At 40.8% G+C, this 144,179-nt stretch overlaps 7 protein-coding genes and 1 non-coding gene across 11 annotated transcripts in view; 4 read left to right on the top strand and 4 right to left on the bottom strand.

Annotated features, from left to right (window-relative positions):
• Window positions 1-21,839, bottom strand: part of clcn3 (chloride channel 3) — a 56,224-nt gene extending 34,385 nt beyond the window's left edge. For 2 of the 4 annotated variants that reach the window (XM_061710553.1, XM_061710557.1), the window contains exons 1-2: window positions 21,658-21,838; window positions 4,232-4,413 (exon numbers count right to left, since the gene is read on the bottom strand). In XM_061710553.1, coding sequence (XP_061566537.1) covers window positions 4,232-4,394 — 163 coding nt within the window. In that variant the 5' untranslated portion in view covers window positions 4,395-4,413; window positions 21,658-21,838. Of the gene's footprint in view, window positions 1-4,231; window positions 4,414-6,563; window positions 6,644-21,657 lie in introns of all 4 variants that reach the window. The other 2 variants (XM_061710554.1, XM_061710558.1) reach the window with 2 other exon arrangements.
• A 2,671-nt stretch (window positions 21,840-24,510) lies between these two features.
• Window positions 24,511-29,288, bottom strand: nit1 (nitrilase 1). The gene is made up of 6 exons (XM_061709919.1): window positions 29,127-29,288; window positions 28,450-28,683; window positions 28,093-28,196; window positions 27,001-27,137; window positions 25,754-25,879; window positions 24,511-25,673 (listed from the first exon to the last, which is right to left on the bottom strand). The coding sequence occupies exons 1-6, from the start codon at window positions 29,207-29,209 to the stop codon at window positions 25,407-25,409; spliced, it is 951 nt and encodes a 316-aa protein (XP_061565903.1). The 5' UTR covers window positions 29,210-29,288; the 3' UTR covers window positions 24,511-25,406.
• A 3,552-nt stretch (window positions 29,289-32,840) lies between these two features.
• pfdn2 (prefoldin subunit 2) lies at window positions 32,841-36,729 on the top strand. Its single transcript, XM_061709750.1, has 4 exons — window positions 32,841-32,960; window positions 34,990-35,078; window positions 35,502-35,625; window positions 35,845-36,729. The coding sequence occupies exons 1-4, from the start codon at window positions 32,883-32,885 to the stop codon at window positions 36,034-36,036; spliced, it is 483 nt and encodes a 160-aa protein (XP_061565734.1). The 5' UTR covers window positions 32,841-32,882; the 3' UTR covers window positions 36,037-36,729.
• A 2,256-nt stretch (window positions 36,730-38,985) lies between these two features.
• Window positions 38,986-39,067, bottom strand: trnas-gcu (transfer RNA serine (anticodon GCU)). The gene has a single exon. It is a non-coding gene; the product is annotated as a tRNA-Ser (tRNA).
• Window positions 39,068-41,020: 1,953 nt separating this feature from the next.
• On the top strand, window positions 41,021-45,574 carry b4gat1 (beta-1,4-glucuronyltransferase 1). Its single transcript, XM_061710472.1, has 3 exons — window positions 41,021-41,499; window positions 42,356-43,256; window positions 44,228-45,574. Exons 1-3 carry the CDS (start codon window positions 41,297-41,299, stop codon window positions 44,417-44,419), a joined length of 1,296 nt encoding a protein of 431 aa, XP_061566456.1. The 5' UTR covers window positions 41,021-41,296; the 3' UTR covers window positions 44,420-45,574.
• A 13,615-nt stretch (window positions 45,575-59,189) lies between these two features.
• On the top strand, window positions 59,190-63,331 carry six7 (SIX homeobox 7). The gene is made up of 3 exons (XM_061709705.1): window positions 59,190-59,794; window positions 61,450-61,613; window positions 61,767-63,331. The coding sequence occupies exons 1-3, from the start codon at window positions 59,387-59,389 to the stop codon at window positions 61,975-61,977; spliced, it is 783 nt and encodes a 260-aa protein (XP_061565689.1). The 5' UTR covers window positions 59,190-59,386; the 3' UTR covers window positions 61,978-63,331.
• Window positions 63,332-65,257: 1,926 nt separating this feature from the next.
• zgc:101810 (uncharacterized protein LOC493612 homolog) lies at window positions 65,258-72,790 on the top strand. The gene is made up of 9 exons (XM_061710479.1): window positions 65,258-65,422; window positions 66,383-66,493; window positions 67,158-67,316; window positions 67,736-67,865; window positions 68,854-68,990; window positions 69,107-69,256; window positions 70,640-70,785; window positions 70,865-70,997; window positions 72,131-72,790. The coding sequence occupies exons 1-9, from the start codon at window positions 65,375-65,377 to the stop codon at window positions 72,299-72,301; spliced, it is 1,185 nt and encodes a 394-aa protein (XP_061566463.1). The 5' UTR covers window positions 65,258-65,374; the 3' UTR covers window positions 72,302-72,790.
• Window positions 72,791-72,992: 202 nt separating this feature from the next.
• rin1b (Ras and Rab interactor 1b) lies at window positions 72,993-125,601 on the bottom strand. Its single transcript, XM_061710524.1, has 12 exons — window positions 125,515-125,601; window positions 92,536-92,679; window positions 91,691-91,805; window positions 91,291-91,363; window positions 90,942-91,033; window positions 89,993-90,174; window positions 89,429-89,710; window positions 87,185-87,725; window positions 81,489-81,797; window positions 80,993-81,124; window positions 79,109-79,278; window positions 72,993-74,660 (listed from the first exon to the last, which is right to left on the bottom strand). Exons 2-12 carry the CDS (start codon window positions 92,677-92,679, stop codon window positions 74,337-74,339), a joined length of 2,364 nt encoding a protein of 787 aa, XP_061566508.1. The 5' UTR covers window positions 125,515-125,601; the 3' UTR covers window positions 72,993-74,336.
• Between the last annotated feature and the right edge of the window lie 18,578 nt (window positions 125,602-144,179).

Below are 144,179 nucleotides of genomic sequence, written 5' to 3'. Positions count from 1 at the left end.
AGGGAGTTACCCTCCCTCTAACAAAGAATAGAAAGTAGTGCATGGTGACACAGAAAGGTGAGGAAAGAAGTTTATGTAGGAGTATATTGTTTTGGAAAGAATAGCTCCCTTTGGTGTGGCCTTGGGACTTTGCAGATATTTTACATGCATATCAGCGGAGGAATAAAACCCTCCTTATAAATTCAAAATGTGGCTTGATAAACAATTGGAACATAAGTAGTTATTTCCAATAGTTTAAACCATCTTATGGTCTCCTGAAAGTAGGACAGTCTAAGTTTTATACAATGTCCCTCTGGGAGGTGACTCTGTGGGGAGCAGGCTGCTAACAGCAACATGTGGAATAACATGTTGCCTGCTGGTGAGAAACTATTGTAGGGAGGGAAAAACAACATTCTTTCAGTTTTTACAGGACTTTCAATACAATTCACTATAATACATAATAGTCATTCATGGGACAATTTCTCAAATTGTGTTGAATGTCTATTTTTCATTTATTTACAAAAATAAGGGCTGTTTTACCTCAAGGACAAATTAAGTACGGGACTGGCTGGAATAGTTATTAGTCAGGTTATAATCTTTTGTAGTAGCATTTTTCGTAGCTGTCTGCTGTTGTGTGACTGATTTCATATTTCTTCATAGCAAACTGCAGATAACTGAAGTGAACTGAATGAAATTTGAGGGAAGGAAGGAAGTTATCCATGTCTATTGACACTCCAACAAATACTTCAGAAAATAGTGTATCTCTCCTTTACATGTAGTTTGCCAACTACAGCTAATTCCCAGTGCTGTGGCATTCCATCTGAACACATTAGTCGTGTTTGCAGAGCCAATCTCAGTTGACGCCTGTGGCACAATAATCAGTAGGTGTATTGTCTGTTTAATCACCTGTAAGTCAAATGTATAACCTGGTAGAAATATGAGGTCTATTTACTCAGACAAGAGCAAACAAGAAGCAGGATGTACCAGTCTGGATGTTGATAGAGCAACAAACCTGTCAGATCACCAGTGAGGCATTGAGTGAAAGACAAAAAAGAAAATAAGATGACTGGACTGAAGAAGAAAATTTTCAATTTTGATGCCATCTACTATCTATACTTGCTTTATTCCCATTAAAGGTGACGGGGGTCTGCTGGCCCCGACCCCAGCTCTCTATGGACGAAGAGAGAGGTACACCTTGGACAGGTCACCAGTCTATCCCAGGGAAACACACACTCTCATTAGCACATGTAGCTCAGTGGTAAAAAATAGGAATCCACAATCTGCACCTTAAAATGTTATAAGTTCATCAGTTTTTTGGGGGGAGATGGGACCAATCTGGTCAAATATGGGTGTTGGGGGCCAATGCTGACATAATCCGGTGATTAGATATCAGAATGATGACGTTTTTATTTATTTATTTATTTTTTTAAATATTTTTATCCCCGATTTTTTACCCATTTTATCACCCAGTGCTCCTACCTAATTGCCATCCTCTACCAACCCCGGGAGGGTCCTGCACTGAGCTCAGGTCTCCTCCTTAACCTGAGGAGTGAGCAGCCGCTTCTTTTCACCAGACAGGGTGGGGTTTCTCCGGCCGGACGTAGCGCGTGGAAGGATCACGTTATTCCGGTCAGATCCTCCCCACCCCATCTGGCACCCCGGCCGGCCAGAGGGGGCATGTTTTTATTTTTAAAGTACCCTAACTTGTTTTATCCTGTTTTGTTAAATAATTGTTGATTTTAACTTATTTGAAGGACATCGGAATCAGGAGACGTACATTAAACTCAACAAAATTGTTGCATCTCCAATATTTTTTGAAGAAACTCAAGAGTCTGAATTGTACATTATATGCTCTGATAAAAATGTAGACTCTGTCTAGACTTCAAATCCACTTGACAGAATAAATCTGTAAAACAAAGGACAGAATGGAGGAGAAAAAAAAAACAATCGCAAAGCAAACTGTATAAAATGGGGAGAAAGAGCGATGGAGAGACGATCTTTGATCAAACAACGTGATCCTCAGCAAAGCAAACAGAGTGACAGCAATCAAAACCAAGAAAGCATGCAAAATGTCTTAAAACTACATTCATAACGAGGAACATTTGAGCTACTGTTGAAGGAAAACAAATACGGTACCCAAAAAGCCTTAAAAATGGTTAAACATTATAACCGATAACTAATGTTTAACTGGACATTACAAAGGGGGAGTAATGATTCTTTGAGTAAACAGTATTAATAACAAAATCATTTACAGAAATAAAATTTGTATCTGTAGAAATTTTTGAGAAAATCAAGTTTCTCAGCTAATTCAATATTTTCTAAATAGTGAAAGTATAGCTGAAGTTCAAATTATATGGTCATGTAAAAGCCTCTCTTCTAAAACGTGTTGTGTGTTTGACCTCAAGGAGACATTGCTTGTACATGTGACGCTCAGTTATGATGTCATCACCTCTTTTGAGGGTTTAGGGGTCAGAAAGTGATACTGGACGGACAGCTGGGTGGAAGGACCTTAGGATGGAGGTGGAAGACAGAAGTCAGCAACCTACAATAGCTCAGTAACAGGGGACGCGTCATGACCTTTACAGTGAGGTGATCCTCAACCAAAACCATATTTCTTCATTGTATGAACAGTGAATAAGAATGTCTCATTTGGATCTGAACAAGCTGCGAAAGAATGGAAACCAACTAGCCGAGAAGGAAAGGTGGTATCTCACTGAAGAACGACGATCAGACTAGGGCTGCAACGATTCGTCGACGTTGTCGACAAAAATCGATAATCAAAATGGTCGACAATGAATTCCATTGTCGACAATTGTCGCCAGACGTGTTTTTCCAACGGAGTGAGGCGTCTCACTTCAATACAATCTCTGCGTCTCAGCCGAGCGGTAGCGGTTAAACAAAAATGTCGGCGTCCTGTACAGCAGCTGCATGTAACAAAACTTAAAAAGTTTGGAAGTATTTTAGCATCGATACGGTAAATAAAAAGATGCAAAGCAGACCTTGCTTATCACGGGAGTACGTTGGTAATGCACGATGCATTTGAAGAGAAAGCACGTCAGACAGTTGAACGAAACGGACTTGCCTTGGTAAGACATTAAGCCTATTTTGGCTTTAAAAGAGAGCTTTAACGTTATTGTCTGACTGCACCTGAAAAAATTATTTTAAATTAAATGCTTGCAGTCCGAAGAAGAGCCACCATGGACCCCTTTCTGCAAAAGAAGCAGACGTGTTCCCTGCAACAGGCGACTGCCCTCACTGAGTCATTACTGCAGCTGATCTGTGATATGAGCAGCTCTCCATGGTTGATGCTGACGGGTTTTAACAAATGATACACCAGTTCAACCCAGAGAACGTCCTGCCATCCAGAACCCATTTCACCCACTTGATGGAGAAAAAATATTAGACGTTTTATTTTATAATTTATTTTTTATATAACACAATTGCCTGTCCTTAAAAAATTTAAAATAATGGACAGAGGTTAATTTATTTATGGATTTATGTCTATACTGACTGATCACTGTGCCTGTCCTTGGTTTTAGATAGGACATTTTATTAACTTTTTGTATGAACAGCGGCAAAGTTGAATAAAATATCTACAGGACTGTCCCAGCAAATTAGAATATTGTGATAAAGTCCTTTATTTTCTGTAATGCAATACATTCTGGATTCATTACAAATCAACTGAAATATTGCAAGCCTTTTATTATTTTAATATTGCTGATCATGGCTTACAGCTTAAGAAAACTCAAATATCCTATCTCAAAAAATTAGAATATTCTGGGAATCTTAATCTTAAACCATAATCAGCAATATTAAAATAATAAAAGGCTTGCAATATTTCAGTTGATTTGTAATGAATCCAGAATGTATATATATATATATTTTTTTTTTTTTTTTTTTTTTTTTTTTTTTTTAAATTGCATTACAGAAAATAAAGAACTTTATCACAATATTCTAATTTTCTGAGACAATCCTGTATTTTTCATTGAAGTACCCATCTTTCTCGTGTTTATTATCATTTGCCACATAATTAAAGCAGCATACTAAATTTAAGAAAAAATTACTAATTATCCGATTAGTCGACTAATCGTTTCAATAGTCGGTGACTAGTCGACTATTAAAATAGTCGTTAGTTGCAGCCCTAGATCAGACGCATGAAGCATGTGTTTCTCGGACAGGAAACTCAGATAGTCCAGACTTGGACCCGTAGAACTGCTGAGGGAAGAAGTGGGAAGTATTGCATTCTCTCTACCTGGGGAGGCAGCGTCGCCATCCAGCAGGTTGTCGTCCTCTGTGGTGTGGAAGTCCATGATGACACCGGCTCCATCCAGCAGCTCCTCGTCGCTGCTGGCGCTGGCGATGCTGTTGTAGCTGTTTCTGCAGTATCCTCTGTGATAGAGTTGCTCCGACTCCATTTAGCAAAGCACCGTTACCCTGAACGATAAGGAGGGGGAGGTAGGCGGAGGAGAGACGAGCATGTACAGATCATGTTGAGAAGGTTAGAGCAGCATCAATGTTGGTACACAGAAGGGAAGAGCGGGTTTGTCAACACGCATACACGCTGTCCAGAAGATAAACATTAAAGACAGGCATGCATGCCAACATTCATGTGCACATTTATAATATTAGAAAACTTAATCACTGACCGAACGAAACAAGAGATAATCAGCCACGAGTGCTGCTTGTTAGATCCGCTTGTTGTTTATAACATGCAAGAAATAAAGCTTATAATAAAAGTTAAAGCTACATTCATTCATTTCCCTGAACTTCTCAATTCTTCTACTTAACTCTTTGTACTACAGTCAGAGAAAAATCCATAGAATCAAAAGTATGTGACGAGTTACGTGAAGTCCTTATGAAACATTTTCCTAAAAATGTCTCAGGCAGAATTCGACCTTTTCTCAAAAATTCTCATTACCACATGATCCATCATGTGCAACTTGATGCCAAAACAAACTGTGTCTTTGTTATAATAAAAAGTTGAAACCCCATGTTTTGACCAGTGTAGTTTCAATGAGTCAGAAGAACACAAACAATGCACTGAAACTAATTGTAGAGCATCATGTTTGTTTTTATGTCGTTGTAATCCCCTCGAAAATCCCCTCAAACATTTGAGTAAATTCTTCCCAAACACCTATTCAAGGAATATTTTAATAAGTCCCGACCTCTTAATAAATTCTGTATATACAGTACATTAACTGAGCGCAGTCTTTGTACAAACTGGTCTTTTGGGGAAAATCTAGCCAGTATTGATCAAAGTGTCACTGCAGTTTGACTCAATCATATCTCAGAACAGAAGGTGCCAATAAATCTTGCTAATTCCTTATATTAATTAATACATGACTGTATTTTTTTTTAGTAATAGCAGAGAATAACATCTGGTGCCATTTTTGGTTCCTCCTTTCAGTTTCTTCATTAGTTTGCTAACCTCCGACAACACTAGCCATTCTAGATTGAGACATTTGGAAGATTCAATACATTTTAAACAATTTTTATTCTCTGCAAAACAGAGTAATAAAATATGACCTATGGGATAAAAAATGACAAGGAAATCCTCTGACAATGAAAGAATGATAATGTTAATGCTCCTGATAAACCAAGAGACCACGTCTCCTGCTGTCATATCACTCCCCCCTGTGGACAAGCTGGAAAATGGTCCGCAATCTGTTCCTGATCCAGACTATGAGCACTTAACCACACTACACACAATGATTGGCTAATAACACCTTAGGGTATTAATGAGAATGGCAGCCTCAAAGCAAAAAAAAAAATATGCCAAAGAGTTCAGTCAGCAGGTTCCTGTTGATGTGGTTTCTGTCAGAAACTTCATACAACTCCAATACCTGTAAAGAGACACCGAGGCCGTACAGCTTGATTATGTCCCGTGTACTTTCAAAAGGCAACATTCTGAAATGGCCCTTCAACTTTGCAGAAAAAGGAGAAGTGGGCGTTTACTCAGTCATCTAAGAATTGGACTTCCCCAAAAAAATGAAAGAAAAAGTGTTTTATAGCAGCAAATAATCTTTTCATCCATTTTTTCTTCAAAAAAGTGTGACATTTTGAGGGTTTCATTTAAAAAAGTAACTTACAATTGACCAGCCCTGCCAGAATCCAGTATCTTTGGGTTGATGTAGCTCTAGTGATGACAAAGCCTTTGTGTGTGTGTGTGATTCCTCTAAGCACGTGACCGCTGCTGAAGGATGGCCGGAAATGCAAGATCCTTAGTCAGCTTTGATGATGCCATTGTCTTTTTTCCCCCCTACTCTCTCTCCATGCTAAAGTACCACGAAGATTATTTCCTTAACGTTGTTTTTCTCATTCAACTCTGCACTGCTTTTAAAGATGTTAAAGCAGGTGGAAAATACTGAACATATCAAACACTTCATAAGTATTTACTTGAAACAAAACGTATCTAAAATAAAAAACAAGCTTGCAAACAAACATGCTGAAAAGCATCAACGGGGTTATGTAGATTATAAAACGTATCTGTCTAGAAAGATATTGCACCAATAATAAAGTTCTATGTAAAATGAGCAGCATGATTTCAAAAAAGAAAACAAAAAAAACTGTCCTATAACTAGGACCCGCCCCTCAAATGCAGATAAGCCAATGGCTGTCGATTATCAGCTACTGAGGGACCAGATCTGAGTCACAAGTTTCAGCTCTGTAAGAAAAAAGAAAAAAATGCAGTGAATGCAAAAAAAAAAAAAAAAAAAAAGAAGAAGAAAAAGCAGCATCTAGGGGTACTTGTTATAATGATTCCAGACATTTCCGGAGGATATCCTTTACCTCACATAAGTAAGTTAGTTCATGGTAACATATATCCAGTAGTGTTGCTGAACATAGAGCTCTAAGGGCCACAGGGGCCCCCACTGCTCAGACCACAATTCCTATCATGAAAACCTGCTATGTTTACAATTATTTGTGTCTTTTAGTTATTTAAAGCACTTTGTGTTGAAGTACTACACAAATTTTTATTCGTGTTATTTATATATACGCGCGCGCACACACACACACACACACACACACACACACACACACACACACACACACACACACACACACACACACACACACACACACACACACACACACACACACACACACACACACACACACACACACACACACACACACACACACACTGTGTACTTATCCTATCCAGATTCCAGACTGAATAAGCTGCTGAATCATTTTATTTTCAAGAATGCACATTTCTTATTGTTCACTTGAAATATGGCAGATGTGTTTACACTAAATACATTTGATGGAAGTACATATCTTGTTTATTTGAATTAATGAACTCATTAAATCCAGGGCGTGACCGTTTTCAGTGTTTTCCGCCAATAGAGGGCACTCTCATGCAAGTGCAGCTTTCCCTGGTCAAAGTTAAGTACGGTAAGTCAAAGAGCAAATGTTTACATAAAATAAATTATTTTGTGTCTTTGAAAAATACATGTCAAATGTTCAAAAAACCTTGTTATTTACTTAATGAGTGTTGTTAGAGGAAGTGAGTTAATTGATTGGCTATTTATTTACAAATGTAGCCACAGATGAAGACAAAATCAATCTTGTATGGAAAAAAGCATTAAAAATCACAATAATCGAAGAATCGTGGCACCAATAATCGAATCGAAAATCGTTATAATCGAAGAATCGAAGCTCCAATAATCGAAATCGAATCGAATCGTGAGGTACCCTTGTTTGCACACCCCTGGTGAACGTAGCTAAAACACCTGATCTGTCCTTCATAAAACAGAAGTGATGAACCCGTTCCCCTCAGACTCTGTTGGAGTAAAAATGGTCCACCTCTAACAAATAAACGTTGGCATTTGTTGTGGCAGCAGTAATGCACCACTGTGGTGTTTCATATACTTAATCCTTCTGTGGCGGTCTAAACAGTGAAACTGAAGACTTGTAATCCTCACTGGAACAAACTTTACAGTGTAAGCTAAAGTTGAGGGAGAATGTTTCCTAGACAACAATCACACATATTCACTATGAGACAGGATTTCCTTCAAAGCTTTATTAAATCAGTGAGGCCAGGACATCTAATTCAGCTTTTCAGAGTCAGCCATGACACAAACATCTTACAAGTGAGCTCATGTGACACAGTTTTCCCTTGAGTTTAAATAAATAAATAATAATAATTAAATAAATAAAAGCATCCCAGTAATGCTGCGAAATTATAAAGTTTGAAACTACTTTTAATGATAACAAAGAGTTTTAGTCAGAGTATACATATATAACTAGTAAAAGAAGTTGTGATGTTTGACCTTATTTCAGGACATCAACTGTAGCCCATTCCATTTGCGGTACAACCCTGCAGGTCACCACCAGCAGAAGACCAGCCGGTATCTGAGGCTCCCTCTTCCAGCTGTGGTATACGGTGGCCGACAAGGGCCAAACGCACTGCAACGGCCTAATGCGTCTCAGTTAAGGAAAACGGCTTCAATTACAGAAACGATTCAAATTCACAAACTCAAAACGAGGTACAAAAAGAGGAACGTGGTGCAAATGAAAAAACGTGCTGCAAAAAACAAAGACAAATGCAGCATCATCAAACGCGCTGCAAATAGAGAAACAATGCAAAGCACAAAACTATATAAAACAAGAAACCATCTTCAAAAGAAAAACGCTTCATAACCGGTTACCAAACCTGCAGGGGGCGCTCTCGGCCGAGACCGAACAGCTGACTGAACCACAGTGTTTACATCCATGGTTTAAACATACAGCGGGAACGGTAATGTGATTTTTATCTGACTATATTTATATACGATGTTTATATCACTAATATATTTTACACCAGACCGCTTTTAGGACCTGCAGTTAATCAGTCCATGGTGTCAGTAGGTTTCCATGTCTGCAACAGGTCTAATCCCACCCATGCTGCTTATTAATAAGCTAAGCCATCCAAGCTACAATAACCAAGTGTGTGACTGAAATAACCCGGGTGTTTTTTTTTCATTCCACCCATTTGTAACATGCTACCTCACAGTATGAGCAAAGAAAAGTTTCATAAATACACTATTCAGTAAAGCTACAGGTGGTTTGTCCAATTCTTCCTATACAGTCAATGGTGGATCCTGCCTTTTATCCAATGCTCCTGAAGGGATCGGATGAATGAATGAGTTAATGAAATCAATCAACAACAACAAAAAGAAAGGTCAATGTCAAGTTCGTATCAATTCTCCAGTCCTCTACATCAGTGGTCCTCAACCTTTTTTCAGTGATGTAACCCCTGTGAAATATTTTTTCAGCCAAGTACCTCCTAACCAGCGCAAAGCACTTTTGGTTGTAAAAAAAAAGACCTAAAACAGAGCACTGTGCCATCAGTAACTGATTTATTAAACATAAAAATATTGCTGCTACGCTTCAACCACGACTCCATCGTTGGTCCAAGTGATTGACAGGTGAAGCCAGGTGGCATTTAACAGGTTAGGTGGAACCATCCTGGTGTGGGGGATACTCTGCGGTTTTAGGATAATAAGTTGAATACGGTAGCCTACTCCTGAAGATAAAATTCATTTTATGAATTTAGACTTTTTCCTCAATTTTTCCTCAATTATTTATGAAATATTTATTTTTAAAAGGATGTTTGCATGGATGCTACTTTTTAAATATATGTATATTTTAAAATCTCACATACCCCCTGTAGTGCCTTCACGTACCCCCAGGGGTACGCGTACCCCCATTTGAGAACGACTGAGATAGAACACAACAGACAATCACACAAAATGAGATAAGATTAAAACAATCCTTTAAAAACGAAAGTGGTGATAAGGAATCTGGACTATCATGATGGAAATATGGCTTTTCTGTTAGACTGACACTGCGGCACTATAAAATGACTGGAATCTTTTACAACTGCTAAATGGATGCAGTCAACTCTAATAATTGTGATTAATGACTATGTAATGAATATTAAAAAAGGTCTACATTCAACTCAAATATTATCACTCAGATTCATTGTACAGTCTGTTTATTGTAATTTTCGTTTGTTTCACATGCAACCCTGTTGGCCAGGACAAATGAGAGGGACAATGTACTGTAAAATACATCATAACAATATGTTAATATATCTTATTAGCCTGAAAGATCTAATATCAAGTGAGCTGCGTAGCGATGGGTGTTTATGGTGAATTACTTTAATTATAACTGCTGTCTCCTTTCCTATTCTATCTGCCGGTGCCATGTGATGGTCATGATTATGAAAGTCTGCAGTTTGCAGTTTCACGCTTCCCCTTATCCTTTGCAACTGAAATCAAAAGTGCAGATGCTAGGAAGACTGGAGTGTTTTGATTACTCAATAGCTACAACCCAGAGAGTCTGGTTTCAGTTCACTGTGTTAGGATGTGTGTAAACTCGGGTGGAGGCGTGGAGTGTTTAAAAGCTGATAACAGCAAAACAATGGGTGGCAAAGGAACAAAATGTTGCTGATGTTACACAACTAGTTGAGCACTGAGGGACCTTATCGTTCTCCGGCTGGTCACCATGGAGGTGTTGCCCGGGCGACTGTTGCAGAGATGTGACTCAGCATTTTATGTATTTCTCTCTAACAAACAGGCTCACACCTCCTCCACAGAGAGGCCCGATACCTTGGCACACGCATCCTTCAAAAAGTAGCACGCTGTTGATATATGGACCGCTTTGTAACGCAGCTCTCACTCTTCATAATTGATAGCTCTTCATCAACAAGAGGACAGTCATTACCAAGCTGCACTGACACTGACCATTCATGATGTGTGGAAGTATCTGTCTAAAAAAAAATATTCTGTAAATTAGGGATGGGCGGTATGGACTAAAAAATGTATCACGATAATATCTGGCATTTATCCCGATAACGATAAAAATGACGATAAAAAAAATACCAATTCAACTCCACCTTTGTAACTATAAATCTATCACCACATTCAGTCTTTGGAGCCAAATCACTGCTCTAAAAGATACTAAATACTACTAAACTACACCAATTAAATTGAATTAATAAAAACCAATTAAATTAGTACACCTGTACTGCAAAACTGTAATGACTCAGATCCGCCATGTTTGTTACACAAACAGGAATTTTTCTTTCCTTCCTTCCTTCCTTCCTTCCTTCCTTCCTTCCTTCCTTCCTTCCTTCCTTCCTTCCTTCCTTCCTTCCTTCCTTCCTTCCTTCCTTCCTTCCTTCCTTCCTTCCTTCCTTCCTTCCTTCCTTCCTTCCTTCCTTCCTTCCTTCCTTCCTTCCTTCCTTCCTTCCTTCCTTCCTTCCTTCCTTCCTTCCTTCCTTCCTTCCTTCCTTCCTTCCTTCCTTCCTTCCTTCCTTCCTTCCTTCCTTCCTTCCTTCCTTCCTTCCTTCCTTCCTTCCTTCCTTCCTTCCTTCCTTCCTTCCTTCCTTCCTTCCTTCCTTCCTTCCTTCCTTCCTTCCTTCCTTCCTTCCTTCCTTCCTTCCTTCCTTCCTTCCTTCCTTCCTTCCTTCCTTCCTTCCTTCCTTCCTTCCTTCCTTCCTTCCTTCCTTCCTTCCTTCCTTCCTTCCTTCCTTCCTTCCTTCCTTCCTTCCTTCCTTCCTTCCTTCCTTCCTTCCTTCCTTCCTTCCTTCCTTCCTTCCTTCCTTCCTTCCTTCCTTCCTTCCTTCCTTCCTTCCTTCCTTCCTTCCTTCCTTCCTTCCTTCCTTCCTTCCTTCCTTCCTTCCTTCCTTCCTTCCTTCCTTCACGTTGTGCGTGGATTTAACACAGAACCATAAATCATCTTTACACAAAAACGTCATCAACAGGAATTTATCGTTTTTACCGCGAGATGACAGTCTTACCGTGGGGAATTTTTTTGACGGTATATCGTGAACAGTAAAATATCGCCCATTCCTACTGTAAATGCACACATTTTGTAGAAGAAAATATGTTAAGCATCTGTAAGACAAAAAAAAAACTCCCCATGCTGGGTTGATGGAAGGATTTTTAATTATTTACTAGTTATCACTGAACAGAACTATTAACAAATACACAAATGAGCCATGACAATAAAATGCCAAAAAGGTAAATCAATAACTTCACCTACTCTTTCACTCTTTGTTTTTTAGTTATTCTGTTGTATATTTACTGGTGGCTTTAGGTACACTGAACCAGTTTCAGCTAACTGTAACCGTGATAGATGGCCCTCTACCCGACTCTTAAATACTGTCCATACATACATACATATATACATATATATATATATATATATATATATATATATATATATATATATATATATATGTGTATATATTAGGGCTGGGCGATATATCGAGATTTTAATATATATCGATATATTTTCAAACGCGATATGGTACGAGACAATATCGCTTATATCGATTTAAAAAAAAATATATTTTTTTTTTTTGATTTTGATATATCTTATTTTGTGACAAATTGACTTGAATGTTTTATTTGAGATTTGCACAAATGTTTTGTTATTTGCACAACTGTCAACCTCAGTGGAAAAGTCTGCCTGTTACTGTCTACATTGTATTAATTGTACAGTGTATTTTAATTTAATTGTTATGCAGGAAAGGGATATTTGTTTTATTTTATTCAAAACTCCCCATGCTGGGTTGATGGAAGGATTTTTAATTATTTACTAGTTATCACTGAACAGAACTATTAACAAATACACAAATGAGCCATGACAATAAAATGCCAAAAAGGTAAATCAATAACTTCACCTACTCTTTCACTCTTTGTTTTTTAGTTATTCTGTTGTATATTTACTGGTGGCTTTAGGTACACTGAACCAGTTTCAGCTAACTGTAACCGTGATAGATGGCCCTCTACCCGACTCTTAAATACTGTCCATACATACATACATATATACATATATATATATATATATATATATATATATATATATATATATATATATGTGTATATATTAGGGCTGGGCGATATATCGAGATTTTAATATATATCGATATATTTTCAAACGCGATATGGTACGAGACAATATCGCTTATATCGATTTAAAAAAAAATATATTTTTTTTTTTTGATTTTGATATATCTTATTTTGTGACAAATTGACTTGAATGTTTTATTTGAGATTTGCACAAATGTTTTGTTATTTGCACAACTGTCAACCTCAGTGGAAAAGTCTGCCTGTTACTGTCTACATTGTATTAATTGTACAGTGTATTTTAATTTAATTGTTATGCAGGAAAGGGATATTTGTTTTATTTTATTCAAGAAGCATTTTTATTCTATATATGCAGGCAGTTTATTTTTATTTCATTTGTTTTATGATATTGTCCAGACCTCTGTTAATAAAGGTACCTGTGTGACATTTGGCACGAGGCTTTGTATTAAAACTGATTGTTTTTTTAAGGGTTTGCCTCAGAAAAAAATGAAGCTAACAGGGATGCTATGCTATAATGCTTTGGGGGAAACCCCAATTATGGCACAGAAAAAATATCAAGATATATATCGAGTATCGCCATTTAGCTAGAAAATATCGAGATATGACTTTTGGTCCATATCGCCCAGCCCTAATATATATATATATATATATATATATATATATATAAGCACAAGAATAGCCGTTGTCCTTAGGAAATACTTTGGAACAATTGGGTTTGGGGAAATCTCGTACACCAGCAGTTTTTCCATGATGAAATGAAACTAAAACAAACTGGGTTTTATACGAGAGGCAATTAAGACATAATCAAGGATGAGTTCTGCTGGGCAAAGTTGCATTTTGGCTTTTGTACAGATGTTGCGTCGACATTTGCCCTCTACCTAAAGATAGAGTAATAGATGTCTGCTGCAGATTAAAAAACAAACTCTAATCCCAACAACTCCATTTCGTGACTTTTGAGACAAGTTGGATCTTTCTGTACTCTGCTTTATAACCTGTCAGACCTCTGCAGTGGGTCATCCTTGTGTCCTCTATATACAATCTAGTTCCAGCATGACAAATTGGCAGATTTGTCAGACTATGTAAACCACATTTTTCCAGTTGATCTCAAAAAAAGATGACATTAATTGTCCGTGGATCATTATTGTTAGCTCAAGCTTACTTGCGTTGGGTGTTTGTATGACTCATATGAGCCTGTGATGGACAGAGCGAGACTTGGCACACACGTCTTGTGAATTGCCCATCAATCACGTTAAATTATTGATCAATAAAATGCTGCCGTCTCACCCTGTTTCTGTCTTGCACATTTTATTTACAGGCATATTCTGGAAAATGCATTATGAATTAAGACTAAAAGACACAAAACCATTCAAGAAATTCTTCTGGAAGAGTGTGAGTGAGAAAGATCGAATACACTATCAGTTTCACTCCACCCCTCTCCCTATGAGATTATCATTTATTTGCAAGGCAGCAGTGGGTACATCCTTCAATTATGAAAAATGATTCAATCATGCAAGACTGGTATTGAAATAGTTTGAAGGCTATGGTTTTGGAAAAATCATGACTATGCACTACAATGAAGTAAGGTCAGTGAGGTGTCTCGATCTTGTAAAATTCTGTGCATTCATCACTTAAAGAGACAAGTTGACAGCTTGGATGGATCTAGTCCCCCATAACCCTGAAAAGGACTTCAATTAGTAAGCAACATGACTGAATGACTAAAATGTTTAAATTTGGAAATTACAGCATTTCTGCTGCTGAGACACAAAAGAGATTTAAAGACGAGATAATCATTTCTTCTAAATGACTAATTATTCCCAGCGCTGACAAATCTGGCACTTTGCTTCCCAGGGAACGACAACATGTGTTAATATGAGTGATTCTGGGCTAAATGAAAAATGACGAGGAAGAAATGTGAATTCGTGACCTGCTGACTGCAGGGAACATCCAGTCATGCTTGCGTAAAAGGAGGTAAGCACTGAAGACAGACATAACACAATCAGGAGTGCACATTAACACAATAATGAAAGCTAATCAAATAAGGAGTGCTGCAGTGCCTTTGCTCTGACCTGTCTGTGACTACCAGTCCAACTGCCACTGGCATTGATTATGCTGTGACAGCACTGTCAGCTAACCATAAACCCATGTATCACACACCTAAATGTGTGAACACAGAGGGAAACTAACAGAGCTGGAAACTAATGCTTCATCCAATGATAGCATACTCTTTGAAACGCTGAAAACCACCACACAGTACTGGTGTAATAGATGTGACATAATGATAAGGTTTTAAAATACCCAGTTGATAGATACTTAAACAGACAGACAGACAGACAGACAGACAGACAGACAGACAGACAGACAGACAGACAGACAGACAGACAGACAGACAGACAGACAGAGCCATTGAATGCTTTATCCACTTCACAGTAAGGATGGGAAAAGAATAATATTAAAATAAAATAATTCTAAGTAAGAATCCTGATTCTTATTTCTAAGATTCAGAATTGATTCTGAAAGTAGAAAAAAATATATATCTAAATTTCAAAATGTCTTTCTCAATTTGGCAAGGTGTGCTATGTTCTTTCTTTGCACTTGCAGTATATAAACAGATTCTGTAATTAGCATTTAGACCCCGTCCACACGTAGCCGGGTATTTTTAAAAACGAATATTTCCCCCCTCCGTTTATAAAAAAAATTGCATCCACACGTGACCGAAGATCTGCGTTTTCGAACACATTCATAAGCATTCTAACCTGTAGATAATCTGCGGCTCCCGGGGAAGCTCCGCGGGCTCCTCCGCTCCGCCGCTCCGCCGCTCCGGGGCTCCGGGGGGCTCGGCGGGGCTCGGCGGAGGTTCAGCTTCCGCGGCTCCGCGGAGCCCTCTGTGTCGGTGTAACGCAGTAAGCGGCCGGTCAAGAGCAGAGACCATTTATTTAATAAATGGCTTGGAGAACAGATGCTGGATCATCTGTATTTCTATAGTAAACAAAAGTCGCACGTCAGAGCAGATTTGTTGTTGTTTTGGCGCATAATGTGACGTTCGAAAACGCAAATCTCCGGTTATGTGTGTCCACACGCATCTACATAAACGGAGTTTTCAAAAATCTTCACTTTGCCCGGAGTTTTTTTAAACCTTCGTTTATTTGCGTTTTCGTGTGGATGACAGGTCAAAACGGAGGAAAATATCTCCGGTTTAGCAGATATCCGCAGATATCCGGCTACGTGTGGACGGGGTCTTAATTGTAATGAATCACTTTAAATAATTTTCAACTAAGAATTGTATCTAAATCAAATCTTTTGGAATTGAGAATCTTTTTATATCAAAAATAAAATTTTAAATGCATTGTTGGCCCGAAAACAGCATCAAATGTAGTCCTATGATATGTAAAGATTTCCAGCCATACTTTACAGGTCTACGTTCAACGGTGGCTATAAGATGAAGTTATCTCACAGACCTGCAGTGGACATCATGGCAGAGGTGACTAAGAAAGCAAAGACAGTAAAGAGAGAAATCAAGGAAAAGAAAACTAGACATGGCCATGTAAGAAACTGAACAATAGTGAGCCTTGAACAGTGTCGTAAAAGCAACTTAACTTCCACGACTTTATACAGGATACTAAGCCAGAAAAATGCAAATTGCATAGCCCTTTGTGTCGCTTTGAGATATTTTTCGTGACGTAACTGACGTTTGCAGCGACGCAACTGACGTTTGCATGACGCAACTGACGTTTGCATGACGCAACTGACGTTTGCATGACGCAACTGACGTTTGCATGACGCAACTGACGTTTGCATGACGCAACTGACGTTTGCATGACGCAACTGACGTTTGCATGACGCAACTGACGTTTGCATGACGCAACTGACGTTTGCATAGAGCAACTGACGTTTGCATAGAGCAACTGACGTTTGCATAGAGCAACTGACGTTTGCATAGAGCAACTGACGTTTGCATAGAGCAACTGACGTTTGCATAGAGCAACTGACGTTTGCAAACGTCGGTTGCGTCGCTGCAACCGACGTTTGCAGCGTCGCAGCGACGCGACGCAGCGACGCAACCGACGTTTGCATGACGCAACCGACGTTTGCATGACGCAACCGACGTTTGCATGACGCAACCGACGTTTGCATGACGCAACCGACGTTTGCAGCGACGCAACCGACGTTTGCAGCGACGCAACCGACGTTTGCAGCGACGCAACCGACGTTTGCAGCGACGCAACCGACGTTTGCAGCGACGCAACCGACGTTTGCAGCGACGCAACCGACGTTTGCAGCGACGCAACCGACGTTTGCAGCGACGCAACCGACGTTTGCAGCGACGCAACCGACGTTTGCAGCGACGCAACCGACGTTTGCAGCGACGCAACCGACGTTTGCATGACGCAACCGACGTTTGCATGACGCAACCGACGTTTGCATGACGCAACCGACGTTTGCATGACGCAACCGACGTTTGCATGACGCAACCGACGTTTGCATAGAGCAACCGACGTTTGCATAGAGCAACCGACGTTTGCATAGAGCAACCGACGTTTGCATAGAGCAACCGACGTTTGCATAGAGCAACCGACGTTTGCATAGAGCAACCGACGTTTGCATAGAGCAACCGACGTTTGCATAGAGCAACCGACGTTTGCATTGAGCAACCGACGTTTGCAGAGACGTAACCGACGTTTGCATGACGCAACTGACGTTTGCATGACGCAACTGACGTTTGCATAGAGCAACTGACGTTTGCATAGAGCAACTGACGTTTGCATAGAGCAACCGACGTTTGCATAGAGCAACCGACGTTTGCATAGAGCAACAGACGTTTGCATAGAGCAACTGACGTTTGCATAGAGCAACTGACGTTTGCATAGAGCAACAGACGTTTGCATAGAGCAACTGACGTTTGCATAGAGCAACTGACGTTTGCATAGAGCAACTGACGTTTGCATAGAGCAATTGACGTTTGCATGACGCAAATGACGTTTGCAAAGAGCAACTGACGTTTGCATAGAGCAACTGACGTTTGCATAGAGCAACTGACGTTTGCATAGAGCAACTGACGTTTGCATAGAGCAACTGACGTTTGCATAGAGCAACTGACGTTTGCATAGAGCAACTGACGTTTGCATAGAGCAACTGACGTTTGCATAGATGTAACTGACGTTTGCATAGAGTATGATTTGGTACTTTAACAGAAAGTTAAACCATATAAAGAAGTTATATATAAGATGTGGAAAAAAAAACTTCCTCCACTTTAACAAAAATGTAAATGGCAATAATTTAGATAGCCCAAATCTTTATATGAATGTCTTACTGCTATCCACTTGCGAGGAACCTTGTGATTTTATTTTGTTTAGATTTATTTTAAACATTTTCAGACGGATGCTAACATTGATGCAGTCTTATATGTTGTCAAAAACATTACAGTTGCCACAAACCAAGACTCGGGAGCCCACTGAGTATGACACGCAGTAACCTTGTAAAATGTGTTGAATCAGAAACAAAGCAGATTGTTCGGCACGTTGTGAATAGATGTGATGTTGATCATGTGGTTGCATAAATGATGACAGTCAGTGTGTGACATTCCACTGACACGTACGAGCGCCACAAATCATCAGATCTAGAATCATCAGAAGGAGGTGCTGCTCCTCATGCTTGGGACGAAATATATATATATATATATATATATATATATATATCACCCACCCACTCTTGTATGTTTTTTTACCTGAAGTATCTACTTTAATACAAATTAGTGTGAATGGTAATTAGTGCTATGGTTTTTAATTATCTGTCCTTCTGTCCTATTATTGCAACTTTTTGTATGTGGTTACGAGTCAACTATGATTGACATGCACTGGGCATGTTCCTGCCATCTTGCTGAGCAACATGCGTGTGCCCTGTACAAAGAGGAACGGGTTTAAAAACCGGTCTTTAAAAACCAGTGATCATATGGTCTAATACCGTGTCCATTATTATATACAGTCAATGGATTTCAGCAGTGATTGCACCGATTGCAATATTGCTTGCTAATTACAATTTCCAATTTTCTTGGGGATCTGAACTGCTGAGACTGATTTTAGCCAATTTTGATATCTTTAAACTATAATCAAATGCATTAATTACTAAAATACATCTTTTTTTTTTGTCTGTGTATGATCCATGTACTAAGTGAAAAAAGTATATGAACAAGCATCAGCCAGTTTTAGCTACTACGACTGGATGATACCAATCAGAGCCAGTGGATCAAAACCTGTCCGATTCTGATCGCCAGCTAATTAAGTGGTTCAGGTCTAATTTTAAGATTTTACTGTCATTATGATTTTCAACGGTATGGTACCACCATATTCTTCTGAGCTTTTACACAAAAAGCTTTATTAATCATTTAAGGCAGGGGTCTTCAACCCTGGTCTTCAGGACCACTGTCTTGCATGTTTCAGATGTTGCCTTGCATCATCACACCTGATTCTAATTAATGGTCGTCATCAGCTTGTCATCCACGTCTGGACAAGTCTGCTAATGACACAGTAACTTGTATCATGGTGCAATGAAGCAGGGAAACATCTAAAACATGCAGGACAGGGGGTCCCGAGGACCAGGGTTGAAAACCCCTGATTTAAGGAGACGTCCCATGAAAAAACCCACATTTATTTCGTCAAAGGGGAAAAGGGGAAGAACCGCACCAGCAAACTCTGGAGTTTACTGTACAGAAATCAGAGAAATTCACCAAAGACAGTCAGGAGGAGTGCGTGGGCCGTTGGGTGGCACAGTGGTTAAAGCAAGCGGCCCATTTACCGAGGCTACAGTCCTCCTGCAGAGGTCTCAGGTTCGAGTCCCGGCTTGCAGCCCTTTGCTGTATGTCGTCCCCATTCTCTCTCTCCACCCCCTTCCTGTTTACACTTTGAATAATTCTTTAAAAACAGAAAACAGCGATGCGGTAGACTAAACTATAGAACTCACTGTCATACATGACCAGCTCGTTTAAGTCGGTGAAAATGTTGGATATTACTGCATAATTTAACATCTGCAGTTGCAGTTTATGAGATCTAAAACACACTTCTGAAACGGCTCCTTAAAGAGTATTAGATCGACTGATCATATTTCATTTCAGCTAAAAGAAATGCTGTCAACTTTCCAATAGATGTTTGGACCCCCAATGTGTTCAAATGTCAAAGTATAAAACACCTTTCATGTTACATATTTGTGGCTGCATGATTTCATTTATTTTTTATGTAATAGCTATATTCTATTCTCAATGAATATCAGATTTAATCTGTTTTTGTAAAAAATTAACAACACTGGTTGTCAGTATTCGGTATCAGTTAATACCCAATCCCAAGGTTCTTCAATTCAATAAACTTTACTTATCCTCCAAGGGCTATTAATTCCAGTACAGTCCATCCAAGAGACAAATAAAACAAACAAACAACGCAAGACATGGGTAGACAGGTGCCTGAGGCCACTGCCAAAAGATAAGAAAAGGATGACACTAGGAAAGAGGAGGGGAAAAAAGTAATACCAACCTGCACTGCAAAAACTCAAAATGTTACCAGGAATATTTTTCTTATTTCTAGTTAAAATGTCTCAATTTTAGTCAAAAAATCTCATTACACTTTTCACCTGTTTCAAGTTGATTTTCACTTAAAATAAGTAGAAAAATCTGCCAATGGGACAATTATCTTCTCATTACAAGCAAAAAAATCTTGTTCCACTGGCAGATTTTTGTACTTATTTTAAGTGAAAATCTACTTGAAACAGGTGAAAATTGTTGTTTTTTATAGTGATGAGTCTTGTTTTAAGTGTAAAGAGATTTTTTTTTACTAAAAATGAGACATTTTAACTAGAAATAAGACAAATATCCTTGTTAAGATTTGGAGTTTTTGCAGTGTGTGTCTTGGAATAGATATTGGTAAGAAAAAACTTACTTCAACTTAGATCCAGACTTAAAAGCAGCCTTTTCAGTGGTGGATCTGAATCTATTCCTCATAAAAACTGCCCCAAATAATTTTAAAACCCAACTCCAGATCCGTTTTATTGCACAAACACGGCTCATTTATTTACTCAATCTTATCTTATCTTATCTTTTCTGTTTGTTGAAGTTTTATTGAGTTTAGTGGCCCTTTTTATTGCTGATAGTAGTGTTTACAAGTACATATTTGCATAGATCGCACTTCTGCATCAGATGCTGCTTTAAATGTGCTTTGACTTGACAAAACGAGGGGGGGATCTTTTTATTAAGAATATAATTTAACAGTACAGGCATTAGACTGCTGTTTTTCATCAGTAATGATGGAAAAACAACCATGGCAGAAACATCATTCCATCTGTATCAGCCAATACAGGGTGGAGGAGAGGAGAGAAACTGTGCAACAGGGGACTGTTTGCACACAAGCACTGCATACGGCAATTTCTGTCTGCAGCCAAAAAAAATACCGTGAAAATACCAACAAAATCAAGTCAGACTTGCACACAACATGGTGACTTTAGGCGGATTTATGGTTCCGCGTTACACCAACGCAGAGCCTACGGCGTAGGGTACGCGGCGACACGCACCGTACGGTGCGTGTCTCGTAGGGTACGCGTAGGCTACGGCGTAGGTTCTGCGTCGCAAATTTAGCAGGCTCGGCTAGTCCGCGCTAGCACCTGTTCTGCAGAGATCTGCAGGTAAAACAACTCCCTGAGTTTACATTTGGTGGTGAAAGGGGGCTGGATTCACAGCTGCTGCAGGTTTGAGCCGTTATCCAGCAGAGCCAGCCCTAACAGCTGCAGTTATGACGCCAATAAAGATCTTTATGGGGGAAAAGACGCAGCTACCTACCTTCCTGAAGCCTCAATTCCTGCTCGGACACAATTCATACTTTCGCTGGTTGGAAATGGAAATTAATATACGTGTTTGTTCTTCCTATGCGGGTGAATTTGACATTCCCCCTGATTAAAATGCTGTTTTCTTCCTTCAGAGCCATTCATGTGTCAGTGACGTCCACTTCCTGTTGCCGTCCCATCATCATCCCGCTGCGACTCCCTCATAGTGAAGCCGCCTGCAAGGAGGATCAATTATTTATTCACCCAATGCAACCAAACAGTGGCGTCAATTTAGTGGAAGCTAAGGTATGGCAAGGTTACGAGTCACAGAACTTAACTAGAGTATCAATCAACACGTCCAGCAAATATTCATCACAGAAGTCTGCTATGGAGCTTATCTGTGTGCTCAAGAAAATTGGAACTTTTTCAAATGCAGTCTCGCTCACTGCAAAAACTCAAAATCTTACAGGAATATTTGTCTTATTTCTAGTTAAAATGTCTAATTTTTAGTCAAAAAATCCCATTACACTTAAAACAAGAGTCATCACCAGAAAAATAACTTGTATCTTCTCATTACAAGCAAAAAAATCTTGTTCCACTGGCAGATTTTTCCACTTATTTTAAGTGAAAATCTACTTGAAACAGGTGAAAATGGTTGTTTTTGAGTCTTAAATGTAATGAGATTTTTTTTTGACTAAAAATGAGAGATTTTGACTAGAAATAAGACAAATATTCTTTTTTGCAGTGTATAATAACTAGTGAAATCGATCTGATTTGCATTTGTAGTTATTCTGTATTAAGTAATAGAATAATCAATACAAATAGACACAGTAGTCTCGCTCACTGCAAAAACTCAAAATCTTACAGGAATATTTGTCTTATTTCTAGTTAAAATGTCTCATTTTTAGTCAAAAAATCTCATTACACTTAAAACAAGAGTCATTACCAGAAAAATAACTTGTTATTTGACAATTTTCACCTGTTTCAAGTAAATTTTCACTTGAAATAAGTAGAAAAATCTGCCAGTGGAACAAGATTTATCTTCTCATTACAAGCAAAACAATCTTGTTCCATTGGCAGATTTTTCCACTTATTTCAAGTGAAAATTTACTTGAAACAGGTGAAAATGGTTGTTTTTGAGTCTTGTCTTAAATGTAATGAGATTTTTTTTAAAAAGAGACTAAAAATTAGACATTTTAACTAGAAATAAGACAAATATTCTTGTTAAGATTTTGAATTTTTGCATGAATTTTTGTGTACAATAACTAGTGAAATCGATCATGTTGTTCTTATTTGCATTTGTAGTTATTCCATAAATGTATTTAAAAAAACAAACATTTACATTTAACCCTTGAAGCAAAGGTGTGGCGGCTGCCATACCTTGCCATACCCAATTGACGCCCCTGCAACCAAAGGGCTGAGGGACAATACCAAAAAAAAAAGTGAGGTAATTACCTCACTTCTTCTTTAATTTACATCTAAAGTTTATCACTAAATTTGCCTATTACCACCTGAAAAACATTGCTAGAATTAATGGGTCTAAACAAGGGGTCTAAACAAGACATGGAAAAACTTCATTTTCAGGAGGTTGGATTATTGCATTATAAAAATCCGCCTGAAATTTATTGTGTTATTATGGCTGTAAAATTGTCTGTATTAGGACCAAGTGCTTTACCCCCTTTTTTCAGAACCACTTCAACTTTCATTATCTGGAGTCATTTACATTTCACAAAATGTAATGAGTGCTTAAAGGCCTTAACAACGGCTTCTCACCAGAATGGCTGAGAAGGTCATAGGGTGCCCCTCTACTCACACTTGTGGACCATCACGGCTCAGGAGAGCCAACAACATTATGAAGGACTCATCCCACCCGGATGCCACTGCCGTCAGGAAGACGCTACAGGGCCATCAAATCCAGGACAAACAGACTGAAAAACAGTTTTTTCCCAACCACTGTCAGAGCCATAAATGCCTCAAACATTCTTTAAGTCTGTATATTGTTTTTATATATTTTTTATATTGTTTTATATATTTATTGTTAATATTGCACTGTTTTTTGTTGTACTGAAGGCCTGCACCCTACCTTTCGTTGCACTTGTTACAATGACAATAAAGGGAATCTTGAATCTTGAATCTTGAAACAAGAAATCAATCATGCAGCTGCAGTTGATCCAGAAGTCCTTACAAACACCAGGAAACTGGACCATATTACACCGGTCAGGAAATCGCTCCACTGGCTTCCAGTGAGTGAAACGATAGAGTTTAAAATCTTACTGCTGGTCTACAAAGCACTGAATGTTCTTGGACCAAAATACATGGTTGATCTGTTAGTTCCTATGAAGCTCCCAGACCCCTGAGGTTCATCTGGATCTGGTTTGTTGTGGTTCCCAAGAACCAGAACCAAGCAAGGTGAGGCAGCGTTCAGTTATTCTGCTCCTCACCGGTGGAACAAACTTCCTGTAGACCTGAGGTCTGCTCCAACTGTCAGCTCCTTTAAATCAGGGTTAAAAACATTACTGTTTACTCAAGCGTACTCCTAAAATAAATACTTACCTGCTGTACTCTACTGCCCTTACTTTTTAACAACTTGTGTTTTTTATTTATATATATATTTTTGTATATTATATTTATATATACTGTTTAATTGTGTCTTGCTGCTTTTAATGTTGACGTAACGCACTTTGAATTACCTTGTGTTCAATTGTGCTGTACAAATAAACTTGCATTGCCTTTAAATGAGAATAGTCAAAATAGTCAATTGCTTAATCTTACTGATCACTGACTCCATCATTCAGACATAATTGTACTATTTTTATTGTAACATTTTGTGTGTGTGTGTGTGTATATATATATATCTCAAATATTACCGGAAATAGCGTGTGAATTTCGACTCAAATATTAGCCATACATTGTAACCTCTTGATTCTTCCAAAGTTCACAGTTTGTATTATTATTTCTCAAAATTCAAAAGTATATGTAAATCTGTGCTGCTGCATTGAATGTATTGCCAGAAGTATTTAATTTTCTTCACAATCCACTTTCATATCAGGTAAGATGTAGGAAATATGTAGGGGGACAAAAAAGCCAAACCAAGTGATGTTTTACATCTTTACAATAACAATCTCTCAGCAACAGGAGGGTTGGTATGTAATTCGGTTTTGGAAAATATTACTTGTAGATCTTTGTATCAAGCCTATATAATACATGAGTACTTTTACCACCTGAACTTTGAATTTGCTAACATTGCCATCTATTGATCAACATGAGTAATGTCATTTAGAGAGGCAGACGCGTGACTTGCACATTTGAGGTGATATTCTGGATTAGAGTAGGCTTTAAAAATTAAATCTACAACATTTATGAAAGTGTATCTTATAATTTACACCAACAAAACTCAGATTTGTGCATCAGTTATCATCTCCAGTAATCAAAAGCTTTCCATGTATATCGTCATGAGCAGAACTACTACTTCATCATAATCATTTAGAAATAATCTGACAGCATGCTTCGCTGAAAAAAATCAATCCCGCTTTCATTAAAGCTTAATGTTTATGATTTCTTATCCTTCAAGTCCCTGACAGTTTTTTGTCATCCAGTTGAATACTTAGTTAAACATAATATCATGAAACTATATGAAAAAGAATTTTGAGTGCAATTCTTTCCTCCTAAATTCAATCCAACATTCATCTTGGATGCGCTGCTATCCATGAATTCAGGAAAAAGTCTGGTTGTATACACATTTATAACTTAAAACTTCTGTCCTACTCAGGTTTGATCCAGACTGTAGTAGAAAGCAGTGTCTCTGCGGTGCTGTTGAACTGGCATGTTCCTCCTGGTTCTTCTGACCTTCTCTAGGTCAACTTCCACCAGTATCAAGCCCGGCTTCTCCCCTCCACAGTCACCCAGGACGTTGCCCCATGGGTCCACAGCCAGGGCGTGGCCGTACGACGAGCGCTTCTCGTGGTGCTGGCCAACCTGAGCAGCTGCCACGACGAAACACTGGGTTTCGATTGCACGTGCGCGGAGTAAAATCTGGGAATATAAACAATCGTTACCAGAATTTTGTTGAAATCCGAGTTTAAATTTATAATCCGGCTGTCATGTAATCTCACCTCCCAGTGAGCGGCTCCTGTTGCTACAGTGAAGGCTGATGGGTAAGTGAGGATCTCCGCACCGTCCCTTAGCAGAGCAAGCGATAACTCAGGAAATCTGAGGTCATAACAGATGCCCAAGCCCACCTACATCAGTAATAAGAGGGTCAGTTCAAACACCAAAGACACACATACACCTTACAAATAAAGATACCTTATGAAAGCCTAAACTTGGTGCAAAACATAACAGGAAATAAAGTAATAGCTTGTACTGTGAAAGTAATCCTTCTGTTATTTGTTTCACTACTCACTTAGCTTAATATTCATAGGAAAACATGTTTCCATCCAATGAATTCAGTTCGACAGAACAGTGAAATACACAAATGCAACCTTTTTAAATTAATTTTATTAAAATTTAAAGAATTTATTAAAATTCATAGATATTGTATATTTAAAAACATTAGAAATTTTGTTTCGAGTTAAGAATAATAGCCTTCCTGCTTGTTTTCAGCATTTATTTAAATTAAGAGAAACAAATTATAATTTAAGAAGGCTGTGGGTCTTTGAAAGATGTCGTGTGAGGACTAATGTTAAATATAGATGTGTTTCATTTTTGGGAGTCAAATTATGGAATCAACTTAGTGATGAAGTGAAACTGTGTAAATCTCTGTTGAATTTTAAAAAAATATTGAAAAGTAAAATAATTAAGGATTACAATGCTAAATGATTGGAGTATAATTTGGTTAAGCAGAACAATTTAAAGGGAAATTTCTCTTTTTGTTTCTTTTCATATTGCAGATAATCTTGGTTTTCTGTTGGAAAGTACAGGGTAGGCAAATATAGGCTTTGGCTTCAGCCTATTCCTTTTTCGGTTACAGAGTTTATTATTATTTTTTGTGTGAAACTGATGAGTGTAAACTTGTATGAAAGTGTTTTGTCATTTACACACACACACACACACACACACACACACACACACACACACACACACACACACACACACACACACACACACACACACACACACACACACACACACACACACACACACACACACACACACACACACACACACACACACACACACACACACACACACACACACACACACACACACACACACACACACACAGTTTGAATTGCAAATAATGTAATGTAACCGAAATAAACAATTCATTCATTCATTCATAAAGCAGCATGTAATGTGAAGACACCGAGGGGCTTGTTTAGGTGTACTTTGTGATGGTTATTAGCTCAGTAAATCCCACCTTGCCGATAGGAGTTTGGACTGGAGACACCAGGGAGGGCCCGGGGAGGGTGAAGCCACTCTCTCTGAGAGATACACCTTTTTCTGGCAGCTCCACGTCGAACAAATGGGACTTCCTGTACACTGTAACAACGTCACCTGTTGATGTAACGACAGCTATCATTGTAGCATCAAAAAATATGGTGGGGGGGGGGGGGGGACGGTGTTACACTTCAAATGCTATAATAAACTCAAGAATGTGTTCAGAATTGTTTTTATTGGAGTAAATATGAATAACTACGACGGAATATTAGGGCCAAACAAAAAAAGGAAATTACGAGAATAAAGTCATAATGTAATGAGAATAAAGTCGTAAAATTATGAGAATAAAGTCATAATATTACGAGAATAAAGTCGTAATATTACGAGAATAAAGTCGTAATATTACGAGAATAAAGTTGTAATATATTATAAATATATAAATATAACTTCACAAGATGCTCAATATTCTTCATTTTAACACAGGGAGAAGACTGCTCTTCCTGTTAGAGTTCTCATAGATTACCACTTTATTTTAATAATATTATGACTTTATTCTCATAAATTACCACTTTATTCATTACGACTTTATTCTCGTAATGTCACAACTTTATTCTCGGAATTTTACGACTTTATTCTCGTAATATTACGACTTTATTCTCATAATATTACGACTTTATTCTCGCAACATTACGACTTTATTCTCGTAATGTTACGACTTTATTCTCGTAATTTTACGACTTTATTCTCGTAATATTACGACTTTATTCTCATAATATTACGACTTTATTCTCGCAACATTACGACTTTATTCTCGTAATGTTACGACTTTATTCTCGTAATTTTACGACTTTATTCTCGTAATATTACGACTTTATTCTCATAATATTACGACTTTATTCTATTACGACTTTATTCTCACAACATTACGACTTTATTCTCGTAATTTTACGACTTTATTCTCATTATATTATGACTTTATTCTCGTAATTTCCAATTTTTTTTTGTCTTAGTTTGGCCCTAATACTCCGTCGTAAATAACTGCGTGAAGCTGATTTGTAATTTTTTTCTCTACCTTTATTATTAATTATTATATGACTGTTATAGATTCGTTGTTCAGTCTCCCAGTTATGTCCTTGTTCATGAAATCCTCCAAGAGACAGCCAAACCCCCAACTTCCTGGAACAGAAAGAACAAAATATTCAAGAAAAGTTTAAAGCAAAGTATTATTTTGGATAAGTCCTACATTTCCTGCTGGCTCTGTGACTCAAATTACTAGTGCATGCATATGTGATGGAGCACTAGGCCATGAAATCAAGTCTATTTACAAGTTTGATTAGTTTCCATCAAGATTTGTGAAATAGTTTTAGAGCTTTGAAGAAGTTATTGTCTTGTCTTGTTTTCCACCAAGCAAGGAAATAAATGTGTCCACCTGGCCAGCTGAGTGTATCGTGAGATCGTGTCTCCTTCCAGGCTCTCTGACAGAGACAACGTCTCCTCTCTGCTGGATCCGATGTAGTCAAACCCCTCAGGGAGGAAGACCATGCAGGCCCCTCGCCCCTGGGCTTCTTCCACCAGCTGCTTACAGACAGAGAAGTTGGCGTCTTTGTCCGGAGTTGCTGTCACCTGACAGACTGCAGCCAGCGGGGGACGGGAACTGGACATGCTGTCGAGAGAGATGGTGGATGTTAAATCAACTGACCATGAGGTGAACCAAGTCAAGTGAACAGTGGTTGATCATTAACTCCAAAAGTTACTGCGCTTTGCTGTAATGTGCACCTGCTGTTTAATATTGTAAAGTTTGGCTCTCGTAGTTGTCCAGGATATGGAGAAATCTTTACGTCACACATATCTGTATATACGTCATCATAACAAATAGTATTTAGATCATACTGTACAATGTGGCTTATCAGTCAAATAATAAATCAGTCAGCATTTGACGATAAAGGCATACACTTTGTGGTTGACACCAACTTAAACCTTCATGTTGTTCTTTTGTGGTTTGTTTTTGCAGATATTGCCTTCATTGAGCAAAATATATTTAAATAAGACAATGTAAATCTTGAGTTATGTCTATAAGTGCAAGAACAACCACAACCATAAATATACCTGTTCTTCAGGGTGATCCTGTGCGTGTAAACCGGCAGTGAGGCCAGACGCTTCACAGGAGATCTCAAGATGCATCTGAACATTGAGCCCAAGGTGAATCAGCTCGACTGTCCAGCGCAGGTTTGTGCTGCTCGCATCTTCAACTCATTTATCAACAGGAAGGTTCAGGTCTCTTTCTTCTTTTCTGACATATATCAGTGTCGGAAAGGAGGATGAAGCGCGTTACCACCACTTACTGGAGAGTATGTGTCACTACAAACAATAATAGGCAAGGCAAGGCAAGTTTATTTGTATAGCACACTTCAACACAAGGTAATTCAAACTGCTTTACATGAACATTAAAAGCAGAAAGACACAATTAAACAGTAAATAACAAATACAATTAAATAAAATGATAAGAAAACAGGTAAAATAATAAAAAGCACAAGTTGTTAAAAAGTAAGGGCAGTAGAGTACAGCAGGTAAGTATTTAATTTAAGATTACGCTTCAGTGAACAGTAATGTTTTTAACCCTGATTTAAAGGAGCTGACAGTTGGAGCAGACCTCAGGTCTACAGGAAGTTTGTTCCACCGGTGAGGAGCAGAATAACTGAACGCTGCCTCACCTTGCTTGGTTCTGGTTCTTGGGAACCACAACAAACCAGATCCAGATGAACCTCAGGGGTCTGGGAGCTTCATAGGAACTAACAGATCAAGCATGTATTTTGGTCCAAGACCATTCAGGTCTTTGTAGACGATAAGGAAGATTTTAAACTCTATCCTTTGACTCACTGGAAGCCAGTGTAGTGATTTCATGACCGGTGTAATATGGTCCAGTTTCCTGGTGTTTGTAAGGACTCTGGCGGCAGCATTCTGGATCAGCTACAGCTGCCTGATTGATTTCTTGTTAAGGCCTTTAAAAATGCCTTTGCAATAATCCAACCTATGGAAAATTTATGCATGAATAGGTTTTTCCATGTCTTGTTTAGACAGAAACCCCTTAATATATAATAAAATGATGTGGCGGATTGTCGGTAAATAAAGTCTTCCCCAAAACATTTTCTATTACCCATGTTGGAACACGATTATCACAGTCGGTCATTCAAAAAAGTAAAGAAAAAGCCTCAAAAGTAAAATATGTTATTACAGACTCTAGTTCTTCTGCTCATATTTATGGAAAAAAGTAATTGAAGATTGCTACAGATTATTGGTGCGGAATGAATTAATAGATGAAGTATGTCTTTTATTTCAGAAAGAATAGTTGGCAGTGAGGAAGATAATAATGAATGAATGAATTGTCTTTATTGTCATTGTAGGCTACCAGTACAACTAAATTGGCAGTACAATCCCTTAAAGTGCAGAAATAATTTAACATTGAAAGCATAAAAAAGAATAGGCTAGACCTTTAAAAGACACATTTAAAACGACAAGATTACAGAGACACCCACGCCGTAGCAGCTTGAGGAGACGAAACAAAAACAGTAGATTGCAGAGACCCTGAGCAAAGATAGGCACATACCCAGGCTATGAAACTCAGCAGCACCTTTGGTGATTATTATTATTATTATGTCATTACTCTAACACAGATGGAGGTTTATAGCTAAAGGTTTTTGCGGTGTTAAGCACTGTGATAAAAATTGTTTTTAAGTCTGTTAGTCCGAGCTTTCAGAGACCTGAAACGTCTGTCCAGGGCAGTAATTGAAAGTGCTGGTGACCTGGTGGGTCGATACCTCAGAATGTTTTTAGCCTCACTAAGACAGCGGGAGCTGTACAGTTGTTCCAGAGTGGGTAGTGAGCAACCAATGATCCTTTGAGCTGTGTTAACAACCCTTTGGAAAGATTTCCCGTCAGCCACTGTGCAGCTGGCAAACCACACACACAGGTAGTATGTCAGGATGCTTTCTATGGAGCAACAACCTATTAAGAGAATAAAGTAAACTCTTATCATTGCTCCCAATTTGAATCTTCTGTGTAAATTCACTGACTAAAGAGCTAAATAATTAAAAGTAAACATGAAGTAAAAGGTTTTGAGAATATAAATCAGTGTAACAAAACCCAATATTTCTACAGTAAAATGTAAAGAAAAAAAAATCATACAATTTGGTTAAAATCAACAACCATGGCTTTAGGGTTGGTAAAGCTTGTCATGTTGAAGGGATCTAAATATTGCCTAGCATGTTAAGCGATGTTTCTTCACTGTGATGTACTTTTAATACATGCTTATTAAAAATAATGTTTTCTATTACTGAAAGAACTGAATATTTGATAAGAAAATGTACGAAATAATCATGGGAGCATAATCTTTTTTTATCTATAATGTTTTTATTATTATTTTTATTAATTAATTATTATTATTATTATTATTATTATTATTATTATTATTATTATTATTATTATTATTATCATCATTATTTATTATGGAAAATGTGTCGTTTACATAAGGCACATAAGGCATAGAAATCATAACAATGAACTTAATTACACAAGGCACATAGAAGTTAACAAACAAAATATTGAAAATTATAATTAACATAAATAATAAATAAGTAAATAAATAAAATAAATGCCGACATAAAATAAATAAATGATGAGAAATAATATCACAATAGGGGTCCTCAAATATTTTCAGTTCTTCATATGCTCTGAGATGGAAGCATAATCATAAAGCAGGAAAATCAAAACAGAAAGAAATTAAGGTGCTGATAAAATCATGCCAACGATAGAAAAATGTATGATTTACAATTAACTCAATTAAACATAAAAAAAGAACAAAAAAGGAAATGTTCAAAGCCTGTTCCAAAAAATTATTAAAGGTATTGTGACATCATTTTTAACATGCTTTTAACACTATTAAAAGTCTTGGCCAACATCCCTCAAATGTGTCTAAAAGAGTGTAACAAGAAAAACTTCACTCTTAGTACTCTTTTCCTGGCTTTTTATTACAGTGTTTTTTTGCGCCGTGAAAAATGCTTCCTTTCCCCCCTTTCCTGTCAATCATTGCTCCGCTCCTCCTCCAAACCTCCTCCTCCTCCAGCCATACGCTCACAGCGGCGTCGGAGCGACAGGCGAAGCATGCACGGAAGAGCAGCAGGGAGAACCACAGCAAACAATCATAAAAATAAAGGCATGCAAGCAGCACTGTCCCCTTATCTTAAGTCCAGTCAGTGGTCGCGGGTGTTCTTAGCAGTTTTCCTCCGGTGATTAGAACAAAAGACGCTCTAAACAGCTCCGTGTTAAGCCTCATTTATGGTTCCGCGTTAAATCGACGCAGAGCCTACGCCGTAGGGTTCCGCGTATGGTGCGCGTCGCAGCGTAACCCTACGCCGTAGGCTCTGCGTCGGTGTAACGCGGAACCATAAATCAGCCTTTATGGTGCGCTGGAGAGGAGCGGAGGCAGGGAGCTGGGTGGAGGGGGCGGTGATTTAGCGGGCCGTTACGTAACGGCCCGCCACCAAACCACATGCGCCGTTTTTGCACAGTTATGCGGAAAATCCCAGAAAGCACACAATACACTGAATGTTAAAAGTTCGTTGTTTTTTGGGTGTAATTGATGTCAAGACACCCAACAAAACACAAAAAATCAAGAAAAATTTGTTTTTCATGTCACAATCCCTTTAAAAAAAATAAATGTAAAGATTTAACTTAGCAAAAAAGGGTGGCTGGGCTGAATGCCTTAAAAAATGTGTTTATCCTTCGGAGCAGCATTTGCGCACAGGCAATGTGAAGAGGCAGCCTGGCACGTCCTGCAGGGGTCCTTCTAAGCAACACCCTTCCAAGATGGCGGCCAACAGCAGCAGCACGGGGAGCAAGTCCGGCAGCGGCGCCGGGAAGCCGTCCGGCGTATCGGCCGAGCAGGTACCGTCATGTCCCCGCAGGCGCTACTTCTCCGCCCCGGTAGAGAGTCTCGCCGGAGCGGCAGGTGAAGCGGCAGCATGGACTCCCGCTAGCCGATGCTAGCACTAGCCTCCCTGGTCGCATCCGTCAGTCTTCTCCTACTTTAACCTCCCCGAAGAATAAAGAAACACACAAAAGCTTTTCTTTTTTCTTTGTTTGGGAAAACTGCACCCTAAAAGTGTTGATATTTTCCCGTTTCTGGTCACCGGTTTGTCAGTGTGAGAGATGTGAACACGCTGGTCGGTGCGGACAGACGAGCTGGAGGAGGCTATTTTTATTTATTTATTTTTATCCTCGACACTAAGAAACCTACAAAACTGAAGACTTGTTTAGGAAAAAAAACTAATATTTTCTTAACTGACATTTATCGTCAAGTACTAGAGCCAAAATGGTCGTTTTGGGGAAGTACTCAACTATAATACATGTCCATTCTCCTTTTTATTATTAGACATTTAGTCAAAATTCACAATGTAGTCTTACACTTTTTTATTTCAAACCATTTATCACGTACTCTTTGTATGTTTATACTTAAGAATTATTATTGGATACAGTTACATGTTCTAGCTGACTATGGAGGTAGATTTGTGTCTTAATTATTCAATCAAAAAAAGATTGCTTCAATCAAAAGATATATTTTCAATAAAAAAAATCACTTCAATCAAAAAAAAATGTTTCAATCAAAGAAAAAAAGTGTGTTAATGCAAACAAATATTTGAGACTCAAAAAAATGCATTTGAACACTGTTTTTCTTTGATTGGAAATGTTTTCTTTGATAGAAGTCAAGTTTTTTTTGTTTGAAGCCATTTTTTTTATTGAACTAGTGTCTTTTTGTGTTTGGGCCATATTATGGGTAGGACATTTGTGACTACCATTTAATCAAAAAAGAAGTTGCTTCAAAAAGAAAAAAAATATTTTCAATAAAAGAAAATCACTTCAATAAAAAAAACCTCTTCAATCAAAGAAAAAAAGTGTTCAAATGCATTTTTTTTTTAGTCTCAAATATTTTTGGGGATTCAAACACTTTTTTTTTCTTTGAAATCATTTTTTTTGATTGAATAATTAAGACACAAATCTAGCTCCATAGCTGACCAGCATAAATGATAAAAGCTGAGTCACTTTCAGTGTTTAGAGTTGATGTTAAAATAAAGTGTGAAATCACACCAAAAATTTTAATTACCACCTTATTTGAAAGAGTAAACAAAAAAAACTTTAAATGTGAAATAATGAATAAAACAAGCAATGAGTCAAACTGTCACAGACAGAAATGAAATAGAAATATGAATGATTCAATAAAACTAATGTAATTTAATAGCTCGTGGGAAGTGTGAAGAAAAAAGATAATAGTAACATAGAAAAGTGTATTATTACATGCAGTATCTGTAGTATAACCTTCACATATTTACATTTTATTTTATTTTTCTTGGCACAAGTGAGTGATTAGGAAAAAGAAATGCATATAAGATTTATATTTGCCTCTAAAATTATTTTATGTTGCTGCCATCAGCTTGCAGATTTCGTTTACCAACATGCAAAACAAACACACTGTACATAATGATTAAGACTTTTTAAACAGTTCTCTGATGTGTGGTTTTAACCGGTGATTGTGCTGTTTGTATGCATGTCTGGTGGCTGTACAACAAATAAAATAAAAGAACCAGTGACCACAATGCTGCATTTATTACATCTAAAAACCATCATGCAGTGTCAAATCTAGATATCATGAAACTCTTACTCCTCACTTTCTATTGTTATTGTCTTACTTTACTAAATTAATCATCAATGGTCACATGGTCAGCTCTTGATTTATAGACACACCCAGAAATAGGTACCTCTGTTATTGTCTAGTATGATCTGTTTATGTATGTTATCTTAAAATGTGTCGCTTGTAGGTTTCTATAACAAGATCACTATTTTTGAAAGTGAAACTTACTGTGCCATGTGGCAAAATCATCATGTCAGCATTGACGATAACTGTGTGTCTGTGTGTCAGGTTGTATCGACGTTTCAGAGGATGCGTCAGGAGCAGCGCAGCATGGCCTCCAAGTCTGCAGACCTGGAGATGGACATCACTGAGCACAAGTTCGTGGCTGCTGTTCTGTTCTACGCTTTCAGATTTGATCATAAATTATATTTCATAGAAGAATAATCCAATATCCTGCTGATCTGTCATTTATTTGTATTGCTAATTTAATACACAAGGAAAAAGTATTATAGCCTCAGTCCACAGTATATTTGACTAACCACGCCTATTACAGCAGGGAAGAAAACAAACACATTATTATGGGCTTCATAGAATTAGAATTTAAGGCAAAAATGCTATTTTTTAAATATTTTTTTTAATATCGGTCAGTGCTAGACAAAGTTGCCTCATCATAAATACTGCCCGACCTGACATTTTCAAAACAGTTACTAGATAGGAAAACTAAATATCTGAGTGGATATTTGATATATACTTGTATGGAATAACTTGAACTATAGTAACAAAGCTATTTTTCTTTTCAGGTTAGTAATTGAAACCCTACAGGAAGTGGATCCTTCTAGGAAATGCTTTCATCTGGTTGGAGGAGTTTTGGTAGAGAGGACGGTAAAAGAAGTTCTACCTGCCTTGGAAATCAACAAAGAATCGGTGAAGAAAATAACTTGTATTTTATCCCTTTTTATCACATGATGAATAAATAGTGCATCAGTGCTCACGGACTACTAGCTATGTATTTAGTAGTTTATTCCACTCTCAAGCAGCTGTTAAAATTTTATTGAATTCACAATTAAAAAATAAATCTGTACGTTCTAGTGAGAAATAAATTGGTAACTTTTTTTCTTTTGTTTCCTTTCTGTGTCCACTCAGATTTCCGAATTAGTCGAGTCCATCAACTCACAGATGCAGACAAAAGGACGGGAGCTGACAGAGTACAGAGAGCGCTACAACATCCGGCTGGTAGGAGAGGGTGAAGGAGAGGCGCAGGGCCCGTCAGCAACAGCATCCAGAGAAAACGAAGGAAGTGGATCCAAAAGTGCAACTGGAGTTTTGGTGTCATAGTTTGAACAGACACACCGATAGTAGGCCCTTTTGATTTCTGAAGCACTGAGTAAAAACAAACAAACAAAAAACTAGGAGAAAGCTCTTTACAGGATAAGTTTGGATTTTGTGGTTAATGAAAATTCAGCTAAATGTGGTTCACTTGGTTGTTTGTAACAAGCTCAAATGGCATACAAAGTGCTTTGCTGTTCAGTTATGCTAGTTTGTAGCAGAATTAAGGTTGCTTGTCTTGCATTTGCCTTTCAGATTATTTTTTTTATTGTTGAAATACTGTGTGATCAATTTAAGATTAAACAACCCCCCTGAATGCTTGTTTTAATGTTATTGATTTGCACATGAGCAGGTCATTCAAAATGAATATACACACATGCTTTAGGATTTTTATTTAAACTTCAAAATGCTGATTTCAAAGGGCCCTACAGTAGCTTCAAGTTGAGCGGAAAGTCCTTGCCAAGGCCGAGCAGGTCCCGAAAGGCATTTTGACACTGCTAAACACATCACAATGGTTAATTTAAGGTAAAAGAAATAAAGGATCCATTTTAATCAGACTGACTCAGAAACGTGTTGGATCTCAAGAGGAGTTTGAAAGAGAAGAAATGTCTTCCAGGACCTGATGTGCACCTGATGTTACTACAGTTTGTGTAGGGTGAACATTTTTGTTAATTGTCATGAAATAAAAATGTCCCAATTCTACTTTGTTTTGTGTTTAACTATTAAGGTGTGTAGTCGTCTACTTGGGACTGTTCACTTTTTATGGATGTAGACTAATCAAGTTCCACTATTGTTCCTTGCATATTTCTTTGCCTGCACTGGTGAATAAGCCTTGATTTTCAAAATGTATTTATTAGCACCACTATCTTATCTTTGCTTACAAGCTGTTCTTCTTCTTTAATGACAGATTTTAAAGTAATATACATATTTAATGACTGAGCAGGCAAAAGGTGGAGTTAATACATCATTTATGATCTCAAGAAGACATTGAAAACAGCTGGTCAGGAAACCGCTGTAAATAGTCTGCTTCATTTACTGCTGATCATTCATGAAAAAAAACATGTTTAAAATTATTTTAATATTTTAGAAATAGGATATGCATAACCTGACAGCACAGATGAAGAATAAACAAATGTGTTCAATCATATAGCCTAGCTTAGAGTACCTGTCATTCATAAAAACGTAATTATTAAATAATGTGATTTTAAAATGTTTTTGGAAAGATAAGTAGGTTAATGCTAATCAGGTCCTTGAATGCAACACAACTCTGATTGGTCAGAGTGCCGAGTTTACGTCACCGTGGGACCGTCGCCTGCTCTGATTGGTTGTATTTACTGTACACTCGTGTCACTGCAAACTTTGACGTGAAATTACAAATTGTAAAAAGTATTTTTTGGCAGCTAATAAAACTGGAGAATGGAGGGATTCCACCCGGAGCAACACTTAGGCCACCACAATTACTGGTTTGACTGCCTTGGATAATTATCTCGACCGCACTGTTCCCAATGAGTATCATAGATACATAAAACTACTTGCTATCTGCTTGCGGGGTATATGGGGGGCAACTTGTTGCTTTATTTGGGCTTTTTATATTTGGGGTTAATGTGGAATATCATAAATATTACTCATATGGAGAATTAAAGGCTCTAATTGATCAAACTTGGACCAAGTAAGGTCCTCCAAAAGGCTGACCCTTTAGGGCAGGGGTCACCAATCCAGGATTGGTGACCCGACCCTGCTTTAGGGCCAAATCACATGCGTAAACTGCAGGATCGTATCCCTCTGTCGGATCAACTAATAGATTTTTCTACAAAATCCAATTTCTAAATGGATTTGAAAATGGAGCAGGGAAAATACTGTGGATATAGACAACAGAGATTACTTTTTTAATGCCTGAATAGGAAATGTTTCATAGTATAATAATCCAAGCATGTTAAAATAGCTGTCTCAAATCAAGGACTGATGCCTTTCAATTTACTCTGGAAAAGTTAAAACATGTATTTGTACATTTCTATACGTACTTTTGGTGTCCTGAACAATACAACCTGCCCGTAATTGAATTACCTCATAAATGATAGAGTATCAGAAATTTGGAACAGAGTTCACAAAACAGCCATCCAATCAGAAAGGAGCTCTCAGGAACCTGAAGCAGAGACGGCGAATCTGATTGGTTGTTGCCCAGGCATGTTCGGACTTTGTTAGGAATTGTTCGGATATTGGAGGGCTTTGTGAAGACATGTTCGGACTATGTCAGACATTGGTAGGTAAACAGACTGCGAGGAGTGGTGAAGAAGAAAAATAAAAGAGGGAAAGAGAAGGAAAAGACAAAATAAAGAAAAAAAGGGGATAGCAGTTTCAATTCAGTTATATTGTGTTGTGTTTCGAATTATATTATACATTATCTATATAGTATTTTTTTTGATTGATTGAATAATTTATTAGAAGAATTGCATAGGATCAGGTAGAGTTTCATGACAGTACAGATTCGCTGATACAAAGTCAACTAAAAGGCATTTTTCCAAGAAAGCATTACACTTGTTTACATTGGAGACCTTTTTTTAACTCATATAACATTGAATGACATACAGGTAAGAAGCAGTACTTTGTAGGGAAGATTGTAAAAAAAAAAAAAAGAAAAGGGGGGAATTACTGTTATTTTGCACCGAGAGGGACTAAAAAGGTGATGAGACAAATAGAATAAGCTAGGTAATACAAAACAAAAGCAGAAAACAAAACAAAAAAACAAGAAACAATAATCAGAAGGAACAGCGAGATGTACAGTAGAGGCTTTGATTATTCCCAGTTATGAGTAGCAGCCTCCTATATAATGTATAATGTTGTATGATAAATATTTGTAATAATTCATGATCGAATTCCATTGAATACAAATCTTGCCAACAAAATGCACACATGACATTCCTGTTTTAAAATAGTTTGAGGAAAAAATAAATAATTTATCGACGAGGATGGGATTCGAACCCACGCGTGCAGAGCACAATGGATTAGCAGTCCATCGCCTTAACCACTCGGCCACCTCGTCGAGTTGCTGTTTGTCTGAGCGCTCTTTCTGTTTTGAACGCGTACCAGCACAGGCCGTGTCTATAGCATATCTAGATATTTTAATCTAATCGTTACCAAAAACGTTTATTTCCATTGTGATTATAGACTTTGGAAATAGAATAGAAATATACTGCGACTCATTGTCATGAATCAGCCCCACTGATCCACTGCCAGTACCGGGCATAATGCTGCTGCGCCTAGGGTTGCCACCCGTCCCGTAAAATACGGAATTGTCCTTTATTTGAGAAAAAAATGTTGCGTCCCGTATTGAACTAATACGGGACGCAATTTGTACCGTATTTTCATTAACTTTTACACCATATTCTAGTTGAATTATTGAAATAAATTAACCTTTACACCAAATTCTAGTTGAATTATTGAAATAAGTAACTTTTACACCATATTCTAGTTGAATTATTGAAATAAATGTACTTTTACACCATATTCTGGTTGAATTATTGAAATAAATTAACCTTTTACACCATATTCTAGTTGAATTATTGAAATAAATTAACCTTTACACCAAATTGTAGTTGAATTATTGAAATAAGTAACTTTTACACCATATTCTAGTTTAATTATTGAAATAAATTTACTTTTACACCAAATTCTAGTTGAATTATTGAAATAAATTAACCTTTTACACCATATTCTAGTTGAATTATTGAAATAAATTAACCTTTTACACCATATTCTAGTTGAATTATTGAAATAAATTAACTTTTACACCATATTCTGGTTGAATTATTGAAATAAATTAACCTTTTACACCATATTCTAGTCGAATTATTGAAATAAATTAACCTTTACACCAAATTGTAGTTGAATTATTGAAATAAGTAACTTTTACACCATATTCTAGTTTAATTATTGAAATAAATTTACTTTTACACCAAATTCTAGTTGAATTATTGAAATAAATTAACCTTTTACACCATATTCTAGTTGAATTATTGAAATAAATTAACCTTTTACACCATATTCTAGTTGAATTATTGAAATAAATTAACTTTTACACCATATTCTAGTTGAATTATGGAAATAAATTAACTTTTACACCATATTCTAGTTGAATTATTGAAATAAATTAACTTTTACACCATATTCTAGTTGAATTATTGAAATAAATTTACTTTTACACCAAATTCTAGTTGAATTATTGAAATAAATTAACCTTTTACACCATATTCTAGTTGAATTATTGAAATAAATTAACCTTTTACACCATATTCTAGTTGAATTATTGAAATAAATTAACTTTTACACCATATTCTAGTTGAATTATTGAAATAAATTAACTTTTACACCATATTCTAGTTGAATTATTGAAATAAATTAACTTTTACACCATATTCTAGTTGAATTATTGAAATAAATGAACTTTTACACCATATTCTAATTGAATTATTGAAATAAATTAACTTTTACACCATATTCTTCACCTGTAGGCTATATTACATCTGGGCTGATGTGGACATACAGAGCATAGGAGGCTATTTCAGTTGCTAGTATGGTTGTCTGTACAGTCATGAAAGTTCAATGCTATTAAAGGCAAGGCAAGGCAAGGCAAGGCAAGGCAAGGCAAGGCAAATTTATTTATATAGCACAATTCAACACAAGGTAATTCAAAGTGCTTTACATTGACATTAAAAGCGGCAAGACATAATAACAAATAGGTAAGAATAAGAAAAGAAGTAAAATAATAAAAAGCACAAGCTGTTAAAAAAAATAAAAAATAAAAATAAAAATAAGGGCAGCACTTTAAACTTTAAATCAAAGCATTTTGTTTTTTCATATAAAATAAACACATTTTTATTCAGTTTAGGGGCTTTTGGCTCCTGCGCTGCTGAAATCAGGGCGTCCCTTATTTCTATTTCTGAAAGGTGGTAGCTGCGCCTCTCATCCAGACATTACGGTCGAGAGTGGCTCTTTACACATCGACATGCGCCGCTGTCGCAGCAGCGGCTGTGATTTCATGGAGACCACTGCAAGTGGAGCAGCTTGTTTTCCTGTTTACACTGCCTCCAGTTGTGCCAAAATCGAATTTAGCGTTGCTTTCAACCAGGAAAAAACATGAACCCGAGTATTCACTCATTTATTTTTAGCCGCGTGGGCGTGCAGCATGGTTGAGATGTAGGAAACGGCGGCCAGCTCCGGTGTTTGGACCTGCTTTGTGTTCACAGATCAGTCCGTTTGCAGTCTCTCTGGAATGCATTTCTCCAAGAAATGTTCAGCTTTCAAAGTGGTGCTGAGTGCTCTGCTGATAGTGGCGCTCCTGCAGCTCATATACCTGTCCTTCCTGTCCAGGTTTCATGGGAAGCAGCAGCGGTACCGCTACTCTGAGCTCTTTGGGGGATCTGCGGCCAAGAAAAATGCGCATACGGAGAAGAACAGCAGGAAAGAGCGTCTGAGGTATTCCCTGTCCTTTTTTTTTTTTTTTTTGTTTTTTACTTTATTTTTCTATGTGCCACACCATAGTGACGTTCAGTATAACAACAAAAAAAACAACAACAACTAATATACATATATAAGACAGACACCAACCTCAACATATACACGAAGAAAAAAAAAAAAAAAAAAAATTAAAAGGACATATCTCAGCAACAACAACAAACACAAACAAAGCAAAGAGAGGCCTAACATGCCTTTAAATACCTTCTAACCCCCCTGTTACCTCCCTCCCCTATACATCCCTTACACTTCACTATCTTTTATGTATTAGCCAAAATTCCTATTTTCACAAATCCTTATTTCCATTCTTATTTCATAAACACAATACAACTAGAGGGAGAGAGAGAGACGCACCATGAGAGCAAGTAAACAAACAAGTACATGACAATACCTCCAATAATAAAAAGATAATAATAAAAAAATAAAATAAAATAAATTTAAATTAAAAAAAAAACATTAAGTGCTCCCCGTTCAGTTGTTGACTCCTCCATATTATTATTATTATTATTATTATTATTATTATTATTATTATTATCATTATTATTATTATTATTATTATTATTATACTCCTCCATATCCGTCAAATAATCCATTGACCGCCTCAGTATTAAGAGTAGTAAGCTTTTAGGTGCATTTAGATCTCTTCATGTCTTATGCTATCTTAGCATTTCACCCCCATTTTTTATATAGCTCTCCCATTTAGCCCACAGCATTGGTCTCATCCCAAGATTTCCTCTGATTTTACATGTTAACTGCTCCATTTCTCTTACTTGTTCCATTAAGTCTCGCCATTTCTCTAAAACTGGACTTGATTTAGGTATTCCCTGTCCACCGGTGGGATCTTCGACAACAGCGGCCAGTACAGAGTCTACAAGAACCTGATCAAAAGTGATTTCACCACAAATCAGATTTCAGCCTCTGACCCTAAATCCAATGTCCTGGCCTTGGGCACTCACACCACCATCAACAACCTGCATCAGCTGGAGTCCCTGCTGGAGAGGTGGCAGAACCCGCTCTCTGTGGCCATATTCGCACATGGGGAAGATGTCAAGTTTGCCACTGCTCTGGTGTATGCTCTCAGCTTCTTCTGCCCTCGCATCCAGGCCCTGGTGGACTTCCACCTGGTGTGTCTGTCGGGGGAGACGGCCAGCTTCCCCGAACAGGACCGAGAGCACTTCGCTGGGCTCGAAGACTGTGCTTCTGTTTTTTCCAGACTGGAAACTCACAGAGACAAATACAAAAACTACGTCATCAGTGGGAACATTTCTTATCCCAACAACCTTCTCCGCAACATCGCCCGGAGTGGCACAGAGTCGTCGTACATCCTTGTCATCGACATTGACATGATGCCAAACGCCGACCTGCACCAGCAGTTCCTGGCTATGATCATGAGGCGTGAGCCAGCGAGCGACGAGGTGTTTGTCCTGCCTGCCTTTGAGATCCGCCATCCCAGGAAGATTCCTGCCACCAAGACGGAGCTGGTGCAGCTCTACCAGGTGGGGGAGGTCCGGCCGTTTTACGAAGAGCTGTGCCCTCGATGTCAAGCCCCCACCAACTACTCACAGTGGGTCAACAGCCACGTTAGAGGGACGGGGACCATGGAAGTTGCTTACACACTCAACTGGGCGGACCCCTGGGAGCCTTTCTACATTGGACCCCGCACCGTACCCCTCTATGATGAGAACTTCAAGCAATACGGCTTCAACCGGATTAGCCAGGTTGGAAAAAAGTGAAACATGCACACAAAACCAAACATCAAGTTCAGTTACATTCAGAGACAAAACATTGGCTTGTTTAGAGCTTGAATATCTCACATCTTGTCATATTTTCTCATCTTCTGTCTAGTGCTGCGCGGTATGACCAAAAATGTATATCACGGTATTTTTCAAAATTATATCGGTTTCACGGTATATCACGGTATTTTTTTTTTTTCATGCACAACTGGGTGTTAATCACATTTTCTAATGATTTGGAAAGGAATTGCTGCAGTAAATTGGCTTAGAATGGCCTATTTTACTGTCATGAGGAGGAAATATTGTAGAAAAACGATGTCCACACTAGTATAAATACAGGTTTGCATGGCCTCACAAAATGATGCCGTTTACAATGAGGTCAAATACATTTGATTTAGGCATGCTTTTCAAAGAAAAAAATCTTTTACAAAATTACAAGGTAGAAAATATTTACTGAACATAAAAAACTGAACATGTTTTAATTTCCCAGCATTATGTTGCTTTGGTTCCACCTCCTGGTGAATGTTAGGTAAAATTCTTATGTGGTTACTTTTTGGTTGGCCAACGATTTATGTTTGTGGTGCGCAAACGTTACGGGAGCGGCCAGTCTATTTCCTTATATTACAACGCCGTTATTAATTGTTCGTTTTTTTTCCCACTTATTCCACCGAACACCGAAAGTGTTTTTTTGCCATTTTCGACCGAACAATTTCGGTTACCGAACAATCGGTGCATCACTACTGCTAAACAGTCCCCTCACAAACAGTGTCCAGCGGCGCTACGTTCCGCCGCGCAGCGTTTCCAACGTTGTGTACGCTACTGTACATACTCACCGGTATTACGGTATATGAAAAATTCATATCATAAGAAAAATAAACACCGGTATTCGGTATGAACCGGTATACCGCCCAGCACTACTTCTGTCCTCCTCATCCCTCTGTTCTGCCTCCCTCCAGGCCTGCGAGCTCCACGTGGCCGGTTACAGGTTCTCCGTGCTGAGCTCCGCCTTCGTCGTCCACCGTGGCTTCAAGATCCAGGGGGAGTTCCACGCCAAAAAAGACGAGGAGAACAAACGCAACCGGGTTCTGTTTCGCAGCTTCAAAGAGGGCCTGAGAGCAAAGTACCCATCCTCCACCCGAAGATGCTGAAAAAGAGATGAAGGCTTTGTTCCTGTATGGTTCCATCTCTAGTGGAGCTCTCCCTGCCCAGCGTTCAAAGTCGGCACGTAAATGGCCTAGTTTTCCCCGACTCTTCTGATGATGCCATAGTTGCAAGTGTGATCCTGTCTGACTCTTGAGGTTTAGTTCACCTACCTTTGAAAATGGGGACTTGAGAGAAACAGTTGGGACTAAAAGAGAGAAATGGTCTTTCAGAAGTGATGAAAATTATCCAATAATCTCAAGTTTGTTATGTTTGTTTTGAGTGAAATGCACATTCAGAGGCTGGAATGCATCTGATACAACTTAATATTAAAGCACAGAGGGTATTTATTCTATTTTAAAATCATTTCTGAAGTAGTCCAGATACTCAGATAGACATCGCAGCTGCAACATGAAAACTTGACGTATTTAAAGATGAACAAAAGTCCTAAATGTCGCAGTTTGTTATTTTATGCCAGTTGATCAAAATGTTCCTTGTTCTTTTAATCATATCTGAATCCACTTTTGAACACAATGCCTTGAGGACTACATAAACTAAAAAAAAACAAACGTAAATCATGCAGAAAGCAAAGCTACGACATGGATTATGTGTATTTGTTTGCAGTGAGGCATCAGGAGGACAGTTAATGTTCACAGCCTTGATTTATGCAGCAGGTCTCTTTTTGGCTGTTGGTTTCCCAAAGACAGGGCCGCTGTGTTGATGCTGATAATTTTACAAAAGAAAATATTAGTTTCAGATTTTGCTTTTCAAGGGAAAACACAATATGCATGATACAGACTTACTAGTTTCCGTCTGACTTAAAATCAGCGTATTAGGCTTCCACACAAATCTGATACGTGTTGAGCTGTTTTAAGCACCAACTCAGTAGCAACCATGTAAAATAAATCTGATAATTGTGCCAGAACCGATCAATTTCTCCACAAAAGCATGATGTCTGATTAAAAACTCGGAGTGACTCCAAAAGTGCGGTGACGCTTCAGGCTGTCAGTAACGTCTCTTGACCACTAGATGACGACATCGCTGTTTTCCGCAGCCGGCGGCACATTTGAAAAGTTTTCACTCCCTGAGTGAAAAGAAGTTAGGACTGAAAAATATTACAGTTAGACTCGTTGCACAACACTGGAAGACTGCTTTACTGTAACACTGATGACCGGGCCCTGGCGGTCCTCTACACTGTCTTGCTCAATTTCTGTTTTTGCTTTGTTTTTTGGTTTTTACCTCCTTAAGTCTGTGATGAGTGCAGGCTGAAATGTAGCCCAGTTAGTTGGTAGAGAGATAAATGTAATGCACAGCAAAAGTGGCTTGTGTCATCAAAGGGACCGCTGTGGAAATGCTTCTCCTAACACCACTAGTGTATAAAAAAAGCACATTTTTGCTTTGATTTATTCCTGTAACTAAGCGGTACATACACACGGTATTAAAACTTGACTAGCAGTCTCGTTCTCTCTATATACTATGTATGCATACACTAATTTTCAATGTTAAATTGTTATGCAATTGTTGGTTTTTGAGAGATTTCAATATTTTCCTCCTTCCTCGCTTGTTGTATTTATGATATTTATTATGAAAATGATTTCTTACTGCAAAGACTGGTTAAGCTTTTATTAATAACTCCAGGCAAGAAATCCGTAGCACTAAATCATGTTGGATTTGAACTATTTCAGAACTATAATAAGATCATTTATGTGGTATTTCTGAAGGGGTTAGATTAGATTTCACCATCATTACAAGAGAAGTTATTTTATGTGGAGGTCATTTTCTTATGTGTTCCCTCAGCTGAAAAGGTTGATGTATTTATCTTTTCTTTCTTTGGTGTTAACAGACTTCAATGCCTGATTTGTGTTGTTGGAGTTTCTATTAAATGTCCCAGACAACTGTTATCTGACCCACACCTGTAATCCATTCTAGTTTTAGCTTTGAAGGCAACACACACTTGATCATAGCGGCCACCGAAGAACATCCACAGTCATCAGAAAGCTCTTTGAGCACTTGGAAATGGCCAAATCCAATCAATTAACCTCACCACAGGGATTTATAATGGCAAGTAATGTCATTATTGTTTTTACAAGTGTAATTTGATTTGGGGGAGCTGGGACAAGAATCACAGCCGTTCACCTCAAGGACATAAATATAAACAATGCAGAACTGGAGTCTCAATTTGCATTGTAAGTGAGGTAGATAATAACATTATGATCTGGTTTATCTCTTAAAACCAGAAGATATTAGTGGCCGTACTGTTCAGTGAGCACTTCACACGGCTGACATTAACCTGTGGTGTAACACGGCTTAAAATTTGGGGGTTAAGAGCATCCTTGCATCAATGTGATTGGTGATTACAAGGTGAGTGGGTCCAGGATCCAATTAAAAGCTCCTATTTAGTAATTAAGATCTCTATTAAAGTGGACTTTAGGGAGTTCTCAGTAAAGCCTCTGTTGGATGAGGACAAATCACTTCTACAATATGAGTCAAGCGTTCAAACTCTACGAGAAACCGACAAAGATGCAGGAAACGTCTAATATAAAAATATCCCTGGTATGTGGTGGTATAACTCGATCAGTGACACGGCCATCTGTCGGTGAAGTTGAGCACGTGTGACATTCGGCACTTGACAACTATCTCAGGCGCTGTGGCATTTTGTGGCTAAGCCTCCATTAACCGGCTCATTAATGGGCCTTAGCACATGAGAGCTGGCAGCACGCAACTCCCTGCCTTAGCTCTAGATCAGCTTTCTTCAATCAATTTACCTCATCCTCTCCTTCTAAAAAAACAAAAAGGGGGATCACAACTTAATACCAAGTCCTTGCCAATATTATCATGATGAGAAAGAGTAAACACGCATCTAAAGACTTGTCTCCTGCTGTTTTTCTTCCTCAAGGTGTGTGAAAACATTTTACTTTGCTAATATATAAATACACAAATTGTTAACACAGGTTTACTGTTTATGCAAAGACTTGAGGTTTTATTTATAAGTGATGTTAATTTACCTCTGGCCCTCCTGTTAAGGGTGTTAATAATGTGGCAGAAGGTGCAGAAATATTAGGAGGGGGTGGTGGATCAGGCGAGGCAGGTTTGGTGAGGTAAAGTGGGGTTTATCTCAACAGCTTTGGGGAGTGAAGGCTTATCTGGGTCAGAGAGCTTTGTGACATAAGCAATTAGAGTTGCCCACTCTTGTGTATGCTAGCAGGTGGGAGGCTTCCCGCCACCTAGATTAGCCGTCCGACTAAAGCAAAGGAGAGCTCGGTGGCCCCTGGACGGAGGAGGGAGCCAGCTGGAGGAGCAGATGAGCCGGCGGTGGGGTGGGGAAGTTCCTGCATGGGGACGTCGGAGAGGATGCGGGCAAACGGGAGCAAAAGGGTCAACGAGCAGGCCTCGTAAATACGCCCTTCTGTGTGGTTCAGTGAAGGGGTGAGAGGAGAAGGAGTCAGTGACCCACGCCGACGAAAGGAATTTGCTAAATGAAATGTGAGAAGAAAACGAGGTGCTAGTTTGCTCACTTCGGCATGCTGAGCAACAGTTTGAGGAGAAACAAAAGCGGACTTTTATGTCCGACAGCTTAACATCTGCGATTTCTTCTCATGAGCCACTTGACCGAAAGGATTTACAAGTGATTAGGTCAATTGGTTTAGAGAAATGGTCTTTTACGAGAAGAAAAGATATTTCCGCAAAACAAACAACTGAAATGTTAATTAAAGTTATTTAGGTTTATATTGAGTCAGTAACCTGTTACTAGAGCGTATTATTCTTTAGCAACTATATTGATAACTATAATAGTGATTATAAGAAGAATCAGGAATCCCAGTTATTGCCTTTTACTCATCTTTACATTATCCAACCATTTCATTAATTCATTAACCCTCAATGTTCTGCTTAATCCTATTCATTCATTCACTCATATAATGTCCAGAGTTAATTACGAGCATGGTTCTCGCCCGGAAACACACACATTGTTCCTCCTCCTAAAACCAATAACAATTCCAGTTTTACTTGCTAATGTGGTCTCTCTCTCTGAGATGCCATCATTCGTGTAAAGTGAGGGTTTATCTGCCGCCACTGGCAGCTTTGAGAGACGTTTACCAGTCTGCTTATCGCAAAGAGCCTCTCAGGCAAAGATACTCATATCACTGAGCTCTAAACCTGGTGCTGTTGGACAGCCAGCCCGCATGGCATTTTAAATGTATCCAGCTAAATCCAGACTATCCAGGCTAGAGGGCAGAAGTAATGAGACGTGACACCGCCCAGGGCAGAGAAAAGGAGGCCTAACAGATATAGGTAATCCCTCTCACCAAGCCAACACCTCCCACCCATGCTATCCCGTAAACACGGCAGGAAAGAACGCAACAGACACAAACACAGAGTAATCAATAAATGTCATCATTCTTCCACGCGTATCTCTTTTTGAAAAGTGCAAGTTCAAATGATCCCGGCTGATGCCAAACCCAAGCCAGACGCACACGCTCACACGCTGGCAGGAGCTCCCGCTCTGATCGGGGCTCGTTTATCACAATACTTCAACAACAGATGATGGAAGCTATGATACAATAGTCTCAGTGTTGGCCAACACAACCGGGTTTCAGTCGACAATGTCTCAAAGATTAGGTAAGAGATCTAAATGATAGCGAAAAGCTGTAATTCCACCAGAAAAGTTCAATGTGATCTGATCTCTGTGCAAGTCAAAGTAACATGCAAATAATTAGTACTTATCATCTCTGTTCAGTGTGATGCTTCTATTAATAAAAGACACATTTTTACAGTTTGCATTTGTGAATCATGCCTCACAAAAATAGACATATAGGATCTGCATAAGGCGGGAAAAGAGACACAAAGTAATCTTAAAGTGTTTACTCATCCATTAGTGCACATTTAAACAAACTGTGTGTAGTTTGAGCGTTAAGGAGTGACTGCTCTTCCTAGAAGAGTCCAAAGGCACCACGCAGAATCTTAAATGAGGTCAAGAAGAAACTGAGAGCGACTGAAGCTAAAAGCTTGAATACACGACTGGAGCTGGCAAAAACCTCTGTTCAACAGAGTGTTGATACGGAGAGTACCTCAGTGATCTGTGACGCTACTGAGAAAATGTTTCATACCTTGATGAAATGAAAGTTTACTTGTTTGTGAAGAATGCGCCACTATTTCTGACACAAAAGACCCCAGCTGTGAAGTTTGCTGGAGGGGGCATCTTCATGATTTGATCTGGGCAGTTTGAGTTCCCAAGTTGCATCTGGAAAATGATCCGAAACACTTACATGAATCCCCCACAGAAAAATAAACTGAGACCTTAACTTCATCAGATAGATGCTAAAACTGATCTACCGAATGGTTAAAATCTTTGCTGCAAACGGAGGCTCAACCAGCTAGTATCTCCAAGGGTCTCTCTTGCGATAAAAAGAAGAAATATAACTTTATTTTATCATCTTAAGCACATTGTGTTGTGCAGCTGAAGCCCAAATTGAAGCAGAAACCCGGTTCATTCATGAAGGCCGGTCCTAATAGGGCAGTTACAACAGTTGTGAGACATGAGATTAAGTCGGATTTATATGACAGATTACTCTTGGGTTGAGCTGTCAGCCTACGTATCAAAGGATCACATGACGTGACTTTAATAAAAATCAATATAAGCCATGAGTGAGGGTGACAATATTGGTTTTCACTGTTTTTGTCAACTTTCTTGCAGTTATGATGCTGGAGTTTGATGGAAGTTTGAACAAGTGCAACAAAAGTTACATTAGACAACCTTTTTTAAAGGAAATAAGAGAAACGATATACTATTAAAAACTGAATTCAGTCTGCACGATTGAATGACAATACAAGTTTGACAAAAAAAAAGTTATACGTCCGAAAGAAAAACCTGAAAATAATCCTAGTCATTGTCTAAATAATACAGAGAATTGTTCAAGTTAACTAAATATTTGAGTTCTCTTAGCCGAGGCAGTAAGACCCTATTCAGACCTGGCATGACGACATGTCCTAGAACATCTTATACGTGAATGCAAAGACATCTTCAGATCTGATCCCTCGGGACACGTTTGAAGCCTGTCTGGGAGATTTATGTTCAAATTTTCTTTGTAGCAAAAACGTCATGGGACAGATTCTGATAAACTTTCATTGATTAAGGTCATTGAAGGTAAATTATTTTATTTTATGTCAGAATGAGCACATTAACCTCCTTGCTATTTGATTTCTTCTTCTTTCTGTGGTGGATCATTCCTTTTATTGATCTCTAGTACATATACTTTGTTCAATAAAGCCTGAAATTAAAATTTGTTGCTTCTGCTTCCTTTTTTCTCTTCTTTCTTTCTTTTTTCTGCGACTTAAGCGTTTGTAATTGCTGCCTTTGCCGATTAAAACCCATTCAACAGATTTCTTCAGTAGCATTCAAACCATGTGACAAACTGACTCCAAACCTGAGTTAAGAGATGAATGAGACACCTCTGTTTTTACTAATTTACATGTTTATTTATAAGAGCTTTTACGTCTGATGACTCAGTGACTAAACTGACACCACGGTGCACTAAAGCAAAACAAATTTGGTCTTAGAACGAAAAAGCTCTCAACAACAAAACCTCCCTCAGATACAAGAAAAAACAGAGGTAAGTCATGTTTGTCTCTTCTAGTATTACAATTAAACTTAAGTGTGAGCTCTCTGGGTCAGATGGTTTGGAAACCAGTGAAAAAAGACTGAATGATTGTGAAATAAGCTTAGGTGGGATAGTCTCCAGTAGACCCCCATGACCCTGCAAAGGATAAAAGCGGGTATAGAAAAAGGGATAAATGGATGGATGTGAAATAACCAAACTAAAACTAACTTCACAGCAGAAATGAAAATAACGGGCGTGTTTACTTGCATATAGACCGGGAGGGTGAGATCACTCACTCACGACACCTGTACGTGCACATTGTAATGAAAAGTCTCACCTAAACACGGGCTATTTGTGATCAGATTTCTGAACACCATCTTTTATGTTTATATCTATTTTAACTTTACAGACTAACAATTTTATTAAAAAAAAAACAACAAAAAACTAAATATACAGTAAAATGTTTATACCAAATACAATTATTTTTGCTCATTCAATAAAAAGATAAATGAATAAAATTAAATTTAAAGAAAATAAAGGGGCATTAGGAAATGTTTCAGTTTTGAATCACAAACCCCCCTTACATGGCTGTGTACATAAATAATCGCAGATTTCTGCCCTGTGCAATAATCATGGCCAATATTTTATGCTTGATCTGGCACAGACATGTTATTTGCTATCGATACTTTACAGATGACTTCCAGTCCTTCTTGCTGTCCAACAACAGGGTGGTCTCTCTCCTGAGGCCGATATCGGCATCAGCGGTGGCCGCGGTGAGGCCGGGGTTGGCGGCCCAGGAGGATCAGGGGAGGTAAGTCACAACAGCAGGAATTAATAAGTATTATGGTATTAGCTAAAAATAAGTCCCACATGAAATCCCCAAGGATTCTTAAACAACTTGAGTGACAAAGCAAGACAGGGGACGTGAATATTAAGTCAAAAACAATTGTCTGTACTATTGTTTCAGTCAAGCATATCAAATAAAGATTTCATCTTAACACAGAACTATTATTTTAAATGCGGTGGCTATGCTGTATAATGACATCACAGCCATATATTTTAAATAGATTAATAATGAAACAGGTCAGAGCTTAATAAATCATTAAACGCAGAGGTAAAACACACGGCTATTTTTCAAAGGCTTAAATCCGAGTTTGCCAGCAAACCGTGAGCTTGTTGCTAAGCTGATCCTGAACAGTAAGCATGACACTCTCTGGAGGTCGTGTCAGGGAGGAAAAGACCAGTCCCCTGCTTACTTATACCTGAGAAGAGCGTCTGTTACACAGTTTATATCCAATTACCTCGAAGTGTAAATGTAGGTAATGAAAGGATTGCCATGAAAAAATAATGGTTTAGATGTTCATCAACAGATAAAGTTAAAAGGTTAAATGATGCACATGATTGTGGATACTTGTCTCTTTTATAGATAAACAATGTGGAAAACATTATTTTCAATTTGCCATACTTTTCCAGACCTGGAAATTACTGAAATAAGACAAAATGTACACTTTTTGAGGTGGCAAATGAACCCTGCCGGTCAGAACTAATGAAGTAAATCGCTTTTTAAATCTTTTTATCTTAGCTCTCCGGATGCTCCTCGCTCCCCTGCAGACACAGGAAGTCCTTTATATTCAGTGTTACGACAATATTCTGCCTTGTTTTGTTCAAATTATTTTCTACCGGCTTTAATATTTTTTTTACATTTCATGATTCATCATTTGCATCATATGTTTTTATATCAATCTTTTTATGTATCTATTTATATCTAATCTTTTTTTAATGCATTTTCAGTCTTCTGTGTTTCCCATACAATAAGGATAGGACTTCCTCAATTTTAGTTTCGTTTACTGCTTGGCTCTTACTCAATTTTATACTGGTATGATCCCAAGTGTGTGAGTGTGTGAATATATATAAATATTTATCTGTTGAGGTGTACATGTGTTTGTTTACGTGGTCATGCCTGCTGGGGGTGTGAGAGCTGAGTGGCACTGTTGTTTTTACTCCTGTAAAGCACTTTGTGCTGCACATGTTGTATGAAAAGAGCCATACAAATGAAGTTTAACTGATGAGTGAAAAGGTGGAAATGTGAGGCATTTTTGTTTTGTCTTGAGATGTAGTAACAGTGAAGCAAAAGCTAAGCTACGTTCATTGTTTTGACCTGGAGCTTTCTGGTGCTGATTGAATGTCACAGCTGACACCCTGAGGTGTCTTGTCTGGTCTTCTCTAGACTCACATACTGGTTTATGGTTATGATGCCTGACATCCACGTGACTTTAAACTTTGTCAGGAAAGAGATTTTGAGCGGCTGCAGACTCTTTTTTTCATTTTGTAAACTCGGTTGCAGCCTAGTGTGAATGAAAAGAGGAAGATTATCAACAATATAACTCAGTTAGCTTCTTAATTTGGTCTTCTGGGTTGCTGTGTATCTATTCCACATTTACAACATGCCTTAACAACATTGTAAATAACAATAGCTATGCAGAAGTGAGTGCTGCAGACTATGATTTCTTGGTATCAACTGTTTTGCAGCTAAAGTCTGCAGTTAATAATATTGTAGTATTAGTATTATTAATATCATTAGTATTACTATAGTAACTTAGCTTCTTTCCAGCTGAGTTTTGAGCCTGTCTTCACTCGTGCGTACATACCAGGTGTGCAGAAAAAAACACATTTACACCAGGTTTTGCAATGGTTGGAGATCTTTTCCAACACAGACTTCAAACACTAATAAGGATCAGAACAGGAGGAAACTGGAAATATGGCTGCAGCACAACCTGCACAGAGGAGGAGTAGCACATTGGTGACTCTTGATCAGCAGTATTAGATGATAGTGTCATCTCAGGGTATAAGCAGCTGCAGACGTCACGCCCTGCCTGGACCAAGGGCCTTACTGTCACACTTGTACACTTTAAAATCTGATTGAGGGTGCACTTACACCAGCTGAGATGTACCGCTGTGTTCAGGCCCGACTGACTGTCCTTGTGCAGCTCTGCAGCTTCCGGTCCTGAGCTTTATTTTGTTCACACTCTTCGGGTTCCTCAGACATGGCGACTGAAACGGAGCAGAACTTATATGAGTCGGAGCTGATGAATGCTGAACAACAGTTACTTTTACTCCAGTTACAGCAAAAACTGGCGGCAAAGAAGCAGCAGTCAGAGAAAAATACCGGTAGAAGGAAATACAACGAACTCATCACGTGTCTGCGTTGACTCACACACATTTTTGGGGCGTTGCATATCAAGCTTCAGGGTTTCAGTGCCTCGCCAGCATTGATTAGAAACAGAAGCATAATGTTGGTGAACCTTAACACAGCTTCACCTACATGAGGACACCTTGTGTCTCCAACAGTCTGGTGAAGATGTAGCTGAAGAAACTAAACCAGAGCAACGCTGCAGTTTCAGATAGCGGCAACCACCTAACATGTCAAACACTGTCAAATAAGAAAAGCTTGATAAATCGATTTTAAACACTCAGAAGCCTTGGCAGGATGAAGCAGATATGAATTTAACATATAGCCTTTAAAAGTTAGATCTTGTTTTAAGCTCTTAGGATTTAAAACTTGTAATTAAACCTTTATATACTTAAACATTCACTTGATATCATCCACTGAATGAAGAGCACCCCCCTCTGTTTCCTCTTCACACTCTGCTGGGATATTTGAGGAAGTAATTGTCGTCGTTTGTTTAGTGAGTACACTTCGCGTGGCCGGAGAGGTAACAAAGCTAACACAGTATCCTGGTGGACGAGGGGAGGGGAGGACGCAGGGGATAGACCTGTCTGAGAGGATACTGCTATTGAGTTGTAAATGAGCTTGTAATTAGCTCTTACACTTTGGCCTGGAGGGTATTAGTGTGCAAGTGCATGCATGTGTGTGTATGTCATTGTGTGTTTTTTAACCCCTTTTCCTTAGAATAGTGGTTGAGGATGATAAGCAGCTAATACTAATTACTTCTCCTCCCAGTTGCTTGTTAATTGTGCTTGGTGTGGATTTATACAGCATGGTAATACCCCCAATTCCACACACACACACACACACACATGCACACACACACACACATATACATACAGATGGAGCCCCCCTGCCTTGCCTGTTGGCGAAATCAACAGGTCATTTTATTTAATCGGGTGATTTTAAGCTACTGATTAATTATGCCAAGTAGGGTTCCACCACGAATGGAGACCCGCCAATGAGGACGGCTGTATGTGTGTGTGTGTGTCTGGTTGGGGTCGGGTATGCTTTGGATTATAATTTGTAATGAATTTAACACATGTTCCAGCATGCTCTTCATTACAGATCAATGGAATGATAAATTAATTTATAAATGGCATCCTATGTCCTCACATTAGTCCTAACTCAATGAATCCACCTACACTCTTGACATGTTTAAGCTTGTTTATCATTAGCATCACACTTACAATCTGAAAACATGTATATATTCTACTGATTATTCCTCTGGTGGCAATAAGGAATGTATTTTATAGATAAATCGATTTCCCACAGAAGCCATTTGACATCTGAATACTGAATATTGGAGGTTTTGACGTTTCCCTGTGCTGGTCAGTGCAGCATTTCTGTGTTTTCAAAACACAGCTAACGGATTGAGACTGTATTGCATTTGGTTCTCCTCCATCTGACATCTGAAGTTTTCCTTGGGTGCCCATTTCCTTCAGGTGAGCCACCAGTTTTGATAGATACAATAGCTAATTATTGTATTAGTCTAACCAAAACTCCTAAAATACATTTAAGCAAGTTACCCCAGTGCAATAGTACCAATCCAAATGTCTCAACATGGAATTAGCATGCCTATAGATGTGGTCTGAAGGTGCTCTGCATGTGTTTCATTGTTTCCAACCTGTAAGTAACTGATGAAGTCATATAGAAGAAGAAAAAGCTGTCCAGTTTCGCCCCTTCACATGGTACCAATTAACCCAAAGCTACATTGTTAGTCAACTGTTTCAGTCAGTGAAATAATGTGTCTAAAAGGAAAAATGCAGACATCTTGTCCACGCAACAATAGTCCAATTACATGGCTTTTACCTTGTGTGTTAAAGTACTGAAAACCCTTGGAAAATAGGCTTCATATCACTCTGTGAACCAAGAGGGTCGTATTGTTACAAGCAAAATGTTACTCAGATATAGGACTGCCGATTCCTCACATTGTTTCTTTCATAATGTGCCGAGTGTTTGACTGGGAGACAGGTCTGTACCGCCGGCCGGCCTGTATGACACTGACTCTTCCTACGCAGTGATGCTGTAATAAACACTAAAGCCTGAATTATGGTTCTGCGTTAAACCATCGCCGTAGGGTATGCGGATACGCGGGAGGCTCGCCGTAGCCTACGCCGTAGCCTACGCCGTAGCCTACGCCGTAGCCTACGCCGTAGCCTACGCCGTAGCCTACGCCGTAGCCTACGCCGTAGCCTACGCCGTAGCCTGACGTGCACCTCCCAAAAAATGGAACTACGCGTCGAGGCGACAACAGACCGAGGCTGTGATTGGTTTGCTTGGTAGCAACGCATTTCCAGTTCCGGTTCGTGAAGCAGTAGTGAACTTTCAGCGCTCTTTTCTTTGTGTGTGTGTGATTTTTTTTTTTTGGGTGGTTTTGGTTTTTTGCACAATAGTTGTCCTTATCTCTTTGATTCACTGTGACCGGAAAAACCGGAAGCTAAACAAAGTACCAACTAGCGCTCTCGGGGGGTACTGCACCGCGGCGAAATGGAGTGATGGAGAAGTCCGAAGAGTTCACGACGGCGTCACGGCAAAGGCGTAGGCTCTGCATTGATTTAACGCGGAACCATAATTCAGGCTTTAGACTGTGCGCTGGAGATGCTCAAGAAAGCAAGGGCTTCACTCAAAAAGTCTCAAAAGAAGTACTCCAAAACGTGCATACAGTATATCATTGACTGCCTTCTCAGGTATACAAGTTGCCCGTATGCAATAGTGTACCTAAATCCCATCACAAAAGCTGGCTGCGCGGACGGTTACTGGCATAAACACTATTTAGGGGGGGGGGGGGCATATGGGGACCATATGATCACAAGGGTCCCCGCTGGGGTTCAGTCCAATTTATGTAACGCATAAACACATTGAACGAAGCCCTTTTAATTCAAATGATATGTTTTTCATTTCTAAATAAAGCCCCCCCCCACCCATCAAAGAAAAAAAATTACAACACATCCATCATCCCTCATCCCATCAACATCTTATTATTCATCCTATTCCACCGTCTTGGGTGTGCCTAAGCAGATTTTGGTTCAGTCTGCTCTGAAAAGTGTTAAAGAGATTGGCTAAGGGGATTTCATTTGTAATGAAGGTAAGTGTTTGTGAATGTGTGCATGTGTGCATGTGTGCACGGGCCGGGGCAAAGTGTGTAAAACTTGGAAATGTTAGATTAACTATTAGCATGATCTTCACTGAGCTCTTTTCTCCCCTTCCGTCCCAGAGAGTGCGACGGACACGCACACATACGTGACGCAGCTGTCCCGGCGTCTATGAGCCCACCAAAGCCACCCGCACTCTAATCTAGATTTACAATCTAACAGGTATCAAATGGTTGTCTGCTGCTTACAAAGTAATTATATACCCTAAATATATCTCTATACCCTAAATACGACTGACCAGAACTGCAGGTACCATCACTGCTGTCAAAGGGATTAGTTGGCTCGCTATCTGACAGAAAACAAACTTGACTTTTGATCATTTACTTTTTTTAAAAATGTACTAAGATCATATTATTTTATCCACAAAAAATTGATTGGTCTATATATATATATATATATATATATATATATATATATTCAAAAAAGTAAACAAACTAACAAACTATGTTGCTATTATGTTTAAAGATTTCAAACTAATACAACTTGTTTATGTTTAGCCCTTTAAAGCCTAACATATCAAATTAGATTAAAAAAATTGTATTCTATTTTTTGTAATTTGACAACCTTATCAGTTTCCTGCATGCTGAGCAGTAATTTAACTTTAATTTTATACAGCATTCAGTATGTGTGTATATGTTCCCACGTTTATTTTTTCTCATTGTGAAGGCTATTATTTACTACTATTATTTACAACTATTATGCACAAAAATCTCTTTTGAGTTAATGTAAAAGTAACCTTTTACATTTTACAGCTAAAGTAGTCAGAGGCTATATTCAAATGTTTATAGCTCACCCCCTTGTTGTTTTGCAGGAACATATATTTGAGACAGATTTGGAGACAGGGTTTTAAGCAGCTGTACCTTATTTTAAGCCAGACGGTTCTTCACCTGACTGCAACCTTTATGTAAAACTATTATCACGGCATGGACTTAGATGACCTCTGAGGCGTCTATTGTTGAATAAACTTAGCTTTACAACAGAGTCCAATACTTGGAGATTTAAATTTCTCCCTTAGGGCTATTTACAGTAAATGAATTGTTAACATGCTGACAGATGCTTAGTCTGATTAATAAGAGAATTGTCCTTAGACTGATTAATGAGCTATTGAGATCAGAAGGACTGAACCGGGTTGCAGATCATTAATTCCATGACCTGACTTGCTCTGGCCTGTACATCCATGTCCGGGGGCGTTTTCATTATGTCTTGTCCTGACAAAAGGTCGCATGGGAGGCCTATGTGCAGTCCATGTCTGCTTTAATTACATGGGTATTAAGTGGTGGGGGATTGTTACAGCTATGAGTCTCGACATCTACTTTAGACCTGTCGAGATGCATATGATCATAATTCTCATGACAATAATGCCAACTTAGTAAGCTCTCAACCAATCATATAAAAGCACATGAGAAACCAAGTTTTTCTTCTTAAACATGTTGCCTCCGGTTTAGACATTGAGCTGTTTTTGTGTTACAGTCTTTATGTCCAAATATTTTCCTAATAACCCATCTGCTCCTGATGAAGGGGTCCATCTCCATCTCATCACAATCCAACCCCCCCTCAAAAAAGAAAAGAAAAAAAACCCCATCCTCACTTGTTTGCTCACTGCAGTCATCCTGGCAGTATGTATCCTCAGGCTAAGCCAAACAAGCTGATCAGCCAGGCACCTCCGTACACACAACCCCCCCACTAAGAGGCTAATGGCCGGGATGTATAATCCTTCTCAAAACAACCACAGAGATGCTAATTGTATCCAGCTATAAATACTGGCGACTCTTAGTCCTCCTTCTTCATTTGTGCGTGCTCCTCTAAAGTTGGACCTTCCCTGAAGGATTTTCCCCAATACCAAGAAAGACAGAGTTGCATAAGAGGAGGAGGCTGCAGATAGATGCTGCAAGTGTCAATAAACTTGCGGCATCTCCATAAACGCAGCGAGCGCACGGAGCGCATCCCTTATTATTATTCCACCTTTTAATCCAACCTGCAGGGGGGAAACGGAGAGCAATGTTCCCGCTGCCGATGTTCACGCCGGACCAGGTGGCTCGAGTGTGCGAGAACCTGGAGGAGACCGGGGACATCGAGCGCCTGGGCCGGTTCCTGTGGTCCCTGCCGGCCGCGGTGCCGGGCTCCGCCGGGGAGGCGCTCAACCGGCACGAGTCGGTGATGCGCGCCCGGGCGCTGGTCGCCTTCCACGTGGGCAACTTCGAGGCTCTGTACCAGATCCTGCAGAGCCACAGGTTTACGCGCGAGTCGCACGCCAAGCTGCAGGACCTGTGGCTGGACGCGCACTACCGGGAGGCGGAGAGGCTCCGGGGGAGGCCCCTGGGGCCCGTGGAGAAGTACCGCATCCGCAAGAAGTTCCCCCTGCCCCGCACCATCTGGGACGGCGAGCAGAAGACGCACTGCTTCAAGGTAAAAAAAACTCTCACACAGAAATGGACCTCACAGGCTTTATTTGCTTCTACTGGAACAGTGACATTTTTTGAAACGTGCACATTGAAGTCCTAAACATGGAAAAGCTGGCCATTACTTGCCTTAAATGTAAACTTTTACCTGACACTGCAGGAAAAAGTTTACATTTAAGTAGCATCACATTTTATCGTTTTATTCTGTTTAACATTTTTTAAAGGTATCTATTTTATTTATTTATCTATCTCTTATAATGTTTTATTATTATTATTTTTTATTGTTGTGGACTGATTATTTTTTAGGCTTAATCCTTGAACTTTTATCTTTTTATAAATTTTATATATTCTATATTGTATGTCAGGGTGCATTGGTCTCCCAGTTTTTATTTTTTGGTCTCCCAGTTTTTATTTATTTGTTTATTATGCTTATTTTTCAATCAAAATGTCAAAGCACCTTGTATTTCATGTACCTGAATGAAAGGTGCTATATAAATAAAATTTGATTGATTGATTGATTGACTGATGTTTACCTTACCGTGTCAACTAGGCTGGTCTTTGAGCTCTTAAGATGATAATGGGCAGAGCCAAGGTGATCCTGCTACCTTATGCCACTTTTAAACAGCTTTCAGCATGTTGTCCTCCTGAAAGAGCAAAGATGACATGCAAGCCCACTCTTTGTAGGATATAAGTGCTTCAAAATACTGTTAAACAAGATAAATAAGATAAGATAAGATACTTTATTAATCATTTGCAGGAAATTAAGCTGTTACAGCAGCAGCAGCATCAGTGCATTCATTCATACATGCATTCAACACAAAGATAAAAACAGATCCAATAAAAAAACAGATCACTTAAAATTAAAATTAGATTTAAAATTAAAATCAATGACATGTGATTTGATTATCTGACTCAAACGTGTCAAAACTGGCAGTTGTTTTTTCCCCTTTAACTGTTGTCTTGTTCAGTGATGCTGGAACTGAACTGTTTTTGCCTATTTTGTTATAATCTGTGTTAAAATTGTAAATCAACCATGATTTTCTCTGTACTTTTATTTGATAGTCAATGCATTACATCTTTAAGAGCACTATACTCTTATATTTTTTGCATACTGCTGTGAAATGTTAAATTAAGACTTTTAAGACTAAAAATGCATTGTCTTTATGTTCACATTTTGACCAAAAGATACTAAAGCGATTTCATGAGTTACCTGTGATTTGGGTTGAAACTGGTTTTCAAATGCATGCGTGCATTTACCTGTTGAGTCTGACTCTATGTGAGTAATGTCCCCCTTGTGGTGGTCTGAAGTATTGTTGATAATCGTATAATCTTTAATTCCAAACCTTAGGAGGGATGACCTGTCCACCAGGCTATTAAGCCCCTTAACATGATCCAATTTAGTGGATATACATTGCTATGTATACTTATAATGTAGACAGTGTTTATTTGTTTATAAATCCAGTCTAATATGATTATACAGAGCATCATAAGAGAGTGATGAGATTATTGCGATTTAAAACAGCACTAAACACTTTATTGTGGCACCATATGATACCTTCATGTCAAAGTGCTTCACATGTCTTGACTCACAAAATAGGAGCTGGCATATGAAATATTAAGATGAAGAGGTGAAGCCTAAATTGTCTCATAATTCTGCTCCAGGAAAGAACCCGCAGCTTGTTGAGAGAGTGGTATCTCCAAGATCCGTACCCCAACCCATCCAGGAAACGTCACTTGGCCCAGGCCACGGGGCTCACACCCACACAAGTCGGCAACTGGTTCAAGAACCGCCGCCAAAGAGACCGTGCTGCATCAGCAAAGAACAGGTATCCATCTTTTAAAAAAAAAACATTTATTATTATTTGTAATCCCATGAAGAGATGATGGCTCATGGTTTCCTGTTTTATTCAAGTTAGATTCAGCCGGTGTTGAACTCTATTATGCATGCTACCATATCTCTCCTTTGTTGCTCCACCCAGACTACAGCAGGACCCTTCCCTCTTGCCCTCCGAAGGCTCTATTGATGGTTCCCTTCAGGAGCGCCACCATCACACCCACATGCTGTCTACCTCCCCTCGCCACCTGGGCAGCCCAGAGGCCAGCGACTGCAGCACAGAGGCTGACCGCATAGAAACAGGAGCCTCCACCCCCGAGATCTCCGTCAGCAGTGACAGCGAGTTCGAGCCTTGAGATGATGGGCTGCTTTCACGGAAACGCTCGCCTCCCCTCAGACACAGTCGTATATTAAAGATGTTTGAACTTTCGGTACGGCTGTGGATACCAGGAAAGGCTGAAGCCAGTCGTTGGGACACTCAGAAGACGATGTAAAGATATGCACTTATAAAAGCGCCGCAACGAACTAGGTTGTTGCTGATCCCGGCCGAGCACTGTAGAATGCTTTCAACATTCACAGGTACCCTTTAAGCAGTATATTTATGAATATTGTTGAAATATTCATAGAAGTATTGCAACAGTTTTTTTTAGTTAATGTCAGAATTAATATCTTAAGGTTTTATACTAATTTCAGGAACTATTTTGACTGATGAATTTTTGTTTTCATGGAAACGTCATACATTTTAGTGAAATCTGCAAGAACACAACAAGCAATGCCTTGAGTAGGCTTCTGTGAACATGGTGATACGCGCAATAATCCTTTCATTCCCATAAAACTGGGCAATGTGCAAACTGTGTGCCCTTAAAAACCAAAATCACTATCTGTATTTTGTTACTGAGCGTTAAAAGAGTTACAAGTTATGAACCCATTAAACTCATTTCACTGCCTTACACGGAACTAAAGACCATCACCACAATGCACCACCGATAAGTAATGAGTGTAGACACATTTAACTGCACGTGATTAACAATGCTGCTCTAAGTTCAAAACTGTTTTTTTTTTTTCTGTGGTCACGCATCATACCTGCTCATACTGTTGTTTCTACTGACTGAAATACGGTGGGCTGTTGGAAAAGCTCCCGAGCTGCTCTGATTCCTGCAGGGGCCGACGGATCAGGAAGACCGTTGAGCCCTCATCAGTTTTTAACTGCTTGTGCCTATTACATGTAAGATCAGGGACACGTACACTCAGATATGCCCTTGAAGGCCTACCGTCTGCTGTCTTCCTTACAACCATCATTTCTCAAAAGTAACATTTCTGCATTTCAGTGAAAATGTGTATTTTGTAAATGTTTTATGTAAATAAATGAACTTATTTTTATCCAAAGTTATTCTGACTCACTGTATTTGTAAGTTATGAATGTCCTGTGCTTTAAATCCAAAGCAAATCAAGTTATTTCTTTTTGATTATGTGTGGCTTTAAACGAGGATAATGTCTACTTGATTATTCCCTGCACTACAAAAAAATGTATTTCTAAGAAACAAAAACCTTGTTTACAGAAAATGAGAAGACTATTGTGTTAATTTTATGAAATCTAGTCAAGAAATGTTTTCTTATACCATTGGCAACGATATGTTTGCTTAAAATAATTCCGACTAATGTTATGGATTATAAGGCTTATTTCTAGAGGGGCTGTTTTTGGAGTGGTTTTCTTAAAAGGAGAAAAAACCCTAACAAAAGTAATATTAATTACTCCTTTCACATGATTATTGAAGGGATTACCTTATATAATCTTTTTTGGAGCATGTCTTCTTTTCATAGAAAATGTCTTTTTTCAGATCAGAAATCCCTTATTTGCCAGATGTAGCCTCCAATTAAACAATTATGTTGATGCTTGATAATTCATTAAATCATTCTTGTAAATTTCAAGCACACCCGTTATGGTTTGTTTAACCACCATTTTTTTTAACAATTTGTTGACTTGTATAATATACTAGTATAGTGTCAAAATACTTATCCTGGATCTAACAGTTTTATTATGGTTGCCTTTCAGTAGATTTGAAATAAAATAAACACACAATCAAAGTGCAGATTTGAAGCTTGAATTAATAGCTAATATTTTCAGTTAATTGTTCAAATCTTTTTGATGCCTTAAAAGTGAAGTCAATACATTTTCAGATGCAATTCTGCAAGATCTGTTCATCTACTTAAACGACTGATCTATTTCTTCTCACTTCTTCCACTTTATAAGTATTAAAGTATCTTAGAGCTGCTCACCTATTAGCTACCTGTGAGGTACGTTCTTAAAGTCATGTTATCTGAGGTTGTACCAAACCTTGGTCTCCTAATCTCTAAGCCAGGGATGCACAAAGGCATCTCATGGAGCAGGTGCAGAAAGGATGCTTGTGCAAAACTAAATAGCACAGGTAAGAAATCCTGTCGTGTTTGCAAACATCGTCTTCATTTAATTATTAAAGTGTTAGGAAGTTCTGCAGATTCATGCAGTAAAAATGAATGTGTTATTGCGCATTTATAAAATGATGTATTCACATTTTTCAGAATGATATTAATCAAATTCGCAAAAATCTGTAGTTGTTTAGTAAAATTGAGATGGATTAAGCAATACTTCCTTTTAGCTATTGATTTTATCTGAAAGACCTTATTACGAACCTTTTGAAAAGTGTCTTTGTACCATCTTTACAGTTGAATCGGTAGACTGTTCAGCTGAACACTGGAAAGAAGCACATCATTAGACATAGGCTATGCATTCACCTAAAAGCACTATTTCATTGTTAACTTGAGGACATTTTTTGGGGCCAAGGTTCAAACATGATTCCAACATATTCTAGTTAAAATATTTGACTTATCTATTGATAATCAGAATCCAAATCAGAATTAGGTTTATTTGGCCACGTCAGGTCAAACAAGACAGGCAATTTGACTCCGGTTGTTTCGCTCACTGTACAGTAAATAGACAAATGACAGCTCTTATTAACATATATACAGTTTAAAAAAAAAGGGAAGGTGCAGCAGTATGCGGTAGACATGGTTTAAAGGTGCATTGTTACAGCATAGGATTGTGGTTATCATTATTATTATTATTATTATTATTGCACAGTGATCTATTATTAAGTAAGTAATTACTAAGCATATTTATAAGTATAAATATAATGTGAAAATCATGAACAAAATAGATAATACCTGAAAGTAACCATTAAGTTTTTAAATTAGCCCAATAAATCAGTTTCTTAACCTTCTAACAAGTTTGTAAACATCCAAACTTCTCAACAGTCTGTGGTCATGAGAAACAAAGATTGGCCTCCAGAAGTTCTGTATTTCCCCCCATTTCCGGTTGTAGCAGCGTATGGCCCATAGCAATGGTAGGCAATGTTACAAAAGGATACAATCCTTAAAAAAGCAAAGTCATTCCTCCTCTGTTGGTCACATAAGTTCTTGGATAAAGATGGTAATGTCTCCAGGTTCGTAAATATTGTATCAGCTGATATTGATACTGATAATGTTCAGTTTGGGCAAGTTTGAGCTTCAAATTGAGTGAAAAAAAGAGGGGGAGGAGCCTCTTTCCTCCTCTCCATGAAAATGGGCGTCATCACCTTTAGAAGCTCCGCCCACAGGTGAAGGCACAGCAAGAGGACTTCAACTTACCTGTCAGCTTTATGTTCCCTCTAACCTTTTTAACTGCTAGTAAGAGTCCTGTTTGAACAGGTGGGAGTATTTCTGAGCATATTTTAAAACATGGACAGCCAGGGGAGGAAAGTGGTGGTCTGTGACAATGGGACGGGGGTAAGTCAATATTACACCTTATAGTTGCTTGTTGTTGCAGTTGGCTGCAAGCAGCAGCCCATTATAATGACATCAAGCAACATCTTTCTACTTATTCATTGTTACTCACCATGAAGACTTATCTTCAGTGGATCACAGTGCACGTTATCAGTTTATGACATTTAAATGCCCACCTGCAACAGGTGTGTTTTCTTTTCTTTTAAAGGGATTTTTCAAAAACTGACATAGTCATATCTATACTGACTGCTGCAAAACTTATGAAGAAGTTCACGGTGGGAACCTGTGTGCCGTGTTTCTGCATTCGTCAGGACTTGTATTCATGTCTTTACACACATCCATAAATGGTTGTGATGTTTGACCGGAGTGCAGATTGGAGGAAAAGCAGGAAGAGACATTTCAGGTGCTGAAATGTCAAAAGTGGTTCTTTATTACTGTATTATAGCATTCAAGATGTTGCTTTTATGGGTAAAAAAAATATCAGCCAGCAGTCCTACTTAAACTTTCAACATTGTTTGTGTTTTATTTCTATATTTATTCTTTATTATTCCTATGATAGGAGTGTATTGCATTGCTTGAGGGTAAGGAATGTGTGTTCGGTCGCACAGACAAGTTGAGACAGTAAAGTGGGTGGTGTCGCTGTTACAGACAGAAACACCATATATAAGCAAGTCCATGGACTTTTACATGCTGTGCAGTACTGTGTTTATCTAAATGTCCTCCAAAAAGGACTGTATTGTCTTGTATTATTGCACGGTCATACTTTTACGAGTGTAATGAATTTGAACCCCCTAAAACAATCTGATTAAAGCATCATAATAATTCAGATTTGAGGGTGCATGTTAAAGCTTAGAACCAGCTTATTTGTACAAAAGGACGTTCTAGTAAAATAAACTTGATTTCAGTCAACATGGAAAAAAAGAGAACTTTATGGACACGTTCAGGTTTCTTTTCCCTGCACAGTTTGTCAAATGTGGCTTTGCTGGGTCCAACTTCCCTGAGCACATCTTCCCTGCCATGGTGGGTCGGCCGATCATTCGATCAAGCGTCAAAGTGGGAAACATCGAGATAAAGGTGAGACTGATTCATGTAAAACACAAAACCATGTTGATTACATAGAATCTGACGGCTGCAGTTTGTCTTGCCGAGATAAACAAATGACAACAGAATGAATTGAGATAAAAAAAGAGATATAATAGCAACTCTTTATAATTTCATAGACGCAAATTCACGCATGCAGTTATATTCTTTTCAAAGAAAACAGAAATAAATATTACAGTACACATGCACTTCTGCAAGAGCTGTTCATCTACTTAACCATCTGATTGATCTTTTCTTCTCCACATATTTACTTCAAACTCATAGTATTTTAGCGCTGCTCACCTATTAGCTACCTGCAAGTTGAGTTCATAAAGTCATGTAAACTGAGGTTGTACCAAACCTTCGGACCATCTGGTCTCCTAACCTCTGAGGGATGCACAAAAGCATCTCATGGAGCAGGTGCAGAAAGGATACGAGCGAATAACTGAAAAGCACAGGTTAGAAGTCCTGTTGTGTTTGCAAACGTCTTCATTTAATTATCAAGAAGTAAGATAATTCAGTTTTTTATGGTGAAGATGCATTCAGGGACATTATTGAATTATATCAATCAAATCCTCTAAAATAGGTTGCTGTGTAGCAGACACACTATGGTTTCACTGCAAATCATTCAAGGTCTGGCTCCGATCTCCTCCACCAGGACCTGATGGTGGGAGACGAGGCCAGCGAGTGTCGCTCCATGCTGGAGGTGTCCTACCCCATGGAGAACGGCATGGTGCGCTGCTGGGACGACATGCTCCACCTGTGGGACCACACCTTTGGCCCGGACCGTCTCGACATCAACACGTCAGAATGCAAGGTTCAAAAGAGATGCGCAGTTTGGTCATGAAAAGACAGACTTCAAATGGTGTCTTAGAGTTTTACTGATACCCACTAAGAAAGTTTAACATTGAGTGTCTGAATAAATATAACACAAATACTGCAGACTGCACATGTGATGCTGTAAGCAGTATGTGATTGGTACAACAGTCACGGTTATTAAGTCTGTAAGAGCTTCAAGCATTGTATTCTTTGTACTACATTTTGTACTAAAATCATTATGCTGTAGTAGTACAGAATGCTATTTTTGAAGACGGCAAATGAGAGAACAGAAAACCAGAAAGGCATTTGCAGAGCTCGACCTTCATCATAATGTACGAATGCTCCTGAAATTAAATAAAAACCATCTGAAATGCCGTGAGTGGACCTCATGCTCTGTTTATATTTTACTTCTTGAAGATCTTGCTGACGGAGCCGCCGATGAACCCCTCCAAGAATCGAGAGAAGATCACGGAGGTCATGTTTGAGACGTACCAGTTCCACGGCATCTACGTGGCGATCCAGGCCGTGCTCACTCTGTACGCCCAGGGTGAGAGGACGCACCTGCCCGCTTGCCACATTCACATGTTGCAGGGTCAACCGTTGAACCTAGGGTTGCCACCTTTCAGAAATAGAAATAAGGGACGCCCTGATTTCAGCAGCGCAGGAGCCAAAAAAAAAGCCCCTAAACTAAACTGAATAAAAATGTGTTTATTTTATATGAAAAAACAAAATGCTTTGATTTAAAGTTTAAAGTGCTTTAATAGCATTGAACTTGCATGACTGTACAGACAGACAACCATACTAGTAACTGAAATAGCCTCCTATGCTACGTATGTCCACATCAGCCCAGATGTAATATAGCCTACAGGTGAAGAATATGGTGTAAAAGTTAATTTATTTCAATAATTCAACTAGAATATGGTGTAAAAGTTGATTTATTTCAATAATTCAACTAGAATATGGTGTAAAAGTTAATTTATTTCAATAATTCAACTAGAATATGGTGTAAAAGTTAACTTATTTCAATAATTCAACTAGAATATGGTGTAAAAGTTAATTTATTTCAATAATTCAACTAGAATATGGTGTAAAAGTTAACTTATTTCAATAATTCAACTAGAATATGGTGTAAAAGTTAATTTATTTCAATAATTCAACTAGAATATGGTGTAAAAGTTAATTTATTTCAATAATTCAACTAGAATATGGTGTAAAAGTTAATTTATTTCAATAATTCAACTAGAATATGGTGTAAAAGTTACTTATTTCAATAATTCAACTAGAATTTGCTGTAAAGGTTAATTTATTTCAATAATTCAACTAGAATATGGTGTAAAAGTTAATGAAAATACGGTACAAATCGCGTCCCGTATTAGTTCAATACGGGACGCAACATTTTTTTCTCAAATAAAGGACAATTCCGTATTTTACGGGACGGGTGGCAACCCTAGTTGAACCCTAAACCTGAACGCGATTCTGTCAACTTTCTGCAGATTAATGGTCAGACCCCTTGAGTATTGGAAACTATCTTACAGGTTTGCTTACCGGTGTGGTACTTGACTCGGGCGACGGCGTCACCCACATCTGCCCAGTGTACGAGGGCTTCTCTCTACCCCATCTCACACGCAGGCTGGACATCGCAGGACGTGACATCACACGCTACCTCATTAAGGTTGACTTCTATCTTTGTTTTGGTACCAAATGTTGGAAATATGAGCAAAATGTCCCCAGAAGCGTGAATGTCAAAACTATCTTGGGTTTCTAAGTCATCCTTTATCTTCCCATCAGCTCCTACTGCTCCGCGGCTACGCCTTCAATCACACAGCGGACTTTGAGACGGTGCGGATGCTGAAGGAGAAGCTCTGCTACGTGGGATACAACATTGAGCAAGAGCAGCGTTTGGCCACAGAGACCACCTACCTGGTGGAGTCCTACACGGTATGTCGAGGAATAACTTCTTTGATATCTTTCATTTTCGAACATAAGCTCAAAAAAAATAAAAAATAAAATAAAAATAAAACAGCAGAACGATAAATAAATAACATAAAACAAGAACAATAATAATAACTAAATAATAAATGTGCCATCGTAAACAAATTAGATGAGAATTAATAAATATGATAGCAAATGTGTTATGCTCGAAAAAAGAGTAGGAAGAAGTAAAAAACATATGAACTCTTAGCCCTTGAAATGAATACTATTTTTTCAGTTGGACCCTCATTATTAAATATGACATAGTTAAAGGTTGCATAATATCCCAATAAAGAGTTTCTGAAAGCTTTAGAGGAGACATATGACACAGAAGACCCCAAATAAACACACATATTTAGTTGATGAGACACAATATAATGCTGAAAATGTGTTATTCAGTGCTTTGCTGGGTTTTGTGACGTCACAGACTGAAATCAGTTTGACTGGCAGGTTCCCCGCTAAACCCAGCGTTTAAGGACAGAGCTGCAAAAGCAAGATGAAACATGTTGACTGTGGTACTTAAACCAAAGCATCTCACAGATATTTCACTAAGACTTCAAGAAATTGTGACAGCTTTTGAAACTAAAGGATGGGAGAAAACAATAGTTATAGTATTTGTAAGTATAGATAGAGTTTTTTCTTCTCACAAAATAAAATACCTGTCTGACCAGACTGAAAAGCATTCATGTATCCAGGCTAGGGCTGGGCGATATGGACCAAAAGTCATATCTCGATATTTTCTAGCTGAATGGCGATACTCGATATATATCGATATTTTTTCTGTGCCATAATTGGGGTTTCCCCCAAAGCATTATAGCATAGCATCTCTGTTAGCTTCATTTTTTTCTGAGGAAAACCCTTAAAAAAACAGTCAGTTTTAATACATACGTGCCAAATGTCACACAGGTACCTTTATTAAAAGAGGTCTGCACAATATCAAAATGTATAAAACAAATGAAATAAAAATAAACTGCCTGCACATATAGAATAAAAATGCTTCTTGAATAAAATAAAACAAATATCCCTTTCCTGCATAACAATTAAATTGAAATACACTGTGCAATTAATACAATGTACACAGTAACAGGCAGACTTTTCCACTGAGGTTGACAGTTGTGCAAATAACAAAACATTTGTGCAAATCTCAAATAAAACATTCAAGTCAATTTGTCACAAAATAAGCTATATCAAAATCATTAAAAAAAAATCTAAATCGATATAAACGATATTGTCTCGTACCATATCGCGTTTGAAAATATATCGATATATATTAAAATCTCGATATATCGCCCAGCCCTAATCCAGGCTATTCCTAAAACCTGGAAATCTTGCCTCCTGTTTTTCTTGCAGCTTCCCGATGGCCGGCAGGTGAACGTCGGCGGAGAGCGGTTTGGCGCCCCTGAAGCGCTCTTCCAGCCTCACCTCATCAACGTGGAGGGAGCAGGAGTAGCAGAGCTGCTCTTCAACACCATCCAAGCTGCAGACATAGATCTCAGGTGTGTGTTTGATCCCCGCTCTCCCCCAAAAAAGCTGTGCAACCACTCAAGATTCTCTCCACCGTGTTTTTCTGTGCAGGGCCGACTTCTACAGGCACATCGTTCTGTCAGGGGGGACCACCATGTACCCCGGCCTTCCCTCCAGGCTGGAGCGAGAGATCAAGCAGCTTTATCTGGAGAGAGTGCTTGATGGAGACACACAGAAACTTTCAGTAAGAACATTTCTGCCTCATTTTTTTTTTGGCTTTTGGAATATAAAACGCATAAACAGCTCTAACCCTTTAAAGATGGTAAATATTGTTTCTTGAGGACACATTAACAAAAAAAGAATGTCACGTACCACCTGCTCACTTTTCTTTAGTTTAAAATTAGAAACATTTTAAGATTTAAAAGTAAGAAACAGAGAAATTGCAGGGCTTGAGCTTTTTTTATATATTTATAAATATGAACTTTCAGGATCAGTGTCGTGTTATTTCATTTTAATGCTAGAAAGCTATAAGGTTTATACGTGTCACCTGGTTACATTGATCTCTGAATGGCCATATTACTCTAGTCTGTATTTAGTTGCAATTATTTTACTGTCAATAACTGAAAGTATATATATATATATATATATATATATATATATATATATATATATATATATATATATATATATATATATATACAGGGCTGCACATAATTATTTTGGTCTGGTGCTCATCGGAGCCCCTGGATATGTGACTTGGGGCTCCAAAAACGCGGTGACCTGTCTCACCGGATCGATAAAAGAGGGATGCAGGAATAAGTTATAGGCAAAACGATATTCATTCACTTATAAAGATGAATTAACAAATTATGGTGCGTGTTAGTCTTTAGAGTCAGTATAAGTAAGTTACAGTTTTTATTGGCCAGATTGGGATGCTCAGGGCATATTTTGCACCTAGGTTTGCCAACTTATTTCAATAATTCAACTAGAATATGGTGTAAAAGTTAACTTATTTCAATAATTCAACTAGAATATGGTGTAAAAGTTAATTTATTTCAATAATTCAACTAGAATATGGTGTAAAAGTTAATTTATTTCAATAATTCAACTAGAATAGGCCTATGGTGTAAAAGTTAAGGTGTGGAAGGTAATTAGTAACGGCGCATGCGCTCCGGCGGCCCACTTATGTGCAGCCCTGTGTATATATATATATATATATATATATATATATATATATATATATATATATATATATATATATATATATATATATATATGAAGGTGTTTTTGTCCTGCATCAGTTTTATGTGGTACAGCAGGTTGTTCACCAGCTACAGCTTTGATAACCTCACGTCCCTCCACACCTTACCGTTGCAGAAGTTCAAGATCCGGATCGAGGACCCTCCCCGACGTAAACACCTGGTGTTTCTGGGTGGAGCCGTGCTGGCCAACATAATGAAAGACAAGGACTCCTTCTGGCTGAGCAGAGAGGAATACCAGGAGAAGGGCCTGGCTGTGCTGCAGAAGCTGGGAGGTGGAGTCAGATGAAACAAAAAACATAGAAAACCAGAAAAACTTTCCTTGTGATGACTTCAAATCATCCAGTCTCGTAGCCTTATTTTGTACTCCAATTACTGCTCTTCTTCATCCCTTCTTGTGATAAAACTACTTGTTTTTGTCAATCAATTGAATAATAAAAAAAAAGATCTCAGATAAATTACAACTATCTGACTTGAAAATTGCTTTTCAAGCGAATTTTAGGAGTTAGTTGGTCTTATGTGGAACTAAATCTAGATGTTACTTCTTTTGTCTTGTGTACAACATTTTCTTGAAATATATTAAAACAGACTTTTTCCCAACAGTTTTTCCAATGAACGTGTAACACACTAAAACCCTCATTATGAAATCTGCCAAAATTGCAAAGATTATAAACCGGGATGAAATTAAATTGGAAATTCAAACAATGGCGCCATCAGGTGGTTGAGAATAGTTAAAGCATCAGACGTCAACGTTCAGATTCTAGCTTCAGTTCAGTTCAAAAGTACATGTACCAATAAAGTGAACAGATATTGCAACTTTTATTGCGATACTCATTTACCTGACAAAACACAGTAATGTGATTTTACACTGAAAAGAAATAGTGAGCTCTCACAATGAACACATGCTTCACACACACACACACACACACACAGGTGTACGCAGACGCACACACGCACACGCACACACGCACACGCACACGCACACGCACACACACATCCTCAGAACCTTCAAGTCAAATGAAAAAGCATGCAATAATGTTCGAAAACACATCACGGTTCTCAGAACCTCCTGGTTGGATTAAAAACGCCATATTAGGTTTGATATCTACTCAACAAATAGAACAATCAAAATTCAGTTGCAAACTACACATGATATAAGATAGTGACACCGAGTTGAACAGTCAGTCGATTGTGATGACTTGCAGCAGGAGTCACCGGAAGCTGGTGACGTGGACTTTTACATTCTAGCTCATTTGTCAGGTTGTCCTCTCGTAACACCTCTTGCAGCTCGGTCAAGAGAAACAACAGAACTGAAAAGCGGTGATTGGAAATGAAGAGTGAAAGTAGTTTCGAAAGGTTTTAAACTCTGACATGGGGGAAAAAAAAGGGTTTAATACATTCTCAAGTCAGTGTGTAAATCTGTTGCAGGTTGTCCAGGAGCGATGATGATCTTCTTCTTTTTTAACTTACTGTATTTAAAAAACACAGAGCTGATGCGTTTCCACTTGTTCTCCCAATACTCTATTACTCCAACTGCCAAAATCACCTCAGAAGATACTAATGAAGGAGCAGAGTCTGCACCCGTTCTCCAGAAAGTGAGAATAAAACCATCCTCGTGGGTTATGCACAAAATGACCTCAATTTATCTGTTTTTCTGTCACTTTGGTATTGAGATTTGGTCTCGGCTGTAACGCATCTCATCTTTTTTTTCTTTCTTTAGTCCAGCTGTGTTCCAGGGGTCGTGAAAAAAAGGCCTGTATCCCCACTTTACAACTTTGACACTTCCAACCAAACATCTGCAGACTTTTACACATTAAGTGAAGCAATAAAACAACCAAGTGTGTTTTCAATTTTTTGCCCAGAACCACACTGTGAAAGGGTTACATCACCACAGTGGACATTTTGGCTTCCTATAAGTGTACAGGAAGTGATTTTGTTTCCAGGCAACAGAAGTCTCTCAGAGTTTTGTCTTTGGACTCGAGCCACCTCGTGATTGTAATGATGTAATCCTTTCATGGTGTAACTCTGGCCTCATGTTTCGAATGACAAATCCGTTTATTACACATTTCCCATGTCACAAATAGTACACTCCTTTTACACTTGCAACCGTGGTTACGAGTTCTGGGATCAGTCCTGCTCTGCATGTGGCTCCATTCAGGGGAGAGTGGACCGCGTAAGGCCTGCTCCAAGTCTGTAGAAGGGCTGCAGTTTTTCACAAGTCCTGATCCACGACGAGACACGACACACCAGAGAGAGAAAGAGATAGAGAAAAAAAGACCAACCATCCATCTCCTCCCCCCTCCTCCTCCCTCCGTGCCTCCCACTCACTCCTCGCACACCGACTCGCTCAGGTCCACCGCGCCGCCTCTGGTGAGCCGCCGCATCTTGCTGAAGTCGTGGTCGGTCCTCAGGTAGGAGAGCGAGGGCCCCCCCTCGCTGTGGCTGGCGAGGTCCTGCGGCTGGGCCTGAGGCGGCAGGGCCCGCATCTCGCCGCCGCTGCGCCAGTACAGCGTGTATTGCTGGGGGTCGGACACCTCGAAGGTGGTGGCGCACAGCTGCGCCAGGGCCTGGCTCGTCTCCCCGGCCCTCCACTGCAACGTCCGCACGGCGCTCCGCTCCCCGTCCTGGAACAGTATCCGAACGCACCTCTGGAGGGAGGGAAGGTCAGGAAGGGAGGGAGGAGAAGAGAAACAGAGTAAAAAAAAAAGAAAAAAGACTGAATATGAACAGTGCTGATGTAAACAGAGGTCAACAGTCTTACATAGTGAGGGCAAAAGTGGGGGAGGAGAGAGGGATGGAGCCAAAAGAGGAGTGAGAACACATAGATTGATAATCTGCAGAAATAAATCAGGCAAAAGAAACAAAACCTTTGCTTCCTACACGCTGCACAGCCGGGTCAGAAAGCTTTATATCAGCATCACCTCCATGGGATTACTCTTCTCTCTGCTACAGGTTCATTGACAGCCTCCCGGCATTAACCCACACCAGCAAGTCCACGTCCAAACTCACCACATATCACCCATCAAGTTCACTCTGGTGCATCGTGTCGGACAAGTTCTTCCTCACACACTTAAATCCAAACAGGCAAGCAACAAACATAAAACTAACAAATCTCTTCAAAAGCTCCGGCTGTTATATAACATCAGCTTCAACCTCCCACAGACGCTCGGTGAAAACTGGACAAAACTGTTTTACTAAACAGTCTCTTAAGAAACTGAGGAGAATTTTCCTCACAAACGCACTAACAATCCTGCACACATCAAACCTCCAGCAACACAGAAACCCAAGCGCACTCATAAAATTGATTTTTTTTTAAAAGGATGAAGAAGACACAGAATCAATCACAATCAACAGGTCTGCCATAAACTCACAGAGTCACTGAGCTCCTCGCCGTCCGTGTGCATATTGTGTTTGCCTGCTTCGATGGGTAGATGCAGCTCAATAAATTTCATGTTATCTGACCGCCCACCTCTTCATAGCACTTGGCTCGCTGATCTCCGCCTGTGTCAGTGGAAAATCTGGCTGCTGGCTGAGTTAGATCGGCTATTTGAAGTCGGGGGAAGCACCACGTGACAAGACAGAAACGTGGTTGAGAAAGCCTTTTTTGTTTTGTTTTTTTAAGAGGGGGGGGCACTTGGAGATTCTAGTTTCAAAGTCAGTGTGTGTGTATCTGCATTAGTGAAAGCCCAGGTAAGCTGGCAGTCCCCGATCAGCAGATTACTTCTAAAAATGTCTGTAAACTAATCCCCCCCTCCCACCAGAAATGAATATGAAACATATTTGGATGCAGAGAAGGGAAATCCAGGTGTGTTGTCTCACAAGTGATGGAGGATCTGTTGTTGGACAAGCCTCACCGTTTCCTCGGACACTAGAATTAGTAGAATAAGAAACTACTTCACGGTTCATCTAAAAGTAAAACATGAGTTATCTGCTCGAGCTCACCCACGAGTGTAGGAGATACAGGACAATGGGATGCCGCTAAGCATGTGTCGCCGTCACTGTAATTAATCACTGTAATGTGGGACCTTTTTTAGGAGGATTATCGCCGTGTTTTTGCTGCTGATTTTGTCTCCAGTCTCATTTGGTGGTTATTTTTTGACGACTCCACTGTTGAAGTGTGAAGATGAGTTTTTTTGGTGTCCGTTGGAAACGTATCAGACCAGCTGGAGCGTTATAAGGTGAATTAAAGCTGCAAGCAGCGATGAACGGGCCCTCGCACCCTTGTGCACGTTCGGCGTGCTGCAGTGGAAGCTTGTATGACTTGCATGTAGATTCTTCAGGCCTGGACATTTAGCGGATGACAGCAGCAACGACTCTTTATGTCAAACCATTCAAAAGTTATTGCAGAAAATAGGAACTATCACATATCGACCAATCAGAAAAAGGGGCGTGGCTAATTTGAACCAATTAAGGTGAAGGAGTTAAAACCGAGTCCGATGACACCACCCACCAGTCTTTATGTCATACCATTCAAAAATTATGGCAGAAAATATCAAATAGCCTATCGACCAATCAGAAGGTCAAGTACTCAAAACCGAGTCAGATGACACCACTCACGACTTTCTATGTCAAACCATTCAAAAGTTATAGCAGAAAATAGGGACTATCAAATATTGACCAATCAGAAGAATGGGCGGGGCTAATTCAGGCCAATGAAGGTCAATTACTCAATACCGAGTCCGATGACACCACCCACATGTCTTTATCACAGCCCGTTCAAAATTTATGACAGAGAATAGGGACTATCAAATATTGATCAATCAGAAAAAGGGGCGGCGCTAATTTGCACCAATTATGTTCAAGGACTCAAAACCGAGTCAGATGACACCACCCACGCGTCTCTATATCAAACCATTCAAAAGTTATGGCAGAAAGTAGGAACTATCAAATATGGACCAATCAGATGAAGGGGGGGCGCGCTTTTTGGCGTCTAGCGTCGCCACGGTAACGCTTTTGAATGAGAAAAAGTAATGCGCGTCGTCGCAGGATGGAGACGCACATTTTGATGTATAACACACCTGGGTGCACGTTACGGTTCGGGTCGTATTAACTGCCGAAGGAATGGCATAAATTGCGCCAAAATTACACGATTAATTCAAAATATTCAAAATGGTTGACTTTCCGTTCGGTTTTGGCCATGGCGCCAAGAGACTTTTCTTTAAGTTGCGACATGATACAGGCGTGTACCAATTTTCGTGCATGTACGTCAAACCGTATTGTGGGGCTTGAGGCACGAAGTTTTTTCTGTATGGACCAATCAGATGAAGCGGGGGCGCTTTTTGGGGTCTAGCGTCAATGACTTGCCGTTTTCCTCAGACCACAACAAAGCAACGTACAAAGCTGGTGAAAACAGTTCCATCTCTGCGTTACATTGTGGATTAAGGAAGCAGTCAAACCCGTGCAGAATGAGATGCAACATATTTCCAAAGTTTTGAGTCTTCTCAGGAGCGCAGTGCCATTGACATGAAACACACAAGTATGTCCTTGAAATGGTCTCTCTAAAAGCATTTCAGATGTCCCATGCAGAGGTGTGAACATGAGCAAATTAGTACAATTTCATCTTAAAAAATACAAAAAAACGAAAAAGTTTTCTGATGACACACAAACTCTTTAAACAGAACTCCACAGGCTTTAACTAATAACCATATTTAAAGTTTAATATCTTGCAAATGTCTTGTCAATATCTTGCCACCACCATCCTGCAGAGAAGCATGGTGGTGGGACCATGATGGTGTAGGGTGATGCTCAGCAGGAGTCAAACTAAGTGGAAGATACATGTACCACAATGCAACAAGGTGAGTTAAAGTAACCTGGTTTAGCAGTAGAATTACCGTAGGCATAAAGGCAGCATGCTCATGTTTACTGGCAAGAAAATGCTGGGATAGCTTCAGCAGAAGGGTTTCATCCACAATTCCACACTCACATGCCATACAGTCCACTGAAAGACTGTGTTAACATCTTTTCTTCTTTTTTTTATGTTGTTAGCCTTTGTAAAACCCCAGCAGCATACGGGGAACATCTTATTTTGCGTTATGCTTCAGTTGAACACCTGTCTCTTTCAGGCCCCTCCTCCTGAAACACCCACGCTCTGACTGATCAACTGGTTGTTTAACAGGTTGTTACTACAGGAGTTGTTGGTCCATAATTTCATTTTAGAGAAGGAAAAAGAATCACTGATGGCTTGTCAGTGTACTTGGGGACATGGTGGCGATGTTGTCAGCACTACAGTGGAAGGAAGTTCATCTGTGTAAGAGGAAATTAAACTGTAGAAGAAGTAACAAAAGCAGCCACAAATACTGCACTGATGTTGACTTGAGAATTAGTATCAGCAGGATGGAAACCAAGAGCATTATAAAGCAAAACCCTAAAAAAAGATGGCAAAAAATTGGGGAGGAGGAAAGGAAAAGAAGTAGGTTTGATCAAATTCAAAGGGAAGTGAGAGAAATAAGGAATGGAGAAAGAAATAGGAGTAAAGGAAGGTTGATATCCAGAATCAGAAGGCTGAAGAAACCAGGAACCTGGTGGACAGTAAGATGTAATTATGAACTGGAAGTGGAAGAAAACCTTGACTTGTGTTGGAGTTTATACAGAAGTTACAGAAAATTTGAGCTGCTGGAGAAAAAAAAACAACGTTGTTCTGATGGGATTCCTCATTGTCCCAGTTTTGCTCACTAAAAGCAGCCTTAAAGTCAAAGTTTAATGGTGATGTTGTTAAGTAATGAAACTCTCGAGTATAAATGAAGCAATCGAGACAGTTCAGGAACTGTGTCTTCTGAGTGAGAAAAGTTCTCCCGTTGGAGTGAAACCTTTGTTTATTTTGCACATATAAGTAAAAAAAAACACAACATTAAAGATGTATTTATGTGCAGTTGTCATCATGCAAAAATTAGATATTTTGCATTCATAATTTCAGCCCTTCAGCTGAGAATACTTGACAGCTGCATAGCAAGCAACACATCACGCAGCAGTTCACATGGGGCAGAAACGCTGATTGATGTGTTCAGCTACTGACTGAATTACTCCATAACAAACCCACTTGTGAAGCAACCAGCCTTTCTGTGTCGTGCCACTACAATGAAAGCAAAGCGGTGCCTACTTGGCTCTGCTGAATCTCCTTGTGTACGTGGGCCTCGCGGCTCCGTCTGCTGCTCCATTCCTTCAGCGCGTCCTGGAGCTGGGGCGTCAGGCATCCTGAAAACGGCCGCTCCTGCTCCAGGTTCTGGATCAGGAACAGGCTGGCATACACACTGGTCAGGTAGTACCCACCTGCAGGAGAAAGTTGAATAAAAGGACTAAGTCGTGCAGCACGTACAGCAGCAGTCTTTACTGTGGTGTGGGGGTGTCCTTTGAGATCTGTCCTATAACACTCTGCTACCAACGTCTTGGTCATAGTAAATGCAGACTGATGTGAACGTGGGTGGAGGCAGAGATGGGGAGGCTGGATCGTTTTACTATGATCTGGATCTGTGATGTCATTGAACCTTACAAATCTGAACAGCTCACCGACCGTCAGAGCTAGAAGACCCCAAGTTTAGTGACAGAATTGTTTGATGGTGGAGTTTTTGACATGGTGATCACTTCAGATGCCAAAACATACATGTATAAAAAAATGTAAAAAAAAGATAGAAAAGGCTGCATTCCCTTTGAAAATACAAGGTTGAATGCTGAGATGCTGAATGAGAGATGAACTTTGCTGAAAATAACAGCTAAACTACTGATAATCAAAGAAATTGATAAAATTGAGTATAAATGTGAAGAAAATAGTAAAACATAACTCTGACAATTGAAAACTCTTAAGATGATGGAAGAAGAAAAAGATTAGTTGAAGACAGGAGGGGACACTCAAAAGAGGAATATTTGCTAAAGAGAAGAAGATGGGCTTAAGACGAGCTGAAGAGAAGAGATGTGTTTAACATCATGTTTAGAGCCCTACAACCACAAATCTAATGCCAAAAAGGGGAGGTAAAGGAGACGGAGGGGCCCATGATTGGCCCCCAATGATAATGAAATGATAAGACAGAAAAAAGTTATTAACTAACATATAATAACAAATGTTTTATTTTCAATGTCCTGTTAACAATAACTTTATTTGTTTTGGAAAAATCAACGCCGGCAAGAAAATGCTTTCGCTGTGTTGGGGGCCCTGTAAAGGTTCTTTTCCTGGGGCCCAAAATCCCTAGTGCCGCCCCTGATGCTACATGACAGTATTTAAGATTGACCCTAATAAACACAGTGTGAGTAGGAGAATAAATATAACTCTGAGCAAGGCTGAGAGGTCAACGTAATCTAGAAGGATGAAGTCACCATGGCAACTTGATAGGGCTTGATAAGCACTGATAGGAAGACTTAAAGCTTAAAGGGGACCTATTATGGCATCTAATACCTATTTTAAACAGGCCTTGAATGTCTTAAAAACAAGCTTTTGATTGTTTTTGCTAAATAAATTAGAAATTCGTTACGTAACGACGGGCGCAGAATCTGAACGGCTCATAGAAGTCACATCACACTGGATGGCTCCTCCAGGCGGCTGTACAGACACTGCAGAATTTGGTTGCTTTCCTCCTTCTCTGAGTTGGCAGGCTGAGGGGAGACCACTTTATATATGTTAAAGCAAGAAAAAACATGTTTTTCATAATAGGTCCCCTTTAAAGCCAAGCCCTCCATCACATAAATCGATACTGTATCTTTAAGAAAACCTGAAGCTACCGTTGTGTTTGGTGTAAAATCCATCCAATAATTTTTGCAAGGATTTATTTGAACATCTGCCTAGTCTTTGGTAACAGATGTTTTTTTTTATCTTTATTTTTAAATATGTTGAGAATTATTCTTATAGCGTACTTTGAAGCCTCATGTCCTCCCCACACAGCTGACTTTAACAGATTAAAAGACAGATGGGAAATTTCAACCAAACTAAACTATAAACAGAGCTCTTAACAGACTGTTACTAGAAAAAGATAGCACTTGAAGGTGAGCGTCATACCCTCTCCACCCAGCCAGGAGGGCTCCAGCAGCTCCATCATGTACTCCACCTCTATCAGGATACGAGGTCTGTTACACTCCACAATCACGTAAGACAACGATGGCAAGAAGTCATCCCAGCTCACTTCTTCTCCTGAACAGACAATGTGACAAGGTCATTAAAAGTTAAAATTAAAAGTCATACTCAAGGTCGGTCAAGTTGAGATGAACTATTGACATTGCATTGGAATTAGATTTGAAATATCAAAAGGTAATGTAGAAAAGAAAAAAAGACAAGCCGTGGCTTTGCTCTCTGCCACAACGTGAGTCTGAAATGTGGAGGCTTTGAAAATGTCAAAACACTGTTGACCTTTAGTTTATTTATTTATTTTTGACCAGAAAAACAAATTCTAACAGCAACTACAATCAAATGAAATGTTTCCACTTTCAGTCTGATACTTTTTCAGTCTAAAGTGCGTGTGAAAAACTCAAATCAATGCAGCGTGCAGCGCTCTCACCATGCAAGGACCCCATAGCCTTGTGGACACACTTGCACACTTGCAGCAGCAGCAGCACCTTATCGATGGGCGAGTGCGTCCGCTGCATCAGCACCAGTTTCTGCTTCACCCTCTCCACCTCCCTGCTATCTGGGACCCCCCTCTGAACGCTGACGTGCTCCATGGCGGCACCCCCTTTCAGACGGAGCAGGTTCTGGGTGAGGCGCTGACTGGAGCCGTCTCGACTGTGCAGAGCCATCAGGGCTTTCTCCAGGTGGGACTTCAGGGGCCGTAACACGCAGGAGAACATGGATCGCTCCAGCGCTAGATCTGCAGAGAGAGGGAGAGCCGCATTGTTAGAGGAAAGTCATCATTTTCCCGACCTATGATGGCCTGGTGACAGGCTGGATGGATGGATGGATGGATGGATGGATGGATGGATGGATGGATGGATGGATGGATGGATGGATGGATGGATGGATGGATGGATGGATGATGGATGGATAAATGGATAATAAGATGGATGGATAATAAGATTGATGGATGGATGGATGGATGGATGGATGGATGGATGATGGATGGATAAATGGATAATAAGATGGATGGATGGATGGATGGATGGATGGATGGATGGATGATGGATGGATAAATGGATAATAAGATGGATGGATGGATGGACAGACGGATGAATAAATGACAGAAAGGTGGATGAATGGATGGATGGATGGATGGATAGATGGATGGATGATGGATGGATAAATGGATAATAAGATTGATGGATGGATGGATGGATGGATAATAAGATGGATGGATGGATGGACAGACAGATGAATAAATGACAGAGAGGTGGATGAATGGATGGATGGATGGATGTTTTTTGAGAGACTGATTCAAAATAAGGAAAAAAGACAAAAACAGATTCTTAAATTCTATAGAATTCTGTTTCAGATTTTTAAGATTATGTGCAGGTAAGAAAATATTCTATCCAAAGGAAATTTTAAATCATCTTGAGTCAATTTTAGCTCTTAATTTTTACACAAACTCAATCATGCAGTCATAGATAAAGAGAGATAGAGAGAGAGAGAGAGAGAGAGAGAGAGAGAGAGAGAGAGAGAGAGAGAGAGAGGGAGGGAGCTTTTATTTGTATATAAATCCTTGCTATAATTCAAACCTGTATCCGTAGTCCCACCAAAAAACCCAACACTTGTTTCATGTCAACCCGTCAGTGAGTGGCTGCAACTGAAAAATGACCCGATTACAAGTTTATAGATTTTAGATGCGTGGATTTTTGGACGATCTCACCAACAAAGTCATCAGTCCTATTCTCTGGTCTCATATTTATATTGATGTTGGGATGCCTAAGAAATGTATTGACCATCATTGTTCACCAGGTAAGGAGGAATGTTACGGTTAATGATGTGTCAACAACAATAAAGCAAACTGATTTGCAATACTAGATCAGACAGGTTTGCTTTTTTAAAAACGTGGCATAATCCTTTGTGTGCAAACTCTAGTGCAAAGTGATTGTTAAGACACTTTTACCTACAAGCATGACCTCCCTGTAAAGGATAGGGATTCACAAATTTTAAGATAAATGAGAATAAATGGGAAGCAAGTTGAAAAAGGGCAACACACACTCTTCCAGATGTAGTTACTTCCCTGAGCCACCGTTCACTCATTGCTCACACAGATGCTTTTCTTGGTGGCCATAAAGCAGTGGCGGAAACAGGATTTTTCTAAGTAAGGGGCCATCAAAGGGCTACGGAGCAGTACCTTTCTAAAACAACCTTCATCTTCTTGTGTACATTTTATCTGACAGTGAATATTCTTATATTTGTGCCTATAAATATTTGGGCATTAAAGTGCATAACTTTTTCATCTGATCATTGATCTTAGACAAAACAGCAACAAGTTACAGGATGGAGGCACGACAGGTGGTAAACCAGTGGTAAACCAGCGCCCCAATAGTCCCACCTCTAGAGAATCCACATCTTTTTACACACATTCCAGTTTCTATTTGCCCCGCAAACTCAAGTCACTATGAGAATGATAGTAAATAAGTTGTCTTTAAATGTTTGCTTTTTAAACTACTACTATCAGGCATAAAAAAATCTAATCAAATCAAATTCTTCAGATGAAAAATTGACCACCTGGGATTTAAAAAAATATGAAATGCAATACCCAAGCTCATGAGCAGTAAACGTGCACACACATTGAAACCCACTTTCGGCGATTCTCCTGTAGATAGTGGGCAGTCCTGACTCAATATTTGCCACTCAACAGTATCCTCCTCTCCCTGCTCCATGCTTCCCTCCTGCATAATCCCCCACATCCATCCCACTTTACCTTACTACATACTCCCCCTTGTGATCAATTATTCTCACTCTCGCCTCCTCCTTTTCCTTTTGTTTACCTGCTCTGGAGACACACGGCTTACATGTAATGTGATTACATGCTCACACATACTGGCAACTTTTGAAAAAGGGGACTTTTTTCAGCCTTTACTCTCGTATCTGTAACTGATTACAAATTCTAAGTAACCTGCCTATTTCTATTTCTCCCTCCCACCCTCCCCTGAATCGTGCTGCTTTTCAAGTGAGCGTGGGCCTGTGATATCTTTTTATGATAAACGAGGGGGAGAAAAAAGAAAAAAAAAATGCAAATGCCTCCCACCGACGCAATGCGAGATAAATCAGAATCGCAGCGCAGGAAGGAAGAGAGGAAGCGAGGAAAGGTAGGACGGAAGGCAGCGGCTGACCGCTCTCCCCTGAAGCCTCTACAGCCAGGCAACCATCATCCGTCATCACGCGTTTACACGCATGCACACACTCAGCCGCGCACAAAGCAGCCCAGAAAAGAAAAGCCTACGCACAGGACACCGTCAAAAGATCTAACCACACGCCTTGCGAAGTAACATCCTGCAATATCTTCATGACAATGAGTCTCTGAATGCAGCAGATACGGAGGGTTTTCCTAATACTGTTTCCTAAACAAATGACCCCCCCCACAGACACACACACACTCGCAAGCTACTTTTTGTTGACAGTGCCTTCAACCGGTGCCGAGTCAGCCCACCATCTATCAGAAAAGCCTGTCACTTTCCACAGACCCGTGTCCTCTGGCACCGTGTCTATCCAATCACTGTTTTTGGATACTGCAGATTTTTTCCTTCACAGCTTTCTCTCGTGCTGCTTTCTCTGTCTCCTTCCTTTTATGACATAAACTCACCACAGAAGGAGATTTTTACAAGTTTTGGGATAGTGAGTTCAGACAGTAATTACCTTAAATTCCACAACCGAACAATACATATGATCTGGTTTTGCATTGCTGCAGCCCATTGCATCTTCACTCTCCCCTCCCCTTCCATCCTCCTTGTCTTTCCCCCATTATAGCACTTTAACTTTAAACCCTCAGCACTTTAATCGTAACCAGCACTTTAACTTGCTCTGGCACTTTACCGCCTAAACTTTTAACTGCTAAATGTGGAATGTGTGTAATGTATTCACTATTGCAATATATGTACATGTCTAAGATCGTGTTAGTATGAAGATTGATGTGTCAGGTTGTTCTCCTGTTCCTTCTATCTTAAATAGAAGCAAAATAACAAGAACAGAAACTTTTTGCATGCTTTATTTGTATTTGTTCTAACTTGTTGTTTAACTTGTCTTTCTTTTATATTTTTAGCCGGGGGAATGCCAATGGAAACTAGCTCTGTAGCTAAAATTGGGTGCATTTGCATTTTTAATTCTAAATGTATATGCATGTACACTGTCCCTTCCCAAATAAACTGAATTGAATTGAATTGAACACCTTCAGTTAAATGTAGTCAAATAAATCCTTTTGTTGTTGAATTCCTTCAAACCTGAAATCTGAAATCTATAACTGATGTAAAAGTGCAGCTTGACTTTGAATTGCGCCACGTTTGGTTCAAGCCAAACAAGAGATATGAACTCATTACACTGAAAAAATCAGAACCACTAGAAATAAGCCTAATATTCCTAAATCTATTCAAATTGTCTCCTATTAGGCAAAACAATGTCTCTCGTAATGGGGTGAGAAAAATGATCTTGACTAGAATTCTTAAAACTAGCAAAAATAATCTAGCCACCACACAAAAAGTAAAGATAATTTTCCTGTGACAAGACTTTTGTTTATGTCTTATAAACAGGTTTTGCAGTGTACAGTGTCCTGGCTCTGTCATGGGGCCTGTTGTGGTTGGAGATGCCTGAAACACCTCCCCAGGAAGGCGTCTAGGAAGTATCCTAATCAGTTTCCTGAAGAACCTCAGTTGGTTCCTCCTGTGGAGGAGCAATGGCTCTACTCTCTGTAGTCTCACCTTGATGACTGAACATCTCACCTTGTCTCCGAGGGAGAGTCTAACAACCCAGTGGATGAAACTGAACCCATTTCAGACAATTATATTCACAATCTTGCTCTTGCGGTCAATACCCACAGCTGGTGAGGATAAGTGAGGGCAGGAAACAGAGTCTTGCCTTAGCAGACAGAGGTGTTGCACTGCCTGTCGATCTCATCTCTGACTCGTGAACAAGACCCTGAGACACTGGGATCTCTTGGCTTGACGCAAACATCTCACATTTCACCCGGAGAGGGCATTTCACCCTTTAACAACTGAGAACCTTGGTCTCAGATTTGCTAGTGCCAATTCTCACTTTCACAGCTTCAGACTCGGCTGCAAAACACTAAAGTGACAGCTAAAGGTCCTCGCCTGATGACGTCAGCAGGACTGCATCATCCAGAAAAAGAAGAGATGAAATCCTGACATTAGCGAACCAGACCCCCCTGCCCTTTGGCTGTACCTAGAAACGGAGATTCTGAGGCAAGTCCGTGACAAAGGGGAGGCTTAACAGTGCCCAGATCTCACCTGGCACAAATCTGTCCAACAAAACAAACTCACGCTCCTTCTGCATGGGAACTGGATGTCCCACAGCCAGGTCCCAGTATCTCACACTGAAAGAGCACAACAGGATGCTTTTCCTAAGTCTACGAGGACTTAGGAAAATACTACGCATAGTTCCTCCAGAATCTGAAGTCTGACCATCTGAAGTAACAATTTTACCTTTATTTCTATTGTAAAAAAAGAAAACCTGGCTGTGCATGTTCCCTTAGTTACAAATCATTCATAATTTCAAAGGTCCAATGGATGAATCAGAAAACCCCTGGGTGTAGCGTTGCAGCGTCAGCATCTCGGCCCAAAACAAGCCGAACCAAAAGAAAAAGTCAAATCCTATGTGGATCCCTTGAAAACAGCGTGTAAAACTATCTTTGGAATAATACCATTATTAATGCCTTCAGAAATCACAAGTCAGCTGAAGGATTTATTCAATTCTGTTTTTTTGCAGAGGGCTGAGTCCTAAATTTCTGCTCATTTTCCTTCCCTTCCATGCATATACAATACAACTGAATGCAGTTGCATACTGGGAATTTCTCTAAAAGTAGTTCACCATCAAGGTATTTTTCGCCAACTGTGCAGTTGTTAGCATATTGCATACTTTGTACTCCACGTCCATGTCAACAAATGTCTCTTATTCTACCTAATTCTACTCTTAGTAGTAGGAAGGGGTCGGATTTGGAACTCATTAGTCCGTTACTACCTTCAAAGAGTTCTCAGAACCATTGAGTCTGAAAGAACCCTGATCAAACTGTGGTATGAACAGGTTTTAAATTAGAAAACTACATTAGAAACAGATTTTGTTTACCTTTCTCACTTTCGGGCACCAGGGTTTCAATGGGAGGCTCCAGCTCACCACTCTCCAGCAAGCAACACTTGGCCTGTGCCAGAAAGAGACGCAGACCCTGCAGAAGCTGCACAGAGGTCACGCGCGATGCGGAAGAGGACGATGATGCGGAGGTCAGGGATTTCAGTGATTCTCGCTGCTCCAAGAGGAAATCCTGAACCATGCCCCCAAAGATGGAGCGCCTGTCTCTGGAAAGCTCCTCCACCAGGCGAGTCAGCCGCTTGTCTGGTGCAAAGAAACACACGAATGCTTCGCTCATGTGGTGCAGTCCTCCACGGCCTCGAGAGCGGAGGAGCGGCGGGCGCTGGTAGGTGTGCGTTTGGGTCTGGGCCGTGCTTTCTGGATCTGAATCTGAGTCATTGTCCTCGTCCATGCTGCTGAAGGAGCTGCTGCTGTCCAGCTCGGCTAAAGATGGAACGGGGCGGTGCTCCAGGGCTTGAACTGCCCCTTCGATATCTGGCTCCTGCTGGGCCTTTACTGGTTCCTCCACTGTGGCAGATGCCTTGAACAAGAAAAAAAAGTCATCATTACACAATAACAACGTAACATAAAATCACAAAACCTTGGGGAAAAACATTGAAAACATTGTGGTTCTGACATTTATTTGGACTTATGTCTTTGCTGACAGTATGAACACATACTTTTTTAGTCCACTCAAATTCATGAATTCTGCTCTATCTATGCATTTGTGTATTTCAGGCATGCACAGTCCTGAAACTGGTATAGTGGTAATTTGGTGAAGTAGGTGAGGGGAAACAATCTTATACCAAGCTGGTGTTACAAGATGATTTGATACCAAAGCAGAACCAAGTCTTTGTAGGATTGAAGATGGGCACTTGGTAAACAAATGCGTGAGAAAAATGATAATATCATAAAAAATGTTGCTCAGTAAAAGATATGAATTAAGAGTTTTAGGTAAGGATTAGTTCTTCATTTGTTTCCTGGTAATTAAGCACCATTTCGCATAACTTATTGTAAAGTGTTACCAAAGAAAGATGGAAAGCATTTTACTGCTTCTGTGGTAAATAATATCATTGTACAGTTTAAGGAATCTTAGGCAAGTTCAGTGCATTAAAGGGAAAATGTGCCAATCTCAATTCTCCAACACCTCTGACAGCACTGCATCACCAACCGTCATTCATCAATAGCTGTTCAGCCACATGGATAAGGGATAGTTTTTTGAGTACCAAAAAAGACAAATCAGCATTGCCATCTCTTTTTTATGGCAGAAATGGGATGATCTGCACCAAAGTAGGAAAGAACCCATCCAGACTTATGTATTCTGGGCAGCACGGTGGCTTAGTGGTAAGCACTGTTGCCTCACAGCAAGAAGGTCCCCGGTTCGACTCCCAGGCCCAGCAGGACCTTTCTGTGTGGAGTTTGCATGTTCTCCCCGTGCTTGCGTGGGTTTCCTTCGGGTACTCCTGTTTCCTCCCACAGTCCAAAAACATGCATGCTATGTTAATTGATCATTCGTAGGTGTGAGTGTGAGTGTGTCTGGTTGTTCGTGGGGACTGCGGGTGGAAACTAGCAATTCTGCTAAAACCTGGTGTATTTACACTGCTTAATGTAGTGTTCATGAATATGCCATGGTCTAAATAAACTTTGAAAATTGTAAATTCAGCAGCAAATCCCAAAGTCAAGCTGGTGGTATTGGGTTGTTTCAGTTCCTTTGGCAACGTAAGTCCACACTTCTGTGATGGCAACATTAATACCAAAAGGTACCTTGAAATTTTTAGGGGCTCGATGCATTTTTCAACAAGGCAATCCAAAGCCACATGCTGCATACATTACAGGGGCATGGCTGAAGAGGAAGAGCGTGTCAGGACTACATGGTCCTGCCTGCAGACCTCAACTGCTCCCAGTAGAGAATGTGTGGAGAATATTAAAACTAAAGATGCAACAACAACAACAACAACTTACTGACTGGGCAACGTAAGAGCTTGCACACTTCTAATAACTTCAGTGCTTGGTATCCTCAATGCTTTTACATGTTGTTGAGAAATAAAACGGATTTAAATAAAAAAAATGAAACTGAGTTGATGAGAAAAACAAATGATGAAGTACTGGGTTCATACTGCCTGCAAATAATTTTTTTTTAATATGCCGTTCTCATTTGTTCACAAGTTATTCTCAGAAGAGATCCTCAGACATGCACACGACTGTAAGGATTTCCAAAAGGGAACCAAAGATCCCAGCTCTTACTTGTGGCACATAGGGAGGCATCATGTCCTCTTCCTCCGCCGAGCCAGGAGACACAGCAGGGGTTCTCCTCAAGACGCCAGCCCCGGCGTGAACTCGCCTCGATGGGTTGGCGTTGACCTTATGAGGTCCCTCGGCCCCTCCAGATTGCTCCAGCGTCGAGGAGGGTGAGTAGGAGCTGACTCCCTCCAGAGACAAATTCATGGAAGTCTCAGAGAGCCGGAGCCTCATGCTGCGCTTGAAGCGATGGCGTTTATTGGAAGCGCTGTGATTTGTGTCCTGAGGCTGCTGTAAAAAGGAGCAAACAGATTCAATACTGTTTTCTTTTTCTAAAATTGAGTTAAATAAAGGCGTAGTCCAAATAGCAGTTATACAGAGACGGATTTCAAACACTTGTAATGGAATGGAACTAAAACAGTTCGAATTGAAGCTTACCAGATGTTTGCAAAAAACGTTTTATTGATCTAATCTTCTGACTTCATAATAGCCATCATATGATAGTTACATCAAGTTAGATGTTAAAAAGAAATCTCAAAAGTAAACCACCACATTACATAGTACACCTACCTTCCTGACCTCCAGCTGAAGGAAGAGTGGATTGATGAAGCAAACTTTGCCTTGACTTCGCTGGTTCAGCAGCGAGCATTGGTACTGGGTTGTCCCCATGTGGGCTGGGCTGTCGTTGGTTGTCTCACCGGGCCCCGCCGGTCCGTTTTGAATGTCTGAAGCAGTCGGTGAACTCCAGAAGTCTAGCAGAAAAAAATCACGGAGAAAGCTCAGATACCTGGAGCTCCAATTGAACCATTGAATAATGACGTCCATTAAACAAAGTGAAAAGAGAAGAAGTTTTAGATGTGGCAGAGATTTACTGTTGGAAATCTCTGGAACTTTATAGTGCAAAATCTTGTACATCAGTCTTGAACCAAAATAGAAAACATGCAGTCATGAATTACCAGCGTTAACATAGCAATCATAATTGAATTAGTGGGAAAGTTCAGGAAAATGTAAAAAGCGTAACGTTTGGGATTATGTGCATTCAAATCATTATACCACATCTTTGGTGACATTTAATACCACAATAAGAGAAAAATAAGGGAAAACAACAATTTTGCCTTTAAGATACTTAATACCTTCCTTGGGAAACAGAACAACAAAATTACTTCTTAAATAGCACAAATTGTTTTTCTGCTTCTGAGCAGAATCATGACAATGTAGCATCTGATTATCACTTTTATCCTTCAAGTCACACCTCGTTCTCTGCTTCTGCACCTGCTCCGTCATTGAAATAGATGCGAGCTGGCAGTCCCTACTTCACCCAGCTTTTAGCTTTAGTTTCTTTTAGCCATCTATTTTGTGAACAGCAGCGAGAATATGCTGACACCCTTTACTTTCAGCCACAACGTTGATGTTTGTATCAGACGTGAAATCGCAGTCTTTGTAAAGTTAACACACTTATTTGGGGCGTGACTAGAGAGACCTGTAATTCCCTTTTTGAGCTGCAGTAGTGATGACTGACCTTGTCCCATGTGTGAGATCACCTCCAGCTGTGTCTGTGTGGTGGCGTCGGCGATGGCCTCTGGTAGTTGCAGAGGAAAAGGCAGCACATCCCTGCAGATAAGACAATAAAAACATACAACTAGATAGTTATGAGTTATGTGGAAAGGGGGGCACGCCCCATAATTGATGGGCGTATAGTATTTGTACGGGGTATATACATCGGATGGATGTGTAAAAATATCCTTAAACTGGATCACAGTTTCCCAAATCCACAGCGTTTCCTTTGGTTATGTGAATCCAACCAGGTTTAACCATGAAAATCCCAAACTACAAGTGTGCAAGTCATGCAGTGCAATATAAAATATTACCTGCTGACACAGTAGAAGGCCACGAGACGACACAAGTCAGGGAAGCTGAGTGCTGAGCTCTCCAACGCAAACGCTGGTAATAGAGCAGACAGAGTTTGATTGACAGCTGTGAAGACAGCCAGAAACTCATTTATTTAACTGAAACTGTCAAAAATACTATGGAGGGCTCATCCTTTCTGCAGCATGTAACTTTTTTTAATTTTTTTTACACAGATACTCAAATGAATTTCCACACCCTCTTTTTTTTTGACAGGTAAATTTTAATAAAATTACAAAAAACGGGCCATTTCCTCCATGTGATTGGGCATTATCCGTCACCAGCACCTCCTCTATGCCTCGATCTCACTTCAGCTGAAATGTGCGCTGCTTTGTGTCGCGTACGGTCTGGTTTCATACTCACTGGAGTCCTCCTCACAGATGAAGCACTCCTTAACGGATGAGGCATTCCTGTCGGCTGTCAGCCTCAAACACAGCACCTTCCTCTGGCTGGTGCTGCATTTGCACACTAAAAACGTCTGCAAGTGCCAACAATCATTTGGAGAACAAGAATAAATGGATGTTAAAAACTTTTTTTTTAAATATAAATTAGTTTTATTTTCCACAGGAATGTAAGATAATAGTTAAAAAAGTTCATTTTTTATGATTTTTCCTCCAGATTTTTCTGAAAGACAGTCAATCTCCTAACAACAGAAGTGAAGGTTCCCTTGTTTTCATAATAACAATCACTACAATGGAGGTTTATATAATAATTACAATAATGGTGGCAAGTTTCAAGAGAACAAGTTCTAATATATCAGATTAATTATTCATTAGGTAATAAGTTATTCATGAATATTTGGGAATTAATGATGCTCTGTCCTCCTAAACACTTCTACATGAACTCTTATTAAAATTGTCATAGACAAAATCACAAAATTAGTAACAACTACTTTATAAACAGCTACTAATATTGTATTACTTCACAGTATGAAGTATATCCTCCTACTTGGTAGTTAGAGGTAGTAATGATTTGTGACTGACTGAATGACTTACAGTATATTTCTTTATTAACTGACCATTAATGATCGTTTTATCATCATAGGTAAAGATTAATTAGCAGTCCATCAGGGATTTGTTCCTCCTTAGGGTCCTTGTGACTAAGTAAAAATGTCAAGCCTTTCAGGTAAAGGGAAGTATTTCATTTCAGTCTGAACTAATATGAAGAATATTTTACTAATACGGGTTTCTTGAGTGATTGGTCCTCACCCCGACAGGCTCACTGAGCAGGACGTAGAGGGCCGACTCCCGGTTCAGGGACAGCTGCAGCCACACGGGATGCGTGAGCAGCAGACGATCCAGGACGCTGAAGTCTCGCTGGGAACTTTGCCGGGCTCTGCCCACCTCCTGCATCTGCGAGACAGCCGGGACATCATCACAACCTGCTCCTGTCCATTACCTCAGCTTCCAGTCCTGGAAGTACCAGGGAAGTACCTCTGCATAGATGCCCAGCAATAAAAATATGACACCTTTCAAAATTTAAGGTTGACTTCTGTTCTATTTTATCATCATCAACAACTTCAGCTTAAACCCACTCAGCAGAGCGGTCGCCACAGTAAGTCACAGTCCACATATTGATTTGGCCCAATTTTATGCCGGATGACCTCCCTGACACAACTCTGCACGCATGGGGAGAGACAAACAGCCATTCACACTCACACACACCTACGGGCAATTCAGAATTGCCAATCAACCTATATATGTTTGTGGACTGTAGGGGGAAGCTGGAGTACCCGGGGAGAACATGCAAATTCCACACAGAAAGACTCCTGCCGGGCCAGGGAGTCGACCCAGGATTCGGGTTACCACCTTTCAGAAATAGAAATAAGGAACGCCCCATTTCAGCAGCGCAGGCACCAAAAAAGGGAAATCCCCAAAACTTCTAAACTGCATAGAAATGTATTTATTTTATATGAAAAAACTAAATGCTTTGATTTAAAGTGCTTTAATAGCTTTGAATTTGCACGACTGTACCGACAGCCAACCATACAGCAACTGAAATAGCCTATGCTCCTATGCTACTGTACGTCCACATCAACCCAGATGTAGAATATAGTTACAGGTGAAGGTCGGAAAATTAGAATATGGTGTAAAAGTTAATTTATTTAAATAATAAAATTTAAAAGGTGAAACTAATATATTACATAGTCTCAATACATGCAAAGCAAGACATGTTAAACCTTTATTTGTTATCATTTTGATGGTTGAATTGTTTATTGATTTCATAAAATATTCTAATTTTTTTAGATTTTTTATTTGGGGTTTTCATAAACTGTGAGCCATAATCACCAAAATTATAACAAATTAAGGCTTGAAATATCTCACTTTGAATGTAGTGGGAAATAAGATATTTGTTTCACCTTTAGTTGAATTTACTACGAATGAAGTTTTGCGACATATTCAACTTTTCCAACCTTCACCTGTATATTATGACATCAATAAATAAGCGCATAATATATGTCCGTATTGGTTCAATACTTTTAATTCGCAATTACGTAACAATTCCGTATTTCAAGGGACGGGTGGCGACCCTACCCAGGAACCTACTTGCTGTGAGGCAACAGTGCTAACTACTTAGCCACCATCCTGCCTGCTTGGACTACTTTATAATCTTGATTATAAACATATACATAGTTTGTCATGCTACCTGTGTTGCTCTTGTCTTAGGGCTGCTCCCATTTCCACTTCTTATTTGGTCCTTTTACATTATTCCAATACCAACAAATCTCTGTTTGCATTGGTGGAGCTACTTTTTGTCATAGCTATCATTTTTCTTCCTTTTTTTTTGCTCTTCTCTACACTGTTATACTATAATTTCTTTGGTCACAACTGTGAGTAAAACCTATACAAGAGCACTTTTCTAATGGAATCTTCCTTCAACATTGAAATAAGAGTAAATAACAGTGGATTTAGACAGTTGATGCTCTGCTGAGTCAGTTTGTTGTGGTTGGTTTAAAACAAATAAAACGTGTCAATGCTCTTTTCCACAAAACAGATGTATGTTGAATATTCTAATATATAAATTTTTTTCATTTATTCATTTATATTTTACTGGACCAAAAAACCCAATTTCTCTACATCTTTCTTTACCTCTTCTACAAATACATGGGAGAATAAAATTACATGATAAGAGGCTAAACATAGTCTTGCCGAATGACATGTCTGTGATTTTTATTTATCAATTACATTGTACTCACATCTTATCTAAAGGCGTATTCAGCCCTCTTTTCAGAATCTGTTCATTTCGTAGTCTGGCAACGTTGTTCTGTGTTTCACTGAGTTCTGAACTGTTTATCTTCACTGTAACAGGAAGCACCATAATAAATGTAGGGATCTTACACTGTCTGGATGAATGCACCTTTACGTGTATTTAAAAAAAAGAAGATAAATCACTTTCAGCCACGTGCCTTTTTTTCTCTCTCTTTCTTTCTCTCTCTCTCTTTACATTTTTATTGGCTCTTTAGAATTCAATCACAGTTTTACTTTCTCTAATGCTGGCTTGCTGCTGGATGTCACACTGTGTGGGCTGCCGGCAAACGCTTGCGAGTGAAGCAGCAGATGGTTGCCGTGGTAACGCAGGCCTACACATCCTACCAGGCATTCCCACTCAGCGAAACACCCTTTCTCTCACAAGGGTGAAGATGAGTGTGCCCCGTGAGCATGTAAACACACACACACACACACACACACACACACACACACACACACACACACACACACACACACACACACACACACACACACACACACACACACACACACACACACATCTAGATTTGTGCATCTTTGCCAAAGGGTGACAGGTTTTTCCGGGTGCAGAGGTGTTTTATTTCTAGGAACCATTATTTTTCTTCTTTTTCTTCAACTTCACTTTTTTCTCCACAAAATAAGAAAATTATATAATTAATGATCAGTGTTTTTTCCAGCTTTCGTTGTCACATGAGAGTACGGAAGTAAAACAGAACTCACATCCTCCAGCCTGCAGTTTCTTTGGCATAAGAGGAAGTATTGTTTCTACTTAATAGCACATTTGAAATTTCACATTTTTCATCACCGGTTCTCACTTGTTACATAACTGTCCTCCTCTCTGGGGGGAAACTGACTGCCTATGCTCCAATCTGTACCCATTAACAGTAAATGGCAAATGCCACCAGAGAGGTTGAGAATCAAGTACAGGAGATATCAGCCAAATGGGAGGGTCAGCATTACATAATGTAATTATCGTTGCATGTGTGTGCTGAATTTCTCAATTTGAAGAATGATTAATATTAAAAGTCTCATCACCTGTGGAGTTGTTAACAAGCCAGGAGTAGAAGCTGCAGACCTGGAAAGTTTGGTCGTCTCCACATGTGTGAGATGAGCACCTGAGGATGCTCATTTTATCTTTGGAGGTCTACCAAACTAACTCACCACATTGCGACAATGCATCCCTCCAAAATGACCATGCGGCTGGAGGACCTCTGCCACACAGAGTGCAGAAGGACATGTGTTCAATATGTATTATATAAATGAAGCACTAGTAAGTGATCCACAAGTTCTACTTGCAGAAAAGCATTAGGGCGAAAGTTGTTGACAAAAAAAAGAAAAAAAGACAATCAACAGGTGTACGTGAAGGTAGAAGTGAGGAGGTAAATAAATACAGATGAGCTCACGAGGCATCAGGATGTGAAATAACAATCAACAAAGAAGAAACTTCGGATCGAGACCAGTTTGGTCCAACAGACGCCAAATATCTATTTGTATTGATACGAGCAAATGGGGGGAGTCAAAAAAAGGCAGACTCCAACACCTTCATTGCCCAACTTTCAGACTATATAGGCAGACTGAGATTTGAAGAGAAGTGCAACAGTGAAGGGTGGGGTCACTGCCATGCTTGTCAGCAACAAAGGGGGTGATCCAGCTTCTGCTGGGAAATATTGTTTCTGCAGGCCAGATATTGTACTATTAGCTGCAGGTTTTCTTTTTTCTTTTTTTTGTCAATGTATATTTATTGAGCTTTTTTGTAAAAACAGAAACATGGCAACAAACCCTCAAAACAGGAAATAATACAAGAAGGGAAAGGAAGAAACAGACAAAATCATAATCCAAGTAACAACACAATTTTTTCAGTTTAAAAAAACCCCATAACATCACAGATCCATCTGCCAAACGAAGGGGAGCGGTCATTCTTCCAATTTAAAAGAATAAGCCGACGTGCCAAAAGGGAGGAGTAGGGCATTGTCAGTGGTTGACATTTCCCCCAGTTTGTGTTTTCTGTTTTGCCCCGCCTGTCTTCCATCTGCCCTGATTGTTCACACTTGTGTCTCGTTACCCCCTTGTGTATATCTGGTCTTGTCTTTCACTTGCTCCTTGTGGTTCCGTCCTGTTTCCTTCCTCCATGTGTCCTGCCAAGTTTTTGCTCAAGTTTTTTGGATCCCTGTTCTGTGTTACTTTTGATCCTGCAAGCAGCGCGGTTTTTGTAAAATAAACCCTTTTTGTTGAACTCCTGCCTCTCGCTCTCCTGCATCTGGGTCCTCATCCTACCACTCCGTGACAGGCATACAGTCCAATTGTGGCTTCATGAGTGAAATATTGTTTATTGATAAACCAAAGAGTCCAATCAAAAGGCATGGGTGAATGATAGCTCCGGAAACTGTTGAAAGAACTTAAAACATTGAAGGCCAGAATGCTGTTAAGCTAGGACATGACCAAAACATGTGTTGAAAAGTGGCAGGGGCTTGTTTACACCTGTCACAAATAGGATTAACATCAGGAAAGATTTTTGACGAGTGCTAGTCTGGACTGAGCCAATGAACTGGACATGTTCTACAACAGGTTTCAGTTCAGAATCAAGCTCACGTCTCCTCTCATGTCTCCACACAGACCTCCAATCCTCGCTTGATCCACTGATTCCCTGTCACGCTTCAGCTGTCTCATCTTCCACCTCAGCCATGGATGTTTCTGCTGCTTTGTTTGTTACCACATCAGGAGCTGCTAAGACCCCCACCACCTCCCCCGTCTCTAGCAGTCAGGTGAAGAGGCATCTTTAGAGACTGAACTGGAAGAAGGCTGCAGGTCCAGGTGGTGTTGAGTCCTGAAACTCTGTGCAGACTGCTATGTGGGATTCTGAAGTTCCCTTTTGACCTCAGCCATGAGCCAGGATAAGCTTCAAGTGATGTGGAAGACATCCTGCCTTGTTCCAGTATCAAAGCAGTTTCATCCATCTGCTCATCTCCAGAAGACACAGGTGGTGGACACCTCCACAGTCACCTGCATTACTGACCACTTCACTAGCAAGGACCACGCCATCAACAGGATACGTTTAAATGATTTATTGATACGAAGATGATAACGATGACGATGGTGATGATAATGGCGATGACAATGGCGATGATGATGATCTATGGATCAGTCGATGCGTTGTGGGGAAGCTGGTAGGGAATCCGCCGCAGCGCCGGGGCAACGACGAACCCCCTAGGAATCTATGAGGTAGAGAAAGAGAGGGAAGAAGGAGAAGAGAAAAGGGGTGGGGGGGAGGGGTGCATAGAACGAGAGCGAAGAGGAAGTGAAGGTTAGGCTGGTATTTGAAGGTTTGCCGGAAGAGGCGTGGTGCCGGAGGAGGCGTGGTTGAGGCGTGGTTGAGGCGTGGTCCTGCTCCCGAAATTCGCTTGTTAAGCTCCAATTCACTAGCAAGGACCACGCCATCAACAGGATACGTTTAAATGATTTATTGATACGAAGATGATAACGATGACGATGGTGATGATAATGGCGATGACAATGGCGATGATGATGATCTATGGATCAGTCGATGCGTTGTGGGGAAGCTGGTAGGGAATCCGCCGCAGCGCCGGGGCAACGACGAACCCCCAAAACCGTGGATTATTTAAGGAGATGAGACTGAGCGGATCTGAGGTCGCTAAGATCTGAGCGAATGTAGCGATGATAGTTGGGAGGACCATCGGCCCATGAGCTGTATGAGGTGCTCTGGGATACGTGGCGGGAGGCTGAAGTGGCGGCTCCGATCCTAAGGAGTGACCGGAGTGGTGCGTTGGGGAGATGCCAGATAAGGAGAGTATATGACGGAAGCGATGGTGAAACCAGAAACTGGTGACGACTGTCCTGACTCGGACGCAAGGATCTGTCGAAGATGTGCTCTGTGTTTTCCAGGAAGACAAGTAGTTGGCCAGGGTCTCGAAGTATTCAGGGGAGATTGGTCTTCGGGGATGAGAAACGAGAAAGAGAGTCGGTGATGGTGGTGGAGTGACCGGGGACATGTGCTGCATGGAGGATAAATTGATGTATGGCTGAGTGCCAGACTAGACGGCGCATGAACAGCATGATGGATGTGGAGTTGGAGCGTCCTTTATTAATTATGTCGATACTTATCGATATGAAGATGATGGCGATGATGGTGGCGAAGAAGATGGCGATGATGATGGCGATGAATGATGATGGCGATGATGATGATGGCGATGACGAAGGCGATGACGAAGGCGATGACGATGATGGTGGCGAAGACGATGCCGATGATGATGGCGATGAAGATGTTGACGAAGGCGATGACGATGGCGAAGACGAAGGCTATGACGATAACGATGCCGATGCCAATGACGATGCAAGTGATGATGGCAATGACGATGTCGATGGCGATGACGATGACGAAGGCGATGACGATGAAGATGATGGCGATGATGGTGGCGAAGACGATGCAGATGATGGCGATGAATGATGATGGCGATGATGATGATGGCGATGACGAAGGCGATAACGATAACGATGACGATGCCAATGACGATGCCAATGATGATGGCAATGACGATGGCGATGACGAAGGAGATAACGATGACGATGAAGATGATGGCGATGATGGTGGCGAAGACGATGGCGATGAATGATGATGGCGATGATGATGATGATGGCGATGATGATGATGGCGATGACGAAGGCGATGACGAAGGTGATGACGATGATGATGCCAATGACGATGCAAATGACGATGGCAATGACTATGGCAATGACTATGGCAATGACGATGATGATCTATGGTTTGGTCGAAACGTTGTGGTATTCGTTTGCGCGCTCTGAGGGCCGTCCTGCTGCGAACCATCTGCCATCGTAAAAGCCCCCAAAACCGATTGAAGGAGCAGCATCAGTGTATGGATTGATGTCGTGGGGGTGAGCCAGTTGGTTATCATAAAAGAAAGTGATCCCCTTCCAGGTGGCAAGGAGGTTGAGCCACAACGAAGCTCGGCACGGCTCGAGTTGTCTGGGGAGATGGGAGACAAGAGAGATGGAACAGCGGAAGCGATGGACGGCAAGTGTGAGATGAAGGCCCGCCCTTGGGGAATAATGCGCATGGCAAAATTGAGGTGGCCCAGGAGGGAGAGGAGTTGGCGTTTGGTGCAGCCTGGAGCTAAGAGGAAATAGAAGACCGATAAATAAGAAGACCGATTCGGTTGAGCTTTCGGTTGGAAGAGAAGCCTGAAACAGATCCGTATCGAGAGTGATACCAAGGAATTTGGCAAAGTGGCATCCCGGTGCCAGAAACCCCAGCCGGATCTAGCTGCCGTAGTGGCATCCCGGTGCCATAAACCCCAGCCGGATCTAGCTGCTGTAGTGGCATCCCGGTGCCAGAAACCCCAGCCGGATCTAGCTGCTGTAGTTGGTGGAGGTGGGCTGGGGGGGGGCAGTGGCATCCCGGTGCCAGAAACCCCAGCCGGATCTAGCTGCTGTAGTGGCATCCCGGTGCCATAAACCTCAGCCGGATCTAGCTGCTGTAGTGGCATCCCGGTGCCAGAAACCCCAGCCGGATCTAGCTGCTGTAGTGGCATCCCGGTGCCAGGGACCTTGGGGAGGGAGTGAGGAGATTGCTGGTGTGGGTGGAAATCCGACCTGCGAACGACGGCTATGGGCTGATCCGGATTGTCCGCGTCCTCTTCCCTCCGATGGCGGAGGTGGGCTGGAAAGGCTGGAAGATGGTGAGCTGCAGTGATGCCGGATGTTCAGAAGGGATGAACCGGGTGGAATGTGGACGACTGAAGAGCCAGAAGTTTCTGGGCGGCTGTCAGGCTCGGGAGAGCGGTGTTTCGGGCACGGCGGCGGCTGAGGAGTTTGCCTCCTCCGAAACATGGCGGGGTGTGCTAGCATCCCGGTGCTAGTAACACCGCTGAGTTGGCTGTTGTAGGTGTTGGGGGTGGGCTGGGGGGGGCTAGCAACCCGGTGCTAGTTACCCCAGCCCCGAAGTTAGCTGTTGTAGGTTTGTTTGCGCAGGTTTGGCCGGAACCGGAGAAGTGCGGGAAGCGAAAGCGTTGGGATGACGGGCGGCGGGACCAGCCGCGGACAGGGCGAACGAGCAGCTGCCCGCGGGGCCGGAACGAGTCGAGGAAGAAAACCGGGCCGAAATGCGGTGGGAGGGAAGCCAGGCACTGGCCGGAACTGGGGAAGGGCGGGAAGCGAAAGCGTTGGGATGACGGACGGCGGGATTAGCTGTGGACGGGGTGAAATGAGTAGTTGCCTGCGGGGCCGGAACGGGTTGAGGAAGGAAACTGGGTTGAAATGCGGTGGGAGGGATGCCGGGTACAGACGTCACGATGCCGGTGGCCCCCAACCGAGGTAACCTGCTGGGACTGATGGAGCTGGGAAGCAGAGGATCCTGGCAACCCGGTGCCAATAGCCCCTTCTAGCGCTGGCGGTTGAGGCTGCTGAATGAGCATAGCCAGGGTTTCTAGCATCCCGGTGCTAAAAACCCCGGCTGAGTTAGCTGTTGTAGGTGCCGGGGGTGGACTGGGGGGGGGGCCTAGAAACCCGGTGCTAGCAACCCCGGCCGAAGTTAGCTGTTGTACTTGCTGGAGGTGGGCAGTGTAACGATGGAATCGTTTATGTTTCCACACGGACGGCTTAAGGTGAAAGACCGCTCATGTGCAGTTGAGGTTCCTGCAATGAGGCAACGTTGTTCGGAGATTATGTTTAACGAGAATGTTAATAAAAGACCTTGTGAGTAAAGGTAATGCTCAACGTCCGGTTTGTACGATCGCTTCTCTTTTACTATTGCGGTCTATGGGAAAAGCTTTCGGGGCCCCATGGGATGATTTTTTTTTTTTTTTTTTTTTTTTTTTTTTTTGGCGCAGTACCGTGGCTGGCCACTGGAAAATCTTCTGAGTGCGAGACCTGGGGGTCGACGTCACGGCGCGCCCTCGGAGTTGGCGTGATGACGTCATCCGGAAGAGAGCAGGTGTCGGCGGGGCTGATGGCGTGGCAGGCTGGCATGAGATTGAGAAGTTGAGAAGTTTTTTCTTTTTGTTCATGCGGTGAAAAGGGACTCCTCCACCAGGCGGTGGCCCTATGGAGGGTGGCGACAGTCCAGCCCGAAACACCTGCAAAAGGCGGGCCGTCGGGGGCCCCTGCCGGGGCGTGGCTAGACCGCCAGCGGATTGCGCAGCCGGGGATTGCCCGCGTCCCCGCCGATGACGGAGGCGGGCCGGGGGACGGGGAACGCACCTGTGGGCGGGCTGCCGCGATCCAGGATGTTGATGAGAGATGAAGCGGACGGGATGGACCACTCGTTTCTGGGTGTGGGTCGCTGGAGCCGGGTTGACAGCAGCTCCGCAGGTGGCTGAGAGAAAAGAAAAAGGGTTGGAGAACACGTGCGTTCCGGAGGAATAAACCGCCGCCGGAGCGGCAGCCGACGTGGGAGGTCGGCGGGCTCTTGGCGGGACACCGGGGCGGACGGGGCGGCTCGGTCTCGCTGTGCGGCACCCCCCGGGGGGGAGCGAGAGCGGCGGATTGCGCAACCTGCGCTGTCGGGTCAATGGCGGGGAACGCAGAAGAGTCGTCGGAGACCTGCGGCGACAATCCAGGATGTTCAGGAGAGGTGAACCGGACGGATGTGGATCACAGAGGATCCGGGGCTTGACCGGCTCGCCGGGCGGCCGTGGGGGCCCGGAAGAGCGGCGCTTCAGGCACGGCGACGGCTGAAGAGTTTTCCTCCTCCGGATCAGCTGGTGCATGTTGCTGGTGATCTCCTGCAAGCCGATCGTGGTCCGAAGGCGATAGCAACACGAGATCCATGATGCCTGAATGGGTGAGTAACTGTTTTCGAGATACGAGAGTGTGTAGTAGCGTTGACGTGCTGCCCGAGAGCCAGCGTGCATAGAACGAGAGCGAAGAGGAAGTGAAGGTTAGGCTGGTATTTGAAGGTTTGCCGGAAGAGGCGTGGTGCCGGAGGAGGCGTGGTTGAGGCGTGGTTGAGGCGTGGTCCTGCTCCCGAAATTCGCTTGTTAAGCTCCAATTCACAAATAAACGAGGTTATGGGAACATCACTCACCCTTCCTCTTAACGCTCTACACGCCAGACTTCCAGTACAAGTCTTAGTCCTTTCATCTGCAGAAATACTCAGATGACTCTGCAGCTGTGGGGTCCATCAGTGATGGACAAGAGACTGAGTACAGAGAACTGGTGGACAGTTTGAGACATGGTGTGGGAACTATAACCTCATCTTGAATCTGAACAAGACAAAAGGAGATGATTATGCATTTTGGGAGAGCCAGGATTAAGTCAAATAGTTTTTCCATCATGGGGGAAGAAGTGAAGGAGGAGTATAAATACATTGGTTTTCACCTGGACAGCAAACTGGACTGCAGATGCAGCACTGATGCTGTTCATCAGAAAGGACATAACTTGGACTTTCATGTAGTTGGGTAGGAAGGTTTTTTGAAAATACATGCTTCATATCACAAATTAAACAAGTTTTTCAAAAGGTTCTGGTACCTGTAACACCTTGCAAAACCCACAGTTTTTCCAGGAGAATTTTACTGTCTCGGTCAAAGCGTTTGAATAACAAGCAATAAACCCATCACCTTTATCTCTGCAGCCAGGAAAATCTGGTAATTCTTCATCTGATTACAACTCTTTTAATTTTACTATGCGTTCCAGGATAAATAATTACTGAATAAATAATACATTAACACAACTGTATGTGTACATGTGGGCATGACTCTGAGTGGGCTGTTAAAAGTCACCTCATTGTATATCTGGATCCAACGACCACGCAGAGCAAGAGTCTGTGACCCCGCTGCACACATAACCACACAGGCTGCAAGACGAGCAGAGAGAGAAAACAAACCACGGAGCAGGACCCAAGTGTTGCACTAGCCATTTCCAGGTCCACCTTACATAAAATGTAATGCTGCCCACACACACCGAAAGACTTATGTAATTCCCTCAGAGAAAGATAGAGAGACAGTAATGGATAAACAGAGAGGATAGATAAGAGATGCAATGATGGCAGGAGGAATAACTGCTGGAAACAATAGGAAATCACATCTTCTTGCATGCATGCAGCTCTGCAGTTCAAGCTGGTGGACGGGAATGTTAAAGCAGTTGAAGCAGTCAGGGACAATATATGTAACGAGGTGTTTTTGCACCCGAGGGCAGCAGTTCATCTGATGCTACCAAGGCGTACTGATCACTTAACGAGAGTTAGATGAAGAGGCAGTTAGGGCCAGACGTGTCTGCGGTGGGGCTGGAGGGGAGCACGCCCAGGTGGGAATCTCAAATACCATTAGAAAAAACAAAAACAGTCAGGCGTTTTTATGGATATTTGGGGATTTTAATGTCCGAATGTTGGCTGACAGGTAAAGCTACCTGACTGCTTTAACATTTGTTGGCGATAAGATGAGAAAACTGGAGAATAATCTGAAACGCTGGATAAAAGAACTAACGGACAAGCTGAGATGGACTGATGATTCAAATACTGAAAAAAAGAAGCATTACTACTAATCTTACAAAATACAACAGGTGTACCAAGTGTTAGTGTTGGACTTGTTTCCTGTTGCCACTTTGGATTTTCAGGAGTGTCACATTTGTATCCACCTATCACTCATCAAACCTTATTAAATATGTGCACATTTTGGGCCGACAAACAAAAGTTATATATTTTTTAACAAATGTTTTACTTTACTTTATTTGATTTTAGCAGTCTTATTCTTACAGGGGTAGTAGATGTTGTTTGCACTGTTATTATGCTTTTATTTTAGTTTTATTAGATATATTTGCGTATTTCATTGTTGATTTGGGGATTTTTCAACTTGCTTTCGCCTCTACAACACTTTGGTTGAATGAGGTTGTTTTAAATGTACTACAGAAATAAAATTGACTAGACTTTGTGCTGAAGTTGAAGTCACATCATCGTCTATGTAAAAATCTGCTTTTTGGGGATAGCTGCGCGAGATGTTGAGATGCATGAGGTTGAACCTCCTGCATATTGTCAGTATGCATCATGTCCCCTCCAGGAAAAGTCTTCTGCCTTTTCCAGTTTAGGAATACAGCGAGGCTGTCCTCGCTAGGACTGACATGAAGAGAGTTGATACGGATTTATAGGTAGGATTTTGCAACTCTTTGGGATTCAGCCATTCCCAGTTGATCTGTGCAAAAAATGTTCCATGCTGCAGCAAGACGCCTGACTGGTACCAGTAAAAACATTCGTCATCCAGTTCCAGCATTTCTCAACTGGTTTCCAGCACAACACAAAATCAGTTCAAGTTATACCTTTTGTTTATTCAAAAACTTCACACTGGTCTGAGCTTCTCCGTCTGTAATCCATAACCAGACCTCTGATCAAGTTGCCTTTGAGCATTTAAAAGACCAGACCAGAGAGGTAACAGTCTGAAAGTGATTCATTTTGAAACTTTCTAAGAGGAAGATGGTGCAGGAATGAGGAGATACAATTTGGGACTCAACTGGCATGTAAACCCAACTCAAGTTCTCCAAACTGAGATGCTGGCCTGAGTGTTTCCTGACTGGATGCTGGAAATAATCTGGCGACGGGTGTTGGGGGGGATCAGAGTAGAAATACTGTGGAGTGAAGAGCCAGTGAATTGCAGATCGGAGTATTTAAAAAACACATTTTCATAATTGTTCCATTTATTGCTCCTATATTTATAATCTTTTAACATTACTGTTTTTTTTCCCTTTTGCTGTTTTTGTGGCTCAAGCAACTTAGCGTGGGCAAAAATACCTACTGAATAAAAACAGCAGGAAGCAGGGCTTGAAATTAACAGTCGCCACTCGCCATTTGCGACCTAGATTTTGCTGTGGCGAGACATATTTTTGGCTGTCTCGCCACTTGGCGACCTAGAAAAATTATACCACTCTAATCCAGAGGGTGGCGGTAATGCTCATTTTCGTTGGTTGCCAAGCGCCGCTAACGGGTCAGAAGAAGAAAAGTAAACGAGGGAACATAACAACTACAAAACTAAGAAGAAAGAAGCTAAACTAAAGCTAAAGAAGAAGCTAAAGAAAACTAAACTGAACAAAGAAACGACATGTGGAGATATATATCAGGGTGCCAGCCACCACCCAAAAAGACAAATGTGTGTGAGGTGAGGAGGGAGGAGGAGGAGGAGGGGGGAACAGCGCTGAAGGCGCTATTTAATAAATAGTTTGTATATTTTAGGCTGACCTCTTTTTCGTTTTGGAAACGGTCCAAATCATCCCCCCTGAAATAAAAACTGTCGAAAATCATCCCCCCTGAAATAAAAACTGTCCAAATCATCCCCCCTGAAATAAAAACGGTCCAAATCATCCCCCCTGTAAAACTGCCATCCCTCCTTTCCATCCCTTATGTTATTTCATCAATAAATGTGGTTTTACTGCTATTTCAACATTTAGAGTCATCACCAGAAAAATAACACCAGAAAAATAACTTATTTGACAATTTTCACCTGTTTCAAGTAAATTTTCACTTGAAATAAGTAGGAAAATCTGCCAGTGGGACAAGATTTATCTTCTTATTACAAGCAAAAAAATCTTGTTCCACTGGCAGATTTTTCTACTTATTTCAAGTGAAAATCTACTTGGAACAGGTGAAAATTGTTGTTTTTCCAGTGATGACTCTTGTTTTAAGTGTAATCAGATTTTTTTTTACTAAAATAAGACATTTTAACTAGAAATAAGACAAATATTCTTGTTCAGATTTTGAGTTTTTGCAGTGATCCATTTTACTTATCCTGTGAAGGACAGTCATGTCACTGCTATTATTTGTAATATATTATATTATTTGTAATCAGCACAAATTATCTGTCCCTATATGATAAAATCCACCATCCCCCCTGATTTTTTTTTACAATTCGAATACTGACTGTAACTGTTATTATTTTAGACATAATAAAAAAGTGAGAAGCCTATCTGAATTTCCGTCTTTGAGAGATATTATTTTGTAATATAACTGAATATTATATCCATACATATAAACTTTAAATATATTAAAATTATAAGGAATCTTTGTGTAAACTGCGAGTATCATTTAAGTAGGCTATCTCGTGGCCGGGCCGAGTGTCCTCTTTTTTGAAAATCAAAATATGGTCAGCCTAGTATATTTGAATCTAATGTACTTCATGCATCTTCTTACTGCTGCATAGGGATTTATACTGTTCTTCCAGAATAGTTGAAGTTTTACACAGCACATTTGATTGAGAAGAACGGGATGACTGTTATATGGTACTACTATGACTGCTATATAAGTAGTGATGACGAAATACTCTAGTGAAGCAACTTTTTGGTTTTGGCGAGTAAAAAATCTGTTTGGCGAGTAACTTTTTTGACCTACTAGCCACTTGGCTAGTAGGTCAAAAAGTTAATTTCAAGCCCTGGCAGGAAGTATCCAGGGGGAGGTTAAGATTTAGCTCGACGTCATATATTTCACAAACAGCTTTCTTACTGGGAACTTTTATAAAATCTTCCTCATTCAGTCTGGAAAGGTCATTCATGTCTTTGCATGTTAAGCTGGAATTTTTCCTTTCCCTGGTCTGTCAGAGTCGACTGGACTCAACGTCCCGTCTTCAACTCATATTTTGCTCACATGCTTATTAACTATAAGCTACAATAGTATATATTTTATGTAAAAAGATCACATGTATTACTGTTCCTGTGTATATGGACAAATATTTTGGCAGGGTAAGTTGGTAACTCACTGTAAATAACAATTATTCTTGCTCTAACACTAGTTTTGTCAGTGGTTGACATTTCCCCCAGTTTGTGTTTCTGTTTTGCCCCACCTGTCTTCCATCTGCCCTGATTGTTCACACCTGTGTCTCGTTACCCCCTTGTGTATGTCTTGTCTTTCCCTTGCTGCTTGTGGTTCCGTCCTGTTTCTTTCCTCCTGTGTCCTGCCAAGTTTTTTGGATCCCTGTTTTGTGTGACTTTTGATCCTGCCAAGCAGCGCTTTTGGTTTTTGTAAAATAAACCCTTTTTTTGTTGAACTCCTGCCTCTCGCTCTCCTGCATCTGGGTCCTCACCACACCAGCCTGACAAGTTTAGATTTAGTTTAAAATGCAACATTTGGTTAAAAAATACTTTTTTGGGGTCGTTTTTCTTTCTTTGTTTCGTTTTTCATTTTGTGTTTATCTTGTCACATGGTCTCAGGTCGCCTCAGTCTGCTTGTTCTTCTGCTTGAGATCATGTTTTCTTGCACTGAGCTGATGCAGCCTACTACAACCTCTGTCTGTCATCATCCACAGCACCGCACCGGGTTTTCACAAAAAAGAAAAAAACAAACTTATATCGACCATCACAGCCATGTTATGTGCTTCGTTCTGTGTCATATCCAATATTTACACTTGGAAATATTTTCTAAGCAAGCACATACTGTATACCATCACTGGAAATTCTGATATTTTATTTACTTTTCATAGATTTTTAGATTAGTATCTTCAACGAATGTTGTCCATCTCATGCTACTGTGGATTTATTTGGCTCTCGTTTTCACCAAAATGTTTGAAAATAGCAAAGTCAAAGCAAAGATGTAGCGTTTGTTTCAATTTCAGCCACATTTTCAGTGATTATCCATCACATTGGTTGGTTACATTTGTCTTCAAAAAAGGTGCAACAGTAGTTCAGGTGTGTGAGGAACATTGTGACTTAATCTTCTGTTATTCAGTAAAGTTAGGTGGTAAAGTGGAGCAAGAATATAAATAAGGATTAGTGAAATGCTCCTCTGCTGCTCTTCCTCTGGATCATTGTTTCAACACGAAAGTACAACATCTTGAACATTGACGACTATAAGACTGAAACATACAGAATGTGTTAATTCTATATTTGCACCTGTCATTTTGTGGAGATTTTCTCTATTTTGTCCTTCCTGTCATCCGAAAACATCCCTCAGTGAGCAGAGCACTGTTTCAGCAGCACTGCTGGACAGTAAATTGTTGAGTGCCGTTCTCAGCGCTGGAGCGTTTGAACAGGATTTACAGCCTGTTTATCTGTTCTTCAAATAATTACATCTGAGGGGCTCAATAGGACAGGACAGGACTATGCAGAATCAGTATTCTGTGTATTCAGTGATTTCTTCTTTTCTTTACTTAAACACTCAACTGATTTGAATACTTCAAATGTAAGTTTTAGTCTTTCTTTCTTTGGTCCACTTATAGCTCAGATGGCTTTCAGACTGTTTACAAACAAATGAATCAGTTTATGAAGCCGTCCACTGGGAGGTAGTCCAGGCAGACATCTCGAGCAGCATTTTAAGTCGGCTTTCTCCCCTCTGCACGATTTATTTTAATTACTCCATCTTATCAATTTCAGGAGCAAGAGATACTTGATTGTCAAGGGCCTTCTGATGTCTCACCTGCCAAGCTTGCTGCCATTCTTAGGATCCAGCCTCCTCTACCAGATTTCACCAAAGGCTCCAGCCTTTTCTCAGGTGGGCTGGGTTATGCTGACCCCCCCCCCCCCCCAGATACCTTTAAATAAGCCTGATGAATGGGGATTTAGTCTAGAGTCTAGATGCCGAAACATTTGTTTTATAATTAAGAAAATATGAAAATCCCTGATGGCTTCATCCAATATTAGTATACTGTGGCAGGGTGGAGGAGCTGCAGCCACTAAGGTTGATTAGGGCACAGGTGGCCACAATCAACCTCTCCACCCTGCCTGGCTTGATAAGTCATGGCTGCACAGCAGAAAGGGGCTGCTGCGCACGTGTGTGTTTTTTTTTTTGTCTGGAGCAAATAAACGGAGTTCCTGCACTGAAACCTGTGTCCTCTGTCCTGCCGGTTGGCCCCCGTAGCACTCGCCGTGCTACATATACCTTTTGTGTACTTTTTTAAATTAAGTAAGTAGACAAAATGTAGTGAACAGTTGTACTTTCAGACCACAGGTGAACAGTCTGTTAGCTTTCAAACTTCATCTGAGCAATAAATCTGTCAAGGTTTGACATTCCCCCCAGCTTTCAGTTTCTGTTTTGCCCCGCCTGTGTCCCATCTTCCCTGATTGTGTCTGCACCTGTGTCTCGACATGTCTCGTTATCCCCTGTGTACATCTGGTCTTGTCATTCCCTTGTTCCCTGTTGGACCGTACTGTTTGTTCCCCATGTTTCCTGCCACATTTTGCTCCAAGTTTTTTTTTTATCCCTTTTTAGTTTATTTTGATCCTGCTCTGCAGCGCTTTAGTTTGGTTTTTTGTTAATAAATCCTATTTTTTGCCGCCTCCCGCCTCCTGCTCTCTTGCGTTTGGGTCCACACCTTACCCCCCAGACGTGACAAAATCAGTATTAAAAACGGTACTAACAAGACTCCATAAGCTGGGCTCGTGGCATTTCAACATTTGAATGAATTATATTCCTCCTAAATTCCTGTTAAGAAGTTTATATCACCGTCTCAAAACATAGGATGAAAGTTTAGAACAACTTTGAGTCTCCTGATGTCTGTAAAAAAAAAAAACTTGAGGTTTCACAGGAGACTGTTCTGCCTTTATTTATTTTTTATTTTGGCCGTCTTTGACATCATCACCCAAGAAAACTCAGCTTCTTGCACAGTGGCACATCCACACCTGGCTAACATCTTCCTGTGACTTTCTAAAACATACAGATCAGTCTTGGATGTCTTGAGCTGTTTGGTTACATGGATCCTGCTTTTCTTTGGTGAAGGAAGTGTGAGACGTTCAGCCCCCACTGTGAAACATGGTGGTGAAGGCATCATGTGAGGTAGTTTCTCTGCCTTGGGTCAGGAAAATGAGGGTATAATATAAAGAAGTCTGTCTAGATCGGGGTCCCTACTGAGAAACAGGACAATGACCCAAAACATACATCTGAATTTATCCCAAACCTTTTGAAGGACACAGTTTGGGATGAATTCAGATGTACAGTATGTCACAAAGATTTCTCCATTGAGTATTGACTGTAAGAGCAAAAAGCTTTGGCCTTGGCATTTGTCCTTCATTTAATTCAATGTAGAAGTTACTTCATAGATATTTATATTTAATTAATAAACAAAAAGAATAATTTTAATGGTCATTGTCACTGAAAGGTTAAAGTCTAAAGGGCTAGTAATTTTGACCTTAACATTTCCTGCCATCTTGACAGAGATAAACGCTTTGGCGCCGTGGCAGCCGCCTTAATGTGCTTTGCTACAGTCATCAGAAGCGGAAAATAACATCTCTGCATGTTTATATCCCGGCACTACCAGCTTCGATCATGTGTGAACATTCTTTTGCATGCAGACATTGTTTCTTCACAGCTGTCGCTTAGCCAAAACCGCAAGTAGAAACAGCAACTGTGTGCATAACGTTCATCTCTATTCATCAGGCTTGACGCCAGCCACAACCACCAGTCTGTAAAGATCTCACATTTGCTCAAGAGTGACCATGATGGTGGCTAAGTATAGCCAGTAACCCATCACTCCATGCGTAGGATGACTAATGGAACAACATAATTGCAGTGGGCTATAAGTATCCACAGGGGGGCAACAGTGGGCAGGCGGGCCTGCTGACTGATGACAGGTGTCCATTTTGATGTTTGTGGCAAAAGTGCCGTGGCAAAAGCACTCAGGCCTGGTAACGAGGAAGCCATGGCTATGCATGAGCATTCGTGTGTGTGTGTGTGTGTGTGTGTGTGTGTGTGTGTGTGTGTGTGTGTGTGTGTGTGTGTGTGTGTGTGTGTGTGTGTGTGTGTGTGTGTGTGTGTGTGTGTGTGTGTGTGTGTGTGTTGCACAAAGGCATTAGACTGAGTCAGAAGCAACACTTGGGCTGCAGGAGATAAGAAAGACTGTTAGCATAACTGAATTGTCATAATCTTGGAAGCTTATCGCATAAATGTGGTGATTCAGAAGGGTCACAGTTGTAAATAGTTCTGTCAGACCAGAGAGATGTGTGTGTGTGTTTAAAGAAAAAAAAAACAAAACCACAAACCTCACAAAACCATTAAACTGCATCTGTAATTCCAGAGTCAAATGTTTGCAGGATCCTGTAATTTCCACGTCAATAATCGCACATTAACTCACATTAACCCTCCCACATCCCCTAATCAACATTGTAGTAATTGAACTCTGAACTTGATGGGATGTTTTTCAGGTTCCCAGGAAAAGTATCTACAGTAACATACCGGTATATGTGGGGAACACATGTTGGAGTGACTCCAATCAGCTCTGCGGGGGAAAAAAACCATTGACTGTGTGAAACCCTGTTTTGTTGGTGACAGGATTAAGGAAACAATACATGGAAAATTGTTGAATCGTAAATCTGAAAGAGATGTTATTAGTGTCACAGAGACATTGTGGCGTGACTAAGAGGCTGTCGGGTATCATAATGAGCAAATTGCTGGTTTGTTATGCAGTCATTGTACACACATCGCCGTTTGGTAAGTGTACAAAAACACACATAAACATACTAATGTGGGAATGTGTGTTTCCATTTTCTTGTTGACATATGTGCACACTGGCTCTAGTTTTCCTGCAGCATCACTGTTGCCAGGTAACGAGAGTTTGAGAAGTTATTGAAATTTGTCAGCAAGCTAACACAGTCTACAATGAACCTATGACATATTTAGTTATTCTGTGGTGTATTCTTGGTTAAAAAGTATTAAATATGTTGGAAAAGCCTTCTACCATCACAATGACAAAAGTGATAATGGTGAGCTATTGATTAAGCCAGCAGCCAATCAAAAGTTCATGTCCCTAATCATCCCTGAATGTATCACTTTATATAATTTTACCTGATGTGGTACAAAGCAATCTTGTTTCAAACAAGGCTGTAAATAGTTACATTTCTTCTGCAAAGTTGGACATTTCATTTTTTTGAACAAATGTGTTTATTGATATTTTCAAACTTTACATACTTAAATACACTTACAGAATTTTTCTTGTTAAACGCTTTGAATTCCTTTGTTCCATATATGAATAAAATAATAGAAAAGTAAAAAAAACAGGAACAGCATTGTTGGACAATTGAACAAGGAGGCCAGTGGAGACTGATTGACTCTTGCAGCCGGCCTCCAGCTCCAGCTGTCAGTTGATGAAGTGCAACTTTTCTTATTTATATGTGGGTGGGATGGAAAATTTAGCCTTGGCCACTTGATTAAACCAAAACTATTGTGAGGAGCAAATTGAACTTGGTACAGATGTTTCTGAATTGTAAGGATGAATCATAATTTATGCTATAATTATGCTTCCTTTGTTTCATTGTCATTTCTGCATTGAGACGCCTGAAGTATGTTCTGAGCCTTTTGCATGCAATAGCTTAATTAAATCTACTGAACTCTGGATCATCTCTCAAGTCTTATTCTTGGTAACTTATACCCCTTTTACACCAAGCTGGTTTCAGGGCTGGTGCTATAGCCGGTTCGCGGTTGGTTCTAAGTAAGAACCGTTTGCTTTTACACAAGCCAGCAGCTGGCCAGAGAGCCACGTCATCACGTTACTCTATACGTCACCACCACTCCCCCTCGTTTTCATCCCTACCCTGATCAGGAAGCTGAGAGCCAAAAGCTGTTTTAATTTCAGCTGTAGCACTGTTAATATGGCACTTTATTAAGTTTTAATATTTTTTCAGGTAAAGTAACCTTTAAGATCCCCAACCTGGGCTCAGTTTATCCAAATAACTCCTGTTAAGAAATTTGCTCTGAAAATTTCTGAATTTCTGGCTGACTGACGGTTCCGGAGCTGATTTATGGTTCCGCGTTAAATCGACGCAGAGCCTACGGCGTAGGGTACGGCGTACGGCGCCCATCGCCGTAGGCTCTGGGAGGCGTCCCCGAGGACCGGGAATTTTTATTAAATAAATGGATCAAGCGTTGAAGACGGCGGTTAAGTTAGCAGACTCTTTTATTATGACATCCATTTATTTAATAAATAAATAAAAATTCCCGGCCCGCGGGGACGGGCTGGGAGCGGGCTCGGATGCGAGGCTGCGCTCCATCGGCACGGAGCCCGCCGATGGAGTTACTGTTGATGGATTGTACCGTAGACCACTGCTGCTTCTGTTTTACATCCATTATTAAATAAATGGATGTAATAATAAAAGAGTCTGCTAACTTAACCGCTGTCTTCAACGCTCCGTTGTTTAAAAACGGCGCTCTTCCGTGTTTATTCTGCTTTGGTTGTTCAGTAACACTGTCCCCAGACCCCGACGTAAAGCGGTTCTAACGCCTGGCCCAGCTCAAAACTGGTGCTACAGTAGCACCAGTTTTGAGAGCCAGGAGCCGGTGCTTAGGCTGTGTAAAACCAAAGAACTGGTGCTAAGTCTGGCTCTAGCCCAGAACCAGCCCTGGAACCAGCTTGGTGTAAAAGGGGTATTAGACACTCAGTTTCAGTCCAGATATTCACCTAGTTGGACAGAACATATTAAAGAGCGTTCAGTTGGTTTTTCCACAACAATCTCAACCCAAAAGTTAGCTTGTTCATTATAGCATCTCATTTTACATCTATTTCTGAGGTAAACTCACAAGTCATATCATGTACATAAGAAGGTTGTGGAGTTGTTTGGAAGTTTATTGTGTCATTTTGTCTGTAGCAATCCACTTCGAATGAGTCGGCTAATCTGGGCTAGAGGAGACGGCGTTGTTGGATTTAAAGGGAAAACAGCTGTGTTTACCCTCTTATCAAACTATGAGGTTGGAAGGAAAGAGGCAAATTCCCAAATTGGTTGTGTTTATACCAACATTTGTAGATTGTCATCTGTATTGTTTTTCTCCCAACTTCACATCTCCACAAAACCCGATTTACTAACGATCAAAGTATAATCTTACAACGCTTTTGGCCAAGTCCTTTGGTTTCCAGCCTTTTGGCTTTCTTTCATGCTTTGATGTTAAGTACACTAGCTAAACCCTTCCAACTACTGACTAACTATTGACTAATCATTAGCAACTGAGAGCACATTGATAAAAGCTGACATTTGGCAGTTTCCTGACCTTAAACATTTAAAAATGTGCTAACACAATAAGAAATAATAACACATAAGCAAAGATCTTAGAAAAGCTATTTTTGCTGATGATCAACCTGGAGGGGTTATAAAGTCGTCACCAGGAGTCTGTCATTCTGCAGAGGGAGAGGTTTTTCACAGGTGAAAAACCACCAAGAAAGTTTCCAGTCGTCTGAAGATTGGCTGTCATAGCAACTCTGTTACTCACTGAGCAACTTGCAAACCTCACGCAACCTGCCATGCGTTCATTTGTGCTATAGTAGCATAGAAAATGCATTGTAATTCATAAGAAAATATCCAGAGTAACTATGCTCTCTATATTCAAGATGGGAGGCTAAAAAGATGGAAGTCTTACACTCACTTAGACCCAGTTTTTGGCCTTTTTCAGTGTATTTTAATTGAAACATTTAACAATTTCATATAATATTTAGGCATCTACTAAAATTAATTTATGTTGGCAAAACTGTTTCAGAGTTGTGCCTTGATTTTAGTTGAACCTCTATTCCTTATGCTTAAAATATCTTTAATATTCAGCCTCTCGCCTGAAATGTATAGAAAATGGATGGATGGATAAAATATCTTTAAAAATGTAAAGAAAGAAAGAAAAGAAAGAATAATTCAAGAAAAAGCTGTATTGTTTCCACATGATAACCAGTGGTGTCATGAATGTAGTTTTGGCGATTTATTCTGCGTCTTTGGCTCCACTCAGGTTGTTTACCTGCACGAAGGCCTTTTTGGAGTGTGTTAGTGGAGTGGATGGAGTTGTTTTGGCCAAATGAAAACCCCAGAGCTTCCTTTTGACCACGGAATCAGCACTTTCAGTTACCGTTTATACGTGGACCATGAGCCACAGGGCATGTACGTCAACACTAGTTGGCCCTGAACTGACCAACATCCAGGTGATATTGCCAATAAAAGAAATACACACCCTCAAATGCAATTACTAACACAAAAAATGCCAAAACATCAATCCTACCTAACTGTATGATTAAATGGTTATATTTTATACATTACGATTCACTCAAATTCCCATACAGATGTTGCAAATGAGCCAATTAGAGCCACTAAGAGTGAGAACATATCAGTCAAACAGATGCAACAAAAGAAACCAGAGTGAATCAAAGTCTGTTAATGCTCCAAAAAATGTCCAATCCCACAGCACGAGTGAGAGTGCTCATGGAGGGGTGGACTGTAGGTGGATGGTGAAAGTTTGCAGTTGATATGAGCTAACCATCGACTTTCACTCACTCCTTCTCCTCGCTATTTTCTGGAGTGGCAGCATTGGAGCTGCACCGCCAACTTTTTCATATCAAAATGTTCTCATATTGAAGTTCTCAAGTGAAAACCTGCCAGAATAACGTTTTAGTTCCAGTCCATCTACTTAAGCAAACTGAAAACCAACTTTATCCAAAATGCTGTCACCATTATGTAAAACAGCTGTGATCAGACCAGCCACCACTCTGTCATACTGTACGTCTCGCACCATTTTCTTTAAAAGTGTGACTGAATACAAACCTTAATTGCTCAGGATCGTTCAGAGCTGAAATCTAAAATCTCTGCAGAAACAGCAGGACTAATGCATCTGTAAAGGTTTTTTTCAACATCACAAATCCTGCCTTTACTTATCTGGCTTGACCTGTGGACACCGGTCTGATTCACATGTAATGACGCATGAGCAGCACTCCATACAAAATGTTGTTTTTGTAGGGTATTAGGTAATTTCATCTTTTTTTATTGTCTTTTATTATTATTTTGATGAAGAAAGAAGAAAAAAAGCTAATTAATTTACATAAATGTGAAATTTAAAGACAATTAGCTGAGGACACAAAAGCTGCAGAGATTTGAGCTTTGGGAAGTGAGATCCAACTTCCTTCTAACGTTTTAAACATTCTGTGCGACATGCGGTTGCGTATGTGGGTTTTACTTAAATTCCCAGGTTTTTTTTAAGGATCTCTTCAGTCAGGTGTGAATCTGGGGACCGCAGCCATGACAGTGTCACTTTCATTGTCCATTTTCAGACTGTGTTAGAGTGACCACAAGAGGACAAAAGCCGACATTATTGCTGGTTCTTCTGGAACAGCCAGAGCTTTTCCTTTTATTATCCCAGACAATCATTTCTGAATGTTGATTTTTTTTAAACTATTTTTTAAATTCAAGCAAAACAGAGTCTTCTATTTAAAGACATATTTTAAGACATATTTAAAGAAAGAAGATATTTAAAGAGAAAAGGAATCTTAGGAGGGATATTATGTATATAGTATCATTCATGTTGTGGCAGGTTGGAGTGGCTGCAACCACTCAGCAATCACACAGGTGTGTCCCATCAGCCTCTCCAACCTGCCAGCCTTGATAAAGAGGACTGAGAGCCTCAGGAGGAGGCTGCTGCTGAGGAGCTGTGTGTGTTTCTGCACGTTTTGGGTGAGAAATAAAAGGGTCTGAACGAAACTCTGTGTCCTCTCCGTCCTTCGGTCGGGCCCCCGTGGCACGCACCTTGCCACACTGGCGCCCAACGTGGGGCTTCGAAGGACGGACGAGGGGGGGGCATGGAGCGGGCCCTGGCGGCGCGAATGACGTCACCAAGCACGTTGCGCCACGTGCGCATTCGCGCCCAGCAGGAAAACACGGGGACAAAGCGGCATAAACGCTGGAAAGTTTGGTTACATTTTACCAAAAAGGATGACAACAGGGCGACAATTCTTGCAATGTGGACATTTCAACAAAGGGGGGAAACTGTTAGGACTCGGCCGGCTGATCCGCTGGGAGCGTGGAGTCAGCCTGCATGTGGTAAGGCTGATTTATGGTTCCGCGTTACACCAACGCAGAGCCTACGGCGTAGGGTACGCGGCGACACGCACCGTACGGCGCGCGTCCCGCGTACCCTACGCCGTAGGCTCTGCGTCGATTTAACGCGGAACCATAAATCATGCTTTAGAAGAGCTGCGCTCCGGCGGACAGCGGAGCTCCTGACGCAGCTGCAGCATCATCTCATCTATGGGAGAAGTTAAAGAGCATCTACCGCTAGATTCTCCTTTTATCAAGGCAGGGAAGAGTATCAGGCCAGAATAGATGAATGTCACCAGCAGTGACTAAGTTTGTGGTGTTGAACATGTTACTGGACATTCTTGTGTAATTGCTACAAAATAATTTATTGTTTTTCGTTAATTTCTACAGAAGAATATTTATTTTATTATTATTATTTTATATTAAATACATATTTTACTGTATATTACAAATCATTTTGTGGGGACTATTTTTTTTGTTCAAAGATATAAAATTTTTATATCTTTGAACAAAAAAGGTCGGAGAAACAAAGAAATTGAAACAAAGAAACAATTTTAGTATCAACTTTGTTTTATTAAAACAAAGTTGATACTAAAATAGTTTCTTTTTAGTATTTTAGTATCAACTTTGTTTTATTAAAACAAAGTTGATACTGTGGTGCCGAAGAACGGGAGTCGGAGGCGGAGTATGAATGTTGAATGAAGGCGCGAGCCGTTTATTAACATCAGCCATTCAAATCACAACAACACTGAACCGGAAGCGTAACGTCCGTCACTGCGCCCTATCCGGGCGGAACCACCTTAACCCGCAGAGGGTTCCTAAGTGAATTATGTAACCCACTACACCAGCCCCCCCAGAATTCACCCATAGTCAAAATCCCCCCGCCGCGGGGGAACGACAGCCCGACCCCTACGGGTGCGAAAAACCGGGGTCGAGGGGGGCGGGGTCGAAGGTGCGGCCGCACCAACCGCAGAGCCGGGGGGCCGACGCGCCAACAGCGGCGCGGGCCTCTCAACCGGGGGCAGGGACGAGGGCCCAGGGGGCCGGCCCCTACGAGGGGCTTGTGCCAACTCCAATGGCCGGGAAATGTCCACGTGGGCCGGCTTAACCCTATCCACCGAGACAGTCTCAGGCCTACCGCCCATGTCCACAACCAAGCTCTTAACCCCGTGCTGCAGGACCCTAAACGGCCCGTCGTAGGGAGGGCGCAGGGGGCCGCGGTGGGCATCATGGCGAACGAACACGAAATCCGTCGAGCGCAGACTGGGGGGCACCTTGAAGGCGGGGGAGCCGTGCTGTGATGTGGGGATGGGCGTGAACGCCCCAGCGGCCTCCAGCAGGGCAGCGCGCTGCGTGGCTGGCGACCAGGGGGCAGTGGCGCTCGGGATGAAATCCCCCGGAACTCGCAGGGTCTGCCCGTAGACCAACTCAGCAGAAGAGGACTGCAGGTCCTCCTTGGGGGCACACCTCAGGCCCAGGAGGACCCATGGGAGTTTATCCACCCAGTTGCCATCCGTTAAGCTCGCGCGGAGGGCTGCCTTCATCGAACGGTGGAACCTCTCCACCAGGCCGTTCGCCTGGGGGTGGTAGGCCGTGGTGCGGTGTAGTTTGACCCCCAAACCGTCCGCGACCGCGTTCCATAGCTCCGCAGTAAACTGCGGGCCGCGGTCCGAGGAGAGGTCGGAGGGGGTCCCGAAACGCGCAACCCACGTCCCGATGAATGCCCGGGCCACGTCGGAAGAGGTTGTCGAGGCGAGGGGAATGGCCTCGGGCCAACGCGTCGTCCTGTCGACCACCGTGAGGAGATAGGTGAAGCCCTGCGAAGGGGGCAGCGGACCAACCAGGTCGACGTGAACGTGGTCGAACCTCCGCTCGGGAACAGTGAAGGTCTCAAAGGGGGCCCTGGTGTGACGGTGCACCTTAGCCCGCTGGCAGGCCACACACGCGTCGACCCACGCCCTCACGTCCTTCTTCAGCCCTTGCCACACAAACTTCTGAGAAACCAACCTAACGGTCGGCTTCCTACCAGGGTGGGAGAGATTGTGCACCGCCTCGAAAACGCCCCGCCTCCAGTCAGCAGGAACCAGCGGTCGAGGCTGGCCCGTAGAGAGGTCACACCACAGTCTGACACCCGAGTCACCGACCGCGACCTCCTCCAGGCGCAACCCGGTGTCGGAGGCCCTGAGGGCCTGGATCCCGCGGTCCGAGGCCTGGTCCGCGCCCATGCCGGCGTAGTCGACGCCCAACTGGACCGCCCCTACAACCGCCCTGGAGAGGCAGTCCGCGACCACGTTGTCCTTACCGGCGACGTGTCGGACGTCGGTGGTGTACTCTGATATAAACGCCAACTGGCGCTGCTGGCGGGCAGACCACGGTTCAGCCACTTTAGACATGGAGAACGTGAGGGGTTTGTGGTCCACGAAAGCTGTAAACTCCCGACCCTCCAGGAGGAAACGGAAGTGGCGGATTGCCAGGAAGAGGGCCAGGAGTTCCCTGTCAAACGCACTGTATTTACGCTCTCTGGGGGTCAACTGGCGGCTGAAAAACGCGAGCGGCTGCCAGGCGCCTCCGACCCACTGCTCATGCACTGCGCCGACGGCGTAATCCGACGCGTCAGTTGTGACTGCCACCGGGGCCCCAGGTGCCGGGTGAGCCAGCAGAGCCGCCTGGCTCAGGGCAGTCTTGGTGGCCTCGAATGCGGCCTCCCTCTCGGCCGTCCAGTCGACGGCCTGGTTGGCGGACTTGCCTTTGAGAGCCTCGTACAGCAGGCGCATGGTGTGGGCCGCCCGGCGGATGAACCGGTGATAAAATGTCACCATCCCGAGAAATTCTCGGAGCGCCCCAGCGGTAACCGGGCGGGGAAAAGCAGCAACGGCCTCCACCTTCGACGGAAGGGGGGCGGCCCCGTCCTTGTTGATGAGGTGCCCAAGGAAGTGGATTGAGGGCAACCCGAACTGGCACTTAGCCGGGTTCACGATGAGGCCGTGCTCGCTGAGCCGTGTGAAGAGGCCCCGGAGGTGCGCCAGGTGCTCCCCCTCCGAGGAGCTGGCGACGAGAATGTCGTCCAGGTAGACGAAAACGTAAGGCATGTCCCTGAGCGCCGAGTCCATCAGCCGTTGGAAGGACTGAGCCGCATTCTTAAGTCCAAACGGCATGCGCAGAAACTCGAATAAGCCAAACGGCGTGACTACGGCCGTCTTAGGGACGTCAGCGGGACGCACGGGGACCTGGTGGTACCCACGCACCAGGTCCACCTTAGAAAAAATCGCTGCACGGCCGCCACCCACCCCCTGGCTTGGGGGCGATGTGGAGCGGCGACGCCCACGGGCTGTCCGAACGCCGAACGATGCCAAGGCGCTCCATGTTGGCGAACTCAGACCTGGCGACCTCGAGCCTCTCGGGGTTGAGCCGCCGGGCCCTAGCATGGACCGGGGGGCCCTCGGTCACGATGTGGTGCTCCACACCATGTTTGGTCGTGGCCGCAGAGAAGGTGGGTTCAGTCAGGCTGGGAAACTCACCGAGGAGGATCTGGTAGTTGTCCCCCTCCGAGAGCGAGCCGGAGAGCCCACTGCAGGTCGCCTCCCCAGAAACACACGCGATCGTGGAGAAAGTCAGCGCGTCAACAAGGCGGCCGTTCTTGACGTCCACCAGCAAACCGTGCGCGCACAAAAAATCAGCGCCGACGAGGGGGAAAGATATGTCAGCAGTGACAAAGTCCCACGTGAATCGCTGACCCCCAAAACACAAGTCCACGGTCCTCGTGCCGTAGGAGCGGATAGGGGTGTTGTCTGCAGACGTCAGTGGCGGCCCCTGGGAACCACCGGCGGTGTCGTCCGCCGTAGCCGGCAGCACGCTCCGCTGTGCGCCGGTGTCGCAGAGGAAATTGAGTCCAGAGATGGCGTCTCGGACAAACAACAGCCGGTTCGTCGTGCCTGCGCTCACGGCTGCTACTGAGCGCAGGCTCTGGCGTTTCCCGCCGCGTAGGTACAGGGGGGACGGCACTTGCTCGCCTTAGCGCCAAAGCGTGCATGGTAATAGCACATACCAGAGCCGGCGCCGCCGTCAGCAGCAGTGAGTCCCTTCTTGGTCGGCGTGTCGCCACCCGCAGGTGCAGAGCTGCGTGTCAGGGCCAGCACCTCCGGGGTGCAACGTTGAGCAGCCAGGAAAAAACGATCAGCCTCCTCGGCCAGGGCGCGGGGCTCTGTAATAACAGTGTTGGCCAGAGCTGTCTGAACGCGAGGAGGCATGTGGCGGAGGAACAGCTCAACAAAAAGAAAGTTGGGCTCCTCTGCACCCAGCAGGTTCAACATCACCTCCATCAGCTCAGAAGGTTTGCTGTCCCCAAGTCCCTGGATTGCAAACAGCCGTCTGGCCCGTTCTGCCCGCGACAGCTCAAAAGTCTTGAGGAGGTAAGCTTTAAAAGCCTCATATTTATTCCGGGCTGGAGGGGTGGTGATGAAACTCACCGACCTGGTCGCGGTGGAACTCCCCAGCGCCGAGACAACGTGGTAATAGCGCGCATCGTCGTCTGTGACGTCGCGGAGCGCGAACTGCGCCTCGGTCCGGGCGAACCATGCCGCCGCTGATGTCTCCCAAAACTCCGGCAACTTCAGAAAAGTAGCGTTGTTTGCCATGTTCGGTTCAGTCTCTGAGTCTTCAGCGAGACTGACGTCGGGGTCACCAGTGTGGTGCCGAAGAACGGGAGTCGGAGGCGGAGTATGAATGTTGAATGAAGGCGCGAGCCGTTTATTAACATCAGCCATTCAAATCACAACAACACTGAACCGGAAGCGTAACGTCCGTCACTGCGCCCTATCCGGGCGGAACCACCTTAACCCGCAGAGGGTTCCTAAGTGAATTATGTAACCCACTACAATACTAAAATTGTTTCTTCTCCTTTTTTCCAAATGAGAATCGATAAGAGAATCGATAAAGAATCGAATCGATAAGCAGGATCGATAAGAGAATCGGAATCGAAAAAATCTTATCAATTCCCATCCCTAATCACACAGGTGTGTCCCATCAGCCTCTCCAACCTGCCAGCCTTGATAAAGAGGACTGAGAGCCTCAGGAGGAGGCTGCTGCTGAGGAGCTGTGTGTGTTTCTGCACGTTTTGGGTGAGAAATAAAAGGGTCTGAACGAAACTCTGTGTCCTCTCCGTCCTTCGGTCGGGCCCCCGTGGCACGCACCTTGCCACACATGTGTTTTAGTTTTCCACCTGTTGAGGTACAGTGGAAGTGTTTTTCTAGATGTCTGCAGAAACAAATAGTGATAAATAGTTCGGAATTGTTTACCATTAATCTTTTCCTGCAAAGTTTGTGCACATAAAGGTTTTTTTTAGGCTATTAAAGAGCTTAAATGTCATCTATAATACTTGACGTGGGCTCAAACCATTCACTTTGTTCAGACTTCATTCATTTTCATCTTTAATGCATTACTTCTTGGACACTTACAGCTGGTCTCACCAGAGCATTTCTCTCTCTCGTGTCCACTCACAGCTGTGTCACGCGACAAAATTTACAAGACGGCAGGAAAACAAAGACATATTTTTATCTAAAGAGGATTAAACCAGCATCAAATCTCATCTCATTACGAAACATCCCTGTTGACTATTCAAATCAAGGCGACTTATTAACATGATATTAACATTAGAGGGTCATGGTTAATGTTTGGTTGGCATATTATATTCTCCAAACTTTTCATTTGTAAAACTTCATGTGAAACATACACCAGCAAGTCATCAAAGCCTATTATGGAGCTGTAGGGTGCGGCACGCAGACACCATCACTTTTCACATGTAGCAGTGGGAAAGCATTCCCACCATCACGGCTTCTGGTGGGACAACAGCATCGGAGCCAGCGACTCAAACTGAGAAAGAAGCCTGCGGATGTGCTGGGGACTATTCTGGAGCCTCTACCGCTGGTTGTACCAGGGATATTCTGCCATAAGGTGCAAAACATAATAGATAATGCTGCACATCCTCTTCACAGTGAATAAATAAACTGGCTTCTTCCGTCAGACGGTTCTTCAGGTTCAGTGTAATAGTTACTGAAAATCACACCTGCCCAGAGCTTTAACACCTAATAAAGAATAAAGATTTTCTGGAAAAGTCAGAAGTGATAGTGGAGTATTAAGTGGAAAGTTGGAAATATTTCCCAATCAAATCAATTTACTGTGTTAATCTGATCTCAGGGCTGATTGTGGGGTCAGTTTACCTGCAGAGGTCAGCAGTCTCAACTGGAAATGACATCACACTCAAGGTTGATCTTATTCCAGTCGCAAACTTAACAAAAACACATTGCTGCGCAGGCGCCGTGAACATTTCCAAGCATCTGACTAGTTGCTGCAGCTGACAGGTATTTGGCACACAGTGTAGCAACACGTCTGCAGATAAACAGTCAACAGTCGCGTGCGTGTGCACAAAGCAAGCTGGAACTATAAGAACAAGTAACATTTTCTGAAGTTGTCTTCGGTTATTTGAATTTTTAAAAAGCTACAATTAAAAAACCAACATGTAACATTTAATCATTTCCCGGCACGTGGGACTGGTCAACAGCAGATTCTTCCTTCTTGTACGTCATACTTGTTGCTCACGCTGCACAATGTGTGAGTTTAAAAATATTTTGAGACAACTGGGAGTAAAGGAGAAGACGTATAACCAGAAAAATGTGAAGTTGTTGCACTGTACATTTAAAATGATGTGAATATGATATGTAGGAAGGAGTTTCAACGTAAGATAACCAGCCAGATGCTGAAAACTTACTTAAGATCAAAGAAGACAGTGATTGTTGTTAAGGACATTTTTATTTGATGCCCTGATGTGCCATCTCTTGTTTTTCTTGTTTTGCAGCCATCATTAGCTCCCAGATGGTTGACATTTGTTGCAGGACTGAAACTGATTTTTTTGGGGGGGTTTCTGATGTTGTTTGTCTGGTGTTGCCATAGTTCCTTGGAAGTGATGGGGGAAGCCTGCCATATACATGAGTCAGGTTACTGTAGCATGTCTGTGCACCACTTCCAGCACAGAGGACAGCCTGCTCAGCGAAGGACTGAAGTCTGTCCAACAGCTCTTGAGCGTCATGCTTGGGCACTCGGCGATCGCACCCCACCTACACAACACAGGGCAGAATGCAGCCGCCCATACACACACACACAAATATATGCGCATTTGGTCATGCCACCTTCAAAATTAGCATGTCATTCCACGCTCAGCAGTCACAGACTTCACGTGGGTAGTCTGAAAGCAACCGCTCACTTGTGTGGGGCCCCAAATAAAACAAAAACAACAAAAAACTGGAAATCAGAAAAATCCAAACTGCTTTACAGTAATATACCTCACAGCATTAATGAGCAAAAACAGCCAGGAAGTGGGAACATCACATCAACTCCTACGCAGGCAGGATGGCACTTCAGTTTTAAACTTATGTAACAGTCCAATGGTGTGAGATTACATTCACTTTGCCCTCAGAGAGGAGACAAGAGATCAGAATACTCCAAAATAAAAGGTCTGAGTGGCTAAATGAATGATGCTTTTGCTCAAAGAGTGCAGCTTATCTAAGAAAAAGTAGTTCTAAAGCTTTATAGTAGTTGTAAAGCAGTTAGCAAAGAGATTTAAATTATTTCCCCTGGTTGATAGGTTTGATTAGGAGCTAGAAATCAAATCTTGGACTCTCCTTGTGCATAAAGCCATTTTTACATGAAAGAAATGACCAACATATCACTCTGATGCTCTAAAAACAGTTAACTGTCTACAGCAACAATCACTTTTTTCGTCTTTTACACCTTTTTGTAAACACCCCTTTTAATCTTCTGCTTGAAACAGTTAGGAAATCCGTGATTACCTCCCTGTTCAAACCGCAGCGGGAGCGTCAGACAGACAGGCTGCATCACCAAGGACCTGTGATTGTCCAGATCACTAGCAGATTAATTGGCAGAGCTGAAATGTCAGTGTCAATAAGCATGAATCACAGAGCTGCATTGTTTATCAAGACGTCCCCTGCTGACAGGAAACTACGCTAAACAACAAACGCCAACGCGCTTTGAACTCCAGAAGAGAAAGAGAGCTTTTAAAAGGAGGGGAAAATACTGAAACGCAAACTGCAGCCTGGAGCTTATTCTGCGTGTGCCAACTCTCCAAGAACTCCCTCCGCATTTTCTTTTCTTTTTTATTATCCAAACGTGAGCAACCAGTTGCATTTCCCCCTTGTTTTTGACGCAAATTCCTCTTGAGAAATAACTTACCTTCTCTGTGAGTGGGGACAGGTGCTGATGAGGCGCTGCGCTGCTCTGCCGTCTAATTACGCGTCCGAGAGTTCAGGTTGCTGCGGAGCCGGAGCCGGGGCTGAGCAGCATGCTGCTCTGGCAGGGAAACGCGCAGTGCTGCTGGCGACAAGGCGCAGGAGCGCATGTTTCATTCTGCCTGGGCGAGTGAAGAGATGCTCAGTCACAGCAGTGCGTGTCCCCCGCCTCCTTCTCTCCAACACACACGCAAACACACACATACACTTCAGTCCAAATTAGATACATTACGATGCTTTTTTTTATTGCTTTTTTTGACACAGTGCAGTGGTAATACTTAAAGATCGTTTCCTTTTTTTTTCCTAGTCTACCATTTTTTACACACTAAGATAAAAAATGTCCACGCATTTTGCGAAATTCTACTCTAAGGAGCAAAACACCTCCACAGATTTGCACAACATTACACACAGTGATTTGTAAAGCTCTACACACATTTTCACACCTTAGACACAGATGAGGATTGTGAAGTTACTTCCTTGTCATTACAAAGCCCAATGACCACACTCAGGGGCGAAAATCCCGTTTCATAGTTGGGGGGGACAATAAACAGTAAAATTTTAGAGAATAAATCCAAGGGGGGACAAGGAATAAAAGTTTTAGCCTTCCTTTAATACAGCATTTTGACATTTTCAACTCTATCTCGCAAACAGGCAGAAGACCTTTCTTAGAGCAAAAGAAAACAATGGTATAAGGTGGAAGGTGGCAATAATACAGCACATCTGACATAATACACTGCAAAAACCCCAAATCTTAACAAGAATATTTGTCTTATTTCTAGTTAAAATGTCTCATTTTTAGTTAAAAGAAATCTCATTACACTTAAAACAAGACTCATCACTGGAAAAAAACAACAATTTTCACTTGTTTCAAGTAGATTTTCACTTAAAATAAGTAGAAAAATCTCCCAGTGGAACAAGATTGTTTTGCTTATAAGATAAATCTTGTTCCACTGGCAGATTTTTCTAATTATTTCAAGTGAAAATTTACTTGAAACAGGTGAAAATTGTCAAATAAGTTATTTTTCTGGTGATGACTCTTGTTTTAAGTGTAATGAGATTTTACTGTTTATTATTATTTTCGATTTCGGTTTCGGCCACAAATTTTCATTTTGGTGCATCACTACTAAATACTACTGCTAAATTATTAATTCTGTCTCAAATTATTCTAGGGGGGGACAGCTTTACTAATGGGGGGGACTTGTCCCCCCTGTCCCCCCCGGGATTTTCGCCCCTGACCACACTAATGAACGAGTTGGATAATCACATCCACCAGGCGTGGACGCACGTGTGCTCAGCACTCAGCTCTGCTATAAAGCAGGTGAGATCACCTGTCTTCAACAAAAAGGGAAGGAGCTAGAAGAAGGGGGCTCAAAGAGGAGATGATGGATGAAGATGATAAGGAGGAGGCCCAGGTTGTCAGGGTTTGACATTTCCCCCAGTTTGTGTTTTCTGTTCTGCCCCGCCTGTTTTCCATCTGCCCTGATTGTTCGCACCTGTGTCTCGTTATCCCCTGTGTATATCTGGTCTGGTCTTTCCCTGCTCCCTGTCGGTCTGCACTGTTTCCTTCCTCCATGTGTCCTGTTCAGGTTTTCGGTTTTTGCTCTAGTGTTTTGGTTAATCCTGCTCTGCAGCGTTTTTGGTTCTTGCTTTTTTGTTAAATAAACCCTGTTTTTTGGTGAACTCCTGCCTCCTGCTCTCCTGCGTCTGGGTCCTCAAACAACCACCCCTGACACAGGTAGAGGAAGAAAGAGGAAAAAGTAGAGAAAGAATTGATGGAACCTGAACAAAGAAGACGATGATGAAACGTGACTCAAGAAATCCGTGCAACACTTGTTGACCTTGTTATCAACCATGTTATAAACCATGTTGTCAACCATGGACACTGATGGAAACAGGTAAACCAACCACAGTACATGGAAAGTGAAGCTTGCTGTACTTATCAATGTTGTTTACTGTGACATTTGACAGTAGGGTGTTTTTTATTTTTATTTTTAATATAGTGTTGAGGACACCAAAGTGGAAAGGGGCCCTGCGTTCACTCGATGATGACCATATTTTCAATAACGTCAAATGAGTCTCTGTCAACATCACCCTTTATGCTGCTATTACACAAAATACGGTCTTCCAGCACCAATCTGGGACCTTTTATAATGTATCTCTAATACTTGCATTTCTTGACAGATTGCAGGAGATTGTCACGGCACTGAACCAAGCGGACCAGATGCGGTACAACGTCTCATTCCATCGGGCTGCTCTGGTCCAGAATTGGTGCCATGAGCACCCTGAATTTGAAGTCTTATACCTTTCCCCATACTCTCCCTTCCTGAGGTGTGTGTTATCCTTCCCCCAGCATGGCGGTGGAAGGTACAACCTGCAGCCCTATGACCATTTTCCCCTCATTCAGGCCATGGAACAGGCCTGTGATCATATCGAAGCAGCTTCTGTGCAGGTGTGGATTCTTCACATGAGGCACTTCTTCCAACGGTGCCTTTCCAATGAAGACAGCCTTTGATATGGATGATCTCTTATGGCCTGATCCAGTCAGAGAGATGATGAATAGTTGGTATTCATGTTGCTTTCACAGTAGTTTTTCTCCAGAGTCAAAGTGTATGTACTTTATGCAGTAATTTTTGTCTTCAGATTTTATTTGTTTCATGGATTTCATTGTTGGTTGGTTTACTGTAACTAATTATGGTTAAAGATTCTATAAGTATTGAAATAAATACTTGAAATATTCATTCTGCAGCTCGGTAAGTTTATAGTAGGCCTATTTGTGTACATTCTCCTTATATCTCAAACAAATCATGAACAATGTTGTGGGTTGGGTGGTTTTGTGTTTTTACAAATGTGTTTTTATCGGTGTAAAACTGGCTGCATTAGTGTCTGATCACTGAAGACTGTTTAAATGATAACGAGCAATTTTGTGTGTGTTTTGATGTGTCATTTTGCAAACAATCTAGGAATTATGCAAATTAAGTGGTGTTTGGATCATTTTGAAAATAACCTGATTTTTGAAATTACGAGTAAACAGTTGAAAACTAAGTGGCATAAAAGAGAAGGAAGTTTGCATGTTTAAACAAAAAAATGATATATTTAGGTCCATTAAGGAGAGGATAAGTAATTGAAGATATTTTAAGAGCATATAATGCATTTGAATTTAAAAAAAAAAAAAAAAAAAAAACTGTCACATAAAACAGGCTATTATATGTACAGTTGGAGATGCAAACTAGTATTCAGAAATACTAAAAATATCTCAATCACCATTCTTTTGTCTAAGTATTCTTAACCAATGAAACCCCTACACTTATGACTCTCAGTACTCAGTTTGGAGGGAATACATCAATGTCCTTCACTGTTAATTGAAACAATTGGGCTATTAAAACAAATGAAGGTCATTAAAAGGAAATACCGTAGTTATCTTATAAAACTGACTATGGAAAATCTCATGGACGTCTCATAGGGACCTGACTTTGACGCACGGTGCTTTTTCTTTTTTCTTTTGTGTGTTCGAGCTATTTCTGAAAAGCTGCAAAACGTTCATCAGTTTTGCCTTCAGTCCGGCCACAGGTGGCATGTGGTTCCGTATCAGTCCGCTGGAGGGCGCCACAGGCCGTGTTGACGTCGTTTGAAAATGATTTGGTTTAATTGCAAGACACACGAAGTAATACACAGAAACCCCCCCTTGGTTGAATCGTTTATTATGGAAATCAAAAACATTCACAATTTCTATTCTAATACACATACGTGTGTGTGTGTGTGTGTGTGTGTGTGTGTATATATGTATATAATCAGTCACAAGATGTAACTTTGCCCCAAATAAGATTTTTCTGAGATTAGTGGATAATAGAATGAAGTGGAGTTGTTGCTTATTGAGACAAACAATTCTACACCAAATATAACTTCTTAAAAATGTTTTAATATAGTTTATTATTGTGTCTTTTGTCGACTTTAAGAAGAAACACTAATTTGTCACCTGTATGATTATCTAGAAACTTTGATGTGGATGATATTACATCCGACCTCACAATACAGATGTTCTAAAGAGCAGGACAAAGACGTTATGTTTTTGGCTCAGCTGTTACTATTGCTGGAGAAATTTCCCTAAGAGGAGACGGAAAGACTGAATCAGGGTTTGAGTATTACCGTCAAACCTCCTCCTCCTCCTCTACCCAGGTCAGCTTCTCCACTATACTGATCACCGGCCTAGACTACAGTTCCCAGGATTCCCCAGTCAGTCATTATTGTCTTGTTCATGTCACTCAGACCTACACTGACTAACAGTGTTGTGCAGATAACAGCTATAATTAAACCTCTTTAATCTGGCGTCTGTGCTTGAGTCTTTTTTTTAGTGGTTTGTCTATTAAATTTACTTATGAGTCAAGATGTACTTGTGAACACATGGACCTACATGTGCTACATGGCAGGATTAGTTTGTTTGAATATTGTCTCCGTACATTGTTATTACAACAGTAGTGGAAGAAGAAAAATCCACTCTAGAGACACTTGTTGTAGACGCTGTCAGGAAGTTCCCACTGTCAAGACAGGAAATGCACTGAAAAAAAAAAAAAAATACAAATGAGAATCAAAGCTTCCCTATCGGGGCAGGAAACATAACCGTGCCAGATCCGGTAATGAAAAGCCTCTCCTGTGAAATCGGTCTGCTACCTCTCCCATTAAAGTCATTTCTATAAATAGATATAGTATAAAATGTATTCATCGTGCAATAAAAAGATCCCTATCAGGGTCTTACTATCAGCCTCCAGATCTATAACACTTCTACATCAATGTGTGTGCATTTTATTAATGTAAATAAAGGCTGCGCTGTTTATAAGCTACTGACTGTTAAATCCATTGTATATTAGGTCATCAGCAGCTGGTACTGTAGCTTGTCCTGTGAGTCACGTACTGTATCTCTCATGAGCTCATATACGTGGTGTTCAGCAGGCAGAGAGGATACAAAACAGTGACGGGAAGGCAACTAGCGTCTAGCACAGGGGTGGGCAACCCAAAATGTTGAAAGAGCCATATTGGACCAAAAACACAAAAAACGAATATGTCTGGAGCCGTAAAAAATGAAAGGTCTTGTATCAGCCTTAGAATGAAGACAAATGGTGAAAGGAGAAATGTCGAAAAAAAGTCAAAATGTGGAGAAAAAAGTCAAAATTTAGAGAAAAAAGTCAAAATGTTGAGATTAATGTTGAAGTACAATCTCGAGAAAAAAGTTCAAATGTTGAGAAAAAAGTCGAAATGTTGAGAAAAAAGTCGAAATGTCGAGATTAAAAAGGAAAGGAAAAAGGAAGAAAAAAAAGTGGAAAAAAGGAAAGAAAGAAGAAAAAAGAAAAAAAAAACAAGAAAAGAAAGAAAAAAAGGAAAAAAAGAGAAAAAAAGAGAAAATAAAGACAAAGAAAGAGAAAAAAAGGAAGAAAAAAAGAAGAAAAAAGGGAAAAAAAGGAAAAAAAGAAGAAAAAAGCAAGAAAAACAAGAAAAGAAAGAAAAAAAGGAAAAAAAGAGAAAAAAAAGAGAAAAGAAAGAGAAAGAAAGAGGAAAAAAAGGAAGAAAAAAAGAAGCAAAAAAGAAGAAAAAGGGGGAAAAAAGGAAAAAAAGGTGAAACATTTTTGAAAAAGCTCCAGGAGCCACTAGGGCGGCGCTAAAGAGCCGCATGCGGCTCTAGAGCCGCGGGTTGCCGACCCCTGGTCTAGCAGATGAAAATCTGAGTAATTTTTAGGTTACTTAGTTACATTCAAACACTGATTATAACCAACCTGAGAACTACGGATAACAACTTTAGTGGGAAGACAGGTTTAACAAATCTGAATACAGAGTTATTTATTATTAGTTGGTTAACATTATGCACCAAAACAGTTCTACATCCCTTCCCTCTCCTTGGGACGACCATGACCCTTCTGGGGAAAAGCTCTTACTAAGAGACTACTGGCAGCCGGCTGGAAACATGAGTGGCATCATAACTAGAAGCTGCAGCTCGGTGTTTCATTCATCAAATGCTAATAAAAACACAGAAATAAAATAATTTATCCTGGTTGGGTTTACTGACGAGAGAAGGACGGCAAAAGGAGAGATGTGAAACTTTAATCCACAAAGTGGATGAAAATGAGAACGGGTGTCTTAGTAGGGACATGTGATACTCCATTAAAAGGACAGTGTCTGAAAGACATTGCTTGGATAGTCAACAAGGTAATCGTAGCTGTTGAGATATGACACGTGCAGCAACTACTATCTATCCACTTTGATGGAGGCAGCCTGAACAGACATTCCTCACAATAGATGACATTTTCTCTTTATATTGCTGGTTATTGTGGCTCAGCAACAACATTATATAATTATTTACTCTAGAAGCTAAGACTTCGGGCCGCAAATAGCTTCAAAACAACACATGATCTTATTTTAAACCTTTTATATTGGCAATCACTTTAAACGTTACTGAGGATTGTTGCATGAATGGAATGGATGTTTTTGCATAATTCATGACAAATTTTCTATAAATACCTCACAACCATAAAACATGTCAACTTGATGGAAAAACATGTTATACGTGACAGCCACTCAGTTGATTTGGAGGGAAGGAGGTTGTGCTCTGACAAAAACTCTTATCGTAATTGAGATCAAAGCTAAGCATGGAAAATTCCCTGCATGCACGCTCACACTCATTAGTATTTCCTGACTGTTGTGTTTCTTGATGTTGTGCCAGCTCCAGATGTTTACTGGAGTCTGGTAGTGGATCATTCTTCACTGGACCTCTGCCATCTTTCGTCCACATTTGGATGTCTCTGCTCTTTAGTATGCAAATCTAATTAGATTTGTTGTCTTGTCATTGCTTCGCCTCTCTGGAGTCCTTCTGCAGAAGATGGGTAAGACAACATGATGGCTGGCACAGGCGACTGAGTTTATAGTTTATAGCTGTCATGCTTTCATTTATAATTGAAATTGACATGGTAGAGGGTGTTCTTCTAATCTTCCTCCATGTTAGAAGCCCTAAAGCAGCACAAATACTCTCTTTCATGTCAAATTATCAATTTCAATTTCATTCATCATCTCGCCCTCACCATCTCACGCCCTTGCTCTCACAGTAACCAGCCACACCTCACAGAGCTACAATGGCATGGCAATGGCAGCTAAGAGACTCAAGATGGTGATGATGTGAAAGAAAATGAGAGAGTGATGTGGAAACGGACCAAACAAGATAAATATTCTATCCCATAAGAGTTTTTTTGTGCTGCCTGGGAGCTCCGTCTCCAGCATGGGTCTATTATTATATTTGCTGGCCCTCCGCTCCATGTGTCCAAATTTTCTCATTCCAGCTCCTGCAAGACATCCAACCCCGGCTGTTCCTCTCATGGGTTCGTTTTTAATCTCATTCATCGACATTGATGAATGGGTTAAAGGCCAGTGCTTGATGTAGTCCCACTTTCACCTGAAACCCCTCTGTTACTCCCACTACACGCCTCACTGCTGCCATGCTGCTCACATACAAGTCCTTTACAACTTTAACATACTTTAAACATCCTTGTGTATTCCTCCCTTGTCACTCCTGTACCGACTAAATCTACAGCAGTCTCAAAGCAAACGCTTCAGCTGCAGCTCTCTTTCTTGGCGGGAAATCATTTTCCTGCTACCAAATCATAACCAGTTTTCCAAACCTAGCTTTTACTACTCGTTCAGAGATCATAATTGTATTGATCAACTAGGGTTGCCACCCGTCCCGTAAAATACGGAATTGTCCTTTATTTGAGAAATAAATGTTGCGTCCCGTATTGAACTAATACGGGATTTGTACCGTATTTTCATTAACTTTTACACCATATTCTAGTTGAATTATTGAAATAAATTAACCTTTACACCATATTCTAGTTGAATTATTGAAATAAATTAACTTTTACACCATAGTCTAGTTGAATTATTGAAATAAATTAACTTTTACACCATATTCTAGTTGAATTATTGAAATAAATTAACTTTTACACCATATTCTAGTTGAATTATTGAAATAAATTAACTTTTACACCATATTCTAGTTGAATTATTGAAATAAATTAACTTTTACACCATATTCTAGTTGAATTATTGAAATAAATTAACTTTTACACCATATTCTAGTTGGATTATTGAAATAAATTAACTTTTACACCATAGTCTTCACCTGTATCTATATTCTACATCCGGGCAGATGTGGACATACGTAGCATAGGAGGATATTTCAGTTGCTAGTATGGTTGTCTGTCTGTACAGTCATGCAAGTTCAATGCTATTAATGCACTTTAAACTTTAAATCAAAGCATTTAGTTTTTTCATATAAAATAAACACATTTTTATTCAGTTTAGAAGTTTAGGGGCTTTTTTCTTTTGGCTCCTGCGCTGCTGAAATCAGGGCGTCCCTTATTTCTATTTCTGAAAGGTGGCAACCCTATGATCAACAGCTTTAAGGCTTTTGCATTTCCTACAATGTAATGTGCTCGTCCAGCTGATAAGATGGTGGAACGCCTAAAACTGGCAGCACATTTTGTCAGGAATGCTGTCGGCGGAGACTGAACTCACTAATTTGTAATCCCTTCCAGCAGCTAATCAGCCAGCGCTTTAAAACCATTAGCAGGTTGGGTGAAAAGCAATCCTTAAAAACAGCTTCAAATCAGACTGGTCTACCGGCACGGGGGATCCCGTAGGCCTTAGGAAAGTTTTAAATACATGCTTTTTCTTTTATTGACATATTTCAATGATGTTACTGAATTTTGTATCAGGATTTATTATGAAATATTACTTATTATAAATTATTGAAAGCTGGAGAATTTGACCTTGATCTATAGATGACCACATTTGACCAAAATAATTTGATCAAAATTATCTCACGCCAGAATCTCCCAATCTTTCCCATCTCAGCCTTTTTCAAGGAACTGGATTAAATTATTCTTTCCCATTCCTGGAATAACAAATATCTCAAAGGTACACTTACTTACAAAAATCTAAGGTGAAGGGAGGGCTAGGCGTACCGATTTTTAGACTCCTGTACAACCTGGGCTCTGAAACCCTTCTGTAGCTTGAGATGGAGGCCAAATCCAGAAGTAGTTTATCCTCGCCAATCATGCTCTTCTCAGAGTTTGAAAAAGTTGAAACCCTTGAGTGTGTGCTTTGTGAGAATCATTCCCGACCTGAATCAGGTCGGGAATGTTAGCTCGTCCATTTAAGAAACCCTGTTAACCTGACTGTAAAACTAATAAAGTAAATGATGCATAAGAAGCGCATAGGTGAATAAATGATTTACTTTGCACATTTTTGTCTTAAATAAATAAATCTGCTTATCAGTGTAATCAGTTTGGGGAGAAATGGACTTTGATCCTGTCCTTTAAAATCCTGAAAAATTGTAAAATCTTTGTTCATAGCACATTAATTAGCATAGCATAATAGGATATATCCCAGCTGTCACTTGGAACGAAGTCGAATAATGGTTTAAAGTGTAATGATTGTAATTGAATAAATTAAAGGAACCACAGGACTTTTTAAGGTCAAACTCAAATGTTTGTGAAATGCTTTGGGCAAAATACAACAGAGATACAACATAATAGTCCTGTTTTCAACCCTGAATTCACTCTTCTCTTCATAGAAGGTAGTAATCATCTGACACATGGCTCATATCTGACTTCACATAACATTTGTTTTTTTATTTAGCAAAATGTTCTTTTCAGGTTAACATCTCTGATGTTTGGGATGAAGTCGTCCTCCCTTCCTTGGCTTGCCTCTTTTATTGTTCAGGTATCTGTGGCCCTGACACCAAACGTTGCTTCGGGACCGTGGAGTCGGACTCTCTGCTCCAGAAGTGGGATGGTAGGAGTTTTTATGTGGCGGTCGACGCTGACCAGCACCTCCATAGTCCCATCTGTTGTATCCGGTCTGGACCGGATATCTGCGCTGCATCCTCCTAGTCTGTGTCTGGGAGAAGTCTTTGTGGAGATTCTTCTGTAGTGAGCAAGCAGCTTGTACCTGCGGTCTTTACGAAGGGCCCACAGTCCTGAGGAATCCTTGCTGGAGATGTAGCGTGTCTTTCTTTGTTGTAAAACATTAAAGACCATCTTGCTGAACATATTCACCAGCGAATCCTCTGTGGCATCAAACTGACAAGACCTGGTGTCACCTTTAGTCTTGGAGCCATCTTCCTTCTGGTTATTATATCAGAAATCCCTCTATAGCGGGCAAGCAGCTCGTACTTGTGACGTTTCCGCAGTGCCCACAGACCGGAGGCATCACCGTAACAACGTGAATATGGGAGTCCACAACAGTCTGCAGTAACGAAACCCTTGTCACTTCCTTTTGTCTCCAGTGCTTGAGTCACAGCACTGTCTGTGTGACCTTTCTGAAATGTTTCAGAGTCCACTGGTTTGAAGGAGAAATCCTCATCAAATTCATCATCCAATGAATTTTAGAGTGCACGCTTGTGGACAAGCAGCTGGTAGTGGTGATGTTTTTGCACCTCCTGTATGTCGGCGGAGTTTCTCTCGCCTCAACTGGAAACTGTTGCAGTGTCTTCTCTGTAACTGGGACAGATTGTTTCTGTCCGGCGTTACGTTGGAGTTCCTGCAGTTTCTTCTTATCATGGAAGTTTGTTGCTTTTTCATTCTTCCAAGTTTTCAATGATCCTCTCTCAAAGGTTCAGCTCAAGTGTCCAGGTTTGTTTGTTCACATGTGTGATGCTGAGCTCTCTGGAGTGGAATACTGGGGGACTTTGTCTTTGTGTCACAGGTTATAGAACCAGTATTGTGACCTCACACCTGTTGCTAGGCAACATCTGGTTTTGCAACCAAAAAAAAGGTGAAACAAGTTTTTAGAACTTCTGTACATCAGTTTCATCAATTAACAATTAAAAACGTCTTCATTTATGACATCAAATAGAGTCAGATTCAGAAACTCAACTTCAACTTCTGTTCTAACAAGAAGACTTGTCCAGAACCTTAATGGACTGACTGGCATGCAGTCCTGACCAAGGACCAACTCTAACTTCCGTTTGAACTAAAATTAGTTGCATTTCCTCGACTGGCCACTGAAGCTGGCTGCGAATGTGGGTCAGTCTCCATTGACTCCCATGTTAAAATGTCCAACTAAACATATTTACGACCCTGTACGAAAGATGTTTCTGTCTCAAACATTTGAATATTCCCATCTCCTGCACCACGTCAGGAGAGTTTATTAAAATGAATAAATGTAATTCTACTATGACTGAATGAGTGTTGACTCAGCCAATGGCCAGCCACTATCACTTCCTCGTCTATAATCGCCACGCTATCACACTTAGTAAAGCAACCAGCAGTTTGGACTAAACCGTTGCCTAAACGAGATAACACAAATAAGAGCAGAATAAGAGCAGCTTACATGTTTAATAAGGATTTTTTTCAAAAAAAACTTGCCCACAAAGCTAAATTGAGTGGTTTTCTTAAACATTGAGACAGTTCATGTCAAAGTTTTGAATTTTTATCAGCTTTAGTTGAGCATTTATAGGCGGGTGCAGTTATGGTTTGACCCCAAAAAAATTGCAACAAAAGGTTTCTCAATGGTTTATTGTAGTATCAGGTGTACTTAATAACATATCAAAAGTCTGCCAAAGTCTGACCACTAGAAAGGTCAGATTTTCAAAATGGCCGCCGCCAGTCTCTAAAAATACCATTATTCCCTCATTATTCATCCTAGACAAGCAATCTTGGTGTCTAACCCCATGATTTGATTATCTAGAATTAAAATAAGCATATACAAATCATAGTGAAGTGATCGAAGTACAATTATGTATAAAAACAATTGACTATAAGCGAATATGTAATGAAATATGCAGTACATAGACATGAAAAAAAACAAAGAAAAACATTTCAAACATAATCTCCTTTTTCCACATGCCATAAAAAAAGATGTCACAATGCATGGGGAAATGAGGTTTCTCTCAATTCACATTCTGATGATTTCTGGAGATTAATTTTTATACTAATGAGGAATAAATCAATTATTACTACGTGGTACTGTGAAATTAGTCTAAACAGGGCTGCCATGTGAAGGTTCAGTACCGCTAGCCCCTTTTTTATTTTATTTTTATTTATTTTTTTCGTTTTTTTTTTTTTTTTTTTTTTTGTGTTTTTTGTGATTTTTTTTTACCGTCTTACTTATATTTTTTCATTTTCTTTTTTCCACTCCGGAGTAACAATTAGTCATCATCACACTCTTCCTCCCATAATGCTTGATTATGTGGATTCTCACAATTTTCCACTTGGCATGATCCACAGGCAGGCATGCAGGGCAGTCCATATCTTCTACAACTACAACGTTGTGTACGGCAAGCAGTTGTGCAATTACAGTGGACCATCTGCAAGAGGCTCTCTGGGGCAGCAGCTTTTTTTGTCATAACTGGCAGAAAACGATTGTCCTCCGATTTCCATCCCCAATCAACAGGATTCATATCACTATCCATTTCAGTCCACACCATGATCTGGTAATAAACTCTTTGGCAATGATATTTCGTTGAGGACTCCGTAGGAGGGAGATGTTCTGGGGTAACAAATGCCTTCGCAGACACAATTTTCTTGCTGAGAAGATTGTAGCGCAAAGATGCAAGTGCATCGGTATTCTTGCCACCAAACATGACTGCCATCGCCTTGCTCCCAAGGTCCTCTATGGCAGCTTTTGCTTGCTTTGGTAGTGCAAATCCATTCGCACATGCCTGGATGGTCGTTTCCCCATTCACAAGTTTCTGGAAAGCAGTTTTCTTCCCAACACCAAAAATGCGTGATGTTGTATCACAGCCTGTGAAGGCATGAACAAACATCAACTGACAACACAAGTCTTTACCCAGGACCTTTTGCATCTCGCTGATGTCATACACCTTGGGTACTTTTGACTTATCTGAACGAAAATAAAGGCCTCTATTGCTCGTCTCACCATAGTAGAGAAGAAGAACAAGTAAATCTGTATCTTCCCCTATCAAGGTTGTGGGCTGATGTTGTGACGCTTGGACTGCAGCCTTGACAACGTCCACATCTGCATCCCCTGGTGCATTGATGACAGTACAGCCCTTCTTCTGCAGTTCCTCAGTGACAAGAAGAATAAGCCCTTGTTTGTTACTGGATCTGGATAGGAAGTCATCCTTTCTTCCCACAAACTCAGTATTTGCATCCAAGCTAATAACCGGGTGTGCATGTTGCCCGCGCCGCTGATGTGTATTGTCTTTGATAGAAGGACCTTCACTATAACCATCAAAGACAACTTTGATGGTTTGAACACCGGTAACAATGTTTCTCAAAGCTGGTTCTTGAGAGAATGGTTTGCAAAAGGAAAGTTTTTCCTTCATTCTCTCCAGGTCAGCGTGATCTCGTTTGATCCTTGCCTCTGTCGATTCCTTGTGTTGCTCACTGGTCGTGTAGGTCAGCTCATTGAATTCCTGCATGGCATCGTTGTACTCGGACATGATGGGTGTGGGCATGGTCCACCAATAGGGCAAATACAAAATATTGGATTTCATAATTATGTAAGTGTATCTCTGCAGTTTGGACAAGACCAGTGGATTCCCAGGCCTCATAAACATAGGATTAGACACCAAAATTACTTGTCTAGGGTATATAATAAAGGAGCTATACACATTTTAGGGTGATTTTGACCATCTGGGACGCCATCTTGAAAATGACACCTTTCTAGTGGTCATACTTTGGCAGACTTTTAGTATGTTATTAAGGACACCTAATGCTACAGAAAACTGTTGAAAAACCTTTTGTTGCAATTTTTTTGGGGTAAGGTGCTTTTTTTTCATATCTGCACCCGCCTATTTATGACTTTTTGAAATAATGAAATTTTGCAGCTGCAAAATAAACCAAAGAAAAACCTGTACATTTTTATTATTTTGCTTAATGATTTTCATGCTTAAAATTGACTGAAAGATTAACTAACTAAATTAACTAACTAGCTACTACACATTTGTACTGACATTATAGGACTAAAACACTATTTTCTATACAATAACTTGTGCATCATTTTCTTCAAAGTTAATGACTTTGTTACTGGTCCAGCAAGTTCTTGCAATCATGAGAACTGTGAGGAGAAAAAGCAACCATTTGATCAAATGTTCCTTAAATACACTTTTTTTATTAAGGTTTTAGTTGTCTAATTCAATTATAATGATTATGATCTCGTATAACATGTGATACCACTACGAATGAACCGTACTGGTGGACAAAAGTTTAAAAGTTTCATCTGTCTGCTGGTGCAGTAGGTTATTCCCCAACAAGATTAGCAGATCAAGCCCTGCCACAGTCTCTCAGAAAGATCCTGAAACCCTAAATGTGTTCTGTTTTTACAATTGTAGATTATAAAATTGTAGAAACTATTTGAACCAACAGAACAGGTTTTTTTTGTTTTAGTGTTTTGCTCCTCTGACCTCAGGCATCAACAAGGCATTTGCGCCTACAGAACTGCCTCTCACTGGATATTTTCTCTTTTTCGGACCATTCTCTGTAAACCCTAGAGATGGTTGTGGGTGAAAATCCCAGCAGATCAGCAGTTTCTGAAATACTCAGACCAGCCCGTCTGGCACCAACAACCATGCCGCGTTCAAGGTCACTTAAATCACCTTTCTTCCCCATTCTGATGCTGGTTTGAACTGCAGCAGGTAGTATTGACCATGTCAACATGCTTAAATGCAGTGAGTTGCTGCCATGTGATTGGTGATTTGAAATTTTTGTTAATGAGCAGTTGGACGGGTGTACCTAATAAAGTGGCTGGTGAGTGTAGATCACAGTTCATTTTTCGTGTTTTCATAGACTGCTTACTGCCAATGGTCCATTTAAGCTGCAAAGCATAAAAACACAAAGACCATTTTCAAGTATGTTATCACATGTTTCTCAAATATTGTGCAGCCGTTCTGGGAAAAGAATTTTCCCCAGAGGATGATTCCAAATCATGATGCTCCCTCCATCACATTTTCCAGTGGGGGTCATTTTTAGGTCATCAGTTCATAAAACATAAACCCCATAACATTTTGGGTCACCAAAATAGTCATTGGCAAACATCTTCATGCATACTGTCTTATTTTTAAAACAATTGTTTTTAAAATGTTTTAATATATGTATCTATTATTGGAGAGCAGCAACGTCTTCCATGGTGTTGCCATGGACACCCTGGCTGTTCAATGACTTGCATATGGTTTATTCATAAAAAGAGATCCTGTTCTACTTGTTTGTTTCTTGTTTGTTAGTTTTATCTGTCTCTCCAGTTGTCTCTAACTGTCACTTGTGGGCAGACTGAGTAAAGAAGAGCACACAGATCAAATAGTTTGAGTGTTTCAGTCTTTAGTTTAGTTTTTGTTTGTGTGTTGTTACTTTTTACATCAGTGAGAGTTGCTCCAAACCACATCTCTGGACCGTTTCATCATCACCTGAACTCCTGTGGGTTGATTGTGAATGTTTAATAAGCGCATTTAAAAAAAAGATGAAGGAAATCATAACATTTTGCATGTCATCAGCTGAAGCACATTGTATTTGTGTGTTATTGTGAATTAGATGAATATCAGATCACATTTTATGGCAAATTATTGGGGAAAACTTTGTATACAGGTTTGTATACAGTAGGTTTGCAGTGTGACAACTGTGTCACCGTGGGTCCTTATGGCTTAACCATAACACAGCTAAACAGAACATGAGATTTGCCACATTTGCATTTCTTTGATAAAAAATTTCCCAGCAGAGCATGAGCTCTGTACCCTCTCAAAGAGCCCTCCTGACTTCTTACTCATTTCTAAAATTGTACATTTGTTTGATGACAGTATCACGGCACACACGTGTGTAAGATATTGGAGGGCACGTTGTTCCATGCTTTATAGTTCTGTTCTTCACTGACTGGTTTCTGGTCTACAATATTTGACTGGTGCTCCGGGTGCTGTAAAAGGTCTCTCCAGCCAGAAGGAAGACGTGCCATTTTTGGCTGCCTGCAAACAATCAAGGATCTTTCCATGGCACTGCAGCAGCGCCTGGAGCTGGGATTGATCGTTGCCAACAGACTCATTCTGAAGGAAATCTCCCTCTGGTGTGGGTCACTACATCACCAAGGCTTCACACCGTAGGTCTTAATGTTCAATTCCGATTTTTTTGCTACAACCATTTTTTTTTTCAAAATGATAATCAGACTTTGTTGTGAACAGAGAGTGCAGGCACTATGGGGAGGGTGGAGAAGCATTCCTGGAGTTATATGTGCTAGAGGAGTAGCGTACGTGAAGGTAAAGGTTTAACAAGGTGGTAGTAAAACCAACCCTTCTTTATGGCTTTTAGATGAAGAGATGAACACGTGACGATTTTCTTTAGGAGTGACAAGAATGGTTAAGCACTAAAAAAAAGCAGGGCAGAGGAACAGCCAGGGTTAGGCATGTTGGAGATAAACAAAGAGAGGTTGAGATAGTTTGGACACATAAAAAGGAGGAGTGGATACTGTACATTGGTAGGACGATGCTGGAGATGGAGCTGCCATGCAGAAGAAAAAAAAGACCAGAGATTTCTGGAAGTGGCGAAAGACATCTAGGTGGTTGATGTGAAAAAGGAAGATGCTAGAGACAGTTTAAGAAGACAACAGGTGATCACTGTGGAGACCTGTTCAAGGAAAAACTGCAACTTGTGGTGAAACAAAACAAAACTTCAGTCATCCAAAAGTTCTGCACCTTTTATTTCCCGAGGGTTGTAATTGTCTGTGGCAGATTCCAAGTCATCAAATAATAAATCAATAATGGGTTGGCACGTCAACCCTGCTGTTCCTGTTAGTGCTCTCTGCTTTAAGGGTCCATAGATTAATAAACCACATCCTCAAAATATAGCAATGTCAGCAATAAAATAATATATGTAAAACAAACATGTAACTTCTTTCACCGTATTTATTTTTTACAACCATGCTCAAATGACAGAATCCTTAGAGATCGGACTAAAAAACACACGAGAAACTGCATCATTTCAAGGTCAGGATGTGTGATATGTTTTTTTTTTAATGCCCCATTTCCTCAAGCTGCTGAAAACCCTCGGGGGGAAAGATTTGCTTCAAATGTTGTGTGGCTCTGAGTGTTTCACTGCTGAGGGTTGCCTTATTAGGACAGCCTCCTCCCTCCACCAGCTTTCTCACGCCACATCTCCGTGGGACTGTTCCTATCCGCTGAGAGGGAAAGCCTCTGGAGTGTCAAACTGCAGCCACTCGCGATCCCCAACCATGTAGCTGTTGCTAATTAATAAGAACATACACACATGGACACGCATGGCCCGTCTTTCCTGTCTGCCCTCTTGCTGTTTCTCCCTAAACACAGATGCGCGCACACGCACGCACACACACACACACACACACACACACACACACACACACACACACACACACACATCCCTTCAGAGTTCGAGCAAATATGGGAGTGATGTGTTGTGGGCAGAATATTGCAAAAGGCCTTTCTTACCCAAAGACAGAAATGAGCAAAGACATGTACACAACTAATGTGACATGCTTTCAGTGTGTGTGTGTGTGTGTGTGTGTGTGTGTGTGTGTGTGTGTGTGTGTGTGTGTGTGTAACTGTCATCATGCCAAACCTGTGTTGGCTATTGCTTGTAGGCCAATATATAACTCATATTGTAGAGAGACAGGTGTGTTGATGTCAAGTAATCCATGTGTCAACTTGAGAGCTCTTCGGGGAAGATAAGATGATGAATGCTGCATACATACTGTTGTATGTATGCATACAGTTTGTGTAGCTCAGGAAAGCTGTGTTTGTGTGTGTGTGTGTGTGTGTGCGTGCCTGTGTGACTGTCCTTAGGAAACAACATATTTGAGTGTGTGCTCATCCATTTTTAACTTCCACCCACATCAAAGTGGATATTTAGGCAGTGTTGCAAAGCAACCACATGTATTCAGTGCTTTTCTGAAATATAATCCCAAACTAGACTAATAGCTGCAGCAGAATAATTAAAAGTGGCAACAAAACATGATACAGAAAGTGTAAATACAACCTCCAGCTAAATCTGTGAAACTAGCCTGATTATCTTTACAGTTTTTAGCTTGTTAGCAATTGTTTTGAAGGATGCTTTAAAATCAAGGATACTTAAATATTACACACAGGGTTAGGATTAGGGTTATATATATATACATATATATATATATATATATATATATATATGTGTGAATGAAAATAAAAGAGGGGAAAAAATTGTTCCTAAAAGTAAAACACCTCGGCACCCGGAAAAACCTGTCCCTTGGGCAAAGATGCACAAGTGTAGTTGTGTGTGTTTGTGTGTGTGTACATGACTGCATCCTGTTTCGCTTTTCTCTTTAATTTGTTCCTTCACTAAGTAAACATCATTGGACAAACAACCTTATTATTATAAGGGCGCCTGAAGATGTGGTCATAGTTTAGGATTCACTTTAAGCACAAACAAGCTTTGATCACCTCCTGTTCTAGCAAACAATAATTTTGCCCCATCTCTCACATACCCATCGCTTCAATTGTGGCATAGGTGAGGTATTAAATGTGTGATGGACCAATTCATTTATTTTGAACACCTAAAGAAACATACATACATATATATATATATATATATATATATATATATATATATATATACACAC

The sequence above is a fragment of the Cololabis saira genome, chromosome 20, assembly GCF_033807715.1.
Source record: "Cololabis saira isolate AMF1-May2022 chromosome 20, fColSai1.1, whole genome shotgun sequence".
Taxonomy (NCBI): Eukaryota; Metazoa; Chordata; class Actinopteri; order Beloniformes; family Belonidae; genus Cololabis; species Cololabis saira.
The sequence above is the reverse complement of the archived record's forward strand: the minus strand, read 5'-3'. Positions and strand labels throughout refer to the sequence as shown.

Coding starts and splice junctions, on each gene's coding strand:
- nit1 (XM_061709919.1), bottom strand. CDS start 29,209: ATGTTCAGATGCATCTTGAGATCTCCTGTGAAGCGTCTGGCCTCACTG. Junction 25,880..27,000: donor TCCAAACTCCTATCGGCAAG/GTGGGATTTACT, acceptor TTACTGATGTAG/GTGGGCTTGGGCATCTGTTA. Junction 25,674..25,753: donor CAGGAGCCGCTCACTGGGAG/GTGAGATTACAT, acceptor TTATATTCCCAG/ATTTTACTCCGCGCACGTGC.
- pfdn2 (XM_061709750.1), top strand. CDS start 32,883: ATGGCGGCCAACAGCAGCAGCACGGGGAGCAAGTCCGGCAGCGGCGCC. Junction 35,079..35,501: donor ATGGACATCACTGAGCACAA/GTTCGTGGCTGC, acceptor TTTTCTTTTCAG/GTTAGTAATTGAAACCCTAC. Junction 35,626..35,844: donor TGGAAATCAACAAAGAATCG/GTGAAGAAAATA, acceptor GTGTCCACTCAG/ATTTCCGAATTAGTCGAGTC.
- b4gat1 (XM_061710472.1), top strand. CDS start 41,297: ATGCATTTCTCCAAGAAATGTTCAGCTTTCAAAGTGGTGCTGAGTGCT. Junction 41,500..42,355: donor AGCAGGAAAGAGCGTCTGAG/GTATTCCCTGTC, acceptor GACTTGATTTAG/GTATTCCCTGTCCACCGGTG. Junction 43,257..44,227: donor GCTTCAACCGGATTAGCCAG/GTTGGAAAAAAG, acceptor GCCTCCCTCCAG/GCCTGCGAGCTCCACGTGGC.
- rin1b (XM_061710524.1), bottom strand. CDS start 92,679: ATGCAGGAGGTGGGCAGAGCCCGGCAAAGTTCCCAGCGAGACTTCAGC. Junction 91,806..92,535: donor TGCTCAGTGAGCCTGTCGGG/GTGAGGACCAAT, acceptor TGGCACTTGCAG/ACGTTTTTAGTGTGCAAATG. Junction 81,798..87,184: donor GGTGCCCGAAAGTGAGAAAG/GTAAACAAAATC, acceptor CTCTCTCTGCAG/ATCTAGCGCTGGAGCGATCC.
- zgc:101810 (XM_061710479.1), top strand. CDS start 65,375: ATGGACAGCCAGGGGAGGAAAGTGGTGGTCTGTGACAATGGGACGGGG. Junction 67,317..67,735: donor TCAACACGTCAGAATGCAAG/GTTCAAAAGAGA, acceptor TACTTCTTGAAG/ATCTTGCTGACGGAGCCGCC. Junction 67,866..68,853: donor GCTCACTCTGTACGCCCAGG/GTGAGAGGACGC, acceptor ACTATCTTACAG/GTTTGCTTACCGGTGTGGTA.
- six7 (XM_061709705.1), top strand. CDS start 59,387: ATGTTCCCGCTGCCGATGTTCACGCCGGACCAGGTGGCTCGAGTGTGC. Junction 59,795..61,449: donor AGAAGACGCACTGCTTCAAG/GTAAAAAAAACT, acceptor ATTCTGCTCCAG/GAAAGAACCCGCAGCTTGTT. Junction 61,614..61,766: donor GCTGCATCAGCAAAGAACAG/GTATCCATCTTT, acceptor TGCTCCACCCAG/ACTACAGCAGGACCCTTCCC.